The following is a 142,132-nucleotide window of genomic DNA, read 5'->3' on the forward strand; positions in this document are numbered from 1 at the left end:
AAGCGAACTGTTCATACTGCAGTGTCTCCCTCCTGACCTAAGATGCTTCCCTGTTGCTGAGGACACCTCTTCTGAACACTGTATTTTTATGTCAAACACCTATGCACATTTCAGACCCAAGCATACTAGACGGGAAACTGCAGAGCTCGGAGGCCTAGCCTCCTACCAGAGTCCGACAAGCAAAGAACATTCCAGCTGTTCCCACAATTCCTGGAGCCCCACTGCCACACTCTCTGCTTCCATATAAAGGGGCTGGGTGGGTTTGGGAAGCAGAGGCTGCGATGTGTTGGGTGTCAGTTAAGAGCAAGATGAGCCCTCAGAGGAATAAGCAGCTAGAAGGGTACCAAGGGTCAGTCTGGGGAGCAAACTCTAAATCAGAATGCAACACAGAGAAGACGGCAGGGCATATAAGTAAGGAGATCCAGGAGGCTTCGTTTTACCACTGAACACCAGGGTACTTCTCACATGCAAAGTGAGGATGACTGTAACAATACTTACCCTTACCAACCTCAGGAGATTGTTTGGTGGAAGGGATTCAATGACTTATTGTAGATGAAGACATTCTGTAGAGCACTTTATGAATGTTGTTCTTATTACTGTCATTACTCTTTTTTAAGGAACAGCAGACCCATGGAGAAGGTGAACCTAGAGCTTCCTAGGGCCTGGGGCAGTCAAACAACTAGTGGTCACACATTTCATACAAGTGAGTCACGCTTCCTACCTAGTCCACTCCCCAGTGGGAAAGATAAGGATGGAAGACCACTTGCAAGAGTGAGAGTGACTGTTTTGTCTGGAAAGAATAGCTGGAAAAACCTATAAGGCTGGGAGGTGTTTTTGAGAAATACGTTTCCAAAAATTTCCCCAAAATGTGTTCCACTAAATATTACCAAAAAAGGATTTGGTGGTGAAATCAGTGTTGGGAACAGGCTTCCTCCCCCAGGCCTTCTTTGAGACCTTAACAATGAATTTCCAGTGAGGATATGGGATGCAGGATGTGCCGAATTTATTTAACAACAGAACCCCTTTTCCACAGAGCATCTATCAAAGGGTTTCATGAAACATACTTTGGGAATTAAACCCTCCAGCTGGGCATAATGTTATATGGGGACATAAATCATAAAAAGGGAAACAAGAGTATTTTGTTAACATTTGATCAATGGTAGGCAGCTGTTGGACATTTTGGAAAAAGGAGAAATCCATTTTTTAACCATGGCACTGAAACAGTATCACATTTTCCCTGAACCACCCTAATTCTAGCCCCTCAAGATCTACCAGCTATGCAACCTCACATTCCACAGTCACATACATTAAATCTACTTTTATTTTGTTTTCTAAAATGTGCTTTTTCTCTCTTTAATATCAGTCCAGGACCTCCACCTCCCCTTAAAAAAAAAAAAAAAACACCACCACACGCACACATACACACACCCCACCCTCCAACCAGGTGAAACTCCCCGGCGATTAGTCTATAACAAATATTGACACGAGGGGGGAAAAAAGCATGTTGAAATGTATTAGAATCAGAACCTGTACAAAAAAAAAAAAAAAAAAATTAAAATATAACCTGAAACTGTTCAAGTTCAGAAAGGCTAGTCAAGTCCTTTTCTCTTGCCAGGAGAATGCCATCATCAGAGGGCTCTGGGTCACCAGCCAGGGAGGGTGGGAAGAAAGAAACAGAAGCAGCAACAGATCCTTCACCAGATAGAGGGGCCTCAACACCACCATCCCCACCACGGATGCAGCCGGGAAGAATTAAAGATCTCGGGAGAACAAGTGTTGGCAGACAGCCCCAGTGGGCAGCCGGGGCCTTGACACCAAAAACCAGTCTGAGTAGTCAGAGGCAGCAGGGAGCGAGGCCAGCGGAGAACACCAAGCCGGAAGAAACTTCTGCCACCCAGCAGACCCGCAGCGACCCCTACGGGTGCTCAAATTCCAGAGGTTAATCAGCCTGGTGCTCCCAACTAATGAGAGACTGGAGCTGGGCGTAAGAGGCTGAAAACCCGCAGGTTTAGTAAACATAGCCCAGCATCACATCCCTCCATGGCCTGATCTGAGCTGCCAACAAGGGATAAGGCAGGAGAGGGAAAACAAAGCATTCTGATACCTGGCTAGAGCGCCTGCACCATGGTGGGCACTGTGGCACATGGGGCTGGAGAAGGAGTGCCTCCCGTCACTCAGAGAGGGGCCTCCTTCGCAGTCATCCCTGTGGGCCAGTTAAAGCTGCTTCCAGCTTATGACCAGCCTGACAAAATGACACGAAGCAAAAGAAAAACTGGGAGGGATACAAGCCCTTAGACAGAGACAAGAACCTCCTGGAGGGAAGCTGGGCAGTGTCTGGCCCTGTTGGGATGGCATCCGTGGAGCCCCTGAGTCTGAAGGGAGCAACTGGGGAAGAGGGAGTGGGAGAGGGAAGGGAGTTAACGGTTCTTCTGGAACAGTACCAATGTGGGGGGAGGCGCTGGTGAGGGGATGGGCAGGTCTGGAACTCATGGAAGGTAGAGAGGGGAGGAAATAGGCCCTTGGTGTCCCCTCCCCACCTGACCCAGGCCTGGTGAGTGCCAGCTGCCCCAGCCGGCCCTAGTGGCGGCTGGAGACCAGACCTTTCACTTTGGACATCTTCTTAGTGGGCTGCCTCTGCTCAGCATGGGGGGGACACTCTCGTTCAGCCAACTGTTGCTCCATCTCCTGAGCTGAGGAGGACGCAGTAGCTTTGAGTGTCTTCTTGATGTTGGTAACCTGGAGGGAGACACAGAATTGGTGTGGTCAGCTTGTAAGCTCCAGAAACTCACTGCAACTTGTTCTCGCTATAAGGGGGGCCACTCAAGGGAAGAAGCCAGAATCCTCTGCAAGAAAATCTGAGATTATCTTCAGAAACTCAGATGAGGAGAAACAAGCAGGGGCTGCTCATGGAAGATACATGGAAATGAGTCAAGCAAAAAAGTGGAACTAATGCTTTCTTGGTTGAAAATGGGGAATAAGCCAAGTGGTAGTGGACCATTTGGCAAAAAGGTACAACACAGCAAGTGAAAGAAAGCACTGGTTAAAATGGCCATAGAAAAACAAAGGGTGACACAAGATGCTATACTCAGCTCATTACTGTTCACATATGAAACCACAGATATTTTCACCAGAACTTTGGGAATACAATTCCCGAATTCCCACGAGCCCTTCTTGAATAAGCAACTAGAGGATAAACTTCAGCCAACTAAGTGACAAATGACAAAAAATGTAGTAAAAGAAAAATGCGACCACAGTACTGTTTTCAGCATTCCTTTCTTCGATTAACAGAAAGGCTCCGAAATATTTAAGCAACTCCTAAGCATATCCTATGCAATATCTGTGTACTGCTCTAGGATGAATGTTCTACCATTTTTTAATTAGTTCCCAGTTTGTTTTTCACTTATGTATGGTGCTCCTGTGAACAGCCCCCCATGTTTACCTTTGCATACTTTTGTGAACACCTGTGGAGGACATATTCCTAGAATTGAGCTTTCCACATCAAAGGGTTTACACATTTTACTTTAGTAATGATTGCCATACTGCCTTCTGAAAAATGATTGTACCAACTTGTCCTTCTACCAATCGTGTACTCCTGTGCCCGTATTTACACACATTCCCCAACACCAATTCTAATGGATTGTTCATGCCTTTGCCCTTCAGCTAGCTGAGGTGTATTGGTGCATGCAGAGTGAGGTGTATGTTTGTCGGTAAGAAAGTAAAGGCGGGGACTTCCCTGGTGGTGCAGTGGTTAAGAATCTGCCTGCCAGAGCTTCCCTGGTGGTGCAGTGGTTAAGAATCTGCCTGCCAGGGCTTCCCTGGTGGCGCAGTGGTTGAGAGTCTGCTTGCCGATGTAGGGGACACGGGTTCGTGCCCCGGTCCAGGAAGATCCCACATGCCGCGGAGTGGCTGGGCCCGTGAGCCGTGGCCGCTGAGCCTGCACGTCCGGAGCCTGTGCTCCGCAAGGGAAGAGGCCACAACAGTGAGAGGCCCACGTACCGCAAAAAATTTAAAAATTAAAAAATTTTTTAAATTTAAAAAAAATTTAAAAAATCTGCCTGCCAAGGCAGGGGACACAGGTTTGAGCCCTGGTCCGGGAAGATCCCACATGACGCGGAGCAACTAAGCCCGTGCGCCACAACTACTGAGCCTCCACTCTAGAGCCCGTGAGCCACAACTACTGAAGCCCACACGCCTAGAGCCCATGCTCCGCATCAAGAAGCCACCGCAATGAGAAGCCCGCGCACCACAACAAAGAGTAGCCCCTGCTCACCTCAACTAGAGAAAGCCCGCATGCAGCAACGAAGACCCAACGCAGCCAAAAATAAACAAATAAAATTTTTAAATAAATAAATAAAAGATATTTGTTTTTGTTTCACTTCAGTGTATTCTGATGGCCTTGGGGGAAAGGTTAAGAAATGTGATTTCTCCGTTATCACTGCTTTATAAAATAACAAGGTTTGTCCAGTTTGATATGTTTTCTAAGCATTCATTCAAATGCCTATTTACCTCCTCAAGCAGCTTTTTCTTATAGAAACTATCTCCCAGTAAGCTATTATTTCAGGTGCTCAGTGACCCTGGTAAGCCAGAAAAAGAAATGAGACTTACCCCAAGGAAAAATCTGGTTTGTTCTGCACTTCTGACACGCCACTCAAGACCCTGTACCTTCCTTCCCTTCCACAACATGTGCCCTCCACTCGAGCCACGCTAGTCCCCGGCCTCACACCCGGAAGCAGTCATTTCTTCTGCCTTGTTGCCTTTCCTGCACCCTGTTATTCCAGCCTGGGCAAGCCTCCTCCTTCGCTAGCCACCTCTGACCCTACCTCTTCCACAAACCCGTCCTGACCACTAGCCTCCCCTCAACCTATATTGCCTGGCAGCGCCCTCTCACTCTCGGATGGCGGCATCCTGTGTGCTGTGTCTCCTCTGTGTTTCAGGAGTTCACATCTAGCTTCCAGTAAGACTACGTACTGACAAAGTTGAATCCTCCACAGTCAGGTAAACATGCCATAGGGAAAAAGAGGGCTTCTTGGGCAAGTGTCTCTTAGCCTAGGAAATGAGGCCCTTTATCTTAAACAAGGCCTCAGCCTGGATGGGGGGGATGACATGGCTCACAGGGGCCCTATTATGGATATGTCATGCTCAATCAGTTTGACTGTTAGCATTTTAAACACAGGGAACTCACAAAGTGGACTGCCAAGCCAATAACAGACTCTCATAGTTGAAGGGGAGTTAAGAGTCAACTAGCTTTTTGTAATAGCTGTGCAGGTCTACCTGCAGATAGCTCCTTCCGGGACCCAAGAGTGGCCACTCATGTAGGTCCACCAGTTAAGCCCATCTCAGCTTCAAGAAACAATCCTGAGAAGTCTAACTGCTCTTGCACAGAGCCGCCCTTTAAACGACGACTAGTATCCCGCAGACTTGTCTTCTTTGGCCTAAATGCCCCTGATCCTTCTAATTTTCTTCCTTGAGTAGTCTGGCTTGCAGGCCATCCCCATCCCATTACCCCAGATGACCTAGAGTTTGTCAAGCCCCTCAAATCATGGGCCTCAGGAGTTTTCAGGTGGGACTGCGCCTGCTAACAAAATCACAGCCTAGTTCTACCAGAGACGTTAAATATTCAGGCAAAAGGAGAAAGAAGAGAGTCTTAGGGTAGGAAAACCTCTTTGAGCTATGGGGCAGAGCAAAGGGAGACAACAGAAGTAGAGTGCACAGTGGGGAAAGGGTTACATAGAAAAGAAGAACGGGGAGATGGAGAGAAGCACACTCTTGGCGCACCACACAGCCAACAGGCTCAAGATCTGTCACTAACTTAACTCCTGGGGCATTTTCTACATAAAGAAAAACAGGGCTTACTTTGTCCAATTATGCTCTATTACCTACCTGACTGGAACACAGCCTATTTTGTGAATGCAGCAAGAACTACAGATTGACATTCCAGAGAACATCAGACTTATAAGCACACTGAAATATAAAGAAAAATACACTCCAAAATCAAATGTAAATGAGGAGGTGCTTTGTGGAGGTGATCATTACCTCCCCTCCAGGGTATTTGCTCAGAGGTAATGACACAGCTCATAATGTTATTGTTCTATCTCCTCCAGGTATGCTGGAATTGTAACTAATTATGCGCTATTTCTGTGAAAAACTAAAAGGAGAGAGTATTCTTAGGCAGTTTGTGACAGGGCTGACTTCGTTAAGAGGGAAGACTCTTCTTAAAGCTAATACTCAACAGAAGATAGCTGCTGTTATAAGATTTTGGGAGGAAAACGTCAAGATTTCCCCTCTGGGAACAAGCAATCTAACTTAAGGACAAGTAAAGAAAAGATCAACTCAGTTGAGAAAATGACTATAAAAGTTAAGTCAAGGGCTTCCCTGGTGGCGCAGTGGTTGAGAGTCCGCCTGCCGATGCAGGGGACAGGGGTTCATGCCCCGGTCTGGGAAGATCCCACATGCCGCGGAGCAGCTGGGCCCGTGAGCCATGGCCGCTGAGCCTGCGCGTCCGGAGCCTGTGCTCCGCAACGGGAGAGGCCACAACAGGGAGAGGCCCGGGTACCGCAAAAAAAAAAAAAAAAAAAGTTAAGTCAAGAGTAACGGAAGCATAAATACAAGCAGAATAGGACAGAATTACAGCTGTGTTTGTGGTAGATCTGTTTTATTTTCAAGTCAACAAATACTTAGTGAGCACCTTCCATGTGCCTTCAGCTGGGGGACGGTCAGCATCCCTCACATAGTAGCCAGATCATGCATCTGTGAATGGAAAAATTGTCAAGGCTCTGGGCTTTGACCACACTCCCACTCTTCTCATACCTGTCTGTTCTAGATTTCCTAGAAGATTATTAAATTAGTAAACTGTTTTAATTGGTAGTGGAGGTGACCTTGGAGGTTTCCTCAAATTTCTCTCTCTCAAACTTAATCAAATCTTTACTGCCACCTGGTGGCAGCATCAGGCTCTGCCAGCTGTGTTTTCCAGCAGTGGGCCGCCGCGAGCTAATCCATGTGTGCTGGCTCTCATTTAATAACCATAACCTAAGGAGCCCACACTGTTGTCTACGTATTGGTCGTGCCTCAACATTAGGCAGTGCCTTCTTTCATCAGATGCCATTTTTTCTGGAAATAAACTTGAGCCATTCAAAATTCTAAAACTAGTATCATTCAGTTTTGCAAATGACCACAGTCAAGCCCACCACCTGCCACACAATTAGCAACAGTCCGAGCACAATGGGGCAGCCAGTAGCGATCAGACTCCTCCTCCTGTGCCACCAACCAGGTTTAAGAGTGTTTCAGGCTATCCCAGGTCAGGTGGGCATTTCGCCTCCAAATCTACTGTTTCCAGGGTCTGATGTACAGGGAAGAATCAGTGAATACTGTCCTACTTTGCTCAGACATCAATCCCAGGTCAGAGAAGAGAGCAAAATATTCAAGAGGGGGATCACAGAGCTTATTAGAGAAGCTGCAGGCTTACTTTCCTAATTGCATCTGTCTTTGACTAATGCTAAATTAAATATAGTTCACACTTCTTTGGCTAGAAGTAGAGTTAAAAATTTACAGTGGATGGAACATTCACAGCGTAGATATGCATATATATACAGGGATGTGTGTATCTGAAATAAATGCACTCTAGTTCATGGAAGCAGAGTTCAGCAGTCCACTGACACCTATAGGGTGTGCCTGAAATATAAACACTCATTTGAGCACCTATTATGTGCTCATTAGGCATGGGACAAGGAGCTGGGCTTACAAAGACCAGGTTTTATTTTCAAGGAGTACATATAACAGAGCAGGGGAAATCTTCAAATTTTACAAATCCCCCTTAGAAAGGCACAACTACTTATTTCTTATGTTCCTTAGCTGTAACTCTGGGTCCCATTCTGCTACACTCTAGGATACCTGACTTCTAAAATTCATTAAATACCATTAATGCTTCAAGCTCCATCAAGCTAGAAAAGGACTTTCAGTGCTAAAATTCTGGTCTTCAGGGCTCCAAACAAATTGGGAGATGGCGCCACAGGTGTCCAGGCTATAGGCAGACAAACACCCACTAACTCAAGGGCTGGAGCCTGCGTCTCTCCCAGAGGCTAAAAATGTCCTGAACAACCAGGCATCTAACACCACAATCACACACTTTTATCTTCACCTGCATTTCATCCACCAAATCTTTTCCCTTTTTTCTTTTTTCAAGATGAAACATATCATGCATTTTAAATGGTTACAACATACACATACAGATTAGAGAAGAATACAATGAACACTGTGCACCCACCACACAACCTAAGAGGCAGAGCAGCACCGGGGCCTTGAAGCTCCATGTGCCCCAGCCCAGCCGCACCCCGCCCTCTGCCCCGCCTGGTAACCACCATCCCTCCATCCATCTTTAAGACCCATCCCCAAACTCGTTTCTTTTGCTCTACAGCTGCAAAGTGCGTGTAAACTGAGGAATTACAACATTCCGCTCCCCGAGCCCGCTCACGCTCTGGTGACCAGGAATCAGAAACGAGACGGACAGCACCAAGAGGAGGGCCTGGGTCACACTCGCCTCTACCCCAGCACCTCACCCAGTGCCCACGAGCGAGTGAGTGCTGTTTCATCTACGCCAAGATCACAAGACAAGGGACAAACAGGGATACCCTGGAGTGGGGACAGGCGTTCTCTTCCTCACCTCGGCCTCTACCTGCTGCTGAGTTCGGCTGTGGTTTTCCTTGTACTGGTTGGCTCTCAGAACTTGCTGCTCGATGCCCAGCAGGACTGCCTCGCAGCCATCGCACCTATATAAGAGATAACCAGCCCTGAGCCCCAGAAAAGCCTGGTAGTTGTCCTGCAGCCTCCCAAATCTCCCTCCCCGATTCCTTAGAGACTTCCTGTAACACTCCGTCTGCCAGCGCTCTTGCCCCTTCACTCCTTCCAAAAGACAGGTGTTTCTGAATACATAACATAGGGCATATGGAAACAAACATGGAGGATGTGGGGTGGTTTCTTAGAATACAGCTTTAATTTCCAACCTTTGTATCCCATGGGAAAGCTTCACGGACTGTGCAATTAAAGGAATTAGGAGGGACTTCACAGATGGCACTGATTAATCAGTTTTCTCAATAGAAAAATTTATTTTCTAAAAGCATCCTATTTTGAAGATTGCCCTTTTTCTCAGAAGTGTGTTACTTCCCAACTGCCACCCCCTCCTCATTATATCATTTTCCCCACTTTTTATTTTGAAATTTTAAATACATTAAAAAAAAAGTTGAAGGTATAGTACAATAAATAGCCACATACCCTCCACTTTAGAGTCAACAGTTGGGAACATTCTGTGTATTTGCGGTGCCGCTCTACATACCAATTTTGTTTCAAATCTAACTCCAATGCATAAAAACAAGTTGTAGGAATTCATACGAGTAAACATCCTGGAATGGGGGCTAGAATAGGCCCTCTGGATGCAAACACGTTGAAGTCAGACTATGGAGGTGAAAGACGGTGTCAGTCATCTCAAAAACGGAAAAAGACAGCCAACTTTAGTGGGACTGGAAACCTAGATTTTGTATGCCAGACCATTTTCATGTTAGGGGTGTTTTCTAAGTTTATTTCCCATTTAGTCTGACTTCACCGTTTTAAAATCTTTTGAAAGTTACTGCTTGTGTCAGATGTTGTAAAGGGAAGGGGTCTGGAGTCACACTTGGGACAGAACCTGGGGTAAAGGGTGGGCAAGTACATGCCTGGGGATCCAACAGTAGCTGAAGTGAGGGAAACTTAAGGGGCTGTGGACCCCCAGAGGGTCAAAGCTGGGCTGTACATCCCTGGATACACACCCCTAGAGGCTAAGCCAGAGAGTCAGTCTGTACATCCCTGGATACACACCCCTAGAGGCTAAGCCAGAGAGTCAGTCTGTTTAAAGACAAAATGAACCCCAGCCCTCTGCACAAAGTCTGCCTACTCTGCTTCATGGCCTCCGACGTGCCATGTGCCGCCTGGGAACACACTCTCCTCACCTCCAATTATACTCTCACCCTGGCCCTCCTTCACAACTCAGCCTTGAATCACACCATGACAAATCCATGTAGAACGTGCAACAGCTCTTGCGAACATCAAATTCCATTAAAATGGAGTACATGCAAATGTTCCACTTCCTTTTATATACCGGAATATGGTTATCAAATATTCAGTATATGAGTCTGTGTTCCAACTTAGAATAACCCATTCCTTGTCTTTAATATCCTTCACAATGTTTTACAAACACTAGCCCAATGTTACTGATGCCGAACTTGGTTCTCTTATCCAAAGAATCTTACCAACACTAATTCCCAAGCTTGGTCAAACACTGAGGGTGAGTCTGCAAAGCACAGGATCAGTGTCACACAGCGAGGCTTCAGAGGCTCCACCTGCCAACTCTGGGCATTTTACAGCCTGCTACTAAACAGCCCCCAACTGCACAGGACAAGAACTATTTTACAACCATGGCACTAGGAAGCCTGAAGTGATTCCTACTGCCACACAGCTGTAGTCACAAATGCAGCCCCACTCCCTAGCTTGCTGTCCCAAGGCCCCAGCTCCCAGGCAGCCCCAGCTGATACCTGGAGACCACATTTCCCCAAACAGAGGCGTAGAGGGCATGCTAGGTATCCCCTCCCTAAAGAGGGGGGCACCTCCTTCTTTGAGCCTCACCATTCATGCAAGGTCTTGACAATATTATTGATATCTTTCTTTCGGATGTCACGGCCAATGCAGAAATCCACTTCTAGCAGCTGGTTTCGCTGATCCAGCTTGCCCTGGATGATATCAGTGTAGACAGCCTCGATGATGAGGTCTTCCAGTTCCCGGAGATTCCGCATCTCCAGGTCCTTCAGCAGCACGGAGTAGGGGATACACTATAGATAAGGTACATGTGATGTTTACAAAAACCATTGGTAAACATTAAAGAAAATTCAGGTTATTACTCAGATAGCCAACATATGCCTCAGGGCTTTGGGAAATGCAGTCTAGTGGTAATTATTAACATCTATGGCAACAAGAGATGGATAAATGAGCTGTGAGACCCGTGGGATCCAAACAAGACCCACAGCATCTAGGAATGCGTTCTCCTCCATCCCCTGCCTCCTGGACTTTGCTCAGCTTCCAGCTTTCATGCTCTGAAGCACACTCTTAGAGATCCCAAAGACTCTTTCTAGAGGAAAAAGGGATATCCTCAGAATGTGGCACTCTGCTGCCTTTTGGAAGCTGGCAGAATTTGTATAAGACGCCAGATCATCAAAAAAAACTCCAAAGAATCTCAGACACTGGACCCACAAACTGGCTGCTTGCCCAGCAGAGCACAATTAAAAATCTTACAGTCTAATGCACCCACCTACAGGTGACCAGTGGATACTGCAAGCTCAGAGGTCATCCTGAAGTTTACATGTTTTCTTGGTCTCTGACAACCAATGTCAATTCCCCAACAGTAGTCCTGTAATGGACTGTACCGACATTCTGCATGACTCCAAGACAACTGGATATCTAAATACCAGTTTTCTGTAAATCCTATGACACATCACTATTAGTTTGAAAATTAACACAGCAATCAAATCTGCAGAAACAGGAGGAAGATGTATGAGGAGAAGAGGGCAAACATACCTGGGGGTTTTTCTATGACTAAAGGTCTGAAATCCAGGGTTGGTACAGGGGCTTAGAATGACAGGTTGGACAAAGGATTAATCTCCAAATTATACAAGCAGCTCATGCAGCTCAAGAGCAAAAAAACAAACAACCCAATCCAAAAATGGGCAGAAGACCTAAATAGACATTTCTCCAAAGAAGATATAGAGATTGCAAACAAACACATGAAAGGATGCTCAACATCACTAATCGTTAGAGAAATGCAAATCAAAACTACAATGAGGTATCACCTCACACCAGTCAGAATGGCCATCATCAAAGAATCTACAAACAATAAATGCTGGAGAGGGTTTGGAGAAAAGGGAACACTCTTGCACTGTTGGTGGGAATGTAAATTGATACAGCCACTGTGGAGAACAGTATGGAGGTTCCTTAAAAAACTAAAAATAGAACTACCACACAACCCAGCAATCCCACTACTGGGCATATACCCTGAGAAAACCATAATTCAAAAAGAGTCATGTACCACAATGTTCACTGCAGCTCTATTTACAACAGCTAGGACATGGAAGCAACCTAAGTGTCCAGCGACAGATGAGTGGATAAAGAAAACGTGGCACATATATACAATGGAATATTATTCAGCCATAAAAAGAAACGAAATTGAGTTATTTGTAGTGAGGTGGATGGACCTAGAGACTGTCATACAGAGTGAAGTAAGTAAGAAAGAGAAAAACAAATACCATATGCTAACACATATGTATGGAATCTAAAAAAAAAAAAAAAAAAGGTTCTGAAGAACCTAGGGGCAGGACAGGAATAAAGATGCAGAGGTAGAGAATGGACACTTGAGGACACAGGGAGGGGGAAGGGTAAGCTGGGACGAAGTGAGGAAGTGGCATGGAAATATACACACTACCAAATGTAAAACAGATAGCTAGTGGGAAGCAGCCGCATAGCAAGATCAGCTCGGTGCTTTGTGACCACCTAGAGGCATGGGATACGCAGGGTGGGAGGGAGACGCAAGAGGGAGGAGATATGGGGATATAAGTATATGTATAGCTGATTCACTTTGTTGTACAGCAGAAACTAACACACCATTGTAAAGCAATTATACTCCAATAAAGATGTTAAAAAAAAAAGAATGACAGGTTGCAGAAACGAGGGAAAAAGTCGCTCCTACTCTTTGCTACACTTGAGAAGTTCATGATCAGGACAAAAAAAAATTCAGGTCCTCATTTCCTAACAAAATAGGCCTCCCACCTGAAGTGCCCAGCTGAGAATCCGAAATTTGTGATTAGGCCAGATAAAATAATTTTAGCACGTGAAACAGCAATCCAAGAACAAATATACATCTCTCCAGCTCAATCACAGAGGGGAAATGCAAAAAGCAAACTTTTTCAAAGGCACAGCCCCCCAAAACTTTATAGACATTTAGGCTGGGATTGGGCAGAGAGCCAAAAATCAACTATAAATTAATCAAACCTGGATCTTCTTTGTTAATGGCTATAAGCAGCTGGTTGCACATCTTCTAAAAAGAAGAACTCAGAGATATAGTGGAGTGGTATCTTACAGAAGGTTAGGGTCAGAAGTTAGCACAGAAGGCAAAAATTCCAATTACTATAATTAACCTTGAAAATCCCCAGAGGAAGGCAGCATATTAAAAAATCTAAAAAAAAAAAAAAAAAAAAAAAATCTATCTCTCAGTAAGTTCAACATAGCAAGTTTTTCCTCCAGCACAGGAACAGTTCACTGTGCACTGAGCAACAGCTGAAGCAGTTAACTTGCCTTGAGATGCCTTGCTGTTTGAAAAATCTGTATCTTGAAACAGCAGTCTCCTTTAAGCATGGCAAAATGCTCACAGCACGTGGGGTACCACGGCATGCCAGAACTGAGACCTGCTGATTCACAATCACTCCTGGGCATACTTTTCCTAAATGGAATGGTGAGTAATTATCTACACTATTTTAACTGTTATCTTTTTCTCTTTTGTCCTTTGCCAGGCAAATTTTATGCATTTATGATGCAACTCAACTGTGTGTAGATGGGAGTTCCCACACTGATGCCAACGTGACACCTGCCTCGAGGTAAGGAGGAAGACAGGAAAGGGTTTGGATCGTACCTTCATCCTTGACGCCAAGCTCACGATGGTAAGGTGTTTCAGCTTGTTCTGCTGAGCTGTGCTCAGTTCTGGCAGGCTCTCCTTGTTGGCTGCTCAGTCCCACCCACCACAAAAATCAAGACACAAAATAAAATTAGGATTTCTTCATGGAATAAGCACACCAACTCCCCACATCAAACCTGCTATTGAATCACTGTCATGACTCTGCACTTATTCACTAGGCAAATGTTCCATAAGCACCTCCCATCTTCTCTGAAATACCATGTGCTACCAAAGAAGACAAAACTGAATCTCTACACACAAGAAGCTTAGTCTCCTAAGAAGCCGGGCATGAGTGCACAAAACGGCATGACAATTCTCTTACTGGAGTACTATTTTCAACATGTCTTCACTGAGCGTCTGTTATGTCCAATGCACTGTCTTAAGTGATGCAAGGGGAACAGACGGGGCTTGTCAGGGCTGCTACACTCCGCAACTCCAGGAGCACCAACTACCACCCAGAGTTGTGCAACTCAATCGCCCTGAACTTGTCCTCAGTCTTACCATCCAATGTTTCAACAGCTACAAATGCAAGAGAACTACCAGAAGAAAGGTACAAACTACCAGAAGAGAACAAGAGGGTGAGGAGGTGGGGGAGAGGCAGAAAGGGAAACAGAGAGAGGGGGAGAGAAAAAAGAGAAAGTGCAACTGAGTGCAGTCACACTGGGGAACTGGGGAGGTACAGGAGACAAAAAGAAAGAAAGGTGGACTATGAGATGATCCTTGAAGGACAGGCAAAACTTTAGCAATAACAATAATAGCAACAGCAATGGCACCAGCCAAGGCAACGTATATGGCAAGCTTTACTTAGTGTAAGTGCACACACAGATCCGTTCATACACACACACATCCAGTTAGTCCTCACAACAGCCCCACAAGACAGATTCCAAATGTCTTCAATTCCTTATCCATAATGCTGGATTCCAAAAAGGTAAATCCACACTGCTTTTGCTCCCTTGAGCACGGTGCTGAAATTCATTTGGTGGCAAATCATGACCTAAATTGAGTTAGGCTTTTTATCCCACTTGTTGTGAATATTCATTTGTTTTGCTGCAAAACTGTGAATGTGTTTGACTACCGGTGCTGCCCACACCTCTCAAGGGTGTTACATAAAAAAGTATATGCATCATATTACCTTTTTAAAGTCCCCAAAATTCTAAATTATGAAACATCTAGCCCAAGAAGTGCAGATAAGGGATTGTGGACCTTTTTATTACTCCCATTTTACAGATAAGGAGACTGAGGTACAGAAGACCATTTAATTTACCAAAGAACACACAACTATTGAAGTGGACACAGAATATAATGCAAGAATCCTGGTTCTAGAGTCTGTAAAATGCTGCTCTTTAGTGAGGATGGAAACAAAGGATACACACACTGGAACAAAGTGAAGGTCAGAAAAAGCTGGCAAGTGGCAAACTGTCCAGTCTGGCAGCAGCACCGAGTAAGTAGAAGTGACCATGGAGAAAGAAAATGAGAAAAAAGGGGAAGTCGAGGACATAGTAGAGAAGACCCTGAGTCACACCACTAAAAGAAACTGCCAGGCCTATATCATTATCACTAAAATAAACTAGGGAAGCCAGACAAAAATGGCTTGGGTGGAAGGTAAGTTAGTGTCTGGACATTCATGCACCTCATTCCTGATATTTAAGATTCTAATTTATCAATACAATGACTCAAATGATCTACAAAAGAGAATGGGGTAAGTAGATTATGGAGTATTCGATTATGGAATATTAAAAATGACTACAAGACTTAAAACGTGGATAAATGCCTATGAAATACGTGAATAAAGCAAGATATAAAATGGTACACATAATCTACTTACACCTACATATCAGAAAGCACAAGCACAAGGAAGAAAAGTCCAGCACCATAATGCTAACAGCAGTTTAATAGGAGTACAAGTGACTTTTTTCCCTGTTTTCCAAACTTTCTTCAATATGATGATAGTATTTAGATAATATTTACAACGCTTAAATACTTTACAAAGTATTCTGACATTTCACAACACTCCAAGTGTTCTACAAACACCAGTCCTCAAGAATCTCATCTGGAAAATAAACAAGGGCTATATTTATGGATGAGCATAAACATAGTCCCATTTACCCACTAGGAAATAAAAGGCGGGAACGAAAGTCCTCATGCGAGGTCACTTACAGAGCACAGTAAAATGAGAAACAGCCAGGTTAGGAAGATACCACCCCATGTTTTATATCCCAGACCTCAGTGACCCTCATGAAGGCAACATATCCAGACAGAGCAACAAAATTAAGAAAAGTCTTTGGAGGATCTTAACCAACTCACCTATGTAATCTGGGTATGTTCCATAGGCAAACAGATTCAGCAACTGCAAATAAGCAGCATTACCTCCTTCTGCAAGCTGAGGAGGAAAAAAAACAGCAGTTCACAGACCGAGCTACCAATCACTGCAGTGTTCAAGAAGAGGGCAGGTGATCACATGCCACAGTTCTGACCGTTTTATTGCTTGGTCCCTGAGGTCCCTCCCAACTCTTTGAGTCTTTGGGAAAAAATAAATAAGGCCCCAAGTTTAATTTTTCTCTCTGAGGAATACATGCTTTATACTGCACAGAGCATGCCCAGGAGCTACTTTTGTCACACAGACGCACACACACACAAAGCAGTAAGCACTGGGAGCAGTTCAGGTTTGCTCAGGATTCCCCTGCCATCAAAACAGACTGGAGGGACTTCCCTGGTGGCGCAGTGGTTAAGAATCCGCCTGCCAATGCAGGGGACACGGGTTCAACTCCTGGTCCGGGAAGATCCCACATGCGGTGGAGCACTAAGCCTGTGCGCCAAAACTACTGAGCCTGCGCTCTAGAACCCATGCACAACAACTACTGAGCCCACGCGCCTAGAGCCTGTGCTCCACAACAAGAGAAGCAACTGCAATGAGAAGCCCGCGCACTGCAACGAACAGTAGCCCTCGCTCTCCACAACTAGGGAAAGCCCGTGCACAGCAACAAAGACCCAACACAGCCAAAAATAAATCAAATAAATAAGTTAAAAAAAAAAAAGACTGGAGCAGTCTTGTCAATATACCAGCTTGGCGGGTACAGCACAAGCCACTATCAATCCAAACTGAAAAAAGTGTAGGGTTGGCTCCAAGCTTCAGGACTACATGTGGACTGTGAATGCTGGAGATTAGCACAGCATAAGGCGTGACAGAACAGCCCAGCTGCGACAGGAAACCAGGATACCAGCCCCAAATAAAAGTTTTCATTAGAATTACTTATTCCTCGCTAATGCTAATGGCAAAGAGCTATCTGTAGAAGAAAAACGAAAGAGATACTGTTCTGCCAGGAACTGCTCTACTCTGCTCTGCTGCCAGTTACCGTAACTGGGTGTTTCCCTTACTCACAAATATGTACCTGTTACTCTTCCAATTTACCAAACTCAATAAAGTCTAAACAGGAACCAAGTGGTATTCTGTGGACACCAACAATACCACTTGATTTTAACCATCTTTTAAAAAAAGCTTCCAAAAACTATGTCTGTAATTTCTGACCACTGAAAGGCAGCTAGTTTATTCCCAGCTCACATATGGAAAAAAACAAACTATGGGAAGATAAGGGTGATTTGCTAAGCACTCCAACGAGAACTCTAGCATCTGAATACCCCAGCCTACTGTCTCAGGTTACCGAGAATCTCCTGAGGCCCTGAATCATAAGTGGAAGAGACCATCAAATCTAGCCCCCACTTTTCAGACAGACGATTACAAAACTAGCCATAAAAGACTATTTTCTCTAAAGCAGACACTCCAAAATTTCTCCCACTGGCCTAAGTCAACAAGGTCTTTCTGGCTTTAATTTTCATCCATCTCCTCTTACCCAAACTTCCATATGAAACAACCACCTGGCATATTCATTCAGGCTTTTCACAAACTTGAAGAAACACACTACCCTTTGGTCATCTCTTCTTTTGAAAAATGATGAGCTACCAAGCCATGAAAGAGCAGGGAGGAAATTTAAATGCAATATTACTAAGTGAAAGAAGCCACTCTGAAAAGGCTCCATATGTATGATTCCAACTACACAACATTCTGGAAGAAGTAAAAAGATCAGTGGCCAGGGATTAGAGGGGAGGAAGGGATGAAGAGGCAGAACAGAGGACTTTCAGGGCAGTCAAATACTCTGTATGATACTGTAATGGGACATGTCATTATACATTTGTCTAAACCCATAGACTATAAAACACCAAATGTGATCCCTAATGTAAACTATGGTCTTTGGGTGACAATGACGTGCCAGTGTAGTTCCACACTGGTGGCAGGCTGTTCATGTATGAGAGCACAAGGTATATTAGAACTGTCTGTAACTTCCTCTCAACTTTGCTGTGAATCTAAAACTGCTCTAAAGAAATAAAGCCTATTAAAAAAAAAACTCAGTTTTCTTAAATTTCCCTCACAGGATTCCTTTTCTATCTCTGGTAATTAAATTTTTACTGAAAGTCTACTGTGTGTCAGGCTACATAATAAGCTCTAAGGAAAACAATGGTGAGCACAATAGATCTTACCGTCACGGAGCTTACAATCTAGCAAGACAGGCTGACATTAAACAAAAATTTACAATTAAAAAATAAAACTAGGTGCTCCCCTGGTGGCGCAGTGGTTGAGAGTCCACCTGCTGATGCAGGGGACGCGGCTTTGTGCCCCGGTCCGGGAGGAGCCGCGAAGCGGCTGGGCCCGTGAGCCATGGCCGCTGAGCCTGCGCGTCCGGAGCCTGTGCTCCGCAACGGGAGAGGCCACAACAGTGAGAGGCCCGCGTACCGCAAAAAAAAAAATAAATAAATAAAACTAGGTCTTCCTGTTTCCAGCTATTGCAGGGAGAGGAAATGATGCCACTCCACACACCTGCAATGGATGATCATGGGGAACTGCTCAAGTTTACTAACCAAGAGGAATAAGCAGAGGTACAGCAGCAAGTCCAGTAACGTGAAGACCCATACTCCTTCTGCTACAACGGGCTGATTCACAGCAGGGCTACAGGCATGCAGCCAGCAGCCAATGGCAAAGGTGTCCTAGTGTCATGAAGAGAAGATCTGGCCAGCAAAAGTCAGCCACCCCATATGTGTGGACCACCATCAAGAAGAATGCCTGGGCGACACTCAGTAGCATCGCGCACATGATCCACAAGAACAAGTACTGCCCAGATCTGCACATGGTGGCCGTCAGCAGAGCAGGCACCACCCTGGTCAGCCAGGAAGAAGCTGTGATGGTGAAGAGGAAGCCAACGCACCCTACCAAGAGCTCCTGAGCACATCCTCCAAAGTAAGAAGATGTCACCAGACTTTTCGATCAATCAATATAAAAGTATCAATCAATAAATATAAAAATATCCAAAATGGGAAGTAAAGGTTGAAAAAGTATAGGTTGCTTTACATGTCTGTTCCACCTGGTTACTCTTCACCAGATCTTCTCATTTTTAAGGCACAACAACCAAAAGTGATACCCAAGGTTTTAATAACAACATCAAACAAGCAAACAAAGCAAAAAGGACTACTTCCCAGCTTTTCATGTCATATCTTTTTTTTTTTTTTTTTGGCCAACGTTGGGGGAAGATGTGGAATCTTTTTTTATTTTTTTTATTTTTGGCTGTGTTGGGTCTTCATTTCTGTGCGAGGGCTTTCTCTAGTTGCGGCGAGCGGGGGCCACTCTTCATCGCGGTGCACGGGCCTCTCACTATCGCTGCCTCTCTTGTTGCAGAGCACAGGCTCCAGACGTGCAGGCTCAGTAGTTGCAGCTCACGGGCCTAGTTGCTCCGCGGCATGTGGGATCTTCCCAGACCAGAGCTCGAACCCATGTTCCCTGCATTGGCAGGCAGATTCTCAACCACTGCACCACCAGGGAAGCCCTGTCATATCTTTTTTACACACCTTCTTCAGCACAACACTGCCCTTTTCACAGGAACAATACATTCTTTTTTTAAAATAAATGTATTTATTTTTGGCTGCTTTGGGTCTTAGTTGCTGCGCACAGCCTTTCTCTAGTTGTGGCGAGCAGGGGCTACTCTTCATTGCAGTGCACAGGCTTCTCGTTGAGGTGGCTTCTCTTGTTGCAGAGCACGGACTCTAGGCTTGCCGGCTTCAGTAACTGTGGCACGCGGGCTCAGTAGTTGTAGCTCGTGGGCTCTAGAGCGCAGGCTCAGTAGTTGTGGCGCACAGGCTTAGTTGCTCTGTGACATGTGGGATCTTCCTGGACCAGGACTCGAACCCATGTCCCCTGCACTGGCAGACGGATTCTTAACCACTGCGCCTCCAGGGAAGCCCAACAATATATTCTTTATTCATGCCCATCTCATGTTCGATAACAAAAATTTTCTGCTATGTATGTATCTGACCAATTTTCAATGTCTATATTTGCACCGGAGGTTTTTTGTCCCTAAGAATGACTGAAACTACCCCTGTTAAACATCAGTCCATGCTTATACTCTACTTTTCTAATTCATCAGGTTCAGTTGGATTTTTTCCCCTATCTTTCGAATTACTAGCAACCCAATCAAAATTTGCCCCAAATTCAGATGAAAATATTGACCAGAAGGAGCCCAGGACATTATCCTTGCTCTCTTCCCCTGCCTCACCAATTCCTCAAAAGGATATCTCATGGGTCCACAATGCTTCAGCATGGAAATTCCTTGGAAACCTGGAGAATCACAGGAAGGTTGAGAACAAAGAAGACAGAAAAATTGTTTAGAAACTGCTCTTACCTCCTGCACATTGGCCAGCTCCAGCAGTTCTCCGAAGACATATACTCCAGGAGCCTCCAAAACTTGGCTTATGAGAGCAGTGAGGGCTGAGCCACTGGTACCTTTGGCTAGTAAGATAAACTGTTCCAGGAGGTTACTTGAGGGTTTCTGTTCGCCTGCCATTCTCTGGTCTTGAGATCTGTCCGAAGAAAAGTATTTCATTCTTCCTTCTCCTTTGCAAAGTCTATGCCTATTTAATGCTGGATTAGACATCAGAATACTTTAATTTTACAGTATTCAAAAAGGAAAAAACAGCTCCTCAGTCCAGATCTCATTTTGTGAGATGGGTAGCGTTTAACTGGGAGTTAAAGGGATTTTGTCCTTATTCTGAGGTTTAAAATACATTTAGTAAAAGCCATTTCATTCCATCTGGCCCTTTGCCAAAGGCAGCACCTTCTAAGCCCTTAAACCTAACCAGGACCTCAAGAAACACACAGGAGTATCTCAGTAGGTGTCTTATATCTACCTCATTTTTAGACTCTGGTTAAGAAGCAGAGAATCTTGCCAAAACACAGACGCAGCAAATGTAAGCAAAAGCAATCAGTTACAGCTTCGGTGTGTCATTAGAATCCCACCTATAGCCAGATGCAGATAAGGAAAGACAAAAAGCAGACAAGAAAGATGGCCCATTTATCAAATAAGTCATTGATCAGATAGAAGAAGGGGGAAATCATCTAGAAAGATAAGCAGCAACATATTCAAACTAAGAAAATACACACATACATGCTGTGTAAGTCCATGAGGAAAATCCCTTTATTTGGCCTCCTACTGATATGTGACATTTTACCAAACACGACTTCAGAATTTGTATAAAATCTCAAGAAAACAATAAAAAGATTTGAGAAAACAATGAAGATATACTATTGCCACCCTGAAGACATTAGGACAGGAGGGTCCCTCAACTGTATAATCTACTTACTACAAGCTGGGTGTGTGAACACACACACTGCGTATCTATTCTACAGGAGTTCTCCATGAGAAAAGATTACTCCTCCAAAAATGATAATATACTGGGCAGTGTGACAAAATGAAGAAGTATAGTACAGTGAAAAAGACAATAAATCAAAAAAGGTTAGCTTCGTGAGAAACTAAGTTTTCCTCTGGAGGCAGGCACCAAGAGTGGCAGCCCTTTCACAGTACTACAAAAGCAAGTACGTCGCTTCATCCAGGATTACCTAAGGAGGTCTTGTCGGAAGCGGCAAAAATGAAGTGCTAGGGAATAAAGGTTGCTGAGGGAAGGGGAAACTGAGGGGAGAGGGTAGGAAGGAGATGTCGGGGGAAGGTGATGGTTAGGAGAGGAAAAACAAAACCTCGCTTCCAAGTGGACACGTGCGAAGACATTGAATGACAGGGCGTGGAGATGGAGAAGGGGTAGAAAAACGGACATAACTTCGGTCCCTCAAAAAAACCTCGGCCTAAGGAGCAAAGTCCGCGGGGGCAAAGAGATGAGGAGGCGCCGATAATCGCTGTCTTCTGGAGTGGGAGAGCCCGAGGAGGCGGCTAGGAACTCAGGGGAGATGAATTCCCGTCCTAGGGGGAGGTGCTATTTTGATGGACGGCAGAGGGGCAAAGGAGCAGCCTTTACGGGTGGGGAAGCGAGAGCAATCGCGGTGCGGATGCTGAGAGTCGAGGACTGGGGTGTACTTCAGGGCGGGTGGCGTGTTCCAAGCAGAGCCGCGGGTGCAGGGTGATGAGCCGCGGATCGCGTTCCCCGGAGCGGGGGCGGGGCGGTGTGGCTGAGGGTTTTTCCCACGGCTGGCGCTAAGCCTGACGGCCCAGACGAATCTGGCACGCCGGGCCCCACCCTCTCGCCGGCCCCTACCTGTCCTCGCCGCCTCTCCGTCCTCTCGGTCGCTGGCTTGGCCTCCCGGCGCCTGCCCGCAGGTTGTCAAGCGTCCATGATCGGCCCGGCGTCCGACGCTTTTCTGCCTCCGCCGACCCGTTGCCCTTGCGGCTCCCCCGGAAGCCTCCCGCCGCTGCACTCGAGTTCCGCCCACACTAGGTTCCCCCGCCGCGTTTGCAGCCTCAGATCTCCAGGGCGGCCCCGGCCGGGGAAAGTGGGTCCCGAGCTGGGCTGTAGCCCAGGACAGGGTGGGGGCCCTGAGGAGAGGAATATAGCCTAGGCAGTACTTGGCCCCCCCAACCATCGCCATCACCATCCTGGGCCCTAAATCCATCCTCTTTGGCCGAGCTTTACCCTCAGAAGTTCCGTAGGGCGACTGTGGCTACCCTCGGGGTACAGAGACATACTAAGCCTAATAACTACCGTTTACTGAGCGTTTTTCCATGTGCCAGGTGCTGTACATTGTCTCACTGAATTCTCATAATAACTCTCGGCCTGTCATATTATTCCCATTTTTCAGGTGACATAACTAAGCCTAAAAATCCAAAAGCCAGGGACTTCCCTGGTGGCGCAGTGGTTAAGAATCTACCTGCCCATGCAGGGGACACAGGTTCAAACCCTGGTCCGGAAAGGTCCCACAGATCATGGAGTAACTAAGCCCGTGAGCCACAACTACTGAGACTGCATGCCACAACTACTGAAGGCTGTGCACCAACAGCCTGTGCTCCACAACAAGAAAAGGCACCACAATGAGAAGCCCGCGCACCGCAAAGAATAGCCCCTGCTCGCCGCAACTAGAGAAAGCCCTCGCGCAGCAACATAGACCCAACACAGCCATTAATTAATTAATTAATGATTTAAAAAATCCAAAAGCCGGTAAGTATGAAAGTCTGCTTTGAGGGCTTCCCTGGTGGCGCGGTGGTTAAGAATCCGCCTGCCAATTCAGGGCACATGGGTTCGAGCCCCGGTCCGGAAAGAGACCACATGCCGCAGAGCAACTAATCCCATGTGCCACAACTACTGAGCCTGCGCTCTAGAGCCTGCCAGCCACCACGGCTGAGCCCACGTGCCACAACTACTGAAGCCCGCACACCTAGAGCCGGTGCTCCACAACAAAAGAAGCCACCGCAATGAGAAGCCCGCGCACCACAACGAAGCCCCTGCTCGCTGCAGCTAGAGAAAATCCACGCGCAGCAACCAAGACCCAACTCAGCCAAAAATAATTTTTAAAAAAAAGTCTGCTTTGAAACCCAGGCTATCTGAAGCCAAAGACCATGCTCTTCATCTTTATTCAGAAAATATTTTAAAATAAGCAGAAGATGGGTTGAGCCAACAATGGTTCTGTGACCAAAATGTCATCCGTGGCGTTGCATTTGGTACTTACCAACTCCCCTGGAAGATGGATAAGAATGCCATGTAACTGAACACTTAGGCTGGTTCCTTTAAAGTATACACCACAGACTTTCAGGTCTTGAAGATGAGGAAAAAAACCCTATTTACCTTTCGTGCATTCGAGTGCAGAAATTAGACAGATACAAAGGAGCCGAGCACCAACGCATTCATTTATTTTAAAATTTTCTTTAGCACATATTATGTTCTAGAAGTTTATATGAAGATAAGACAAGGTTCTTGCCCTCAAAAAGCTTCAATGTGTTAAGTGCTATGAGAGAGAGATGACAATACTTCGGAAGCACAGAAGAGAATGTGTTGAGGAAGAGAAAGTGGGCATCTTATGGGCAAAAAGGGGAAGAAAAGAGGGCAGTGACCATAGTCACAGAGGCCTGCACTGTGCAGCATACACTAATGCAGAGAAGAAACCCACAGTGACTGGAACCCAGGGTTCAAGGGTAAGAAATGAGGGCTACAGAGCTGCAGTCAGGTCATCAAGGTTCTTGGAAACCACATGCACAGCCCTATACTCAGTAAAAATCTAAATACAGCAAAGTTCCTACCTGGGAGAGCTCAAGGTTCCTGGGAGAGACAGGTCCATCTGGCTAGGACAGATGATGCCACAAGGAGCCCCAGGGGTACAGATAAGGCTCTCCTGGCTGTGTCCTGGAGAGTGGTTTAAGGAAGCCTTCTGGAGGAAATGAGGCTTGAGTTGAGCCTGGAAGAAAGAGCAAACTCTTTTAGAGTTTGTTTGTTTGTTTTACCTTAAGGGCACTGGGGAGCTATTTAGGGTTTTTAAGCTGTGGAGGGGTCTGGATAATTGCCATTTTGGACACTAGCTGCTATAGGAATGTATTGGATGTGGACAGAACTGGAGGCTGGGAAATCCTTGAGGTGACTGATGTATTCCAGTTAAGAGATTGTGAGATCTTGAACAAAGGTAGCTGCAGCTGGGCATGAAATAGAAGGGACATTGTTGGAGACATTTAGACACCTCAGAACCTATCAGACCTGGTGACCAGTTGAATGCAGGGATAGAAAAGGAAGATACCCCCCAGGATTCTGGCTGGGGAGGCCAGAGCTGTCTGGAGGTGGTGTTAGAGGACAGGGCTGCAGAGGAGAAGGAGCAAAGTCAGTGGTGGAAGGAGAACAACTAAGTTCTGTTTAAGTTCATAAATATTCCAGCTGTGCCTCTCCAGCCTCCAGAATAATGTCCAGACTCCAAGGTTGCAGTTAAGGCCCTTCTCAGTATGCCTCCCTCCTACCTATCCAGCTTTGTCTCGCCCCACCTCATTAGAGCCCAAACTCCATGCCTTCCCGGCCTAACAGGACTCACATCTTTCCTCTCTGACACCAGGGCCTATGCTCAAACTTGCTCTCTCTTCCTCTTCGCAGTGCTCTTCCCTCATATTTCTCTGTTCAAATTCCACCAACCATGTAGGCAAAGATTTAAACAATGCAAAAAGCACTAATCATAAAAAGGAAGCACTGAACTACGGCACTTGACTAAAATGAAGAACTTTTCTTCTCAGAAGACACCAGTACAAGACTAAGAGGCAAGCCACAGACTTGGAGAAGATATCTACAAAGCATGTATCGGACAAGGAACTCCATATCCAGACTATATAAAGGACAACAAATCGATAAGAATTAGCCCAATTAAGAAAGTGGGCAAAAGACCTGAACAGGCACTTCACAAAAGAGGACATCAAGTAGCCAACAAGCATATGACAAGGGCTCAACACCAAAGACAATGTAAATGAAAATTATAACGAGATACCACATTTAGCCAAAATGGCTAATATTTTAAAAACTGACACCACCCTCTATTGCCAAGGGTAAGAGTCAACTAGAACTCTCTTATGTTGCTGGTGAAGGTGAAAATTGGTACAAACATTTTGGAAAACTGGCAATATCTACTATTGCTGATCGTATGCCGTCCACACAAGCCAGCAACTCCTCTCCTAGAAATAAATGCATGAATCCACAAAAAGAAACATTTAAGAATGTTCACTGCAGCTTCGTTAATAAAAGCCAGAAACTGGTAAATGAAAACCAAAATACCCATGAACACTAGAGAAGGTAAATGGTGCTACACACATACAATGGAATACTACTTAGCAATTAAAAAAAAAAAAAGCTACTGCTACATACAACATGGATGAATCTCACAAAAATATTGATGAAGGAAAAAGGCCAGACTCATATTGCACTTACTGTATGATTACATTTAAATGAAAGTCAAGAATAGCAAAATTGATCTATGGTAATAGAAGTCAGAAGAGTGGTTATCAGGATGGAAGGATGCAGCACTAACTGGACAGGGGCACCCTGGGAAGGGTGCTGGAAATGTTCAGTATCTGGATTTGGGGGTTGGTGACAGGTGTATACATATGCCAAAACTGTGCTCTTGCTGTATGTGTTACACTTCATTAACAAAAAAAATTTACAGATAAAACTTTTTAACACAGAAAAATATCCTACCCATGCCACCTCCTCCATCAAGTTTTGCCAGCTGAAATATATCTTTCCATGGGGGCCTCTGTAGCATTCTAATGTCCTTTCTTTTGTGCCATTCATCACAGTTCATCTTGAATTTCAGTGGAGTCTCTTTTTTTCCCTAACTAGATGGTTATCTTGCTTGTGGCAGTGACCATGCCTTTCACCTTCTACCAACAGAGAGTCTGGCAAATAACAAAAGCTGAAAAAGGTGTTTGTTGAATTACATGGAAGGAAAACTTGGGTGGGTGCCCAGATAGGCGAAAGGGGTACAGGAAGAGGAAGGAAGGCCTAGGAAAAGAGATAGCAGATCTCCAAGGAAACCTTAAGATACAATTTTACCTAGTTTCTGAAATCGTATTAAATGTCACCTTGAGTAAAAAAGAACAAATCAAAATACCAAGTCTTACCTAGACTGTGGATAAACAAACATTGCACTCCTTCACTTGCAGGAAAGCCACCAAATAAATGTTTACCTAATGTCGACTGAAGAAAAATGCACAACCTAAAAGTTGTGAGTTATGTTTTATTTGGGGACCTTACTGAGGACTATAGCCCAGGAGACAGCCTCTCAGATAGCTCTGAGGAACTGCTCCGAAGAGGTAACAGAGGAACCAGGATACAAAGGACTTTTTGCTGAAAAGAAAATATGTAATTCAACACCAAAAGATTAGTGCTAATCAACAAAAAACAGAGATCTCAAATAAATGATTTTAGTGCTTTTCTATGTATGGGAAGATGCAAGTGTCTGAGCTCATTGAAATTATTCCTTAGATATGCATCTTAATTATCTGGGGCAAGTATCCTGTTTTTCTCCATCCTGAATTCCCCTCTGGGCCCATCTTCAAGGGTGGCTTCAGTGGTTGATGGCTTGATGGTGGCCAAAAGTTGTTGTTGTTTACTGGAATGGCAGGCAACATTGTTTACTGAAAATGGCAGACAACACCTCTGGGTGTTTCAACGGTGATGGGAAGACTTCACCAAGGAGAGTAAGATCGCATAGCCATGCTGCTAAAAATATCATCACCCTAGTGTAGTGGAAAAAGCCCAGACTGCAGGAGACTTAGAGCCGAATTCTAACTCTGCCCCAACTTGCTGTGATCCCTCAACAATCTCTTTGCCTCTCTGGGCCTCAGTTTCTTCATATATAAAAATAACAGGGGTTGGATTAGCAAATTCTCTGAAGTCTAACTGTACTGATATTCTGAGTATACAATCGATATCTCTCTCAGTCCAACGCAGGAGCACACCAGAAACCCCTGCAAAACACCTAAACGGCGCCCCAGGCCAACGAACAAGTACGACTTGAAGGAGTCATTTGTTATATTATCTTTCATAATTTAATGAGTGTTTGTGTTTGTTGTTTCGTCCTTACCATGATTTGCAGGAGATTTCTGAGTTCCATGCAAATAGAAGTTACCTCTCTGTGGGCTGTCATCTTTTGAGGCTGAAGAGGATCTTCCCGCCTGGTTTCAAGTCTAGGGATTCAGAAACCACGAAACCTACAAGCAGGTTTATGAACTTGCGCGCATTGCGCGGCACACTGGAATCTAAGTTACAGAGGAATTGAGTGCAGGGGATGCTGGGATTTGTAGTCCCTGGGCTTTCTGTTGCGTGTTGGGATCTGTGGTCCCCCGGGCTCTCCCCTGGAATTCTGGGAAGTGTAGTCTCCGCCACATCGCACAGGGCAACCTGCCGTTATCTCAGAGCCCTACTGTGCCCAGCGGCAGGAGCGGGCTCGAAGCGAGCGTCTGCAGATCTGAAGCCAACCCTCCGCAGGGTCAAACTCTAGGCAACAACACCAAATGAAAATTTTGTCCTACGGGACTTCCCGGGGAGGGCCCTTCCCATTGACGCTCTCCGTCCCCCTGCGAAGCCGCTGAATGTTTCTATTGGTTGATCAAGATGCCAATCGCCGAGGCAGGCTTTCCATTGGCTTCAGAGCGGGCGCTCCGAGGCTAGAGGGAAGGAGAAGGGATCAGGAGCGGGAGCTGAGGGAAAAGAGGTCGGTCCGGGTCTGGACGCTGTCGCTGCTCGCCCGAGGTCTGCAGGCCGGGCTGCGGCTCAGTCCTCGGCTCCAGGGCACAGTCTACGGAGGCTCCGCCGGGCCAGCGTGGGAGAGCCGCAGGCGGCGGCCGCCGCATCATGTCAACCAAGGACGAGCGGGCCAGGGAGATCCTGAGGGGCTTCAAACTGTATCCTCCCAGGAGCGGGGCTGGGCCGGGAGGACTTGGGAGGCGGCCGCTCACTGAGGAGACCGGCCGGGGGCGGGCCGCGCCAGGTGGGCACCCGAGGAGAGGGCGGCGGGAAGGGAAAAAAGGAACGCCGTCCCAGGCCGCCGGCGGGACCGGGCGCGGGAGGCGGGGAAAGGGGCGTCCGGAGGGAGGGAGGGGAGGTTGATGGGGGCCCCGTGGGTAGAGGCGGAGGAGCCGCGGAATTGGGCTGAGAGAGGGGCCGGGCGTCGGAGACAGGTGTCGAGAGGCGCGCTTGGGTCCGAGAAGAGAGGCCGGGAAGGGGCTGCGGCCCGCAGGGGAGGGCCGAGGGGGCGCGGTGGGCTGGCCTCGAAGCCTAGCTGCCTCTTTGGCGGGAAGCCCACCAGGGCAGCAGGGAAAAGTGACTTGGAGCGAGTGACCTTGTGTGGGACAAATGCAGGCGCTGGTGTTGAACTCTCTCGGGTTCTCCCCTCCTACCCCCCCCCCCACCCCGGTCTTGTTTCCACAACTTCTCTTGCTCACTTGTGGCTTTTTCCAGGGTTGGAGCGGAGGAAGGTGGGGAGTGAGAAGTCCGAGGTGGACCTCATCTTAACTCTGTCTTGGCCCTTGGAGGCACTGGACGGTCGCTGCTTCTCCCTCAGATCCTCAGTTTTCTTTCCAGCGGAATGAGAACCCTAAATTTGCGCGTGCGAAGCCTTGAGGAGTTATGGTTTTGCACTGGGACTCCTGGCAAAGGTGTCTGCTCCCTCGATTTTGTGTGGTTAACGCGTAGACATGGTGGAGCTGTCCAGCAATTATTTGATGACGTTGGGGACACGGTAGCATTTAGCAGCATATCGAAATCATTGCCTCAGGCCTGTGGTGGTGCCGCGGGTGCAACCTTCTCCCCTTCCGTAGTGAAGCTTTGTGTTTTAATGGAATGTTAATCTGTGACCATATGATGCAGATGAAAAAACCCAATCTCGTTCATTCCAGTCTTACATTTTCCTGCTGACCTTAATCTCTTCTTACATCCTATGGCTACAATATGGAACACTCTTAAATTCGTCTCTCAGTGACGATGTAGGGTTCCTCTCCTGGAGGTTTCGTCAAGCACCGTTCTCTGAGCTGCCAGTGTGTTTCCACAGTGTCCATTTCACCCCTGCAAATTTTAATTGCTTTGTCATAATCAGAAACCAAGTTGGTAGTAAGTTTTAGAACACAACAGCAAAAAAGTTACAGGAAGTTTTGGATGTACAAATGAAACTTTTCAAATGGAAGCTGACCTGCTGTGCTTTTTTTTTTTTAAGGGAAGGCCCTTAAAAAAGGCCTTTACATACTGCCATTCATGATGAACTTTCAGTACTTTTATGCAGTGATGTTTAGTAACAGCCTCTTTTATAGCTCCATGTACCTTCCCGTGTTTCTCTTCATAATAGTGCCTATAAGTAGATAGGCATGGCTGAAGTATTAGAAAAGCTATGACATGGATTTTATTTTTCCCTTAAGTGATTTATATTATTACTTAACGTTTATGCTGTAAACAGTAAACTGGAGACTGGAGAATTGAGAGATTTCACAAGCCATGTTTTTGTCTGGAGTTAACATTGTTGCTGAAAGTAAGAGTCTTTTTAATGGCTTTTGAACACCCCAAAAAGGGAAAGTTTGAGCTTCTCACCTTCAGTCTTGTCTCTTGAACCTTGTTCAAGAGAAACTTTGGCTCTTGAGAAAGAGGCTAAGGGACAAATATGGAAAAGAATAGAAAGCAGAATCTGTGTTGTTTAGTGCATCAAGAAGCAGGTTTTCAGGGAAAATTTGACCTGGGCTGATTAAATCACAAGGGAAGCAGCCACCAAAAAACAGTTAGCATGGGAGCAAAGGAATGCTCATCCTCTGGTGGCCTTTATTGGCATCTGAGAATTAAGAGAGAAAAGGAAAGGAGTTCTAGGATTTGTTACTACCTTCAGGAGAAAATAAAATTAACATTTTAGTAAGAAACTACCTGACTATTGTCCACCTTTTATTGCATAAATTGTTTTTCTGAACTTTCACAGCATCTGTTTCTGAAGAGTTTTTACTACAAAAAGAAATCGCCATTTTATTCTTCTGCCAACAATGTTGATAATCCTCATTTGCCACATTGACTATGTTGGGCTTTTTTATTTTTGTCAGTTTGAACAACAGATGACATCTTGTTTTAATTTGTATTTCCCTGATGCCTAGATCCCTGGAGAGGTCATATAGGACAGTGGTTCGGTGCTATACTGGCCTGTAGAGCTACACTCTCAGCATTGGAATTCTAGCCCTGCACTCCTGGTTGTGTGTCCCTGAGCAGCTTCTTTAACTGCTGCCACAATTTCCTCCACTGTAAAAAGGGATAAAAATAATACCTTATCTCCTAGGGTTGTTGGGAGGATTAAATGAGTTGATATTGAAAGCACGTAGCCAAGCTCCTGATGCCTAGTAAGCATTATGTATTAGCTATTATGGTTGTCGTTGTTGTTAGTAGAGAAGTCACGGAATCTTCTGTTTGGCCATTTCTTTTTCTTCGTGAATTGCTTGTTGATATTGAATTGTTTATTTTTCTTACTGCTTTGTAGGTGTTCTTTCTTGTAGTATCAATCCTTTGCCTGTATTGTACGTTGCACATCTTTTCTCTCAATGTATTGCTTGTCTGTTTTTTGTTGAACAGAAATTTTAAATTATCACTTCAAATTCATCAATATTATTCATGTGGCTTCTGAATTTTGTGTCTCCTTTAAGAAGACCTTCCTTATCTTCAGGTTAATTAAATAGCCTATGTTTCTTTCTCTTTGTAATGTTTAGCTCTTTAATCCATCTGAAATGTATTTACACAGATGGTATGTGGTAGAAATCTAACTTCCTTTGCTATTTGGATAGCCAGTTGCCCACTACTGTTTCCTAAGTAGTTAGGCCATCCTTTCCCCTCTGTTTTGAAAGCTATCTTTGGTGTCAAATACTCAGTCTTCATAAGACATGGGTTTATTTTTGGAATATTTCTGTTTCATCGGTCTGTTTATCTCTTCCCATTCCTTTCCTGTACGCATTAGTTCAATTATTATAGTTTTATAGTATGATTTAGTACAGTTTACAATAGGATTGATATGTCATGAACAGAGTTATGTGTTTGAAGTCATATTATAAGTTCCTTGTAAATATTCATGCCCTTTTTATACAAATAGAAGCTTGCCCATATGCCCATAATAGATACTCAGTAAGTATGAATAACATACTTCATAAATCAGGGATAGTCTTTGTGTCTGAGAGAATTCAACATAAACTTTTGTATTTGTAATAAGTCTTTTCAAAAATAAAATATTTAAAAAAAATTTTTTTTTTCTTTTGGCCACACGGGCTTGTGGGATCTCAGTTCCCTGACCAGGGATCAAACCTGTGCCCCCTGCAGTGGAAGCTCGGAGCCCTAACCACTGGACCGCCAGGGAATTCCCAAGATTTCTTTTCCACATCATCTCCACCCCACTGCTTTTAGCTCATACACATTAAGAGTCTTACATTTATTTCTTGTTTGTTAAAAACATAACATTTTGTAGTTATAAACTAAAGTTGTGAATGAAATATTACTTGAGGAACAAATATGATTCTCCTGCAAAGTTTTGAATTTGAGTATTTTAAGTAGCTGATATGGAGATTTTGTTTGTAAATCCTGTGTTCCCCATTTCATTCATTCAACAGAGGTCTTTCGGGAGACTTCTGAACAGGCACTGTGCGCTTAAAGGACATAAAAATGAATGAGTCACAAACCCTTATTTCCAGAAGTCTAACCATCTTTGTGTCTGTTTAGAAGGGATATCTTCAAAAGCAATGCATTTTTTAAAATAGTATTGAATTTTTCTTTTACAAACTCCAGCTACCTAGAAATGACCTTTGTTAATATTTCAATATAGCCTTCTGATGTACCTAATGTTTAATGTGTTTCCTTTTATTAAAATGGAATCATAAGTATTATTTTGAAACTTTTAAACTTAATAAATTTACCACGTTCATAATTTTCGAATATAGTTGCTTTCAGTTGCTTTCAGTGACATAGATTTGTCACTGAAAGTCTTATACTAGTTTTCTAGTATAGGCTGAAATGCCCTGTTCAGCCTGTTCAAATTACTTTTTCCTCAACATAAATCCATAATTTTATTAAATTAATACCAAGAAACTGACACATTGCCATAAGAAAGGATTATGCTTTTATGATTTCATTATTTTTGATCCATCTGGAATTTGCTTGGGTATAAGGTATGAAGCAGATTTAATTTTTTTAAAGATTAGCTAATTGTCTCCATTTCTTTCTTTACTTATACTCCAGATATTAATATAATATCCAGAATATAATTGACTGCCTGCAAATCAATAAGATAAATATTTAACTCAAAATGGGCAAAGGATATGAACAAATAGTTCACAGAAGAAAGGTGCAAATGACCAATGAATAAATTCAGAGATGTTCAACCCTATTAAAACAACAGACTATCCCTTTTTTCCCAATTAACTGACAAAAATTTAAAAGACTGGTAATATTCAGTGTTGGCAACTATTGCGGAAAAGGGATGCTTCATTTGCTCTGTGTGTGTGTGTGTGTTTGTGTGTGTGAGTGTGTGTGTGTGTGTGTGTGTGTGTGTGTGTGAGAGAGAGAGAGAGAGAGAGAGAGAGAGACCTTTATGGAAAGTAATTGATATCTATCAAAAGTTTACGTGTAAGTGCAGTAAAGCAGAGAGCTGTCATCAGTAGACTCTAGGTTCAGACTTTATTACCCCACCACTGTGACCCGAGGCGGAGCACTCAAACTCTGAACCTCACTATCCATTTCATTTCTTTAGAGGGTTGATATGAGCATTAAATGAGACTGCATATAAAATGCTTAGTACAGTGCCTCGCATACAGTAATAAATGTTAACTGCTGTATTATTTTTTAATTAATACTTAATATTATTAACGATAATAATAGCGTTAATATTTCTGTAAAACCACTTATTTTTCTGAGGTATAACCAATGACTTCATGCTATTATTCGCTTTCTAACTGAGCAACTGTAATATCTGTTTTGCCTCTGAAGAAATTAATCAATTGAGAAGCATTGTTGTGTACCTAGGGTTTAGCTTGTTTTCTAGCAACTAATCACATTCCAATTTATGGCAGGTGAGCAAAAAAAGAACCAGTTTGGCTCAGAAGGTTTCTGAAAGCACCTTTCACTTGTGTTCTTGCATTTCCTCTCCATAGTTTGCTCCTGGATCTCCCACATTCTCTTTCTCACAGCACCTTGATCTTTAACTACCTCCAGTCAAAAATAGTTGGCTTTACATCTTCTATTCACTTAGATTTCCTTGTTAAGAGTAGTAGACTGTTGAACTTTTCTTGAATGTCAGTATTGCCTGAGAGGTGCCTTGGCCAAGTGTTAAAAATGAGTCTGGGGTTTATAATTCCTAAAATATAGTTTTTATCTTATCAACCCAAATTTTGGGAAAGCAACCAAAACATACCACCCATACAGCCAGTAAATACACAGATTGTGTTGATCACAGATTGTCTAGTAATAGACTTCATGTAGATTGTGATCAGTAGTTTGTTCTCCAGAATCCTCCTGCATGGGCTCCGAGAAGTTGTTATCGTTATCCTAAATGGATTAAATGACTATAACGTCCTATTGATTTTGTTATTTAGGATTTTTAAACAGGAATTGCTGCTTTTGCATTTGGGGGAGGAATTTGGAATATAATTAGATACTTATAGTCTTCTTCAGACCTTCTAAATTTCTTTCCAGGATTGTGTTTCTAGTGAAATATTAACCTCTGGAAAAATGAAACAGAATATGGTAAGACTGTCATGGAAAATTCTGGTTGTATCATCACTATATTTGATAAAGGACTGTCAATAGGGCTGAGGTTTGCCAGCTCTAGATTCTTATTAGGCTTGACCTCACTTTTGCCTCACAGGCTTCACTTGTCAGCACTCTGCATCCACAAATCCCCATGTTAGAGGAGGCCTTGACTTCTTAAAGTATGGACCTGTCCCTATTCCTGAGCTTTAGCATCATAGGAAGATATTGTAAAGGCAAGGCCATCTTTCTAGTAATCTGACTGTTCCAGACAGTCAGTTTGACAGTTTCTAATATAAAACTCAAATTATCAAGATTTTAGGAGCAACATTCTTCTTTTGCTTTTGATCTGCTGATAATTTTGAAGCTGAGAGGAAAAGCAAATATATTTTCTTATAGTCCAATATCCATAAAGATCTCAGTGGATTGGACTAAATAAGCACGCTGTTTATAGAGGAATTTGCTTAGGCTGCTGTGGGCGGGGAGGGGTACAGCAAAGTGGAACTGGTCCAGAGGAGAGGCACTTGAAACATGTCAGTACAATAACTGGAGAACTGAGGAGGATTAACCTGAAGATGAGTTGGGCAAAGGATATGAGTGTTCTAAAGTTTAAAAAACTGTACTAGGGGCTTCCCTGGTGGCACAGCGGTCAAGAATCCGCTTGCCAATGCAGGGGACACGGGTTAGAGCCCTGGTCCAGGAAGATCCCACATGTCACGGAGCAACTAAGCCTGTGCACTACAACTACTGAAGCTTGTGCTCTGCAACAAGAGAAGACACCGCAATGAGAAGCCTGCTCACCGCAACAAAGAGTAGCCCCCACTCGCCTCAACTAGAGAAAGCCCGCGCGCAGCAGTGAAGACCCAATGCAGCCAAAAAAAAAAAAAAAAATCTGTTCTAAAGAAGAAAAAGTAAATGTGTTCTGTGTGGCTCTCAGAGGATACAAGGTTAGAAGTTACAGGGGACAGAGTTTAGCCCAGTTTTAATAATTAGAGTTACCTGAAGAAAAAAGTTGTTTCAGAAAATATTTTAAGCACCAGATGGATGCCTGTCCATCAGGAGTATTGCAGAAGGAAATTATGTATGCATCAGATAAGGCATTAGAGTAGATAAACTCCAGAAGGACTCAAATCCTTTCAACACTGCAATTCTTTGATTTGGTGACAACCTTTCTTAGTTAACAAGGACTCTTTTCAGCAATATTTCTATTAAGGTATGTACTACACCTAAAATAGGCAAAACATTTTTTTGTGTGATTTGATATAATTAAAACATGATATTGTTTCCTTTTTGTTTTTCAGACAACTCTTTTTAGATTAATACTACTCAGTATTAATGATGTATTTTGTTTAGTGCATTGCGGATCCACTGATTTCAAAGTTAGGGAGAGCAATTTTTGCCTCTGAATTTGGATAAAGTCTAGAGAACTAAACATAAATAGCTCTAATATAAATAACACTTTAAATATAGCCACAAGAAGAAAGGGGATAGCCTAATAATATTTGACATTCTTGTAGTCTTTTTCAGTTTTTCAAAGCACTTTCACATATTATTACATTATTACAACTCTACACATTATTATCCATACTTTATAAATGGGGGTAATAAGGATTGACAAGGTTGTCACTCAGATAAAGTCAGAACCTTAATTTAAACCTTGGTTTGTCTTTCTACAAACTACTGTTTTCTATAGTATACCGTGATTCCTCTCTGGAGAATTTATTTTTGTTACCGTATTATCGATTTTGAGTTTAAAATTTTTCCTCAGTGTTTAAGTCACAGATTTATTTTTCACTTGAAAATTATTCTCTTCCATAGTGATCACATCCCCTGTATTCTTCTTTGTTTTTCCTCACCTCTCAGATACAGAGGGCAGGATTTAGCTTGGGATAAGGAAGAATTTTCTAACAATTAGCGTTAGCTGAAAAAAAGACATTTTCCAGAAACTATTGAAGCAGCATGTATTTTTCTGCTAGGGCTGCCACAACAAAATACCAAAATACAACAGACATTTATTTCTCAACAGTTCTGGAGGCTAGGAAGTCCAAAATCAAGGTACTGACTGATTTGATTCCTGGCTTACAGATGTCCACCTTCTCCCTGTGTCCTCACATGGTAGAGAGTGGATGGGCAAATTGTAGGAGTCATAACTATTATACCATGTGTGGCACCGCTACCTGTCTGACTGTTCTACTTGGAAAGGGTGGTTCATAGATCACTGCAGGGAGAAGAAAAAAAATTTTTAAGGGACTAAATGTGAGAATCAAGCCTGATCACTTACTTTCATGGAATAAGAAGTAAGAGATTTAAAAGCCTTTGCTTTTGAGCCACCTTCTGTGAGAAGGATAAAGGCAGAGGCCTTACTGCTGCCACTTATCTGGTGGTTCATTCAGACATGTGTTAACAGGGTCTATAAGTGCCAGGTAATTTGCTAAACCCAAGAGATACGAAATGATAAGCCAGTTTCTATATCCTAAGAACTTTTATGAGGGAGGGAGGGAGAGACAGAGACAGAGATGATAACAATCAAAATATAGTGTGATAAGTGCCTAGTAGTATGAAGTACTGTGGAACCTCAGAAGTAATGTGGGACCCGCTGCTGAAGGTGTTCTGGAAGACTTCAGAATTATCATTTGAATCGCATCTTGGATAATGAGTAGCTGTTGAGCAGTTTAATTTTAAAGATACTGGGGAGGACTTCCCTGGTGGCGCAGTGGTTAAGAATCCCCTGCCAACGCAGGGGACACGGGTTCGATCCCTGGTCCAGGAAGATCCCACATGCTGCGGAGCAACTAAGCCCGTGCACCACAACTACTGAGCCTGTGCTCTAGAGCCCGCGAGCCACAACTACTGAGCCCATGTGCCACAACTACTGAAGCCTGCATGCCTAGAGCCCACGCTCCGCAACAAGAGGAGCTACCGCAGTGAGAAGCCCGTGCACCTCAACGAAGAGTAGCCCCCGCTCACCACAACTAGAGAAAGCCGGCGCGCAGCAACGAAGACCCAACACAGCCAAACATAAATACATACATACATACATACATAAGTAAAAATAAAGATACTGGGGAGTAAGAGAGAAAGGAAGGTGATGGCATGAAAAATGAGGGAAGAGAGGATTTCAGAGGGGAGTTGGGGTCAAGAATGAGGAAGAATGAGGATCAAAAACAAGTCCTTGAAATTGCTGGAAATTTCATTCACTCATTGAATATTTGAGACTACTGAAAGTCCCATAATACCTTGTAGGTCACTGGTGATCTTTTTGAGAATAGCAGATTTTGAGAATAGTAGCTATTTGGGGAAACAACTATCATTTGCCAGGATTAAAAAATGGATACTAGATGAGGAAATAAATTCAGCAAGAATAGATTACTCTTCCAAGAAATCTGGTGACTTGAGAAAGCAGATATTAGGGGAGTAGGTAGAGAGATTTTACTAAAGGATGGAAGTCACTTATTTAAGCTTATCCAGCTTTGTGCAAGTTGCTTAACACCTGTAAAACAAAGATGCTTGCTCTGTCTGCCTTACAGAGGTGTTATGAAATTTGAGTGGAATAATATATGCCAACTAACTTTAAAAACTATAGCTCTATAGATGTATTATGCTTACTATAACATTGTTAAAATTATTTAGTTATCTTTGTTTTGAAATTCAGGGTTGCTTTCTATTTTGCAAATTTGTAGGTTTCAGGTTTCGGGGTGTTGATAAAGCCAGAGTCTTAGTGATCCTTTTTTTTACTCCAGATTAGACATCTGAAGCCTTTTTCACAATTCTGGGAAGTAATTATGGCTGTTGGAGTGATAGCAAAATAAGCCCCCTAGGGCTTCCCTGGTGGCACAGTGGTTGAGAATCCGCCTGTTGATGCGGGGGACACGGGTTTGTGCCCCGGTCCGGGAGGATCCCACATGCCGCAGAGCGGCTGGGCCCGTGAGCCATGGCCGCTGGGCCTGCATGTCCGGAGCCTGTGCTCCACAACGGGAGAGGCCACAACAGTGAGAGGCCCGCGTACCGCAAAAAAAAAAAAAAAAAAAGCCCCCTACATGACACGTATGTCCCATTTGAAAGCCAAAATCATCTTTGGCTTTGCTTTTTTTTTTTTAAAAGATGGTTGTAATTTGAGGAAGTTGATTTCTCAGTACTGTAGCATTTTTAAAGCTAGGTAAAATTCAGGATCTCCAAATGTGGATTTCGATAGGATTTAAGGTAATATCCCCATTCTTCTGAATAATGTATAAGAAACAGTTGCTGACCCTTTTGGGAATGCACCTCAGGAAAGTGCCTTCTGTTATCTCTCCTTCGATCAGGTAGTTCTGGGAAGCAAATAAAAATGCAAAGGGAGTCTCTATGAATCTCTTTGGTTATGTCTATTCTAGTTTGTTTCTGAGCAGTTTCAGGCACATAACTGCACATATATCAGTAGAATAATAGACCTACTAGAAAAAGAAAGGTTTGTTTCACTGTTTGACTTTGCTAGTGAGAGGACTGTGTTATGTTTCAAATAGCGATCTCTTTCTCATTACTAACTTTCTTGCCTCCACTGGTTCCCAGACCAGTTTGAATTTTGATTGTATGCTTTCCAAGCATAGTACCTCTGCCAGGGCCAGAGTATCATTTCACAGGCATATCACCACTGATTACAGTGCTGCATATTATGTTTCAAGGATACTGAAACCAGGTTTCTCAGGGATCCGTTTATATTTTCTCACCTTGTCCCCATAAATAGGAAAAGTACCACAGGGAAAAATCACTGGGAACTTATTGGTCAAAGAAAGATGTTTAACTGCCGATCAATTAGAACTGGTTCTTAAAATATACCAAAAAATAAGATGCTCTGTATAACCAATGCTAGTGCAGGAGGAGCCTAAGAGGAGGGCTTTGATATTTAAGAATTAATGAAAGTGGGAGTAGGAGAAGGAAGTGAGTTCAGAGAGTGAACAAAGAAGAGAGAGTTTGAGAGGGGAGAGATCATAAAGGCAGAGTGTTAAAGGACAGAGAACAAGAACAAAAAGAAAAAAACACAACCAAAAACTAGGTAAGCAGAGCCAAGGAAGGCATTCCTGTGATGAAAATGTTCGGGATACCACTAAACAGAAACTCCCTTTGTTTACTGCTGGTCATTGCAGCTGCTTCCACCCCAGAGGAATGAGAGGGGGAAGTTTTTCTTCATGCCTGTGACCTTGGTATTGGAGCTTTGCCTCCTATTACTCAGGTCTGCCATAGTAGACATTAGCATATGTCATTTGTGCTTAGTCAGCCATTCTGCCTGAAAATTCTAGCCACCTTGAAACTCCTCAGACTACAGGTAATGAGCCACATGCCCATGTATAATTTACAGGTACTCTGCCAAGTCGTGAATACAACTTCAGAATGGGCTTTTAAACTCGAATGTGTTTTTACCTGCAATTTAGCTTCCTGACTTAACTGTTCTCCTTAAGGAGAATGGGGTTTTTTTGGTTTGTTGGTTTTCGCTGAGCTCCATCTCTAGTCTGGCCTTTCCATAGCCTGCTGAACCCTGAATGAGCAGCTCTCCTTGTTTGGCTTCTAGACACTCTTCAGTGAGCCTTGATTTCTGGTTGCTCAGCCTGAATGAGAATTCTAATCAACCCCTCTGACTCGCTCTCTGATGCTCAGTGTGGTTCAACACATATTTGAGAGGCAATTACGTGCTGAGCACTGAGAAGAGAAGGATAAATAATATAGTGCCAATGGAATTTGACTTGCAGACTTATATGCATGGTACGTTCTGATAAGTACTGTGACGCGAGTATAAACAAGTGTACAGGTGCACTGAGGAGGAACCAAAACTTTGCCTCAGGGTGTACCAGGGAACGTAATCAGAGAGGTTGACAATAGCACTGGGTTCTTAAGGAGAGTACTGGAGGGTGGGATGCCCATTCTGGTGGGAGCGGAGCAGCGGTCTGCTAAATACTCAAGCAAAAGAAGATATTGTCTTTGGGAAGTAGAGCAGTTAGGGATGGCTGGAGGATAGGCTGTGCCTAGGAGCTAGGGTAGGAGGTGACTGGAGAATGCAAAGGATGGCAGAGACTAGACTTGGTGTCTTCCTCCCTCCAGTAAGGCTTGAGTTACCCTCTTAACTTCTTCACTCCAGACTTATAGCAGTTCATTATACCTGCTACCCTCCTGGTTGCCTGTTGATTTCCTGTTCTTTATTAAATTGTCCTTTCTACTTGACCTACCTTCCTATCTCACCCTTCTCCATTGTTCTTTTAACCTATTATTAACTTACAACCTTTTTTAAAAATCAGTATTCCCAAACCTATTTACAAAGCCTGAACTTATATGTTCCTCAGAAATGTGTGTGTCTGAGGATGGAAGGATTTTTTTTTTTTTTTTGGACAGTCACATAGGATTAACCGTGCCCATGTCAAGCAAGAGCAGAGGTCTTTCTGTCCTCTAGAACAGAAATTTAAAGCTTCTTAAACTATTACTGGTAGCAAACCAGGTTTTTACTTCTAATCCTTTACAGACTGATATTTTTATAAAATAACTAAAATGAATTATTAGAAAAATAACATAGTAAATAAAAGTCAAAAATTTTATTATTAGAATCAACATTCAAATTACTCTGCTAAATTGCTATTAAAATTTTTAAATACTTGTCACATATATGCACTACCAAATGTAAAATAGATAGCTAGTGGGAAGCAGCCTCATAGCACAGGGAGATCAGCTCAGTGCCTTGTGACCACCTAGAGGGGTGGGAGGGAAACGCAAGAAGGAGGGGTTATGGGGATATATGTATACGTAGAGCTGACTCACTTTGTTATACAGCAGAAACTAACACACCATTGTAAAGCAATTATACTCCAATAAAGATGTTAAAAAAATAAAATTTAATTTAAAATAAATAAATTAATACTTGTTGCAAACTGGTAACCAATGCCTTCACAAACCAGCACCAGTCTGTGGACCATATTTTGAGTAACACATCTGTAGAATCCCCAGTACAACGAGTGCCTGATACACAGTAGAATTCAGTGCATGTTTGGGGAATAAATATGTGGATGAGATGGTTAGCGTGATTATAGTATAGGAGGGGAAAAATGATAGTGGCAGCTCTCTTTGGAGAGTTGAAGGGAAATGATTTAGTGAGAAAGTAAAGAGTACTCTAGTAATGTTACCCTCCATGTAAAATAAACTTTTTGTCATCACTCTCAGAGCATTGTTCCTTTGGCTCTCTCGTGAGGCAAATATGTACTAGTAAATCACCTTTGTGAATTTATGAGAAATATTAGTTTTGATCTTGCCAAAAAATATAAAAGTTACTCTGAATGTTTGCAGAAAAAATGTCAACCTGCTTATCTGAACTAGGTTTTAGGAGCAATTCTACAGTTGGCAAGGATTGATTTCAAATACTAACCCCTGCTCTTTAAATGAAAGTATTTCTCTGTGTTTAATGTGGACCATACTGCCAGATGCTTTGCCTGCCTGAGATTTTCTCATTTCCTTTTGCATGTTCTCAGAAGATAAGCTGAATAGGATAAGAAGTCTTTATATCAAAAACTTTGTAATAAACAAGACTTCTATGTCCATTAAGGTAATTTCAGATTGCTTATAACACTGCAAATTTTCAGTACTTAAAAGCAAATTGTAAGGTCTTGAATCCCTTTCAAATAAGGAATTCATGGCATCATTCAGGGAATAGAAAAGCAAGAGGTGTACTTTTTAGTATTTGAACACATAGCTGCATTTCAAGGAGATCATTAATTTGAAATATTTAATTAATTGAATGCAACTTATAACAGGGAAGTTTTATTATCATAAACAGAGTTTTGTTTCCATTGTGGATCAGTAAAGTCAGCCCTCCATATTTGTGGGTTCCACATCCTGGGGTTCAACTGCATATCAAAAATATTCAGGAAAAAAAATTCCAGAAAGTTCCAAAAAGCAAAACTTGAATTTGCCATGCCAGTAACTATTTACATAGCGTTTACATTGTATTAGGTATTATAAATATTCTAGAGATGATTTAAAGTATGCGGGAGGACGTGCATAGGTTGTATGCAAATACTATGCCATTTTATATGCAAATACTATGCCATTTTATAAATAAGCGCCTTGAGCATCCACAGATTATAGTGTAGAGCTATGTTTACCAGCTGTGAGTTCCTGAGAAAGGTGTTTAACTTCTGAGAGCAGTAGTGTTTCATGTGAGTGTCATTATTAAGTGAGATAAGATTGAAAAATAGAAAAGAGAGGGGCTCTTAGGACAGTGCTTAGCATGTGCATTGAATGTGGGTACTCAGATATTAGTTCTTTTACCCTGCCTCCTCTTTCTTTGAAAGACCAGCTTTAAGCGATTAATGTAGCCAGATGCCAGATAAGGCTGGAAATATTATTCACCTTTTCCCTGGCCTTGTGTCTGCAGTTATCAAGTTGAACAAGACTGCTAGGAAGCTAGCTCTGAGAAAGGCAAGAGTTAGGACTTTCTTTATCTGTCTGCACTGGTAATGAATCATAGATTAAGAATTATTTGACCTTTACAGCATTGTTAGGCTACTATAATCAGTGGGGTTTCCCTTAGCCTTTGGAGATTTTATAGAAACTCAGAAGAGAGACAAGAACCTCAATCTGAAACTGATTTCCCCCAATCCTGACTGGACTGGATTGTCCAGCAATACCCCTTATCATTTGAATGTAGAAGAGACCAACCCCTCAACTAGTACTAGATCTGTTATCTGGACATTCTTGTGCCTTTATTGATTTTATATAGTTAGAGTGGTTCAGTAATTTCTGGAAAGCTTGCCTAAGCTAAAAAAAAATTGTATCTCTAGGCACAGAGCCTATCCTCTGTAATATGTCATCTATCCATCAAGGATATGTAAAGGATCAAGAATCAGGGACCCCCAAAAGTAAATGAGTTCTGACCTGTGGAATACACTAACAGCATTATCTGAGCTGGCGTTCCACACCAGAAGGCATCCTGTATTCTGCAGTGTTTGAAGTGCCTTTCTAGCCTCGTGTCCTGGAAGAACTGCTTGTCCTGTACCACAAGCTTAGGGATCATGACTTACTCTTCTTCTGTCCCCCAGTCTTGAGTGTAGTTTCTCCCTGGTACAGACTGGGCATGCAGGAGGCCTGTTTATGTCATATAAATGTTAAGAGAATGGTTGTTGAAATCAGGTACTCAAAAACCAACTTTATGACTTATTGGCTTTGTGACCTTTAAGCATGGTACTTGCCATCCCTAAACCACAGATACCTCATCCATACAAGGGCTATAATAATAATACCTATTTCATAGGGTTGTGAGGATTGATTTAGATGTGGATAAAGCACTTAGCCAGTATCTGGCACTCAAGACATGTTAACTATCACCATTATACAGTAAATAAGTGCTGAATACAAGGATCAGTGGGACTATTATGGTTGTGCGTGATTCTGCCAAAGATTCTTACATCCAAGAGATGTGTAACATGAATCATCTGGCATCAGAATTCTTGCATTTCTTGGTAAAGTCTTCCCCTTTAGTTTCTTCTGTTTATTTAAACAGAGGTTTTCTCAGATATGGCCCATTTGATAATGTCTGATAAAGTGTACCAGCTGATTCATATAATGCCCCAGATAATTTTATATGAAAGTTTTCCTATTTTATTGGTTTTAGAAATTATTTTGAAGGAATAACAGTCTGATGGTGACTTATGAATACTTTTATATTAAATACTTACTTTGTCATTCTAAAAAATATGCTAAACATTTCTAATTTCCATGGGAAAGCCCTCAGGAAAAAAAAAATCCCTCTGCCGCCTTTTTGTTACGTCTCTAGTGAAGTTTAGAAATTCGAAGAAGAGTATTGCCAAGAAGCTGCAAAGAGACCCCATGTTTGAGCTTCCCACGTTCTTTCTGCACACAAAGAGAAGCATTTGGGCAAATAGTCCACTGTTTGTTGTTGGTTCCTAAAGCACTGCCAGGGGAGACTTATGCTCCTGGGGTCTCTTATGTCCCAGGAGGGAGATGATGGAGGATGATTATTAATCTACACCAACTTCAGTTTATTAGCTGTACTGGTTCCCAAACATGGTTTTTTTTTTGGTGTTTTTTTTTGCGGTACGCGGGCCTCTCACTGTTGTGGCCCCTCCCGTTGCAGAGCACAGGCTCCGGACGCGCAGGTTCAGAGGCCATGGCTCACGGGCCCAGCTGCTCCGCGGCATGTGGGATCTTCCCGGACCGGGGCACGAACCCGTGTCCCCTGCATCGGCAGGTGGACTCTCAACCACTGCGCCACCAGGGAGGCCCCCAAACATGTTTTTGACAGTGAAATATTCTGCAGGTTCTCTTGTGGTGTTTCTCTATCCATTTCCAGCACGGCAGCCAAAGATTTTATTTTTTCCATAACAATGTTTTACACATTTGATTTTTTTTTCTCATACTGCCCACCTCTCTTGTCTTCTAAGCTTGCTTGCCCTTCTTTGTGCACACAAACTATATAAGCTCCAACGACTGTTTTCCCCTGAAAAATGTAGTTATTCCAAACTTTCTTTCAGTCCCCTAAAATCTTATTTCCTAGAAACATCTTTTTCTCCTCATATCAATTCTTTGTTCATCCGCTGTAGATTACCCCTTCCTGGCTGGCATAGAATATGGGCTTCAGTGGCTATAATTTTTTCTTTCCATTCTTTAAAAGAGTTTTCTTTCCCAGAACCCTACAGCTACTCAGAGTATGATCCCTGAGCCAGTGCAGAATCTCAGGTCCTATCCTGAACCAGAATCTATATTTTGACAAGATCCGCACATGATTTGTATGCACATGAAAGTTTAAGAAAGCACTGCTGTAAATCATGTTTTGCTCAGAAGGGGGAAAGCTGGCAAGTAGTGGTTCTCAACCCTGGCTGTTCAGTGGAATCACCTGGGGAACTTTGAAAAATACTGATGCCTAGGTACCATCTTCAAAGATGCTAGTTTAATTGGTCTGGGGGGTGGTCCAGAAATTGGGAATTTTAAACGTTCCCCAGGCAATTCTAATATGCAGCCAAGGTTAAGAACCACTCTAGTGCATGAATCTTAAAATTTGCCCTAGTTTCCTAGAATAGCATTATATGTAAATCAGTGCAAAACTAATGACTAAGTAAAAGACTATGTTTTTTACATTTACATTTATTGGGAGGACATATATATACACATAGAAAAAATTGGAAATATAAACACTAAAATATTAAATGGTAATCTCTGGTTTATAGGATTACAGCTATTGTTTTTTTGTCCTCTATTTTCCAGACTTTCTATAATAACCATGAATTCTTATGGTAAAAAATCCTCATATGTGTATATATACTTTTTAACAAATGTGATCACATTATATGTATTTTGTAAACCTCCTCATTTTAAAAAAAAGTTTATCCTTTTTCACACATCAGTATATTACAAATATTTTCTCATACCATTAAATATCATTTACATAGGCTTTTATATTGTTTAAAGTGAATCTTGACCCAGGATGACTGGATTTTTACTTAAAAGGTATGTTTATATACTGACTAGAGTCTTTTGAGAGACTGACTGTTTAACTCTTGGAAACCTTTAGTGCTTGGAAGCTTTCCTTGTCCACAGAAGGGAAGATGTTTAAATGGAGATGTCAGAACTGCGGTGAGGTCAGATCAGACCTTCCCAGAGGCTTTTGCAACTGTCATCAATTGAGTACCAGCATTTTTCTGAGCACTTAAACCTAACACATAGAACTTGACTTTACCATCCCAGAAGATGCTGTACCCTAGGGAATCCTTAATGATGTTTGTCTCGCAACCTATGTGTCCTATTGGAGGGCATTATATTTCTGAACTTCCTCTTCAAATCGTTTTTGGTTTAGTTGGAATTGTGCTTCAAGACAACTAATATCTATTACAGTTTGAGTTTCCTCTGCATTAATGTGTACATTTTGATATGAAGAGCTGGAATATCCTTTGAGCAACATCTTGAAAACATCAGTGGTATATAGTTGGCCAGGCTATGTTGTAATTAAAGAAAGTCAAGTACCTCTTTTTTCCTGAACTTGGGAATAAATACCAGTCCTCCAGCTTCAAAAAAAAATGATCTGCCTTTTCCTCTTGGCTGTTCTATTCCTGACCCAGTCCAGTTGCATTGTATGGGAAAGGAATAATTTTGCTAGTGGTCTCTTTACAATCAGAAGAAAGGAGATACATTCTACAGTTGGGGAACCTTTTAAAAGATGCACAGTAGCTGACTCTGCAGGGGAAGAGTTCTGCTTGTCATCTTTTTTACTTCATTTAACCTTTTCTCTACCAGAATCTATATATAAAAGTTTCAGAAATATACAGTTTTTAATTTCAGAGAAATAGGCTAAATGTTTTATTCACAGATTTGTAGTTCTGACTAACACAGCTTTTAAACTTAGCAGTTCTTCTGAGGAGAAAGATTCCACAACACTTCACAACCTAAAGACTTCAGGAGCTGTACCTACTGACTAAGGTCATGAGGGGATGTGTGTTCCTTTGAGTAGTGTTTGATCTGAGGTTGTGCCTAACCTGAGACAGTAGTGCTATCGACCTTGGCTATCTTGCCTGGTTATGCAAATCAGGAAGAGAGGCGACACCTGGGTATGGCACAGTATTGAAAGATGATACAAGTTAGTGAGTGGATATTCAGCTTTGGAGGCATGTTTTAGACACCGATACTTATCTTATCTCACAAGACCTGATCACAAGCAAGCCAAAGACGATACTTTGTACAAGCCTCCATTATAGATAGTACTTCTCACATTGCATTGTAATTATTCTTTTACCTGGTGGTTTTCCCTACCTGGAGGAGAACTCCAGAGAGCATGTACAGAGTCATGTCTTATTAATCATAGTATATCCTAGCCCTGAGCCTAACATTCATAAGTGTTCAGTAAATGTTAGGCAAATGAAATGTCCAGTCAGCCATGTTATAATCCAAAACCCTTTGGTCATTCAAATGTGGATTAACATTTTTTTTTTTTTTTTTTTTTACCAATTGTAAGTTGATCATTACTTCACACCAGTAACTGTTTAACAACTGTATAGTAGATGACTATTCTGGACATTCTGGAGGGAAAATAAAGAGGAAATAATTAGGAAAACTTCTATCTAAAATTACATCAAAATTTGGGGATTCAATTTTTAGACCACATTTATTTATGTTCAGAATGGCATTGTGTTTTGGAGGATGTGCATATACTGCACTACGTGTCATTATAGTACCTTAACTCTTAAATAAGATATGAAAACACAAATTAAGAAAAGAATATTTCCCTGGCCACTGATGTTAGTATATAAGGTAAATTAAATAGATGAGACACATGTTTGATGTTTGGATGCCTAGCAAAATTATTGCACAAAAGCATTATTTTGACTTCTTAGCTATTAGTCAGAAACACTGTAGTAGTCAGCTTAGAATTTGTTCATCCTGAGTAATTGTTTTTTTTGGTCATGCCATGAGGCTTATAGGATCTTGGTTCCCCAACCAGGGTTGAACCTGGGGCCAAGGCAGTGAAAGCACTGAGTCCTAACCACTGGACCGCCAGGGAACTTCCCGAGTAATTGTTTTTTTATTTTTTAAAAATGAAATATATGATTGAGATTAGTGTAGAATAAATATATGTTATAGTACATATTAAACTATGTTTCAATATGTACCAAATTGCTATTTTAAATTAGTTCCTAACACTATATGTAAGAGAAAATTCAACAAGAAAAAAAGTGTATTTACTAAAGGAATATTACTAAAGGAATATTCTATACAAAAGAGCAATTCCTTTTATTTTATTTTATTTTTTTTTGCGGTACACGAGCCTCTCACTGTTGTGGCCTCTCCCGTTGCAGAGCACAGGCTCCGGACGCACAGGCTCAGCGGCCATGGCTCACGGGCCCAGCCGCTCCACAGCATGTGGAATCTTCCCGGACCGGGGCTCGAACCCGTGTCCCCTGCATCGGCAGGTGGACTCTCAACCACTGCACCACCAGGGAATCCCAGAGCAATTTCTTTATAAACTTAGAAGGTGGCTTAGTAGAGCAAGACCCGGGTTCTAATCTGTCTATACTTCTCACTAGCTGTGAGGCTTTAAGTGCCTGTTAATGTCTCTGAGGCTGTTTCTTCATCTGTAAAATGGGTGTGATACCTGCTTCAAGAGGGTCAGCTGAGATAATAGGTATAAAAGTGATTTATGAACTTTAAGGTACTACACAAATGAATGATGGATTTCATTGATGGCCTTAGTAGATTTGATAGCCTAATTCTGTATTTTTTTTATTATTAAAGTAATGGTTCAGAAAACATTAGGGTGGAAGGCGGATTTGGCATGAGAAATTACTACTAGGCTTTTCCTATATCTAAAGAGTTCATATGCAAACCATCCCTTTTTTGTCATTTATAAAATAAAACCAAAAAAAAGGTAGAACAGGTTGTGTTAGACTCTCCCGCTCGTGTTTTTTAAATTTTTTTCTAAATTTATTGAGATAGAATTGATATATAATATGTTTTGGTTTTTTTATTGAAGTATAGTTGATTTACAAAGTTGTATTAGTTTCAGGTGTACAGCAAAGTTATATATATATATTCTTTTTCAGATTCTTTTCTATTATAGGTTATTACAAGATGTTGAATATAGTTCCCTGTGCTATACAATAGGTCCTTGTTGTTTATCTCTTTTATATATAGTAGTGTGTATATGTTAATCCCAAACTCCCAATTTATCCCTCCCGCCATGTGTTTTTTTGTTTTTCAGAATAGATCCAGACCAAGAATATTTTAACTTTCTGCTGGATCCTTTCTAGTCCTACAGATTCCTTTTCCACATACTTACCAAGTGTCTCTCTGATTCTTTTCTGGATTTTTGCTTTTTGAAACATTTTATGATCCTTTCATTAATTTTGAAGGCTTTTTCTGATATCTCTATAGTTCTTTTTAAAGTACGTATTTAATAGCTTTATTAAGATACAATTCACGCATTTAAAATGTACAATTCAGTGGTTTTTAGTGTATTCACAGTGTTGTGCAGCCATCAACACAAGCACTTTTGGAACATTTCATCACTCTGAAAGAAACCCTTGTACCCATTAGCAGGCATCCCCTGTTTCCTCTACCCTCCCACTCCAGCTCTAGGAAACCATTAGTCTACCTTCTGTCTCTATAGATTTGACTATTCTGGATATTTCATGTAAATGGGACCAAAGAATATTTAGTCTTTTGTGACTAGCTTCTTTCACTTAAGATATTGTTTTCAAGGTTCATCCATGTTGTAGCATGTATCAGTACTTAATTCCATTTTAATTCCAAATAGTAGTCCATTGTGTGGATATACCACATTTTGTTTATCCATTCATCAGTTGATGAACATTTGGGTTGTCTTCACTTTTTTTGGTTATTATGAGTAATGCTGCTATGAACATTCATGTACAAGTTGTTGTGTGAACATATGTTTTCATATCTCTTAGGCATATACCTAGGAGTGGAATAGCTGGGCCGTATGGTAACTCTGTTTAACCTTCTGAGAAACTGCCAGACTCTTCCAAAGTGGCTGCACCATTTTACATTTCCAACAGCAGTATATGAGGGTTCCAATTTCTCTACATCATCATCCACGCTATGTCTTCCTGAGAATACTTATCCTAGAGGGTATAAAGTAGTATCTCGTTGTGGTTTTAATGTGCATTTCCCTGATGACTAATGATGTTGAACATCTTTTCATGTGTTTTTGGCTATTTGTATATTTTCTTTTTTTTTTTTAATTTCTTTTTTTAATAAATTTTTTTTTTGTTACTCATTTATTTTTGGCTGCATTGGATCTTCGTTGCTGCGCGCGGGCTTTCTCTGGTTGCGGCGCACGGGGGCTACTCTTCATTGCGGTGTGCGGGCTTCTCATTGCGGTGGCTTCTCTTGTTGTGGAGCACAGGCTCTAGGCATGCAGGCTTCAGTAGTTGTGGCTCGCAGGCTCTAGAGCACAGGCTCAGTAGTTGTGGCACACGGGCTTAGTTGCTCCATGGCATGTGGAATCTTCCCGGACCAGGGATTGAACCCGTGTCCCCTGCATTGTCAGGCGGATTCTCAACCACTGCACCACCAGGGAAGCCCCTTTTTTTTTGAATTTTATTTTATTTATTTTTTTATACAGCAGGTTCATGTTAGTTATCTATTTTATACATATTAGTGTATATATGTCAATCGCAACCTCCCAATTCATCCCACCACCCCCACCCCGCCACTTTCCCCCCGTGGTGTCCATACGTTTGTTCTCTACATCTGCGTCTCTATTTCTGCCCTGCAAACCAGTTCATCTGCACCATTTTTCTAGGTTCCACATATATGTGTTAATATACGATATTTGTTTTTCTCCTTCTGACTTACTTTACTCTGTACAACAGTCTCTAGATCCATCCACGTCTCTACAAATGACCCAATTTCGTTCCCTTTTATGGCTGAGTAATATTCCATTGTACATATGTACCACATCTTCTTTATCCATTTGTCTGTCGATAGGCATTTAGGTTGCTTCTATGACCTGGCTATTGTAAATAGTGCTGCAGTGAACATTTGGGGTGCATGTGTCTTTTTGAATTATGGTTTTCTCTGGGTATATGCCCAGTAGTGGGATTGCTGGGTCATATGGTAGTTCTATTTTTAGTTTTTTTAAGGAACCTCCATACTGTTCTCCATAGTGGCTGTATCAATTTACATTCCCACCAACAGTGCAAGAGGGTTCCCTTTTCTCCATATTTGTATATTTTCTTTGGAGAAATGTCTGTTCTGATTCTTGTCCATTTTTTAATTGGGTTATTTGTCTTATTATTGAGTTGTAAGAGTTCTTTATAAATTCTGGATACAATTCCCTTATCAGATTTATGATTTGCAAATATTTTCTCCCATTCTTTGGGTTGTTTTTCCGTTTTCTTTTTTTTTTTTTAATACTTATTAATTATTTATTTGTTTTTATTTTTGGCTGCGATGGATCTTAGTTGCGGCACACGGGATCTTTGTTGAGGCATGCAGGATCTTTCCTTGCGGCATGTGGGCTCTTCTTTGGGGCCCGTGGGCTCCTCTCTTATTGTGGCGCATGGGTTCCAGAGCGCATGGGCTCTGTAGTTTGCAGCATGCAGGCTCTCTAGTTGAGACGCACGAGCTCAGTAGTTGTGGCACACGGGCTTAGTTGCCCTGCAGCACGTGGGATCTTAGTTCCCTGACAAGGGATCAAACCCACGTCCCCTGCATTGGAAGGTGGATTCTTTACCACTGGACCACCAGGGAAGTCCCTTGTTTTTGCATTTTCTTAATGGTTTCCTTTGAAGCATAAGAGTTTTTAACTTTGATGAAGTTCAGTTTATTTTTTCTTTTGTCACTTGTGTTTTTCTAGTCTGTCATATCTAAGAAGGCTTTAACTAGCCCAAGGTCACAAAGAGTTACTCCTATATTTTTTCTAAGAGTTTTATAATTTTAACTCTTACATTTGGACCTATGATCCACTTTGAGTTAATTTTTATGTATGGTGTGAGAGTTGGGGGTCCAACTTTATTTTTTTTTTTGCATGTAGATAGCCCATTATCCCAGCACCATCTGTTGAAAAGACTATTCTTTCTCCCATTGAATTGTCTTGGCACCCTTGTTGAAAATCATTTGACCATAAATGTGAGGTTTATTTATGGACTCTCAGTTCTAGTCCATTGATATATATGTCTATCCTTATGCCAGTACCACACCATCTTGATTACTGTAGCTTTGTAGCAAGTTTTGAAATCAGGAGGTGTGATTTGTCCAACTTTGTTTTCTTTCTCAAGATTGTTTGGCTACTCTGAGTCCCTTGATGTCCATATGAATTTTAGAATCAGTCTTTCGATTTCTGCAAAAAAAGCCAGCTGGGGTTTTGATAGTGATCAAGTTGAATTTGGGAAATATTGCCATCTTAACGATATTTGAACAGTCCTCGTAATTCTTTTGACCTACAGGAGAGAATAACAAAAAGCACTGTAGAGAAAAAAATTCTTTGCCCTCCTTCCACAAGCAAAGAGCCTCTGAGCAGAATTTGACAAGTGGATGAATGAAGGGCAAAACCTCAGAACCCCTGTTGGTCGTCCATCAATCCCAGTCTCCCAACTCAGGGAGTTAACATACACTGAGCCTTAGCTCAGTGTATGTTAACTCTCCGAGACATGAGAAGTCTGCTTTTTGTTGTTGTTGTTTTGTTGTATGGCTGTTTGTTTCTTTTCTGGTTGTTTTAGAGGAGTTCTTTAACCTTTATCAGCCAAAACAGTTTTATCTTTAGTTAGGGAGATAAAATTTGCAGGTTTCACTCAGAGGAAATGCTTTTTCACAGTCTGGAAACTATAGGCTCCTAAAGAGGCCTAATGTGTAATGATTCCACTGGAAATCAGTTTGTAAACATAATTATAGTATCAGTTAATATAATGGTTCATTTTTGTCTTTCTTCAATTCTTACCAAAAAAGAAAAAAGAAATTCTAATTGCATGTACTGGCACTGTCATCGGAGTGAAGAATAAATTAATAGTGAGGTCTGTCCTTCCCTTGCCCTTTAGGGTTTTGTCTTTCTGACTCTTATGACTCACACTCTTTTAAACGTTACCTTTGGGAAAAGTTGGCCTCTTCTGTACTCAGAAGGCTTGGCTCTTTCTATTAAGAGCCTCCCTTTTTTTCTCCTCAGAAAGGGTGCTTTTTGCTGATGGAAACCTGGTTTTTGTTCTTGATGCCTTATGGCATAATTTCTGACTCTGGAAATGATCTTCCTCTCTTCTTGTAACAAAACATGGGGCTGCTAGTATGCTTTCTTTCTGAAAGTCAAAGGGTCATGGTGGTCCCTGGAGGAAAGCCCAGGCTCTGGCTGTTTGGAGAGTGATGCTGAAGCCGGATCTAGTGACAGTGCTCAGTTCTCCCTGGGAGAAATCTCCAGGTGAGGGAAGACCAGACCTGACTCATTAGGACTGCCCAACCATCATTCATGAAAATCCTAGGCAATTTTCCATCTTAAAAATAGACCAATCAAAGAATCACCTGCATCTTCCTTCTACTCTTTACTAGCTGTTTAATATTAGGTAAGGGTTTTTTGTTTTTTGTGTTTTTTTTGCGGTACGCGGGCCTCTCACTGTTGCGGCCTCTCCCGTTGCAGAGCACAGGCTCCGGACGCGCAGGCTCAGCGGCCATGGCTCACAGGCCTAGCCGCTCCGCGGCATGTGGGATCTTCCCGGACCGGGGCACAAACCCATGTCCCCTGCATTGGCAGGCAGATTCTTAACCACTGCGCCACCAGGGAAGCCCTAGGTAAGGTTTTTAATATCTCCAAACTTAGTTTTCCCATCCAGAAAGTGAAGTGATAGAGCGGTACCTAACTCATGTGGTTTTGTGTTTGTAAAGCCCCTAACACAGGGCTTGGCACATTGAGTGTTAAGAAGTATAAAAAGTTTAAATATAAGAGAGAAAACAGCAGTGCTCACAAGCTATTACCAGCTAGTAAGAAAAACTTTACACTCAGAGAAAAGAGGGTGTTTGGACAATAATAATGAATACTAATCTAGTGAGTTTCCAGGCACTACTACTAATCTACTCTGTTCCAGGCACTGTATTAGTTTTACGTACATCAGTTCTTACTGAATCTTCACAAAAGTCGTAAAAGTATTTATTACATTTTGGAGTTGAGGCAAACTAAGCCTTAAGAAACTAAGCCCAAGGTCACAAAACCATTAAATGACAGAGCCATGATTATAACCAGGGCTGTGAGTTTCCACGCCTGTGCTTTAACCACATTGTATACTGATGAGGGAATGAAACTGAACGTGAAAGGTTGCTAGACTATGGAGAAGTAAAAAGGAAAGGGTGTTTGAGTGTGAAATCAGCTTAGGAAAAGCACAAAAAAGGTTTTGGGGGTGGTGTCACATATAGGGACAGGTCTGTGATTGAACCACTTTGGCTGGAGCAGATGTTTTTGAAGTGAACCGGAGACACCTCAGGGTGGCGGATGAGTGTGTGTGTCTATACTTGATCCAGTGACAGTAGAAAGCACTAAAAGGTTTTTGAGCAGCGAGGAGACATGATCCAAGTGATACTTTAGAAACAACAGTCTGGCAGTAGCATGCAGATTGGATAGGGGGGAAAAATATGAAACTGCATTTTAATGGAAGAAAATAGCAGGACTTGGTGACTGACTGGAAAGGAAGGTCAAAAAGGTCAATGCCCGAAGAAACAAAGCCCTTGGGCAATTTTGGCACCAAAATAATTTTGTAAAGTCAGAAACCTTGAGAATAGGCTATAAATGACTCAGTGACTCCATAAACTTCCTGTACCCTCCCAAAATGCAGGCTCCTCCAGGCACCAGTCCTTTCTGGTAGTCTCATCCCCTTGCCTTACACTCCACCCAGTCCTCCCCAACACCACCCTGTCAGAAAACCCTTTTCCATCCTAAAAACAGTCTCTTCCGTCCAGGAGCTCTTCCTGGAGCCCCCACCACGTCCTGCCTGCTTGCCTCTCTGAAACCTGATCCTCCCCCAGGGAGGCACCTCCCTTGGAAACCCTGGGGAGACAGCTCTTTCTCCCTCACCTTCTGTGAGGGCCAGGCTCAGGGGGCCCGTTTGACAGGTGAAAACTTGCATTTCCCCCATGTTTTGCCTAGTGTTCTTTTGAGCCATTTTGTCTTTTTCTTACATACGTGCTCCTTGTATAGTAAAGACCTTGTCCCTTTGCTTGTCATATTATAATTTTCTAGTTTTTCATTTGACTTAACTTTGTTTATGATGATTTTGAGGTAGCAGGTGTTCTATGGTTTTACTTTCTGAGATACTTTTTAAATTAACTTAACTCAAGTAATAAACAAATATATTCATCTTGTAAAAACTTAAAACAGTTTGAATAAACTAGTCTGCTTTAATCTCTGTCCGCAACCCTAGTACTCTCCCTCTCTGGCTGAAACCACTCGGGTCTTGAACTATTGTTTTTCAAATTGTATACTCTTTACTCCTTTTATGATTTTTTTTCTTTTGCATGTCTGTTTAGAGGGCTTTTTCATCCTTAGGTCACATAAATATTCACATATATTTTCTTTATATCTAATTCTTGAGGCCAGTTGTAGTGTGTTATAGTAAAGAATGTGAGATAATTAGTCATTTTTCTTCAGTGATTTGGAATATAGCGTATAGTATAGAAGTTTTAATATACGCTAGGGTCACGACTATGTTTTCTAGTATATCGTTGTGCCTATTTTTATGCTAGTTCCATAACTAATTATTGTAGCTTGAAGTATTCGTTAGTGTACTTCCCACCTACATGTTCTACATGCTTTTTCATCCTTGAGGTTTTTGAGGGGCCTCCGTCTTGCATCCTCCTTTGCCATACCGTTACCAACTCTTTTCCCCTCCTCTCGAAAATAGAATTCTTTTTTTCTCTTAAATTTTTTTATAAGGTACCATTACTTTTCTAGTTACCTGGGTCCAAAACCACCACCAGCTGTTTAACTCAGCAGCTGGTTAACTGGTTAACTCTTCTGCATCTTTCCCCCACCCCGAAACCTATAATTCTCAGCATGAGAGATAAACCACAAAGGAGGACAAGAAATCTCCTCCTTGTGACCCTTTCTACAGTTTCTCTTTAACTTCATTTGGAAATAAGGCCTCTGTTTGCCTTATTTCCCTATTGAAATCTTTGTTATATTACTGAATATCATTTACTTCGTTATCACTAAGGAAAAAAACTAAGTGATAAAGTTTAAACATAAGTAAAGTAAAACAACAATGGAATATTGAAGGCCATAAAGAAAAGCACAGCCTTAGAGTCTTAAATGCTGTCTTAGAAACTAGTAGTGTGGCTGTACATATGGGTGTCTGTTTTTTTATCTTTAAACTTCGTTTTGAAATAATTTTAGCTCACAAGAAGTTGTGAAAATAGATCAGTGAGTTTCCTTGTACCCTTCACCCAGTGACCCTCAATGATAACAGCTTACATAGCCACAGTATATTACCAAAACCAGGAAATGGACATTGGTACAGTACCATCAACTGTTGTTTCCCCGGGTAACATACGTTCTAGGATTACCCAGAGAGTCCATTTGGTGAATAACCATGCAAGACAGTTGTGGAACCAGCTGCTTTTCAGCTATCGTATTTACAGTCAGACTCAGCAATGTGTATTAGAAGAAGTGAGAAGTGGAGCAAAGAAACATAGAGGGTAACAAGGAAGCTAGTGGACCTTCTTGTCAAAGCCAGCTCTACAGAATTTCCTTATTTTCCTTCCTCTGACAGACATCTCCATGTTCCCCAAGTGGCCAACCAAAAGTTTCATGGAATAGCAGATTGCTCGTCCTGTTTGGTATGTTCTGTCCCCAGTTTTACCGTTTCCAGGAGAGGAGCCAGTAGTCAAGTCAGGCAGGGGAAGGAATCCATAATCTCTGCTGTTGTTTCAAGTGAAAAGCAAACCCTGTAGCCTCCCCTGTGGCTTCTGTCTGAGACAAAAGAAAATAATGTGACAGGAGCAAATTGACAGCAGCCTCCTCTGCCAGCAAATGCTAATATAGCAGAGAATTTCAGGTTCTCTTGGTTGTATAAAGTTAGTGCTGCCCTGGAAGTTGTTTCCCATATAGATAATTTGGTCTTGGCCCTTGCTTGAGGCCATATTGAAAGTGTATGCTAATTATGAGGTGTCATTGATGTGACAGTGATGCACTCCAGGTTCTTTGGCTTAAAAACACACAAAAAATGTAACTTTATGAAGACATCAAAGGAATTCTTTTTTTAAGAGAGAGGTCTTGTGCGGTAGGGAAAGATATAGTACAGTGGTGTGACAAATTAAGTTCTAGCTTTTAGGTGGTTCAGATCTGAAATATGACTGTATCTAAGTGGGGTATAATCTTCAGAAGTTATCCAATATGACTGACATTCTTTCCTATCACAGTGAAGACTTACCATAGATGTGCCCTGCCTGAAGAAATCACAGTAAACAGAAATTCACTTATAACTCTCAAATTAGGGCTTTAAACATTAATATTACAGAAAATTTACTCCATTTATAAGGTAACTTATTTGGTACCTTTAAAACAGTAAATTCCTGCAGAGCGTTTTAAACCACTTAATTTTTTTTCATTAAAAAAAATACCCTTCATTTTCACACAACTGTTTTAAATTGCTAACATTAAATTCAGATGTATGAAAAAGCAGGCTCACTCTCTCTGTTTTTCTTTCTTTTTCTCTCCCCCTCTCCCCCTCCCCCTTCTCTCTCTCTCTCTCTCCACCCCATTCTCTCTCTCTTCTCTCTTTCTCTCTCTCTCTTCTCTCTCTCTTCTCTCTCTCTCTCTCCCTCTCTCTCCCTCTCTCTCCCTCTCCCTCCCTCTCCCTCTCTCTCCCTCTCTCTCCCTCTCTCTCCCTCTCTCCCTCTCTCCCCATTCCTCTCCACCTCTCCTCTCTCTCTCTCCCTCTCTTCTCTCTCTCCTCTCTCCCTCTTCTCTCTCGTCTCTACCTTTCAATCTCTCTCTCCTCTTATATTAAGGAATCTCACAGGATCTTAGATGTGGTACCTTTTTCTAGTTAAATGTGTGCATTCAAATGACCAGCAAACATATTTATGTTTACAAACTATCCAATCTCTAAAAATAGTATGAAAATATAAAGGAGACTGTGCTATTTATTTATAATAATAATTGCCCATTTAAAAATGATTCCTGGGCTTCCCTGGTGGCGCAGTGGTTGAGAGTCCGCCTGCTGATGCAGGGGACACGGGTTTGTGCCCCTGTCCGGGAGGATCCCACATGCCGCGGAGCGGCTGGGCCCGTGAGCCATGGCCGCTGAGCCTGCGCGTCCGGAGCCTGTGCGCCACAACGGGAGAGGCCACAGCAGTGAGAGGCCCGTCTACCTCAAAAAAAAAAAAGAGAAAAATGATTCCTTATTGTAAAGCAATTATACTCCAATAAAGATGTAAAAAAAAAATTATTCCTTTGTACTTGGTCACATTTCAAGCTAATAGAGCTAATGGTCTTTGTTGTTTTCTCTGGCATAGTTTAGGAATGTGCCCTTGTTTTGACTTTGGTAGCATCTTTAAGAGATTACATTTTCCAAAGTTTATAATTCTAAATTGTTACTACAATGGCAGGAAAAGATTATTTCTAGAATTTGATTATTTTTTAAGGAAGACTGAAAACGATAACCAAGTTCTAAGTAAATAAGAACAGTACAGTAGGGACCCTCCTGGCCGTCCAGTGGTTAAAACTCCACACTTCCACTGCAGGAAGTGGTAACTAAGATCCCGCATGCCACAAGGCACGGCAAAAACAAACAAATTAAAAAAACCCAACTATACAGTAACTCTAAGATACCTGTTAATAAGTGCCATGAAAAAGAGATAAATTGTACTTTACAAAGTAGAATAAAAATAAGATGCTAATTAAGAAATTAGTCCCTTTTTTGCCTTAATTCAAGCATAATCCTAAAATAAAAATTCTTCCTAAGAAAATGTACCCTATAAAAAACTAATATTGACTACCATTATGTAGAGTACCCTAGACCTAATAATTTGTAAGCGATTTCTTCATTGTTCATCCTTCTTAGCCCTATTACCCCCCCTCCAAAATAAAATTTTTGCTAATTACTTTTGGCACACTGGAAAGGTACTGATTGATGTGACACAAAAGCCAGGAACTCACAGCCAAAGATTTCCCTGTTTTTGCTATAAACTCAATGAGTGGGAACACTTCTGCCCTCAAGAAACCCATAATCAAATTAGGGAAACAGTAACTAGTACACAAAACACCTGCTAAAAGCCTATGAGAGTTCAGAATAAAGGGAAGTGTAATGGGGAGCAAGTACTAGAAAATCAGACAGAGGAAGACAAAAATAGGCATTGAGGAGGGCCGTTTGGCAAGTAGAAGCTCATTTTTAACTCTTGATTCGTTCGGAGATGTCTGGTTATAGTGTCTGTTTTAGCCAGGAGGTACAAACATGTGGCCTGGTAATTCTGCCCCTCTGTTTAAAGAAGCCGCACACACTGCCTTTAGTGAAGTGAAACTAGTGACACCAGAGTTGACATGGCAGAAGCTGCTGCAAAGATTAATCTGATCAAATTCAATAGATCCTACTGGAATTCTCTCCTTCTGCAGAAGTTATTATATATTAGAGTAGTGAGGAACCCAGGTCCAAATCATCACTAAAGAGAAAAGCTTCCAAAGAAAGAAAGAAATTCAAATGACCTAGAGCATGAAAAATTAGGCCTGTCCTTTGGTTAATAATTAGGAAGTGATTATTACCAAAGTTATTTGTGCTTTTATTTTTAAGTAATATACAGATTAAAATTTTTTCAAACAGTATAAAAGGTTATATAGTGAAAACTAAAACTTTCTTGCAGTTTAAAAGCTGGACTGTTTTTTTTTTAAATCAAGTGGAGGAATAAATTATATATGAAATAGGGAGCCTCTACAGGCTTTAAGTGGGAGGAATATAGCAATGACAGAGGAAGTGAAGATTTCTGGCAGTTTGCAGGTTTGGTCAGAGAAGGAAGAGAATTCCTATAAAGCCTTCTGGATTTTTCATCACATTAGACCTTTCCCACTCCTAGATTATAAAAAAGATTCCCACATTTCCCTCTGTATTTTTCCCCTTCCTTCCTCCCTTTATTCCTTCCTTCCTTCCTTTTTTAACTTTGATCTATCTGAAATACATTTTAATGGAAGGAGTGAGTTAGAGATTTAATTTTTCTGTATGGCCACCTTTTGTCCTAACACTATTTATTCACTAGTCCATCTTTTTTGCCGCTGATTTTAAATGTCTCTATTAATATATACTAAATTCCGTATGATTTTTTCTATTCTCTTCCATTGGTCAATTTTCTGTTCTCTTCCATTGACCTGCCTAGTCACGTTCAGCTCTACACACTATTTTAATTACTATAACTTTATAAGTTTTAATATCTGGAAGGATGTATTTCTTGTTACCTTTTGCTTGTTACTCTTCAGGATTTCCCTGATGATTCTCATATTGTCCATATGAATTTTAAAATCAGTTTACCTGGTTTTTTAAAAATCCTATAGTTAAACTTATTTGGATTGCATTAAATTTACAGATTAATCTTCATGACATTAATTTTTCCATCCAAAATTAGGGTCTTTCCATTTATTTAATATTTCTTTTGTGCCCCTCAGTTGCATTTAGAGGGTTTTTTTTCTTGCAGAGCTTACAACTTTCTTGATATGTTTCTTCCTAAGTATTTAACTTTTTTGTTCCTTTTGCTTGTGAGATTTTTCATTCCATTATATTTTCTGCTATTTGTTAATATAGTATTAATTTGGGGCCAAGCATCCTTATTTGTTTATTATTTACAGTAGGTTTTCTTTTGATTCTTTTGGGTTTTCCAGATATATAATCATATCACTTGCAAATAATGATAATTTTATTTTCTCTTGTCCAATTTTTATATTTCATATTATTTTCTCTTATAATTGTATTGTCTAGTACCTCCAGAATAAAGTAAATAATAGTGGTGCTAGAAGGTATCTCTGTCCTACTTCTGACTTCAAAGGGAATGCTTCTGGTGTTTCCCCATGGCTTACTTTATACTAGCATCTTTATTTCTCCTTACTCAACACTTCTTGACCCATTCTCTTCCTTGAAAACAAAATATTTCTTTTCATCCATTGTTAAAAATGTATATTCCTCTTCCATAGCCTAATAGTCACCCTCAACTCTGCATCATCCAAAGACTGCAAACTCAGGGTATAGGAGAATGAGCAAACTAAGGGAGACCTGAACTACTAATGGTTGAAAGAATTAAAAGCTGTATTTTACCTGTGAATCACTTCATGAGCAGTCAGCTTCACCTAGAATAGGAACCAGTGACTGAAACCAGAATTGCCATTGGCTTGAGCAGTTTGGTGTTTCTAGAAGTGCTGAAGACTTAAGAGTTTTTCTGAGTCTTTTTACAAATAAGTTGTTTTTCATTTCATTAAGAAAAAAACATGGTAATTTTTAAAGTTGTAATAGAAACAAGGGTGAATTTTAATCTTTGGAGGAAAGGGTAAGAAGGAGCACGAAGACTAAGACAGTTGTTTTATCGTTGCTTTATTCCCTTTCATGGGGAGGCAGCGGGAACAGTGGAAGAAGCTTAAGCTTCAGAGTCTGACCATCTTTCCAAATCCTGGGCTGCTGCCTCTCAACTGTGTAATGTTGGTTAGGGTACTGAACAGCTCTGCTTTGTTGCCTTTCTCTTAGTCCCATCACATGATGAGAAGCTGCCATTTTTGGGAACAAGTTTTGCTCTACAACATTTACGGCATTATATGAAAAGGACAAAGGGTGTTTCCTTCTCTCGATGGAAGTAAAGACTGGTCACACTTGATGTATTTTAGAGAGATTTTCTTGAGGTGATATGGGTGCCTTTGCTCTGCAATTGGTACATCTGGGGCAATTATAGCCAGCTTCTGCCAATGATAATTATTGTGTCTTTTTTACTCCCATTTTCCTCCATCATGGTTACCTCCACAGGGGTCCTCTAAGCTAAAGAAAGGTTTCTTCCCACCTCCTTTTATCAGCTTGTCTGGTGTGGCCTTGTGGTGATCATAACACTTGATTAGGTCCCCAAAAGGCCACTCAACTCTCTTGATCTTTCTGGTTCCTCTCCTGAGAGACTTCAAACAAGTGCCCAAGCTGACCAGAGAGCGTAGAGTTGCATGGGGCATAGTATATTCACTGTGCCTAGATGAGAATGGGGTACAGGAAGGGATAGGAAGGGCTGTGAAGCAGAAAGGGAGACTAGAGAGATGTTTGTGCCACAATGTAAAGAATTTTAAATGCCAAGCTAAGAAGTTAGGAAGTTTTCTCTGAAGTGAAAGTCTTTTGAAGGTTTATGAAGAGGAAGTAATGATATGATCCAGCTCGTACTTTAGGAATGTAACTCTAGTCACAGTGTATTAGATTGTAAAGGCTAGACAAGTGGAACTTCAATTTTATTGCACATAGAATTGCTTTTTTATTTATTTATTTATTTTTGGCTGCATTGGGTCTTCCTTGCTGCGTGCAGGCTTTCTCTAGTTGCGGTGAACAGGGGCTACTCTTAGTTGCGGTGCACAGGCTTCTCATTGAAGTGGCTTGTCTTTGTTGGGGAGCACAGTCTCTAGGCACCCAGGCTTCAGTAGTTGTAGCACGTGGGCTCAGTAGTTGTGGCTCGCGGGCTCTAGAGCGCAGGCTCAGCAGTTGTGGTGAACAGGCTTAGTTGCTCTGCGGCATGTGGGATCTTCCTGGACCAGGGCTCGAACCTGTGTCCCCTGTATTGGCAGGCGGATTCTTAACCAGTGTGCCACCAGGGAAGTCCAGAATTGCTTTTTAAAATGAGCATCCCCTGGGACTTCCCTGAAGAACAAAAAAAACCCCAAAGTTAGCAGAAGGAAAGAAATCATAAAAATCAGATCAGAAATAAAAGAAAAAGAAATGAAGGAAACAATAGCAAAGATCAATAAAACTAAAAGCTGGTTCTTTGAGAAGATAAACAAAATTGATAAACCATTAGGCAGACTCATCAAGAAAAAAAGGGAGAAGACTCAGATCAATAGAATTAGAAAAGAAAAAGGAGAAGTAACAACTGACACTGCAGAAATACAAAAGATCATGAGAGATTACTACAAGCAACTCTATGCCAATAAAATGGACAACCTGGAAGAAATGGACAAATTCTTAGAAATGCACAACCTGCCAAGACTGAATCAGGAAGAAATAGAAAATATGAACAGACCCATCACAAGCACTGAAATTGAAACTGTGATTAAAAATCTTCCAACAAACAAAACCCCAGGACCAGAAGGCTTCACAGGTGAATTCTATCACACACTATCCTCCTCAAACTCTTCCAAAATATAGCAGAGGGAGGAACACTCCCAAACTCGTTCTACGAGGCCACCATCACCCTGATACCAAAACCAGACAAGGATGTCACAAAGAAAGAAAACTACAGGCCAATATCACTGATGAATATAGATGCAAAAATCTCAACAAAATACTAGCAAACAGAATCCAACAGCACATTAAACGGATCATACACCATGATCAAGTGGGGTTTATTCCAGGAATGCAAGGATTCTTCAATATATGCAAATCAATCAACGTGATACACCATATTAACAAATTGAAGGAGAAAAACCATATGATCATCTCAATAGATGCAGAGAAAGCTTTCGACAAAATTCAACACCCATTTATGATAAAAACCCTGCAGAAAGTAGGCATAGAGGGAACTTTCCTCAACATAATAAAGGCCATATATGACAAACCCACAGCCAACATCGTCCTCAATAGTGAAAAACTGAAAGCATTTCCACTAAGATCAGGAACAAGACAAGGTTGCCCACTCTCACCACTCTTATTCAACATAGTTTTGGAAGTTTTAGCCACAGCAGTCAGAGAAGAAAGGAAATAAAAGGAATCCAAATCGGAAAAGAAGAAGTAAAGCTGTCACTGTTTGCAGATGACATGATACTATACATAGAGAATCCTAAAGATGCTATCAGAAAACTACTAGAGCTAATCAATGAATTTGGTAGAGTAGCAGGATACAAAATTAATGCACAGAAATCTCTGGCATTCCTATACACTAATGATGAAAAATCTGAAAGTGAAATCAAGAAAATACTCCCATTTACGATTGCAATAAAAAGAATAAAATATCTAGGAATAAACCTATCTAAGGAGACAAAAGACCTGTATGCAGAAAATTATAAGACACTGATGAAAGAAATTAAAGATGATACAGGTAGGTGGAGAGATATACCATGTTCTTGGATTGGAAGAATCAACATTGTGAAAATGACTCTACTACCCAAAACAATCTACAGATTCAATGCAATCCCTATCAAACTACCACTGGCATTTTTCACAGAACTAGAACAAAAAATTTCACAATTTGTATGGTAACACAAAAGACCCCAAATAGCCAAAGCAATCTTGAGAATGAAAAATGGAGCTCTAGGAATCAGGCTCCCTGACTTCAGACTATACTACAAAGTTACAGTAATCAAGACAGTATGGTACTGGCACAAAAACAGAAAGATAGATCAATGGAACAGGATAGAAAGCCCAGAGATAAACCCACGCACATATGGTCACCTTATCTTTGATAAAGGAGGCAGGAATGTACAGTGGAGAAAGGACAGCCTCTTCAATAAGTGGTGCTGGGAAAACTGGACAGGTACATATAAAAGTATGAGATTAGATCACTCCCTAACACCATACACAAAAATAAGCTCAAAATGGATTAAAGACCTAAATGTAAGGCCAGAAACTATCAAACTCTTAGAGGAAAACATAGGCAGAACACTCTATGACATAAATCACAGCAAGATCCTTTTTGACCCACCTCCTAGAGAAATGGAAATAAAGACAAAAATAAACAAATGGGACCTAATGAAACGTCAAAGCTTTTGCACAGCAAAGGAAACCATAAACAAGACCAAACGACAACCCTCAGAATGGGAGAAAATATTTGCAAATGAAGCAACTGACAAAGGATTAATCTCCAAAAATTTACAAGCAGCTCATGCAGCTCAATAACAAAAAAGCAAACAACCCAATCCAAAAATGGGCAGAAGACCTAAATAGACATTTCTCCAAAGAAGATATGCAGACTGCCAACAAACACATGAAAGAATGCCCACCATCACTAATCATTAGAGAAATGCAAATCAAAACTACAATGAGATATCATCTCACACCAGTCAGAATGGCCATCATCAAAAAATCTAGAAACAGTAAATGCTGGAGAGGGTGTGGAGAAAAGGGAACCCTCTTGCACTGTTGGTGGGAATGTAAATTGATACAGCCACTGTGGAGAACAGTATGGAGGTTCCTTAAAAAACTACAAATAGAACTACCATATGACTCAGCAATCCCACTACTGGGCATATACCCTGAGGAACCATAATTCAAAAAGAGTCATGTACCAGAATGTTCATTGCAGCTCTATTTACAATAGCTAGGAGATGGAAACAACCTAGGTGTCCATCATCGGATGAATGGATAAAGAAGATGTGGCACATATATACAATGGAATATTACTCAGCCATAAAAAGAAACGAAATTGAGCTCTTTGTAATGAGGTGGATAGACCTAGAGTCTGTCATACAGAGTGAAGTAAGTCATAAAGAGAAAGACAAATACCGTATGCTAACACATATATACGGAATTTAAGAAAAAAATAATGTCATGAAGAACCTAGGGGTAAGACAGGAATAAAGACACAGACCTACTAGAGAATGGACTTGAGGGTATGGGGAGGGTGGAGGGTAAGCTGTGACAAAGTGAGAGAGAGGCATGGACATATATACACTACCAAACGTAAGGTAGATAGCTAGTGGGAAGCAGCCGCATAGCACAGGGAGATCAGCTCGGTGCTTTGTGACCACCTAGAGGGGTGGGATAGGGAGGGTGGGAGGGAGACGCAAGAGGGAAGAGATATGGGAACATATGTATATGTATAACTAATTCACTTTGATATAAAACAGAAACTAACACACCATTGTAAAGCAATTATACTCCAATAAAGATGTAAAAAAAAAAAAAACTACCTAACTCTTAGTTAATACATATCAGTGTAAAATGTGAGTGAAGTAGAAAACCAGAAGGAATTAAAGTTAGGTTTTATTTGAAATGCTAAATCTAAGGGAGCCATCCCTGCCTTTATTTTTTCCAGGTTAAGCTACTCAAACCCCTAAATACAATTTCTGCTCTCTGTATATCTAATATTTAGTATAAACATATTTAGAAGTATAGAGTAGAATTAGGTCTTACCTGTTCTCTTAAACAGATGAAGATGGGAAAAGAAATGTTGATTAATATATGAGCAACAAAAAGCACTGCAACAGATATTCTGGGAATTGTAAGGTTTTGAGTGAGTAAAACCAAAATCAAACATTAGCTAGGGCTTCCCTGGTGGCGCAGTGGTTGAGAGTCCACCTGCCGATGTAGGGGATGCGGGTTCGTGCCCCGGTCCGGGAAGATCCCACATGCCGCGGAGCGGCTAGGCCTGTGAGCCATTGGCCGCTGATCCTGCGCGTCCGGAGCCTGTGCTCTGCAACGGGTGAGGCCACAACAGTGAGAGGCCCGCGTACCGCAAAAAAAAAAAAACAAACCATTAACTAATACCACTAACTTTTAATTTTTCCCTATTGAATATTATACAGCGTTTAAGATAATGTGCTTTTATTAGAGAATTTGAAATAGCTCAGAAGAACTTCCTTTTTTTTTTTGCTTTTTCCAATCCTGAATAATTATGATATAATAATGTCCTACATTTGTATCATGTTTAACAATTTATAAACCATTTTTGTAGGCATTTCATATAATCCTGCAATAACCTTAAGGCTTTGGTATTATCGGTAGTTGACAAACAAAAACTCAGGCAGGATAAATGACTTATCTAAAATCACACAGCTATTATGTGGTAGAATTGAACCCTAATCCAGGTGTTCTGCTCCAAACTAATTTTGTTTTCTTCTCTGTCAACTTTTCCTTGTGACTATATACTAATATACATTGTGGTCTCTATCTTCCCCCCCACAGTCCAAATGAATCCCTGAGACTTATAGGTGAACGCCTTAAATAAATATTTTTAAATAGATCACTTAGTGTTGAAACATTTTCATGTTGCAGATAAAAATTTAGGTATCAGAGCACAGTCATTTGATAATAAAACGAACTGGACTGATATAAATAAATAATTGGATTTAAAAATAAATGGGAGAAAAGACCAATCTCCACTGCATAATTCCAAATAATTTATATAGTTAGTCTTACCATGGGGAGGTGGAGTATAACTCCCACACCATAATTTAGGCTGTGTACAGCAGCTACCTTCTAAGAGTAAAATATGGAAAGAAGGGAAAAAGACTGTTTACAATGGAGAAGACTGACAAGCACTGCCTCAGCCAAGCGATTGAGGTCAACATCATGTTGGTAGTATGTGCCCTTGACACGATGTGATGAAAATGGCACTTTACATCAGTGATCTTCCTCCCCAAAACCCACAATCATGAGAAAAAACATCAGACAAGCCCCAACTGAGAGACTCTCAGGAAATACCTGACAAGTGCTCCTCAACAAGGTCATCAAAAACAAGGGAAATCTGAGAAATTCTCACAGCCAAGAAGAGCTTCAGGAGACATGACAACTAAATGTAATGTGGGATCCTAGGACAGAAAGAGGACATTACATTAGAACCAAGGAAATCTGAACAAACTGTAGACTTTAATTAATGATAATGTATCAGTGTCGGTTCATCAGTTGTGACAAACGTAAATGTTTATAATAAGGGAAACTGGTGTGGGCTACATGAGAACTCTACTATTTTACAGCTTTTCTGCAAATCTAAAACTATTCTAAAATTAAAAGTTTATTTAGGGACTTCCCTGGTGGCGCAGTGGTTAAGAATCTGCCTGCCAATGCAGGGGACACGGGTTCAATCCCTGGTCCGGGAACATCCCACATGACACGGAGCAACTAAGCCCGTGCGCCACAACTACTGAGCCTGTGCTCTAGAGCCTGCGAGCCACAACTACTGAGCCCGCGTGCCTAGAGCCCGTGCTCTGCAACAAGAGAAGCCACCACAGTGAGAAGCCCGCGCACCGCAACGAAGGGTAGCCCCTGCTCTCCACAACTAGAGAAAGCCCACGTGCAACAACAGACCCAATGCAGCCATAAATAAATAAATAAAGTTTATTTTTTAAAAAAAGACTAGAATAGAATAATACTTGGTAAACCAATTCCCTTCTTGGTGAATTGCTATGAATCAAAATGTTATATATCTTCCATCCTTAGATTGGTGTCAGAATGGGAGTTAATATCACTAGAGAATTATCTCAATATCATTGCAAATTATCCAGCTTGAGTATGAATTATCTTGAAGGAAATGAGTAAAGTTCTTTGGTTTTAAGTAAAGAAAACCCACAACATTATCAGAATAATGCCCAAATATAAGGTGACCCTGAGTATAAGGCAATTTCTTATCTTTCCAATGAAAACATATTTTTACATACATATTTAAGATCATAATTTTAATAAAATAATATATGAATTTAGAAATATTATTTCCCTCCACTTGTCCCTTTTTATGAAACAGTGTTGCCTAAATTTTTTTACATGCAACTTTGATGTCAATATTTGGCACCTAGTAGGTTGTCAGTAAGCATTTATTGAATGAATGATAGTTTGAGATCATTGAGATATATGGAGAGCCCTGGATCACTCTGAGGAGCCATTGAAGGTTTTTGACCAGGAAGCTAATACACAAAGGCGGAGTGGTATTTAGCCTTTTCTCAGGGGAAGTGGAGATATCACAAATCTGCTTAAGGGAGACCAAGGTGTGGCCAGGTGTTGGCCTAGGGGCACAGACGGAGCCCTGACTTAGGAGTCAGGCAGATTTGGATTTAGAAACTGCTGGAACCTGAGTGGTCCCAAGAGTCTCTCTGAGGAGGTGCCACTGAAGCCAGGACCTGAGGGTGTAAAGAGTAAGGGCAGAAGCTCTTGGACGGGCATCACCCAGGCAGAAGAGACTACTGTCTCGGAGACAGAAGAAGGAGCCCACTGTGACCAGAGGATAGTGACTGGGGACCTTGGAAACCATGGAAAGGACTCCATTTTTTTTTAAGTGGAAAGGAAAAAATGGGATTGACATCTAATTTGCAGTCCTAAAAAACCACTTCCTTCTGTGAGGAGAATGGGTTGGAGGAGGAGTCAAGAATGGAAGCAAGGAGGCCAGATTGGAGATTATAATTAATAATAATAATAATAGTTAACACACTGCTTACTAAATGCCCAGGGACTGTTCTAAGCACTTTACATGAACCAACTCATTTAAGTGTGCTTCCCCGTTAGCACCCTCTTTCATTCTCGAAAGTACCACACATTTTTTTGAAGTCTAGTTGCTGTACAATATTATATAAGTTACAGGCATACAATAAATATAGTGATTCACAATTTTTAAAGGTTATACTCCATTTATAGTTATTATAAAATATTGGCTATATTCACCATGTTGTTCAATATATCCTTGTAGCTTATTTTATACCTAATAGCTTGTACCTCTTACCCCCCCTACCCCTATATTCCCCCTCCCTATTCCCTCTCCCCACTGGTAACCACAGTTTGTATGATAAATTCCAGGAAACTATGAATCAGCCAATTAACATTTTCAGAGGGGCTGATAGTTGGAGTGTTCAGTCTCCTCTACCCATCATTTTCAAATCATCCTATGAAAGCCACTAACGAAGACAACTCTACAGTACAATATGAAGGTAGGAAAAGTTGTGGAATCTCATCTCTAAACTTCCTGAGGCCCTTCCTTTTTGTTCCCTTTTGTCTTAACCCTGTCTCTTGGTTCTGAGTTTATGTGGGCATTTCTATTTGTCTCTTTTTCTCAGTGTCTTTTTTTTTTTTCCTTTAACTCTCTCCCTTGAGTCTCTTTCCCTGTTTGTGTGTGTTCTGTGTTTCTTTCCTCTTTACCCTCTTTGCCTTCCCCATTCCCTCTCTCTATTCTCTTCCCTTCCCCTAATCTCATTCATTCTTTCTTCCTCCCTCAACTGGCCGGTGAGGTACTGGCATGTACAGTGAATGTGTTCTGCTTGATATGTAAAAATTGATATTGACAATTTCCGTTTAAAACTAATTAAGGCTCCCAAGAACCAGTGTACTCCTTCCAAAATGCTTCTATAGATGATTGTTACAAAGTATTTTAAATCTTTTTATCCCAGTTCCTGCCTTCACATCTCTGGAGGAAATTTACCTAGTACGCCACTCATCTAACTGGTTTCTTCCAATCCCCACACCTTCCCTTCTTACTCCACCACTGCTTAGGACTGCTTCCTTTGCCTGCCTAGTTCCGAATAGCGGCTACCAGGGACAGCTCTCTTCCAAGGAGAGGCTCCCTTGGTAACGAGCATTCCTTTGTGCTCATCCTGCATATAAATCACCAGGGAGCTTTTAAATGAGAAAAGACCTGGCTGACCCAGAAGGTGGTATTTATAAATAGTCCTCCAGCCCCCCCTCTTTAAAGCTTGTCCACCTAATCCTCTCCTCTCTCAAGATTGGAAGTGACTTGACCTTTGAGTCTTAAAACTCAGGCTCTTTTTCTTTTAAAAATCTGGTTGGCAAAAAGCTGTTAAAACAAAAATGTTCTCGGCAGGATGATGATCAGTCATGAGAGCTTGCCTTTCATTTCTGACATTTTCAGCCAAATATGCTTCCTCTTCTGTGGACCAATTTTTCACATTGTTATTATTTTAAGACACTTACCTCAATAATTTTTATTTCTTTTTACTGATAGGCTATCATGGATTTGTATTTTTATGATTTAGAAAGCTGTCCCCAAATGACTGCAGCTCTATCATGAACTAAGAGCCTTCCTTTTCACTCCTGAAATCACAGAACTTGGAGGGGCTCTAAGTAGCCTCAATCCCAGCATCACTGGATAGAGCTCTGTTATATTTCCCTAATGTTGTATTATTTACTGAAGCTAAAATCTCATAGGTTTTTGTTAGGATTATGAAATGAAGCACATGATGTAGACACTAATAGATAGTGTCTATTTACCTAGTACCCCACTCATCTAACTGGTTTTTTCCAATCCCCATGCTTTCCCTTCTCACTCCACCACCACCTGCCAACTGCCTTCTCTACCTGAGGTCTGTCCCCAGCTCCTGCACTGGACTGCACCTAAATCATATCAGACCACATATCTGATTAGGGTACATGCAGGAACTGCCTAATTGTTGAATTGGCCAAAGATTTTTTTTTTACTATATTTCCCAAAAAGATAATTAAGTCCTTAATCTGATTATTTATAAAGAGAAGAGATGCTTATATTAGACAAACCATGTGTTTTTAGCAGCCTCTCTCCCTTGTTATAAAATGGAGGAAACTTAAATTCACTATCCACTATCAGAGAGAATACTCTAATTTAAGGCTGTTTTCTTTTCATCCCCTAACAGATGGAAGAGTAAGTCCTGGTCCCAGGCTTTTCTTCGCTGACTTGGGCCAGGGGTAGTAATTCTTTTTCTAGAAGCTACTAGGTCTGATCCATCTGTTGCTTTGTGGGGAGAACCCCTTCCCCAAGGCTTTTCTTGCAGTCGTTTTGCTGGAATGTCCTACTTGCATGTGAGCCTGGAACTTTAGAAGTAATTTTAGTTCTGTTATTTAATTTAAGAAAGTTTGGTGTCCAGTGTGGCTGTATTTGTACATAAGAGACTATCTGTAGAAAAAGAATAAAAAACGTGTACACAGCAGGTTGAATAAATACTGTGTCTTCTGAAAACCTTGGGCTTAAGTGTCTAAGGCAGTTCTGTTTAGATCAGCGCTCAGCGTGGACTTGCTAGAGCGTAGTATCTGTTGTTTTATTTCTCCAGTTGGGGAAGCTGTCTCTTAATATATGGAGACTCTAGAATGGGTAAGAATATGTGTAAAAAAAAAAAAAAGAATATGTGTAGTAATTAGAATTGTAAGACATGGCCTAAGCAAGTATGGATACTTTTGACTTGCGTTTGGATTTAGTTGTTAAAAAAAAGTGGAGTGTAGAAATATGAAACAGAGGAGAGAAAACCACGTAGGTACAGCAGAGCAGCAGTATTCAGCAATACAGTGAGCATACAAGGAGGGTTTATTAGGATTATACACACGGAGAGGAGAGTAGCACAACGAACCCAACTTCAAAGCAATGGTGGGTTCATGTCGGGGGACAGTGCACAAGCAGACCAAGGGCATAGGAAGTTTAGGGTACCCATCACATTCAAGGCGCACTACTAGATAACCTTGGTTCTCTTTTGTGACTTCTTTTTATATAGCAGCAAAACTTAGAAAGAATCTCTCCAGAGGGTTAAATGTAGTACCATTAAGTACATAATGATGCTAATCAACTGTGTTGTTCAGGGTTCTTCACTGCAAGCTACCAAACAGTAGGAAAGGCCCTCAAAGGCTCTCTGGTGCTTTCAGAACTGACTGAAGTTGGAGGAACAGGGGAAACACTGCAGAAAAGGTGGGGTTGGCACTACCTGCTGCCCCACCCTGAAGAAATGCTGACTTTTCCTCAAATCCTTGTGTGACTACAGCTTCAGGGTCCCAGGTGTCCAAGCCTAGGTCACGTGCTTGCCCCCAGCTGCACCATGACCAGGAGAGAAGGATCTGGATCTTCTAGTTGCTGTAGTGCAAAGCAGTCACTGCCTCCCATGGGGGAAAGGAGGCTGCAGGGTGCTGGTTTGGAAGAAGGTTTGGTTGCTAGACAGCAAAAAAAAAAAATAAGGCATGTAAACTGTATCTATCTGAAGCTCAGTGTCTTCACAGATATTAACCATCTTTCTCAGGCTCAGCCAGCATGCATGGAGAATATTAATTTCATTTTCCTTTAATGATTTGTTCATTGTTTTTAAAAACAAAGACAAAATAACTTGGGACTATCTTTTTAAATTCAGTCTTTATCAAAGTTGTATGTGTACATCATTTAGAGTCATAGTTCTACCCAGTTTCTAATGAAGAACAGCATTCCATGTGCTCCCATTCCTATTTTCTACTCCCCAGAGAAAACTATTTTCAATTCTTTCTAGCTGATTTATTTGGTATTAATCTTGATATTTCTAAATAGCACACTGTGGTGATGTCTTAATGTTTCCGTTTGGGGCATTATTTATCAACTTCCCACGATGGAAATGAGTTTTGTTCTTTCTCAACACTTTATGCTTAATCACACATACACTCTTCTCCTTCCCCCATCCTCCCAGGATAATTGTATTGGATCCATAGCCTGTGTTTTTATTATCATTACATCGACACTGTTTGCAATGAAGCCATGTAGTATAATGTGACTACTACTTTCTCCACCTTTGATTTTTCCCTGATGTTAATAATTGTCTTGGTTTTTTAATTCATTTGCTTCAATTTTCTATACTTCTCACTGACGTGACCCCCAAATCTCCCCTAACTGAATAAATCCTCTTTCCATATAAACACATTAGATATTCTATGAATTTCATCTTTTTTTTTTAATTTCATCTTTTAATTTTTGGGGTTTTTTTGGCTGCACTGGGTCTTCATTGCTGCGCGCGGGCTTTCTCTAGTTGCGGCGAGTGGGGGCTACTCTTTGTTGCAGTGCGCGACTTCTCATTGCAGTGGCTTCTCTTGTTGCGGAGCACGGGCTCTAGGCGTGCAGGCTTCAGTAGTTGCAGCAATGCGGGCTCAGTAGTTGTGGCTTGCGGGCTCTAGAGTGCAGGCTCAGTAGTTGTGGCGCACAGGCTTAGTTGCTTCGTGGCATGTGTATCTTCCCGGACCAGGGATCGAACCCATGTCCCCTGCACTGGCAGGCGGATTCTTAACCACTGTGCCACCCGGGAAGTCCAAATTTCATCTTCTTAAAAAGAAATCTCTTCATAAGTGTTCTGACTTGCTCCTATCTGGACCCTGGACCAGTCACCCTCCAAGCCTGCTAAGGAGCTATTATTGTCTTGGGGTCTCCTTCAACATCACTCTAAGGACCCCTTTACCTGTCTCTTGTTTTAGATCCCTTGCTTCCTCGATTCAGTGTCATCCTCTTCCTTGGTCTTCCCTGTCATTTTGAAGGAGCATGTTACCATTCGTTTCTTTTTTTTTTTTTTTTTTAATTATTTATTTATTTTTGGCTGCGTTGGGTCTTCGTTGCTGCTTGTGGTCTTTCTCTAGTTGCAGAGAGCAGGGGCTACTCTTCGTTGTGGTATGCAGCCTTGTCATTGCGGTGGCTTCTCTTGTTGCGGAGCATGGGCTCTAGTTGCGTGGGCTCTAGTAGTTGTGGCCCATGGGCTTAGTTACTCCACAGCATGTGGGATCTTCCTGGACCAGGAATCAAACCTGTGTCCCCTGCATTGGCAGGCAGATTCTTAATCACTGTACCATCAGGGAAGCCCACCATTCGTTTCTTGCGAAAGTAAAGGTTTTTTTAGTTTTAGGAATCATTTCCTTGAGAATTTTAAAGGCACTGCTCCATTTTTTTCTGTCCTCCAGAGTCCCTGTTGAAAAGTCTCATTCATTCTGATTTTGACCCTTTGCGTAACAACTTATTTTCCCTCTGGAAGCTTCTCTTTAACCTTGATGTTCTGCAAGTTCACAATGATGTGAGTTGGGCCCTCGCTGGACCTTTTCTTGAATTCATTTGTTTGATGACTTCCTCTCCTTGGTGTTTTCTGTTCTTTCTCAAATTCCTGCTAGTTAGATGTTGAACCTCTTGTACTGATGTCCAGTTTTTGCATCTTTACTCTCCTGTTTTTTATCCTTGTAGTCTTTTTCTTTTTCTTTCTGAAATAATCTCTCAACTTTGTCTTCCAAACCTTGTGTGGAGTTGTTTGGTTCTGCTATCAAAATGTATATTTTCCTAGAGTTTTTTTTGTCCTCTGAACATACTTTTTTTATTTAATTGGTATTGTTGATGCATTTATTGTATGATGAGCAATACAGAAACAAGAAAATATAAATATGTAAGTTAGAAGGCATTTTCTGACTGAAAGAGATAATCAGTTGACCAGTCTCAAAAGTTGTAACCTTGAGCCAAAGAAAAATCACCTAAAATACACAAAATTCAAGGGTATACAATTTTTAGTACAGTATTTATAAGGATTATGTTTTTTTTAAGATTTTTTTTTTTTTTTTTTTTTTTTTTTTGGCTGCTTCGAGTCTTAGTTGCAGCACACGGGATCTTCGTTGAGGCATGTGGGATATTTTGTTGCGGTGCACGGGCTTCTCTCTAGTTGTGGTGCATGGGCTCCAGGGCGCGTGGGCTCTGTAGTTGTGGCGCGTGGGTTCCAGGGCACGTGGGCTCTGTAGTTTGTGGCACTCGGGCTGTGTAGTTTGTGACACTCGGGCTCTCTAGTTGAGGTGCATGTGCTCAGTAGTTGTGGTGCACTGGCTTAGTTTCCCCGCAGCATGTGGGATGTTAGTTCCCTGACCAGGGATCGAACCGATGTCCCCTGTATTGTAAGGTGGATTCTTTACCACTGGACCAGCAGGGAAGTCCCTGTAAGGATTATGTTTTGCTGGTTGTTTTTGTGTTTGTTTTTAATGCTCATTTTTAAAAGTTTATATCTTCCTCTGTAGTCTTTTTTTCCCTCTAAGTTGCTTTTCTTCCTCTTTGTTTTGGTCTGTCTTTCATAGTAAATGCTTTCTTGAGTTTCTAGTGATCCTTGGTTATCTTCTCATATTTAAGAGCAGGCCACTAAAAAGTTACTTGAGAGGTCTGAACTTGTGAGTAAAGCTTATGGACTGTGATCTTCACTGTAGGGCAATCTGCCTGAGTCATTTACTGGAATTTCTCTCATATCTGTTTCTTTAGGTCTTTTATCTTGGCTGGTCATATTCTGTTGGAAAATTTTAAATTTTGCACTGTTCATTTTCTACCTCTTTCTTGCAATTTCTAGATGTGTACAGTCTGAGTTCTCATGTTGTAGACAAAAATATCTCCCCTGGGTCTCTGCTTTTTCCTTTAAATGCCTTTTGTACTCTCCTAAACATTCTTTTTTTTTTTTTTTTTTTTAAATAAATATTTATTTGGCTGTGCCAGGTCTTAGCTGCGGCAAGCAGGATCTTCATTGCCGCATGCGGCATCTTTAGTTGCGGCATGTGGGATCTAGTTCCCTGACCAGGGATCAAACCCGGGCCCCCTGCATTGGGAACATGAAGTCTTAACCATTGAACCACCAGGGAAGTCCCTCTCCTACACATTCTTATTGGCTTTCTTGGCACTTAGCAGTTAGGCCCACTTGCTAAAAAATAAACAAGAGTTGATAGGAGCAAATCTGAAACACCTAGAGTACAAAGTAGGAGTCACTTCAGTGCCTTGTTTTTCCTTAATATATTGATCAGAAATTGGATGAACCTTCGGGATGCTGAGACAGGGAAGATACTCTGGCAAGGAACAGAAGACCTGTCAGTCCCTGGAGTGGAGCATGAAGGTACTTTCCACCCTTTGTCTGCACAGGGCTGATGACGCAGAGCAGGCCTAGGCATCAGGGAACTGAGTTAATGGAGACCCACCAGGGGACGGGCCTCTGCAGGCATAGCACGTCAGTCCACGTGGTGCTGAGATGTCTAGTTTCTTTCTTATGTTTCTTTCTCCTACTTCCCAAAACCCACCTCGTGCTGAAATTTTAGCATTAGAACATACCCAAAGATACAAAGATCTCAACTTTTTTCTGAAAGAAACTTTGTGTTTTTATGTCCCTGAAATAAAAGAAAAACCAAGGGAACAGAATAGAAAGAAGGTTCCCATTCAGCCCCTTTCCTGATAAGAGGAGCTGGGTACGGCCTTTAGATGCACTAAATCTATTGTTCCTTGAAGATCTTTCAGTCAAATGCACTGGACCAGTTTGGGACCTCTGCCTTTAATTAAAGTGTAATTCTGTTACCAAGGCATTTTATGAAATTTAACATAGATAATATACGCTCTAAATCATCTCTAAGAAGCTCCCAGAAATGCTTTCAATATTTCTTTTTCTTTACCAGCCCGTGTTCCCAAGAAAATCCTCAAGTGCAAGGCAGTGTCTCGAGAATTGAACTTCTCTTCAGCAGAGCAAATGGAAAAATTCCGCCTGGAACAAAAAGTTTACTTCAAAGGGCAATGCCTAGAAGGTATTCTGCTGCCAACATGCCTGAAATCTGGGCTTAGGGACAAAATCTGGACAGGGACAGAAGTCAAGACCCAGTGAACTAAAGCACTGCTTTGATAACATTTATTTTGCAACTCAGTTTGTGATAGGGTTCCTACACCCTGGCAGACTGGGGAGCCCTGGCGAAAAGAAGCAAAAACAAAGCTGGCAACTACAAGGGGCTCTGAGCCCAACAAAGGGGTTACTGACCCTGGAGGGCCTGAGGGTGGTGCCTGCTTTGTCACTGGCGTGGTATTATAACATGGTCACAAGGAAGCTGCTGGTTAGGGCCTGGTACAGTGCTCTCCATACCGTCTTGTACAGATTTGACTGGCAAGGCCACTCTGCATTGAGTTTTTACCGTGAAGTCTAAGAGTGTACATATGTGTCTTAGAGCTGAAATTCCAAGTGAAAAGGCCTGTTCTGTACTTCCATACTTCCTGGATGTATATAATTTACATCCAGCCTACTGCTAAGAAAATATTGCTGGCCCTAGTGCTTTAGATCCCAGAGCATAGGGAGCAGGCCTCTAGTGTGGTTCAGGGGACACAGCCTGAAGGGGGCTTCCATGTCCTTTCTTATGCCTCTGGCCTGGGAAGTTTCTGATGGCTTCAGTGGTGCTTCCTGGGGTAGGAAGAGGCTTGCCCTAAAGGATGGGGACATGGAGCCCTGAGACTCTGCCCAGGGTGCCAGCTCACCTGCTTTTCCTTCTTCCTTCAGAATGGTTCTTCGAGTTTGGCTTTGTGATCCCTAACTCCACAAACACCTGGCAGTCCCTGATAGAGGCAGCGCCCGAGTCCCAGATGATGCCAGCCAGCGTGCTAACGTGAGTGAGCGGGCCGCAGGAACTGTGGAGGTGTCTAGAAGCAGGAATTCCAGGCACGTGGGACTCGTGGTCCCGTTCAACAGGCAGGCAATCTAGGTTGAGAACAAGGGTAAAAGAGTATCCAGTGGTATCCGAAGTTACAGCTTACTGACTTTTGTCATGTGAAAAAGACAGTGTGATAGAATGGAAAGAATTAGAAACGTCAGATTAAACCTTTAGACTAAATTCCTGATTAACCATGACTAGCTGTGTAATCTTGGACAATGTACTTTACCTCTCTGGGCCTTATTCTCCTCCTCTCTAAATGTAGAATTAATAGTTATCTCTTACAGAGGTATAGTGAGGATAAAATGAGATGATATGGAAGGAAACTGGCATATAATATATATTAAGTCTATGCTAATTGGCTCCCTTTCCTTACTATCAAACTTCTGCTGCTCTGTACTTTGTTTGAATGGCCTTCAGTGGAATCTGGCAAAGTCCTAATTCTGTTTTAGAGGATAATATTTGGTTATAGTTTTTCAGAGACTAGCTTACAATTTTAATAGATATGCTTCCAGCTCAAAGAATAATTAGTTTGTCCTTTGTCCCCAAAAGTCAGTCAATAACTGCCTACCTACCATTTTTCTCTTGGGAAAAGATTTTAGTCTTTTAAAAGTTTTAGCAATATTGCCTAGTAACAAATTATTCACACAGATAATTGTGCAATATTGGATCATCTCTTTAAACAGGTCCTTTATGAAAGCCACATTGAATTTGTAAATAGAGGTTATTTATTTTATAAGTCTTGAATAGATTTTTAATTTGTATAATAGTACGTATTTTTATATTCCATCAACCAGTCAGATCTTGAGTTCCTTATTTACCTATTTTATAATTAATTACTAGCAAGAAGATATCTGCTGGATATTAATTACCCTGGGAAAGTACAGTGTCATATGTAGAAGGGCATTTTTTAGATTTTATTAACCATTATTTGACTTATTCTTGTCCAGGCCTGATTTCTTTCAGGTATTAACACCACTAAGTCTGTGATAACATATTTAGTTTATTTAAGTTATGTCTTACTTTTTAGAACCCCAGAGTAGTACCACTGTTACCTTTAACTTAGTACAAGAGTAGTTTGATTTGGAAACACTGAGATAACCACCAAGAAAAATGAAATTGCACACTGTATACAATACAGGTGTATTGTTTGAGGTTCTTAAGCCATAAGCCATAGAAACTGACTCTGGCTTACAGGACAGCGTTGAAAGGGTAGGGCCGAGACCTGAGAAACTCGAAAGATGCAGGTGGCAGGAACTGTGGATGGTTTCCTCAAGGAGCAGCTGTGGGAAGGATCTTGCTCAGGGGAGAGAGTCTGATTGGCCCAAATTACATCCTGTGCCCACCCCTTTGCCAGGTGAGGGGGGAGCCACTTGGTTGACCCATGGACTGGAGATAGGGTGGTTCCCCAAGAGAAGAACAGAGTGCTGTTACTCAAAGTGAGGAGAATAGATGCAGGACAGGCCAACCCACAGCTGTCCACCAGAGTAAGTTTTATAGGAAAAGATACGTCCGCAGGTTTCCATGTGAATCAGAAAGTCAGTCATATTTATGGGCACTGCTGTGTGCAAAGCACTCTAAGGGCCTTAGGTATACTGTGGATTAACACATGCTCCCTCTTATGATTTCTGAACTTGAAGAAGACCTACCTAGTCACATAAGTTAAATGTCATGTTAGACATCTAACCCCACATGGACACAGATTTTAACATCCCCAAGCCAAGGTTATAGGTGAGTGCATGTCCACAGGCCCAGCAGACCCAGATTGAAACCACTTTGTGGAAATGAGATCTGTTGTCTAACACGCTCACTCTTTCGCCCTCTCTTCTTACTTATAGTGGAAATGTTATCATAGAGACAAAGTTTTTTGACGACGATCTTCTTGTAAGCACATCCAGAGTGAGACTTTTCTACGTTTGAGAGAAGAATATGTGTGCATTTCAAGAATTCATTTTTTTAAGGGGAAGGAGGAAACTGTTTACTTTTTTCCTCTATACATTTGATTTTTGACACTTCCACCCCTAATTCCCTCTACGGCAAAACCCACCTGCGGCCACCAGGGGACCAGCTCTGTGTAGGTAACCAGATGGCTTTTTTCTCTCAAGCCACCATCTTCAACTGACCAGATTAAACTCCCAATCCCGGACCAGGGCAGAGGGCATGCCTCAACTCCTTCTTGGAGTAGACACGGGGACAAACACATACCACAAGCTGTTCCCGTCACCCTGCCTCCTTCTTGGGCCCTGCAGGCAACACATCTTCCTTTGGCCCCTGGTTTTGGAAAAGTTCAAGTTCCTGACCCACGTTTAGTTTTTTCCTACCATTTCTATTTCATACATTCTCATACATTTAACTTGTAAAATAGACTGTGATATTATTGTTACATAGTGAATTAAAACATATGAATTAAAATATTCCTATGTCTTTAGCATGGCATTGCTTTCATCTCTCCTTTTTTTGGAATGTGAACCTGGCTCCATGATGGGAAGAAAGACATTTAACAGACCAGACAGTAGGATCACAGCTATATTTTACTCCAGAGATCAACTGATAGATCTTGTGGTTCCTGAGTGCTTCAGTTGCTGCTTTCCAAGAAGGTACAACATACCTGAACAAGACGCATGACCTTGACATTTGTCTTTTAGATGTGATATTTCGTGGTTCTCTTCCACAACATACATGCACCCTCTGCTTGTTTGTACTGTTTTTAACTTTTTCCCTTCTTTTATAATGTGCATTTGTTCAAGAAGTTTCCAGAAAGGTTAGAAGTTCTAAGTTGGTAGAGTAAGGACTCTTATTCCTAAATGAGAAACTAGAATTTTCAAAATGAAGAAAAGATCTCCCTAAACTCAACTGGAGAACAATGGGAAGGCATCCAGGATGGGGTGGGATGCTGAGAGGCCTTAAAACCAGTGGTCAGAGGAAGCCCATGTGACAGAGAAGTAGTTATATCTGCAGTGCTTCCAAGTCTGACAATAGAGAGAAAACTAAAAAGGGCTCTCTTTCAGGAACTTAGCTCTGAGCTACCAGTAGCCTTCACTGTCCTTTATAAAATACCAACAATTAAAAGTTTTCTGGTTCCTCCTGTAGTAAGGTCTGAGGCCAGAGGAGGGAAAATACACCGAGAGATGGGCTCTCCTTGGTGTAGCCCCTGCTCCTAGATTCCTGCTCTCCTTCCATCTGTTACCGCAAAGGGCCTGTTTGCATATGTGGGTGGGGAGGAGAAGCAGTACATTTTTAGTACACTATCGCCATCTTTCAGTGATGACTCCATTCTTCACATTAGATCTGTTATCTTCAAAAGCTAATTTTTAAATACCAAAGGTTGGATAAAAAAACAACAACAAGGTAAAAGTGAATCAAGCTTTTCTTTTGCTTTCCAAAACTGCCATGTCTTTTCTCAGAGTGGACCTGTCTCCTTCCCTTTTCCTGGACTATATCTTCTCCCCAGAGTCCCATCAGGGAAGGCTGTCAGGGGCCTGGACACATGCTGATGGAGAAAGGACTTCCCAGGGAAGGCTTCTCCACCCGCTTAGACCTCCTTCACTGCCCTTCTCCACTCACTCACCCAGCCAACAGTCAGGGACACACTTCTTTGCTAGCCGCTCTGAGAAAAACAAAAAGAATCGTAGTCCAGTCGTTCTTAGAAGCTTGCCATCGATTCTCCAGGTACATGTGCTCAGGCAAAATTGCTCATTTTATCATGAAACAAGCAAGACAAAAGAAGCGTGTGCCTCAGGCACAATACTGATCAAGGGGTTGCAAGCGTGGGTGGGATTTGAACTGATGGGAAGGATCGCTGAATGCTAGGGTGGGAGGAGAAGGGAAGTGATACAGGCCAGGGAAGAAGTCAGGCAGAAGGAGAGGGAGGACACGGGAGCTGCAGGGACCAGGGCCCTAGGTAGGTTAAGGTCAGCCCTTGTAGGGTGGGTGCTGGTCCAAATGCCTGAAAATATGGAGGGTTTGTGGATATATTAAAGGCCACAAAATGTTATTGGAAGGAGAAGCATACAGATCAGGCCTGGCACAGTGACAGCCACTGGTTCTCAGACATCTATGGCACCTGCCCACACCCAGAGATTCTGACTCAGTATGTGTGGGTCCCAGAAATCTGCCTATGGAAGCACCCCAAGTGATTCTGCTACAGGTGTTCTGTGGACCGTATTTTGAAATACTGGTAGAGGCATTTAGTGAATATTAGAGACATACCTGTGTACACTGGTGGCCATAAGATAAACTGAGATCTCCAAGCATGCTTAAGGAACAAAGGGTGGTCCCAGTTCTGCCCTGTGCCAGGGAGGGGAAGCTTTCAGTTGCTCAGGGCAATCAAGAGGAACTTTAGCGTCTTCAGAGGAGAGGACAGAAGAATCCCAGGCAGCATGGCCTTGGAGAAAGACTTGAGAGAACTTAGAGGATCTGTCAAACATAGATTTCCATTTAGAGAGTTTTGGTTAAGGTTTCCTGTGTGATGTGAGTAAACAGTCTCGTCCATCTTCCCATCTGTTCTACTGGCCAGTGTGCTGAGTGACTTCTGTGATGGAGCACATGGGGAAGCACTGAGTCTGGCCCTGGTTGGGCATGAGGGGGTGGAGGAATCACAGTCTACCGAAGAGGATCTAGCCACATTCAGGCCACACTTACAGGCCTGTTATGTATATCAGTAAGATGTCGTGTGAGGCACAGGCCGGCCTTTCCTGAGCTTTGTCCCTAGTTGAGCAATTATAAGTGCCTGCCATAAGAGAAGGACAAGGTGGGCATTTAAAGGAAGAAGAGATTACATGCAGTTCAGAAAAATCAGGAAAGCCCTCTCTTCTCTGGATCCTTCAACTCTCAGCCTACAAAATATGTTCAAGTTGCCCTAAAAAAAATAAGCTTTTATAAAGAAGGCTTTCCTTCAGTCCCACATGGCCTTCAGCTCCCGCTCCCTCCTTTTCTTTCTCTACAGATTCAAACCTCTCGGAATTGTCTCCACTCACTCTCTGCACCCCCTACCTCTCATTGACTCCTCAACCCACGGCTTTCTGGCTCTGGCCTGTGGCTTCCTCTCCTTCGAGGCATCAGTGAACTCCACTGAGCCACTGCCCCCATCCGGTCCTTCTTGCTTTATCTGCTGGGACTCTGGGAGCCTCTTTGCTGAGTGTCTGTTCCTTGCCCCTTTGCAGGCTCTTCATTTTCCTCCAGCTGCCTTGTCCCTAAAATGTTTGTTGGTGGATTTGGGATTTTTTTTTTTAGCTATTATATATTGAGAAAATGCTTGTGCAAATTCTTCTTTTTTTTTTTGGCCGCACCTCGCAGCATGCAGGATCTTAGTTCCCCAACCAGGGATCAAAGCCATGCCCCCTACAGTGGTAGCTCGGAGTCCCAACCACTGGACCACCAGGGAATTCCCACTTGTGCAAATTCCTTAAGCATTATACATTCACTGCATGCATATTTATTGAACACTTTTTATGTACCAGACACTTGTTGGACAAGATGAGTGAAGTCCCTACCATTAGATTCTAATGAGAGGAGACAGAAAGCAGATAATTTCAGATAGTAGTCAGTGCTCTGAAGAAAACAGGACAGTGCAAGGGCAGCATGTCTGAAATGAGGAGGTGAAGAAACAGAAAGAAGTCAGCATTCAGCTTTTGACCCCAAAACAGGATTGACGAGTCCCCAGCAAGTCAACAGTCTGGAAAGCCAGGATTTACTCAAAGGAAAAGATTTTTTAAATCCCTTAACCTATCATCAGCAAAGTAAGAACCAGATGTGCCACACTTGATACTACAAAGGACTCAGGGTATGACAGGGAAGGCCCTGCCTTGTGGGAGGAGTGACAGCCTCCCCTTCCACCCTGCGAAGGATGGAGAGGAGGAAGCAGGGCAAAGAGGCCCAGTGCTGATGTCCTCGCTTTCCTCCACCCATCAGGCCTGGGTGGAAAGGCTGGATAGAAACATCTGCCCAGGTGTGGGGGAAAGATGAGAACTTCCTAGAGGTTAGTGGGGAGGGTTGGCTGCCCAGCAATCCAGTAGACGGAGGCCTATTCACTTAGCTTCATAACCATCTCCCCTATAGTGTCCTCCATGCCTACCACCCCGGCCGCAGTTCCTATATCCATCTGGGGCGAGTCTAGCTGATGGCATGGCCTCCCCTTGTGATTTATCCTTCACATCACAACCAGAGAGCCCCAGGATGTGCATCTGCTCACCAATTCCTGGGTATTGTCGAGTTTATTTTTAGAATTTCTTGCTAGTGACCTGGTAATTGTTTTGCAGCATTCAAAATGCACTGTTAAAATGGTCCTCAAAGTGAAAACATTAAATGGCTTAGCAGTTCTTTTTGGTGCTTTTGTTTGGTCTGAAACTGAGCAGCTTCAACTATAGCTTTGAATAAACTGAGGGATGCAATTCAGTGGACTGAGAAGCAGAAATCTGGTAAATATACTTGGTTCCCAAACCATATACACCGAGGCACCCCGGGCACTGCAGCAAGTTCACAGGGCTGCCGTAGGATCGTTTAGTTTTTTAAGGACATGCAGTGATACGGGACATCTGTCATACACTGCTCAAAATCAACGTGAACAGGAAATGAGGGGAGTGGTGTCCAATCTGATTCCAGGTTTGAGAAGCTGTGCAGTGCCCAACAGGCACACACACTCCATTAGTAAGTCACTGTGATGATAAATGAAATAAAAATATTTTTTTCTCTCAATCTATGTGGCTTTTCTTTTTCCAAAATAATACAACAGCTACTAAGTTAGGACATAAATACTTAATAAGTTGTTTGGACCTAACTACTTAAGTAGAATTGTTAGTTATTTGTTTTGACCTAGTTGCACCGTGAAAAAAATTGCTGAGACACAAAGATTACTGTAAACAGAGAGCGTTCGGGGATCTCTGATAAAGCCCTTAGTTTAAAATTATGCCTTTCAGAGGATTAGAAACACACATGCAGGGACTTCCCTGGTTTCCCAGTGGTTTTCTGTGCTCCCAACCTCGGGGGCCTGGGTTCAACCCCTGGTCAGGGAACTAGATCCCGCATGCGGCAATGAAGATCACACATGCTGCAACTAAGACCCAGCACATCCAAATGAATTAAATAAATAAAAAAATTTTTTTAAAAAGAAAAGAAACCACACGCACACAAACATCACTGGCAGCAGTAGCATCAAATGCATATTGACCACCCAGCTCTGAACTCTGAGACAGCCTTTGGTTCCATGGAATGCTTTTTTTTTTTTAATTTATTTATTTTGGCTACTCGATGCGGCACGCGGGATCTTAGTTCCCTGACCAGGGATTGAACCCAGGCCCTCTGCATGGGGAGCACAGAGTCTTAACCACTGGACCACCAGGGAAGTCCCCCATGGAATGTTTTTATTTTTTTTTAATTAATTTATTTTATTTTATTTATTTTTGGCTGTGTCAGGTCTTCATTGCTGCACACAGGCTTTCTCTAGTTGCGGCGAGCAGAGGCTACTCTTCATTGTGATGCGCGTGCTTCTCATTGTGGTGGTTTCTCTTGTTGTGGAGCTCGGGCTCTAGGCACACAGGCTTCAGTTGTTGTGGTGCATGGGCTTAGTTGCTCCGCAGTATGTGGGATCTTCCTGGACCGGAGATCAAACCCGTGTCCCCTTCATTGGCAGGCAGATTCTTAACCACTGCGCCACCAGGGAAGTCCCCCACCATGGAAGTTCCCCACCATGGAATGCTTTTAAATTGTTGCACTTATTGAAGGAAAGGAAATGTATTCAAAGTTAAAAAAAAAAAAAAAAGGCATTTACTCAAATTTCTTAGAATGACTTTATAAGTGACTTGGTTTATTCAAATCATCCCCCAAATAACTCCTCTCAATTACAAGAGGATAAGCAAGATTATTGTCACTTGAATGTTTCATATATATTATAATGATTACTTTTGTGTTGGGCTAAAGTGTGTATTTTGAGCTATACAGTACGCTCTCTGAATGGTGCACAGGACACCCCTGTATAATCAAGCCGTACATGATTGGTCTACCTATTTACAGAACTGGAATTTCATTTCACTGTTTTGTGTTATTACAGAAGCTGATAATAGTCATTGGTTTTCTTTCATGGTACATTGTTGGTCATACGTATTGGTTACTTGGGGCCCAACCCTTGGCCAGAGTTGTAATCCACGTTATCTCTTCTGGCAGATTGTCTACTGATTATTACTCTTTTAATTGGCTTGTATTCAGCAACGATCTATAATGCATCTGGTAGAATTAGGCTAAGGTTTTTCTTGGAGGGTTCACATTTACTTAAAAGTAGACGTTTTATGATATTGAAATGATTTTATGACCATAGTGATCCTCAAGCATTTCCAGGCTCAAATGATATCATTATGGCACAGAATTCTGGGAGCTCAGTTGTGGATCTGGTGGCATTTTGAAGGAGGCGCACAGTCATTTGCAGAGGAAAACCTTGCCTCTGTCCACAAACACCTCCTCTGCCTCCCAGGCAGTCAAGTAGCCACTGGGAGTGCCCACTGAAAAATGTCATTGCATAACAAGAGACTACCATTCAGAAGTCAAGGGACTTCCCTGGTGGCTCAGTGGTTAAGAATCCTCCTGCCAACGCAGGGGACATGGATTCGATCCCTGGTCCAGGAAGATCCCACATGCCGCAGAGCAACTAAGCCCGTGCGCCACAACTACTGAGTCTGCGCTCTAGAGCCTACGAGCCACAACTGCTAAAGCCCACGTGCCATAACTACTGAAGCCCGCTCACTCTAAGGCCCGTGCTCTGCAACAAGAGAAGCCACTGCATGGGCTTCCCTGGTGGCGCAGTGGTTGAGAGTCCGCCTGCCGATGCAGGGCACACGGGTTCGTGCCCTGATCCGGGAAGATCCCACATGCCGCGGAGCGGCTGGGCCCGTGAGCCATGGCCACTGAACCTGCGCGTCCGGAGCCTGTGCTCCACAACGGGTGAGGCCACAACAGTGAGAGACCCGTGTACCGCAAAGAAAAAAAAAAAAAAATGGATTCAGACCACACTGTCTCCAAGGAAAGGAATGAGCTCCTGGGGAGACATGCTCACCACGAGGCTGACTAGTAGAGCAGCTCACCAGGGACAATGTTGACAGAGGGGTCAGAATTGTAGAAACCACTGTCACTTCCTCCTGCGACTGGAACCCACCCTTCCTCAGCCCCTTCAAGGCTAGGTGACTGCCCAGCATCGCTATCCAGCAGGTCATGGCCCCGGGCTCCAGTGGAAACCACAAGAGTCAGACTTGGGACATTGGAGGGAAACTGGCAAAAAGGACCCAGAGAATAACTATGTGAGAAGGGGTAGAAGTTTTCCTAGGATACAGAATGGCATTGAAGCTGAATTTCTATGTCAGAAAAGTACGTACATATTTTGTGAATCTTGATATATAGGGTCAAATGCTTTCTAGAAAGGTTTGTATCAGTGTCCACCCTTTGCTGTCCCTCACCCTACTGATACCAGTCACCTCCTGGGCTGTGTTGACAAAGGGCACTGCCATGAGCACAGGGCCTCCAACCACCTGACCACCTGCAGCCGAGGGAGCCTGCATGAGGCTCATGCAGGCCTCTAGGAGCCAGGCTGTGGAACCGCTTCCCAAGAATCCTTTCCCAAAGTCTGCTTAGTTCAGCAAATATTCCCTGAGCCCTGGTGATGGTCCTTGTGCAAGATCAGCTTTTTCTAGACATGACTGTCCTTCAATATGTTAATAGGCTTTCTGTGAAAAAATTCCAGGTCAAAAAAACTTGGGATGAGCTGCATGCTAAACCTTATTCTTGGCAACTCCTTGGTATATTAAAAACCCAGTGAGTTCCATGGAAAGAAGACACTTTTTAACACTGTTTAGCCCAGCACTTTTCCAAACAGGGGATCTCACCTCTCAGGCACAACTTGGGGCAGAGAGACAGTTGGGAGGCACCAGGCTGCATAAAGATGACGGGTCTCACCTCTTATCCAGGAGCCTCCCAGAGCAATTGAGTTAGTTAAATGAGACTGTTTGGCTATGAGGCACAGCTGGGAACACTGGAAGTTCAATGAGTCCCTGGGAGATCAGAGGACCAGAGAGTACTGGGGTTAGAGATGAGGGAAGGGGGCGCTCCAGGCTGGTGATGCAAGAGGGGCAGCTCAGATGACCCTGGGCCCTCCCTTCCCCGCTGGCTGGGAATGAGTGGAGCAGTACTCTGCAGTCCTGCTGAGAGATGGACAGCTAGCATCATAGCCTCTTCTGAGGCTGATTCACCTCCCTCTGTTCCCTCTCAACCTGGAAACCACACCAGAGAAGCGATCCCCCACACATATGTGCTCCTCCCTCTTCAAGCTGTCTTTGTTCATGGAGGCCTGTTTGGCCTTGGAGACTGGAACCTGGAGCCCTGTATTCTCCTGTTTCCTAGTATGACTCAGAGACCACAGAAAACCCACCCTGAACCAGCCCAAGCTGGGAAGAAATTTACTGACTTGTATAATTAAAAAGTCCAGAGATTGTTCTAGCTTCAGGCATTGCTGGACTCGGGCTCAAGCGATGTCATCAGGACTTAGGGTTCCTCTTCCTCTTGGCTCAATTCTGCTCCTATGTGTGTGGGCTGCAGCCTCAGCTTCTCACTCAGCTGCCTCAGTTCAAGGCTCAGGCCCAAGTTTTTTCCCTTCCCAGCAACTCAATCAAAGATCTCAGGGCTCACTCTGATTGGATCAGCTTGGGTCGTGTGCCAGCTCTGAGCCAATCAGTAGGCATTGGGGGGTGGGAAGGCTTCAGGTACTGTTTGGCCAGGACTGAGTCACATCCTGCCTGTGGGGCATGATTATGATTGGGGGAGGGGAAATTCTCCAGGAGGCAAACTGGACAGTTTCAGGAAATTATTGCCAAGAGAAGGGTGAAGGCTGCTGGTGGCAAAAACAACAGATGTCCCGAGTACCTTCTGGAATTCTCACCAGCATCTGCTTCCTGCAAGGGATCTGCTCCCTGCCGAGAGCCTCACAGCTGGGCCCCAGCATGGGTGCCTGTGAAATGAGCTTGTCTCAAATGACCACCTGGCACTTCTTGTTGCCATGGGCAGCAGGCTTGATGGAGAGCTCATGAGGGCATACACCCTTCCAAGCTGGGTTCTTGGCTATGCCCAGGACTTCATGGAATCCACACCAGCCACTGGCTGCTAGGCCCTCTCCATAAATAATGCACACATCATTCACCCAGTATATAAGGTCAATGTCCCAGGCAGCCTTAGAATGTTTCAGCCGCATTTCGTAATTTGAGCTTTCATCATCTCTCTGAGCTCAGATCAGACCCAGGCTGAGGTCTCTGGAGAGGAGGTACCTGAGGACAGCCCTGCCCTTGCTTTCAAAGGCTTGAGGTTGGGAGGGACAAGCAGCCACACTGCAGAACTGGACTGCCCCAAGTAAAGCTGTTACCGGGCTTTTCATCCTCCTGAAGCAGCTCCCACCAGGAGGGAACCACAGGGTGGCCAGGGGCCTGAGGCAGGGCAGGGCTGGCCTGCATCCGGGACACAGGAAGCCACAGCGGAGGCTGGACATCAGGGCCCTGGTAGGACTGGATCTAGGAGGGCTTTGGGCCCCTGGGCCAGCAGTGGAGCTGTGGAGAGGTGACCCCAGATGCTGACACTCAGGTCTGGGGCAGACTGGCAGGCAGCTCAGAGTTCCAGGGAGTGCAGCTGGGAAGCCCGGACCCCCACCCCCAATTCCAAGCAGCTGAAGGCCCTAAGGCTGCACTCAGGGCAGCAGCCACTGTGAGCCGTCCTACCATAGGGCCCAGAGACAGCCAAGAGCCGGGCCTGCCCAAGGCGGGTGTTCTGCACACGAAGCCTTTGAACAGAACTAAACAAGAGGGAGCCCAGGGGTCCAGAACCCAGGGAAGGTCCATGGCTCCACAGGAGCCAACCCTGGCCTCAGCTCTGGCTCTGTCTGGGGAGGCCTGGGGTCTCCCCTCCAGGAAAAAAAGGACCAGACCCCTGATACGGGCCATCAGCGGCCCAGAGGGAAGGCTTCGGAAATGAGCACCGACTTTCATGTCTGACTGAGGTGCCAGCAACAGAGAGGGAGGAAGAGCATGTTGCTGGGGGCTGGGAGTTGCTGTGGCTGCGTTTCCTAGGTCCAGGGGCCACTGAAGGTCTCTTTCCTGGACTGAGCAGAACGCAGGGGAGCCGCATGCAGTTCCCTATGCCCACCAGAGGGCGCCTGTTCCTCACAAATCTTCCAACTTGGGCTCCTTGGGCGCCCTGTCTGCCCTTGGAGGGGACGTTAGGAGTAGGATCAAGGTGACCCTGGGCCCTGAGGGTCCCAGGTAGTGATAAATTGTGTACTAAGCTCCGGACTAGAGAAAAGTGGGTTCTGCTGAAGGCAACAAGGGCCGTTCCAGACCAAACCTTTGGAGGTATGAGGCAGTGCAGATGGGAAAGGGGAGCTTTCCCGGGAGCTCAGCGCAGACGTGAGACCCTCAGAAAGGCAGCTCTGGGCCATGGCACATGCCTCATGCTATTCCCTTCCTGAAGAGGAGGAGATGATAGAGGCCCAACAGAGTTCAGTTACTTGCTCCATACGAACATGGCTGCATGTCTGTGTCTGGACAGGGCTAACTAAGCTTCTGTCCTCCTTTCTGGGGGGTTTGGGGGTTATAGTTCCAAACTGGGTTACACCTGATCCCAGCTCCATATGTCATCTGTTATGTGGTCTTCCTAGACCCCTTCCCCTGCCTTGGAGACCGCCTCTAGGCCCCCTCTAGGGCCTGGGGAACATCCTCAGGACGAGCCGCCCTGGGCAGCAGGACAAGGAACATCTGGTCTTGCCTCGAGGGGCCAGCAGCCCAGCCTGGCAGGGCACGTGGGATGGGCACACAGGGTCAGAGGGTCCCTGGTCCCAAAGCCTTGGTCAGGCCTTGACTCAGCAGTTAGGGGATAGCTCAAGGGAACACGTGCAGCCTGGGGCCTCCACACTGCATCCTCACTCCACACTCCACAGGCTCCAGCTCCTGTGAAGGGCGAGGCCCTCCCAGAACACGGGTGCCTGGCAGAAACCACAAGTGTGGGAGAGATGAGGTGTGGAATGCCATCCCACCACCAGGAGGTGTCCTGCTCTGGCTTTCCTGCTCCTCTCCGGATCTCTGGAGCCTAGAACAGCGCCTGGCACAGACAGAGCATTTGGTAAATAAGTGAGTGGGGGGATGGATGAACAAATGAATGGAATGGACAGAATACTTACCATGTGCAGGAAAACTTGGTGAGTAAGAAGTGGCCCCTGACCTCAGTGGCGGACAGCCAAAAAGCACACAAACAGGTAAATATACAAGCTCACATTGCTTGTATGAGAATTGCTGTGCGGCCAAGGGAGAACTGGGGACTAGGGAAGGCCTCTCTGGGGAAATAACGTTAGTACTGAGGCCTAACACGGAGCAAGTAGTGAGAAGTCTGGGAGCAGGCATTCCAGGGGCGGAAAGAGCAAGTGCAAAGGCCCTGAGGGAGGACCAAGCTTGCCACGGGCACAAGGAGGCTGATGTGGCTGGTGAGTAAGGGAGGCCGGGCAGAGGGAGAGGTGGCCCTGGTGTCGGAGCTGTCACTTACTGGGAGGGACTGTGCCCAGTTTGGTGGGCTCCCTGGTGTGACTAGGCTTGTCTCTCCTGGCTATGCCCTCGCCCTGGCCCACTGTGTTCACACCTCAGCCTTGGTTACTCTGGCCTGCCCAGGCCTCTCTCCCGCCCTCCAGACCTGTGCACACAACAGCCTCAAACACAGTGAGGCCACCACGTGGCACCAGACCTTCAGTTCCCGCCCCTTTCAGGTGTGCCAGAGGGCTCAGGCCTGAGCCTGGGATCCTTGGTGGGAACTGCATCCAACATCCAATTATGTCATCCGAGTCTAGACGCTTTACCCCACATGATGACCCAGTTCTCTCCCTCCCAGCACCTTCCCTTAATCCAGTCCCCTCCCCAACACTACCTCCGCAGATGTCACTTTAGTGCTTCCCAGGGAGTTTTCCTATTTAAAATCTCCACGCTTCCCCAAATCCTACCTCCGTACCTGGCTCAGATTGCCTGTCCCTGCCTCTACCTTTTGCCCATGTGCCCTCTGTGGCCTCCTGAATCAGGGCTGCCCACGCACTGCTCCTCCCCCACAAAAAACAACCCCCACACGCATCTTTTTTTCATCCTCCTGACCCTTCCAGTCTCAGCGTCAATGCCACCTCCCCCGGGAAGCCCTCCCTGCTTTGTCAGTTCCTCTTGTCCTTGTGCCGAGAGCACCCGTATCAATAGCCCATCTTAAGGAGTTGTAAATTGATACCTGGTTATTAACATTTGCTCCCCCCCATTCACACACCCTCACCAACTTGTCTTGAAGACAGATGACTCCTTAATGCAAGTGGTGGGGGCCTGAGAGGGAGGGAGGGAGGGAGGGAGAAGGGTGTAGATGAAATACCCCAGTCTTCTTCCATCAGGAGGCGCTGGGGTCCCAAGGCTATGCAAGGAATGCCACGTGGCCAGTGTCAGAGGGCAGGGGTGAGGAGGGAGAGTGTGCAGCCTCTCGGTCCCTACCCCATCCTCTGCCCAGTCAGCCCCCCTGCAGGACAGACTCGGGTACTCCAGGCTGAGGAAAGTGCATTCAGGAGGGACAAGAGGCAGCCAGTGTCATCCAGCCGGCAGAGGTGGGTCCTGCAGCCTCTCCACCTTAAAATCAAATTCCAGGCTCCAACCCTGCGGTTTCAACCCTCCCTGACCCCTGGAGAAGGCATACCACACACCATGGGTGCTTGCAGGGAGCTTCAGCCCATGAAGCTCATCTGTGGGCCCCAGAAGTTTCTTAGAGTGCTCTGAACAGTCACCTCTCTCCCTGAGGGCCTGAGTTTGAGGTCACACTTCGTTTGCTCTGACTCACTGCTTACCTGTCTATCAAAACAGCTCACCTACCACCCCTGTGTTTAAGAGGTAGGGTGCTGCCCCCTGCTGCCCCACCCCACCAGACACCAAGGTATTTGTTTCTCCTGGAGGCCAGAGTTTGGAAAACGAGGGCAAGGCTGCATTATTGCCCTGGAACTATATCCTAAGGGACCAGAAGGTACCACATGTCACCACCAGGGGGAGCCATTCTGTGGCCAGGAAAATCCAATAAGGCCTTTGAGGTGAAGGACCAGCTAGCTACCAGCTGCCCACACTGGGAGGTGGCATCTCTGGGATCTTTGGCCCTGGGCTCACACACACCCCACCCCAGTGTCTTCAAATCCACTGTCCCCAGGAAGGACAGCTGGGCCAGAGCTCAAGATCCTCCCCTCTTCTCCTTGCCCCCGAAACCAAAAGAAGAAAAACAGAAACCAGAAGAAACCAAAACAGAAAAACCAGGCTTGAGACAGCTTTGTTAGAACAACTCAGCAAAATAAAATTCCGGTTTATTGTTGGACAACATTGTTTCACACATACATCAAACAGGCCAAAAAAAATAAACAGCAACTTCATAGACAAAAAAAGGAAAAAAAAGAAACCTTTTATCTTTGGCCTTTTTAACCATCTCATACAAACCAACTACTTATAGTACAGCTAAGTACATACACAAAAAAAGTTACTGGAATGCTCGGAATAAGATTGTTTTTTTGTTGTTGTTTTTGCTTTTTTTACAAGGTTTTTTTTCTCCTTTGAGATTATAATGAACATGGTCACACCACAAGTAAAGTCAGAAGTAGGACAGAGAACGCTCCGAAGGCTGGTTTGGTCATCCGAGATCATTAAAAATGGCTGACCCCCTAACAATATGTACAAAAATATAAAATGTAAATAAAAAATACAAACAAATTTTCCTTTTTAAAGTACTTTAAGAAAAAAAGCAGGGCCTTGGAAGTTTTGGTTCTTTTTCCCTCCCCTGTTGCAAATTCGCGTTGTGGTTTTGGTTGGGTGGTGGAGAGCGCGTGTCATCTGCGGTGGCACTGCCCGCAGTGGGCGGGCGGGCAGGCGGGACTCTCTACTCGAAGGTGACCACGTTTAGATTCTGAGACGGGAAGTGGAGGGTGAATAGGTCACGGTGGCCTTTTAAGTTTAACTTTTCCTTTTTTGCTGTCTAGTCATCCTCATCGGTCTTCTGCTTCTTGGTGTCAACATCGTCATCCTGGGAAGGGAAAGATGGTCAAGGTCCCTTTTCAACCCACCGGGCCCACCCACCAACTGCCTCAGCTCCTGCTGGCAGAGCCAAGACAGGCACAAGCAGCCCCAGAGGCCTCCGGGAGGCTGGGCCCATGTTCCTTCCTGTTCCTGCTCAAGATGAGAAGGGAACCACTCGGGACCACCCACCACACCAACTACAACTACTCAAGTCCCATCAGCCCCTCCAGTTTTAGTGCCTCAGATCCCAACCCTCTCACCGCGTCAAGCCAGACCAGACCCACCTCGTCATCTTCAGCTGCCCGTTTGCCTGTAGCGGCCTCAGCCTCCTCATCTTCATCTCCATCCTCTTCCTCACCTGGAGAGAATAAAGCCCAGGTAAAGCACTCTGCCTTCCTTCGCCAACCAGGGAGGGTCTTGGTGTTCTCCCACGCAGTGGCAGCCAGAAACAGGGAGGGGACAGCAAAACTACAGCTCCTTGGGCAAGCTCCCAGTAACAGTCTTGGCAGGATGGAGTGCCCCTGATCCGTCTCTGCTGCCTGACAAACTGGGCCGTCAGGGTACCCACACTGCCCATTTCAGATATCTTGTCTCCAGAGAAATGAAGGCGCAAGCAAAAGCCAGAGAAGCCGACCAACCGATCAGTGTGTGGACGGCACTCTCCAGTGGGAGTGTGACCATGGTGTTTGGGGCACAGCTCCACACCACTAACCTAAAGCAAGGAAAAAGAGGCCAGCTCTGCGGGTGCAAGCCCCGTCGTAGGTGGTCCATTCGATCTGCCCCCCTGCGGGGAGCCCCCAATCCCTCCCCACTTGCTAGAGGACAGAAAAAGGTACCCCCCCAAAAAGAGACAAAGCTACTCACCATCACCTTCCTCCTCCTCCTCCTCTTCCTCCCCACCTTCCTCCTCTTCTTCATCTACCTCATTGTCGGCCTCCTGCTCCCCATTTTCCTCGTTCTCCTCGACAGAAAACAGACCAGCTTACAGATGAGGACAGAACATCACTCTGCCCCATCCCTTCTTCCAGACCCTGCCCAATGCTTCTACAGACCAGACCACCTAAGACACGCCCCCTGAAGCTCCACCGAGAGATCCTGACACGTAGCTGTCCAAGGCCTCAGCCCCCCCCGCCCCCGGATTAAGCCCAAAGTCTAAGTAAGGAATCTTAGCCAGGAGCTGCTACGGGGTCATGTCCAAGGTAGACACTCACAGCATTTCCGTTAGCAGGTGCCTCTCTCCCATTCTCCGCCTCCTCCACAACTTCCTTCTTCTCTTTTAAGTCCTTCAAAACGGAAAAGGAAGCCAGTCAGTCTTTTGGGCAACCCAGGGCTGCCATAGGAGCCCAGGTCTTCAAGTACGAAGGATGCGGTACTGATCTGGATGGCCAAAGCTAAAAACTGAATGTTACAGGTGGACGGAGCACAGGATACCGAGTGTCTATGGTCAGGATTTCGTCCTACTTCTCAACCCTTAAAAACAAACACACTTTAAAAAAAGGGGCCACCACGGCTGTTCCCCCTGCGGCTTTACTCATGCTCCTTAGGAAAGGAGCCATGTGGCACCACAGCCCGAAACCTGTCTGGCCGGGCGAACGAGCCTGGAAACACTTCACTCACACTCATCACGTACTTGTTTCCAACCAGAGGGAACTCCGCCTCTCACAAATCCTTCTTGGAAGACACCAGGTATGTGCCGTAAATAAATAAGGCAATGGGGGGGAGGGCCCTGACACTGCGGGAGGACTCCCGTGGGTGGACTAGCCTGGGAAGGGGATGGGAGGGAGCTAACCGGCAAAACCGGGGCAGCAGCCTCGCCAGCCAGAAGCCCCGCAGCCGAGCTCGAGCTCCAAGCCCTCGGCAGCGCAGGACCTGGCAAGCGCACGGGTTTTTTTTTTTATCTGAAGGAACCGGAATCCCACCAATCCCTCCATACCCAACAGCTGTCCCAGGAGGTGGCAGACCGATGCCTGGAAATGGGCGCGGTCTCAGGGGACGCTCTCCTCCTGGGCCCGAGAGAGGCCTTTGGGCACTCAGAGGCGCGCCGCCCGCAGCACCCTATTTCCGTCCCTGCCTCTCTCGCCCGTCCGCGGGTCAGCTCTGTGTCCGTCGGACCGCGCCTCGCAAGGCGGCCACGGCCCGGGTTCCAAAGGGCAGCGCCGCCGCGGACACTCCGAAACCCCTTAACTTTTTCAGTGCGGCAGACTCCGCCGCCATCACAGACGTCGAGCGGCGCGCGAGCGGAAGGCGCTCAGCCGCCGTCCTGCGAACAGCCCCCGGGCACCTGCCGGCCCCGTCCTCCAGCTTCTCCCCGTGCAGTCCACAGCGGACCCCGGCGCCGCCCGCTCCCGCCCCCTGGTGGCCGGAGCCCCGGGGAGCTGTGGGGGCGGGGAGGTCGCGGCGCGCAGGCGCGCACCCCCGCCCGGCGGGCTTTGCGCGCGGGCCTCTGCACGCACCGCGCGCGCGGAGCACGTGGCCCGGAGCCGCCGAGTGCGCCCCTGACCCCGGAGACCCGGCGCCCGCGGGCGGCACTGGCACCGCCGAGCGCGCACCAGTTGGTCTGCTGTCTTTCCCGGCCTCTGGACGCCCCCGCCGCCTCCCCGCGCAGACCTAGATGCGCGGTATCTAAGTCTCTGCATTTGGCGGGCAAAGTCCCGCGGGAGGCTGCCCCGAAGTCCGCGGGGCCTTTTCAGTCCCACAGCCCGAGGCCGTCGGAGACGCACTCCACAGGGCTATATTGCTCTTAAGGGGAAATCACCTTAGAGGAAAACGAAAGCCCGCGTTGGGTAGGGCTGACCCTCCCCTCCGAACTAGTTCCCCGGCTGGGCCCAGTGAGGGCCGGAGGGAGCCCCTGCGGAGATCCGGGTCCCAATCTCCGCTCCTTCGGGGGAGTCGCTCCTGGTTAAGAACCAGAGGTGACGCCAGGGGTACAGGGGTTAAGGAGACGCCAAGGTGACTCGCGCCCGTCCCTGCAGGGGGGCACGACAGTGGCGCGGACAAGGGCCGAAGGATAAAAAAGCGATCCCTCCTGAAAGTACCGTGGTCCCGCCGAGGGCGGAGACACTCCCCGGGGCAGGCAGCGGGACCGATGCGGCGCGCAGGAGCGGAGCTGCGCCAAACGCGCAGGGCCTCAAAACCGAGGGCAGTGAACCCGCAGCACCGGGCCCCAACGGCCTCTGGTGCCCGGTTCGACTCCGCAACAAGCCAGTCGCGGCCGCAGCTTTTGTTCGCCCGCGTAGCCTCCGGAGCAGCCGCAAATACGGTGCCCCCGGGCAGCCGCGGGGGGCGCCCATCATCGCCCCGGCGCGCCGCTCCTTCACTTTCCGTTTCCTCCCCTCCGGCGCGTGGGCTCGCCTCCTCCTCAGTCAAGCCCGGTATTGCTGGAGAATTATTGAAGCTGGGCGGCTGCTCCCGGCACACTGCCCCCAACCCCGGACGCCCACCCCCACCTCCCCGAGGGCACCCAGGGCGGAGAAGACCTTCACACCTCCGCGGAGACAACCGACGTCGCGGCCCGCCGGCCCGCCGGCCCACTCCGCCTTATCAGAGCTTAGTCCAGATAAGCCTCCTCGGACCCACTACAAGGCGCGAAACGCGGCGGTCCGGCGCCGAACAAAGAGCAGCGCCACCGGCGGGCGCTCGCCGCGGAGCCGCCACTTCCCGCAGCCGGTCTGCGCCCGCACACGCGCCCCCCCCAGCACTTCCGATTCCAAACGCGCCGGAGTTTCAAAGTTATTTCCGTGCGCCCCGCGGGCCGACGACCCCCAGCCCGGCCCCTATCCTCCCGCCGCCACTCAGACGAGTCCCAAACAAGTTTCGAGAGCCGTGGAGCAGCCTCCCCTCGAGCCTCTCAGCCTCCGCGCCAGCCCCTCCGGGTCCCTGAGGGGCCCCGGCCCACTCCCCGACGGGCATCACGTTTGCCCGCGGTGCTTCCCGCCCCCTCCCCCGCAAGCACAAAGAGTGGGCTGCCTGGGGGCCTAGGCTGGGGGCGGGCGGGCTCCCCGCAGAAGGGAGCAACAGCGGGCTCGGGGTACCCAGGTGCCGCGCGCCAAACACCGCTCCGGTGGTGGCGGCGCGCGAACCCCAAAGGGGCGGGCGGCGTCTAACCTCACCTTGGTGGTGATTTCGGAGCTGGTGTCCACGGCCGCGTCTGACATGATGGGGCACGCCGGTGATCCGATGCACGGATTGAAAAGAAAGCGGGAATTCGACGACTCTGGCGATAAAGCTGCCGGAGTCCGCGGCGGCGGAGGAGGCGCGCGGCGGAGGTGGCTGCGGCGAGCGCGGAGCCGGACACAGGAACAATGCAAAGATGGCTTTTCAGAGCAGCCAGTGGAGAACTCACGCGGCGCCAGAACCTTTAATATAGATTAGTGGGCGGCGCTCGGCCTCCCTTGCCCGAATGCTATTGGCTTGCAGCAGGGAGCGGGCGCTCACTCATTGGCTCGATTCCGAACAATGGGCAAGCGTGCTTAAAGCGGCAGTGCCCTCGTGCGTCCCGCGCTGCGCAGTCGCCGACCGTACTGTCATTCAAGGCCCGAGTTTGCTGGGTCTCGTCGGCACCAACGCCGTGGGGGAGGGGCGCGCGCTCGCGCTCGGGGCACGCGCTCCCGCCGCTGTTTTGCTTGGGGCTGCTGACGCAGAAAGCCAAAGCGCGGCAAAGCTGCGCGCCCAGCCCCCGGTCCTCACCCCTCCCCGCGCTTGCTCGGAAGAAGTGGGGGAGGAAAGAGGAGGAGGCTGCCGGCCCACACGACGGCTGCCAGCGAGGGGGAGGGGAAGGCCGGGTGCTGGGCTGTGCTCGCCCCGGGCGGTGCCCTGCACATTGCCCGTATGCCCACCCCCCGCGCCTTGGCACATCCCACCACGAGCTGTCCCAGCGCAAGTCGGCGGAAGCCCCACGACGAGCAATGAGGGCGTGAGGCTAAGACCCGCGTACTTGGGGCGCCCCGTCTTCTACCAAGTCCACCTCCTCTGCCCAGCTCCCGGCGCCCGGAGTCTGGGGAGGTGACCCCGTCGTCCACTCCCAGCCCCGGCGTCTGCCGCCTAAGCCAGCCTACGAGTGGGTTCCGTGCCAAGCACGCACACTCGGGGATTCGTGCATCGAGGGGACTCGAGAGCCTGTGTAGGCGCTGCCCTCGAACAGGACAGCCCGCGGGCGTCGCACCACACAACGGTCCCCGCACTTTAGGTTTCTGGTTTGCGCCTGCCCCGAGCGGTCACTGCCGTCGCGACAGCTACTGGGATCCTTCCAGGGCCCGGCCTTCGAGTCTATCGCTCTCCCACACCGCTTAAGACTCTGCCAAGGGCACATGAACTTATTCTTTGCGGGGTTATTCGAGGGAAAATAATCGTCCCTTAGACCAGTTGATCTAGTCCTTGGGGGCTCCATGAAGTTTGGGGCGCCATTTAGGGAACACGCGGAGCCCGAAGAAGGGAACCATTAAGACGCCACACTCAAGATGGCGTTGGACTCGGCAAGCCTGGCGTGACGTGGCGACCCAACCCACTCGGACTCTCTGAAAACCGTCGGCGACACTCTCCTTATCACCGTCGCATTTGGCTGTCGAACTAAGAAACCAGCTGTGTGGGAGGAAAGATTAGAATAAGTGGAAAGACGGTCCAGGAAAATACCTGTGCCACACACAAGATGGCGACAGATAGGGTTCATCCCCGTGTTGCCAGAAGGGGGCGCCCGACACGGAAGGCGGGACTCGGGAGAAGCGAGTGCACACTGGCTGAGAGTGGCGGGCGAACACAAAGTTGACGCTTTGCGTCTTGCCATTGGCAGGTTCTGCTGTCTGTCTCTTGGGGCCGCCGATTTGGGAATGGAGAAAACCCGGAGTCTGGGATTATGGAAGAGGGACGGATGCCAAGTCCTGCAGTGGTTGAAGTCGGGGGCGAGAGGAGAGGCTGAGTGGGTCGCCCTTCTTGGCTTTCTTAGCTCAGGGGCCAAGTGGCCCCATTCCCACCGCGAGACCCCGTTAACTGAGCTCACCCCGCACTCTCCCGGCTGCCTCCCCAGGCCCCGGACTCGGCTGCCCAGCTGCGAGCAGGCGCGTAGGGCCACCCGGATCTGGGTCCCCTCCCACTCCCCCTGTCCCTCGCGCCTCAGGCCGGCATCCCCTTTACATCTGCCAGTCTGGCCGCTGGCCTGTGGGGGCTTTCCCAAGCGAATTGTCCTTTAGGGAGGGAGAAGCCCGGGCTCCCTGTCCTTTGGCGGGGAGAAACGTGGGGCAGGTGCTGGTCAGGGCAGGGGCACGGCGCCACCTCCCGCTGCCTGGCGGTCGCCATCCCGTCCCTTTTACGCAGCGGCGGAGGGGGCGCCCTCCGGGTCCCCGCCCTGCCCCAGGGCGCCCCAATGGCTGGAGGTGGGATTTTCCCCAGGGCAGGCGCGCGCCAATCCAAGGGACTCGCAATGGTGAGGACCACGAGTCCAAACCTTTTGTTCGGTCCACTCCCGCCCGCCATCAGTTGCCTTCATTGCGACGCGGACCTGAGGCCGCCCTTCGCCCCAGAGGAGGAAGGTTCTCCTTGGCTGCTGCAGCCGCGACCCTTCCTTTGTGTCACATTATCCGAGACGTGGAGGGATTGTGCGGTATCATAAATGGGGTAGAAGAGCGCCTTTTACCTGCGGCGCAACCATTAAACTCTGGTTACCCTGGAGGGGATTGTTTGGTCCACAAAACCCAGATGCATTGAGAGCTTGTTCTGTGCCGCATTTAAGCGATTGAGCCTTCTTCCCTGTCTGGATAGTGGCATCGGGCAGTCTTCTCTGTGTCCACGGCTGAAGACTGGACGTGACTCTTCTGGGTTCTGGCCGTTATGGGGGGCCAGGGGTGGGGGTGGATCCAACTGGATGAATGTGAATTTCCCTCGAAAAACTGCTTTGCCTGGCCCTGTGCCTATGCAGCTAACTTTGCTAGAAGTGGGTAAGGAAGGCTCATGTCCACCTGGTTCTGGAACCAGCATTTACCTTCACTGAGCACTGACTGCCTGGTGTGTACATGGCAGTAAGCCTTTGGCTCATGCTTCAAGCATTTTCATTTATTCTCCACACCTTCCAAAGTAGGTAGGACAATTATAGGGTTGAATTATATGAAATTGATGTTTTTTATAGGTCAAAACCAGTTGAAAATCGGCAAATTTATAGGTTCAGCCTCTAATATTATATCACTCTCCTTTTAACAAGTCAAGAAAGCCGACCAAGAGGGTACTTCCCTGGCAGTCTAGTGGTTAAGACTCTGCACGTCCACTGCAGGGGGCACGGGTTCGATCCCTGGTCAGAGAACTAAGATGCCTCATGCCAGGCGACTGGCCAAAAAAAAAAAAAAAAGAAAAAAAGAAAAAAGGAAAGCAGACCAAGGGACCTGGAGTAACCAAGTGAATCAGTGACTAAGTTGAGGCTAAAAGCCTAGAATGGAGGAATCTGCGTTGTTAGATGAGCGATGGATCAGAAGTGGCCTTGGAGGACTTCCCTGGTGGCGCAGTGGTTAAGAATCCACCTGCCAATGCAGGGGACACAGGTTCGATCCCTGGTCCTGGAAGATCCCACATGCCGCGGAGCAACTAAGCTCATGCGCCACAACTACTGAGCCTGCGCTCTAGAGCCCACAAACTGTAACTACTGAGTCCGTGTGCCACAACTACTGAAGCCCGCGCGCCTCGAGCGTACTCCGCAACAAGAGAAGCCACTGCTATGAGAATCCTGCGCACCGCAACGAAGAGTAGCACCCCCCCCCCCCCCGCTCGCAACTAGAGAAAGCCCACGCACAGCAATGAAGACCCAACGCAGCCAAAAAAAAAAAAGTGTACTTGGACCTCCATCTTGCCATAGAAGTGTGGTATTTGACAGCTCATAAGTGAAGGAGTTATTTAGGCTAATCAAGAGCCTCATTCCTCCAGTGACACGCAACCCCGCCCCTCCTTTGCTGTTTCTGAACGGGGTGTTCTTCCTATCCCCTATCACTTTCACTTACTGGATGCATCTCTGCCCTTTGCTGCTTCTGTAGCCTTTCAAACTCCCCCCCACCCAAAGACAAACTGGTATGCCCTGGTAGCCCACATTTCCTGTCCCTGGTCTGTTTACAGCCTGAAGTGCACTGGGCTTAGGTTAGAGCTGCTCTAAGCCAGGGGACCCAAATGGCCTCCAGGCAAGTTTTGTTTTTAGGGAATTTGCGTTAGGGACACTCTCAGTTGGACAACAGGCCTCTCTCTGCCGGCCTGAGGCACACATTTTTTTCGCTTGCCTGACCCTGTAGGCACGTATGTTTGCAATTCTCGCTCCTAAGCCATTTCCAACATATTCCTAATTGTTCATCTCACAATTTTGATTCCCAAGAGACCAGAAAGAATATAAATGCTGTTAAAGCTGCCTGGGTTCAAATCCCAGCCCTGCCACATGCTAGCTGTGTGAATTTGGGAGAGTTACCTCCTCACCTCTAAAAAATGAAGGTGACAAAAATAGTACCTACCTTCCACAGTCATGGTGGGAACTGAACAAGTTAATATTCAGAAAGTGCTTAAAATAGGGTCTGGCACATCCAGGAAAACTGTCAGTGTTCTCAGGATTCCATCTTCCAGCTGCCATCTGTACCTAAGTGGGCTGGTTTCACAGTTTCGGCAGGACTCTGGACAAAGGAACAATGTCTTCAGAAAATTCTTCCCATACTCAGTGGGAAATGAGGGCACCAGCCTAGCTGAGTTTCTGGAAGCCTATGATTCGGTGCCCAACATGTTGGCAGCCCCTCTGGCCTCAGAGGAATGACAGAGTCTGAGAGGCACCCTGAATGGAACAGGCCTCAAAAAAATCCCGCCTTTAGAAACCCAGGACTTTCAGGCTGTGGTTTCTTTGCCCAGGCATCAGGGCCTGGGGAGCTTCCAGGGGCCTTTCAACTCTCCCGCCCTGCTGAGCCCAGCTGGGATTGTGTAAGAGCACCCCCCACATGCCTGCTCTCTTGTGCAGCACGCCTGGGCCTGCCCGTTCTCCTGCGGAGCTCGGCCAGAAGGCCCTGGTACCCACACAGGTCTGGCCACCCAAAGGCTCCTTCCTGGCAGGGAGAGGGTGGAACATCTCTTGAAGTTCAGGGCCTGCTCCCAAACTGATGGCAAACTGGAGTCCTGGTTGGAGGCGTGCTAAGGACGCAGGGGGAGGTGTGCGTGCTCTGTACAGTGCCACTGCCGCCCCCTGAGCACACTCATGCCATGGTGTCTCCAGGAATCTTCTGCTGGCCTGTGCCATTTCCCAGTCCCTCTTCCCTGCATCTATCGAGCGTGTATGGGCCTATCTGCATAGCTCGAGTGGGTGTTTTGCTTAAGCTCTGGGTACCGTTTGTGAGTGCGTGGGCCCAGCATCACGGTGGCAGGTGAAGGTGCCAGCTGGGGGAGCACGTGTGTGGGCGCACGCCCTGTAGCCCTGCCTGGGATTGCCTGCGACAGCAGTGCGCCTGAAGAGAGGTTAAACACGTACAAGGAGGCAACCCTGTGCGGCAACACTCAGTGTGACCACGAGGAGACATTTTACGAGGCGTCTCCACACCTGTCCCTTCCTGCCACCCAGCCCTGCATGGAAACCCAGCAAGACAGGAGCCAAGAGCGGGCCCCAGCTGAGGGTCTAGGTGCTCTAGGCCAGGCCAGAAATCCCAGTGCAGTTAAGCTTGAAGTTGGGAGAGGCAGGCTCTTTGACATCTTGAACCTTCCTCTTTCCTCTTCTCTGTTAAACTCAAATGGGGGGCTTCCCTGGTGGCGCAGTGGTTAAGAATCCACCTGCCTGTGCAGGCGACACGGGTTCGAGCCCTGGTCCGGGAAGATCCCACATGCCGCAGAGCAACTAAGGCCGTGCGCCACAACTACTGAGCCTGCGCTCTAGAGCCCATGAGTCACAACTACCGAGCCCATGTGCCACAACTACTGAAGCCTGCGTGCCTCGAGCCCATGCAACGCAACGAGAAACCACCGCAATGAGAAGCCCGCGCACGACAACGAAAAGTAGCCCCCGCTCGCCACAACTAGAGAAAGCCTGCGTGCAGCAGCGAAGACCCAACGCAGCCAAAAAAAAAAAAATTAAAATTAAAAAAAAAAAACTCAAATGGGTCTTTTCCACCTTTCCTTCACCCCTGGCGGAGGAGCCCCCCCAGTCTTGTTTGGGAGGAGAAGGTATGAGGGATGGAGGACCCATCGCCAGCCAGGAGTTGCTCACTGTCTTACACCAAAGGGGGGTACAGACAGGGTAACCAGCTCTCCGGGAGGCAGAACTCTCAGTGCTACAACTAGGAAACTCCTGGATGCACCACCGGACACACTGATTACCCTGGTCGGGTCCTTATTCACACACTGGTAAGTATGGCATTTCTCAAGAAACCTATGACGCACCGTCAGGAAGAAGGGTCCTGTAGCCCTCAATCCCAAAACAGCTTCCCGCTTGGATTCTGCTTCTCTACCGTGGAGAAGCCAGGGTGGCGCTGGGAGCGTTTGGTTTGCACATGGTAGAGCAGAAGGACTGAGGGGCTTAGGGAAGACCACAGAGCAAGCTGGTGACGCTGGGACCAGGACTTCCCGCACCCTCCCAGGAGGGCTTGCAGCTGCCACGTGCAGTGATGGTCGCGAGCATAGGAATCTGTTGGTTTCCAGGTCCAGGTGGGAGCAAGGGTCTCTAGAACTGTGGGAGGAGATTTCAGTCTCCTTTAAAAAAATGTTCTCTCCTCCAAGAGGTTTTCTGAGAATTTCACAGGGGACAAAAAGTGAGGCTCGGGCTTCCCTGGTGGCGCAGTGGTTGAGAGTCCGCCTGCCAATACAGGGGACGCGGGTTCGTGCCCCGGTCCGGGAAGATCCCACATGCCGCGGAGCGGCTGGGCCCGTGAGCCATGGCCGCTGAGCCTGTGCGTCCGAAGCCTGTGCTCCGCAGCGGGAGAGGCCACAGCAGTGAGAGGCCCGCGTACCACAAAAAAAAAAAAAAAAGTGAGGCTCTCACTTGGACAATTCTATAGGAAAATCTCAAAACAGGACGAACCATTACCCCAGAACTCAAACCTCCCCAGGGAAGGGAAAGAAAGTTGGCAGCACCTTTTCTAGGGAAGTGCAAGCCCCACGTGCATTTAAAGCCTGGGAGGAAAGCCAGAGCTCACGCACCTGAACTGAGAGCTCCCCAGGCCTCCTCAGCTGCAGTGTGTTCTCAACACGCTGCATCGTGGCCAGGCCTGGAACTGTACCGTTTACTGGCTCTTAGCAGCTTTCTCCAGGGCAGGCCACTCTCTCTCGCCACTTAGGTGCTTGAAGAGTGTTGCCTCAGAAGCATAGGCCAGACATCTCTGCATCCACCTGGCTGCTGGCAAGGCCTCCGTTTTCCCACTCGCTAAGCGGAGGGTAGAATATGACGCAGGTCCCAGGGAGACAACAGCATGGCTGTTGGTCCCCACCCCGTCCTGGCTTGTTCACAGGGCCACAGTGCTCTGAGGTGCAAAGTCCTTGGCCAACACATGGTTTTGAGACCCCCTGAAGTATTTATCACCTTGGTAGTAATCAGTCTCCTCTTGGGCCATATGTGATAGGTTGGAGGCTTCCTCAATTAAGATTTTTGGGACGATAAAATGTATTCCAGAATGTTCTTCAGAAGCCACCAGTACTATTAAACAAGGAGCATTCCATGATGGAAGTAAAATGTGCTCTGAATACCTGTAGAAACAGATAAAAGGGAAATTAGAAATTAATGATTAATGTTAACAAGTGAGCCTGCATGAAATGAGACAGCTCTAGAGCAGAGCAGGACAAGCCTTAAGAAAAGCTTAGCTGAGAGCCCCAGCTTCTGCTTACGTAAAGCTTTCAGCCTTGTGGAAGGCCGTCACCTGGCAGTGGTGGGGACTCTCCATGATTCCTCTCCTCAGTCCTACCTCTCTTCCTCACGGGGCTACCAGTAGGAGTGGGGTGCACCAGGGGCTGCAGGATCCATTCCTAGGCTTGATGGACACTCGTTCTAAGCAAGCCCCTTTACCCTCCCCACCTTGTTCGCATCATCTGGGCTGAAACGAGAGGGGATTTCTGGGCGTATTGTGTAAGCCTTCCCCTCCCTGCAGGCTGGGGGTGACAGGGGCAGGTCTGGTTGTGTCCTCGCTCGGCATGGCCCTGTGCATTATACATCTGTCTATACTTCAAGAAATGACCCTTCAGTTGCTCTGAATCAAATGGAACTGTGCCCGACGACCCACTGAGCCAGCCCCGATCCTGGGCGTTAACGCCTGCCCTGTGCCAGAGGAGAAGAGAAGAATTGAATCCGCTTCAAACAGTTACGGCAAACGCCCCTGCAGATGGAGAGGATGGGAAAGAGCCTCGTTTTATAGATGGAGACCCTGGGACCCAGAACAGGAGCCCGATTTGCCACCAGCGTGGCCCCTGGCCAGGACTAGAGCCCCCTCGGCCCTGGCTGTCAGGGCTCCATGCCACCCACCCTCCTTCTCGATGAATGACGGGCCCTGGCTGACACCAGCTCTAAAAACCCAAAGGCCGGGGCAGACCAGAGGGGTCAGGGGTGCTTCCGCGAGCAAGTAGGGCTTGGCAAGAGCCTGAAGTCGGGCTAAAAGGTGAGGGAGAGAGCAGGGCCGAGACAGTCTGGGCAGCTCCAACATGGAAACAAGCCACACAGGCACCCAAACAAGAACGAGGGGCAGGAGGGTCAGAGGGAAGAGGGTACTTCTGAAATCTGCCTTGCTTCAACCAAGCAGAGACATTCCAGATGTGCCCTTCCACCTTAAGGCATGGCTACTGGGCTAGAACCCTGAAGACCTGCCGCACCGGGACGGAGCAAGTGACACAGCTGCAACCCCGGCACACTGAGGTGTAAGCGGTAGAGAGGCCACGTGAGAAAGGCAGCTCCTGTTTACTGAACAAAGTCTGGGTCAGACATTGTTCTGAATTCTAGACCCACAGTAGCTCATTCAATCCTATCTGGCTCGTTATCCCCACCTCACAAAAGAGGAAGCTGAGGCACAAAGTGGGTGGGTGTTGCCCAAAGTACATGGCAGAGCTGGGCTTTAAAACCAGCTGCGTATATGGGAAAAGAATTTTTAAAAGAGTGGATACATGTATATGTATAACTGATTCACCTTGCCGTACAGCACAACATCGTAAATCAACTAGACTCCAATAAAAATTTTAAAAATAAAGAATACAAGTGCCCTCTCTCTCTCTCTCTGTCTCTGTCTCTCTCTGTCTCTGTCTCTGTCTCTCTCTGTCTGTCTCTCTCTCTCTCTCTGTCTCTGTCTCTGTCTGTCTCTGTCTCTCTGTCTCTCTCTCTTTGTCTCTCTCTCTCTGTCTCTCTCTGTCTCTGTCTCTCTCTCTCTGTCTCTGTCTCTTTGTCTCTCTCTCTCTCTCTGTCTCTGTCTCTGTCTCTCTCTGTCTCTCTCTGTCTCTGTCTCTCTGTCTCTCTCTCTCTGTCTCTGTCTTTGTCTGTCTGTCTGTCTGTCTGTCTCTCTCTCTCTATTACATATATATATATGTAAACAGGTGCAGCCCCAGCTTTCAAAGGGAAAAGTCACTGGTCATAGGCGATCCTATCCTTATCAGCCTGTGCCCACCCCGCCATCCTCGAACCATGGACAGGATCCTGGGCTTTCCTCTGTCGATGGGTAAGGCGTTTATTTTCACCAGCTGAGGCGCTCACTTATCCCCCAGCAGATGCCCCTCAGGTTGCAGAAGGAGCAGAGAAGCCTCCCCAGATGAGTGCTTTCTGGTTGAGGCAAGATTCTTTCTGGTGGGATATGATATCCTGGCGGGGGGGGGGGGGGGGGGGGGGACCGCGTTTTGCAACTGTTTGCTGCTGAGAGCTCACCGGAAAGTTAGCCTGCTGAAAACTAAGTACTCCCAGGCTGCTTCATTGAGCTTTTTCGTGACATCAGTAGACAATTGGCAACAATGCCTTAAACATTTCTCCAGGCTACCATTGACCACGGCCTTGCTCTGGGCTGTGGAAGCACAACATTGCACAATGTTCCTTCTACAGCAACCCACGGGACAAATTCCTCTCAGGCCTCAGCAGGGCAGTGTAGCCCGATGGTTAGAAGCACAAACGCCAGGTCCCGCCCGCTGTCCTCTTGTGGGGGGCAGGAGCCCATCAGACCAGGGTTCCTCCTCTCCTGCCTCTGTGTCTTAGCTTGAGTTCTTGGACACGATTTAACCTCCATGAGCTTCAGTTTTCTCACCAGTAAAATGGGGATCAATTACACCCTCCTAAGACTTCTCCTGGGGAATTCCCTGGTGGTCCAATGGTTAGGACTCCTCGCATTCATCGCCGAGGGCACGGCCAGAAAAAAAAGACTTCTCCCGAATAACTTGCTTCAGTTTTTCTTTATAGATCCTCTGTGTCTTACAACTAAGCAATGTCCTTCTCTGTCTGGGCTGCCAGAAGCCCAGCACCCACCCTGAGGGCCCTTCTGGGTCCCACCCCGAGGCTGATGGGACTAACTAGCCCTACCCGCTCTTACTCTTACCCTATTTTCCCTTAGCCCAACTTCTTCAGTGATTTTTTTTTTTTCCTGTTGGCCTTTAGGTATTTTTACGAACTTTAGAACCAAGGCCTAAATTAATTTACATGATAATTAAACAAGCTGGAGCCCTTTATAGCAAAGCACTTTCTCTCAGGTTACGCCCTTTAAGCCTCACACCAATCCTCACACCAATCCAGGTAGGTGCCCCATTATACAGAAAAGGAAATGGAGGCCCCCGGAGGGAGCTGGTGGGGTAGAGACAGGTCATTCCACGTCACCCCGGCCGCCCAGCGCCGGCCTCCCTTGGCCCCTGCCCTGGCCCCTGAAGAGGCTGCCCCCGACTCTTCCAGCCCTTCCCAGCATCCCCTACCTGCCCCGACGTGGCTGGGTGATTCTGCCCCTCCCTCACACTTCCCTTCCATCCCACTCCATTTCCCTGTTATCATTCTTTTGTCTTTTGGGGGACTTTCCAAGAAATGGCAAAATTCATTGCATTATTTAAGGATGAGGGAAAAATCATCCTCCCCTCTCCATGGCCCCCTCTATGGCACCTACACCACCTAATTCAGAGTTGGCTCTCTCGTGACGGGAATGTTCCTAATGCTGGCATGCTATTCAGCCCAAGGAAGTGTGGTCCAACCCTGCCAGGAACAAGCCGCAGGAGCCCAGAACAGGAGCCGCCCACGGCCTCCTGCCCCTTTCCTGGGACTTTCAACGTGGATGCTCCCTGGCTGAGCCTGGGCTTGTCCCTCAGAGAACCCAAAGGCAGGCTGGGAAGACCCACCGCCCCACCTGGCTCCCCCTCACTCCCTGAACTGGCTTCCTAGGGAAGGCCCAGGACCCCAAGGGGCTCACAAATTCTCAGTGAAATGCAGAGGGGACACTCTTCAAATTCAATTCCCAGCTGCCGTCTGAGGCTCAGAACCTTGAGTCCAGCTGAACATGTGAAGCCCTGGATGTGCCCACGTGGGCCTGGAGCTGAGTTGGGGTCAGATGGAGAGAGTGGAATTGCTTGCAGGATGTGGGGAGGGGGATTTGAGCTCTTCCAGGACACTGGGCAGTGGTCATTTTGTTCACATCTCAGTAAGAAAGCAACCCATGCACTTCCCTGGTGGCGCAGTGGTTAAGAATCCACCTGTCAATGCAGGGGACACGGGTTCGAGCCCTGATTCAGGAAGATCCCACATGCCACAGAGCAATGAAGCCCGTGCGCCACAACTGCTGAGCCTGTGCTCTAGAGCCCACGAGCCACAACTACTGAGCCCGTGTGCCACAACTACTGAAGCCCACGTGCCTAGAGCCTGTGCTCCACAACAAGAGAAGCCACCACAATGAGAAGCCCTTGCACCACAAAGAAGAGTAGCCCCCGCTCGCCGCAACTAGAGAAAGCCCGCGCACAGCACCGAAGACCTAATACAGCCAAAAATAAATTAATTTTTAAAAAAAAAGAAAGAAAGCAACCCACAACTTAGAGCTTGTTGGTAACTTTTATTATTATTACTTGGTGGTAATTTTTGTTCTCAGCTTACAAAGCTCCTGATGGTTGCCTTTCAAGAAACTGTGGCCGTGAGGTTGATGGTGTTAGCCCCAAGGTCACCCAGCTCTGCCCTGAAGGCTCTGATCCCTGCCCTGGGGTCCCGCTCCAGGGGACCGCAGTTCTTATCTGTCCACAGTGGCTGCAACCGTGTGTAAGTCACCAGGAACCAGGGCTGCCTGCTGCCTCCAGGCTGCTGGAGGGGATAGGAGGCAAAGGGGCCGACAGGAGAGGCCAGGAAGTGTCACAGCCTGAAACCCCAGAAATAGGGTCAGGGAGCCCCAACCCTGGTGCCTTACTCATGGGCTCCCGGTGATGGGGGAGCCCGCCTCGCCTAACAAGACAGAGGCACGGGGTGAGAATGGCAGCCGGGGGCAGGCCTGGTGCTGGCCTGGAAACCCTCGGCAGACAGGCACGCCCCTGGCCTTGGCCCAGCTTCTCTCTTCTCTGGTCCAGGCCCCGTTCCAGTCCTTCTACCTCCCGATTACGAGTGTGCACGTGCCTTTAAGTGCAACCGTGAACACGTAGCCATGGCTGGTGACATGTTTCGTGAGTGTGAGCCAGACGTGTGTGTTCACGCATGTGCAGACATAAGTGTGTGCTTACAATGTTTGTAGTCATGCAAGCATCCCTCCCATCTAGGGGCTGGAGCACAAAGCCAGTCTCTGCAGGTACACAGGTGTTTGCTTTATTTTCCTTTGTACTTTTCTGTATTTTTAAACCTTCCCGATTGTTAGCATTCACACACACACACACTCCCTGCCCTGGTCACCACCCAGTGAGGGAGGCAGGCACAGAAGGGAAGGTACACACTGTGTGTGATGAAGGCCACAGCAGCGAGAACCTAGGGGAGAGAGCAGACAAGCTCTGCCTGAGCAGTTAGGGAGGGCTTCCCAGAGGAGGCATCTTCTGAGCTGGGACGCAGAGATGAGGAGGCTGCTCCGGGTGGGTTGGGGGCCTTCCCCGCTGATCGCTCCTCCCTGCCCCACCCCCTTTCCTCCAGCAGAACCCTCCCTCCTGTGGCCCCTTGCTTTGCTGTCTCCATCTCCCATTCTCATTCACTGTGCCTCTGGGACAAGTCCACGTACCTCCCTTGTGCCTTGGTTTTCTGACCAAAACAACAACAGCAAACAAGCAAATCAAACAAACAGCTAATAATGCAGCGTATCTGGCTGAGAATGGATCCTCAGCTCCAGGGGAAGCGTTTCATTTGGCCCGGTCTTTTTCTAGAAGGTGCCGACTCACCTAAACCTAAGAACAGAAAGGGACTGTGGAACTAACCTAGTTCCACATCTCACCCTGGGAAGCATGATCCCTAAATAAGCCCCCTTTGGGGGTCACCTGGTCTCAGCCTAAATGCCTACCTGCACACACAGGTGAGCACACAATTCTGCACGGATGCCCTCGCGCCTAGTGAAATGCCCACCTCCCCACCGGCCATCAGCTCCCAGGTAGCCTCCTTGCCTCCTGCCAAGCTCCCTCCCGGTGCCTCCCTCCCCTGCCTGGAACTGAGGACACAGTGGCCTGGGGCCCAGTAGGCCCTATAGCCTGGGGAGGGGTGAGCTAGGCCGCCTCCTCACTGTGTGGTCTTAGAGAAGTCAATTAACTTCTCTGAGCCTCAGTCTCTTTTTGTAAAGGTGGGAAGGGGATGAGGGAAGAGTTACAGTTGCCAACTGTAAACTGCTCTGCAGATGCTATTTATTATGATTAAACCATTTGAGAGCAATTACAGAGCGACCATCAACGATTATAGAACAATAGAGGGGAAATTGCACACATATGTGCTAGAGAGGCCCCCCAGGAAGAGCACTTTGAGCGAGTCCTCTGTGGCTGCCTTTGGGTGGTATCTCTTGGCCTGCATTCCCTGCACAAGATAAAACGCCTCTAATCCTCACAGCCAACCTGGAGACGGACCAGCCCCACATGATGACGGGGACCTGTTGGCTCAGAGGAGTGATCAGCTAGCGCATGGACAGCAGGCCGGCCCCGGAATTCAGGTTTCTGGCCTCGAAATGTGGGTGCTTTCCACCCTGTAGCTGCAGTAGGACAGTTTTCAAGCCAGAGAGATTTGACAAGATATGAGTCACATGCGTCGATGAAGAGAAGCCGCATTTGCGGTGGGGGAGGGCAGTCATTCATTCAGCAACACCTGCTTCTGAGCATCTATCTCCTGTTGGGTAAATGACAGCGAGGAGGGGGGCCATCAGAGGATGCGTGTGGGCTCCTAAGGGCTTCTGTGGCAGAGACCAAGCTTGTGCCTTCCCGCCCGCCTGAGTTCTAAGCAGGGCCCCGGCCCGAGGCTGGCAGGGACTGGCCCCAGGCAGTTACCAGGAGCCTCCTATACATGGGCAGAGCCTCTGGTTTTCATCAAGACCAGTTAAGTGGATCCCAGGGCTTCGGTTGAGGGGGGCAGGAAGGCACAGAGGGAGGAGGAAAAAGGATGAGGGGGCCTCCCTTGGGTCACTCAAGGTGCCCGGGGGACAAAGGGAGTGGGATACAGAGCCTGGTGGGGTGGGCCAGGTTGGCGGAAGCAGGGCCGGGCGCAGGTCCAGGGCCACCAGGCCTGCGTGCGGGAGGGGCCCGCGGATGGATGCAAGCACCACCCAAGGGAGTGGGGAGCAGCCTGATTAATAGGATGGTGGGGCAGATGGACGGGCAGCCTGGGCTGCTCTGGGCACCAGCCTCCTGCCCCCCAGTCTCCAGTCTGGCCAGTGGGCTGGGGGGCAGGGACTCTGCTGGCCTCTGGCAGGGGTGAGGCTGTGGTGAATGAATCACTGGCCAGTGCCAGGAGTCTGCAGGCCTCAGCGCACACTCCCCGAGGACCAGCTAATTCACTTGGAGCGAGGCCGGCCGCTAATGCTCAGAGCAGCCTGCCTGGGCCCTGCCGAGCCCCACGCACGGCTGACCGCTGAGCAAGGGGCCAGGCAGCAGGGGACAGGAGGGCCCACCCCTGCCGCAGGCTTGGCCAGGGCTCCCCACCTGCCTGCAGAAGGGACAGCACTGCGCTTGAGGGAGAGGAGACCCCTTCTCCGGGCGAGCCTGAGTCTGGGAGTGGAGGGGAGGCACGGACATCCTCTCCTGAGCTGCAAAGAGCCTAATTATGGTGGACAACTAGGAAGGGAGTGGGGAGGAGCGGATGGGGAGGCCCAGCGTCGCCCTCCCCTCCTGGAGAAGAAGGAGGAAGAACCAGGTTGAGAGCTCAGCCCCACCAGGAATAGACGCTCACATCCCCGAGAAACCAACCGCTTGCAGAACGTGGCCTGGCGTCTTGCCAGCCTCTTCCTGACATGTGCTGTCTGCTGATGGCACAGGTGCAGCATCCTCAGGCTGCCCCCATCCTGTCCATGTCCCAGGGTTTAGTGAGCACATACTGTGTGGCCCTCTGCTGGGCGTCCTAACGCTGCCCCAAAGGCTCAGCCAGAAGATGGGTCAGCACACAGGAATCACAGCAGGGAGCCAACTTCTACACACTGTGTGCTGGGCCCCAAACCAGGGCTCTGCTGCCTTGTTTGTCCTCACATCCACCTGCAAGGAGGTACGAACTGTTAAGGATGCCCATTTTACAGATGAGAAAACCGAGGCTCAGAAGGGTAGAGTACTCACCCAAGGCCCTTAACTTGTAAGCAGCAGAGGCAGGTCTTGAACGACTCCCGTGTGTAATCTACTTAGCACAACCCCAGGATTCTGGGTTTCTGGGTGGGAGGTGAGGGAGACCTCAGGCGTCTGTCCTTAGGAGATCAAAGGCCTTACCGGTGGCTCGATGGGGCCGGAAGAGCTGAGCACTGGCAAAGGGGGAGGGTGTACGGCTTGCCTTTGGGATTCTTGCTCCCATTTCAGTGTTCCTGGGCAGTCCCCCTCCAGGGGAGAACACTTAAATACGCAGGGAGACAGTGGGGCAGGAGGAAGGGCTGCAGGCCTGTGAGGGGTGTGGGCTTGCCAGGCCCTGGGGGCTGCATGGTCCTGCCTGCACAGGCAGTGGGCGATGGGCCGGCTCTCCCTCCTTGTGGTCACTGCTGTTCCCGTGCCCGGCACTGGCCTTGAGCCTCGGTCCTCCCACTGTCCGGTGGCCCCCCAGGCTCATCTTCGGGGCCGAGATGAGTGCGAACGATCAGGGCCCGGAGGACTCTATGGCTGGGTGCTCCCCAGGCACATTGGCCTCCTTCCGGGTGGGGGAACAAAGGGGACCTAACTTAGGAGGGTGGGTGGCAACCGCGCACTCTCCCTCCTGCCAGGGCTGGGTCTGGAGGGAAGAGCCCTCGGGCGCCCTCTGCCGGCCTGGGGGCTCTGGGAGGAAGGAGGTGGCAGCTGCGGCCCTAGATCAGCAGTCCCTCCTCCTGCCCTAAGGCCTGGCTGTGTGTGCACTGGTGAGTCCCAGTGTGTGCACGTGTGTTCTGTGTGTGCAAGTGTATGTACATGTCTGTGAGGGTCTTGTGCACGTGTCTGCAGATGTGTCTGTGTAGGTGTGTGTATATCTGTGTCTGCACAAGAATGTGTCAGTGTGTGCACACCTGTGCTTGTATTTGTTTGTGTGTGCAGGTGTGTTTGAGTGCCTGAGTCCATGCCTGAGCGGGCCTGTGTCTCTATTCTGGTGGGTGCCTGTCTGTGTGAGGGTGTGTGTCAGAGCACACATCTGTCCCCCTGGGCTCGGGTATGGGTGAAAGGAGCCTGGCTTGCCTTGAAGCAGTTGCCTGTTCTGAAAGCACTCTGGCTAGGTGGTCCCTGGAGTGGACAGCTCATGTGGGCATCAGTGGAAGGCTGGGAGGGGCAGAGTTGACCGCTGGCCACTCTAATGTTTATTCGGTGCTTACAAGGAGAAAGGGAGGAAGATACTTGAGCCCTCTGCCCCTAAGGAGCTTTGCATGTGAGCAATTATAATCTAGCATAATAATTAAGATGATAAGGACACTGGAGGTGCCTGAAAATGCAGGGAGAGCCCAGAAGGGCCTAAACTGGCCTGGAGCAATCCCAGAAGCCTCCGTGGGGAGGGCAAGCCTGAGCTGAGGCTTGAGGGGGAGGGAAAGCCTGAGAATTGAACAGGCGGGCAAGGTGGATGAGCCTGTGAGGGCCCAATGGGCTCCGGACACAGAGAGCAGAGAGTCAGAGAGGGAGGCGGGGGGCGTGCCAGGGAGGCGGAAGCTCTTCTGGGAGTCCAGTGGGAAAAGCAAGACCTGAGAGGTGGGCCGGGCGCAGGTGCCCTGATTCTGCCTGGTGGCGGAGGGTCACTGAAGGAGTCTAGGCAAGGTTGAGACTGTCCATTATGAGTGTAGATGGGGGCCCTCTGCCTCCTGGCAACACCTGGAGGGAAGGCCCAAGGTTTCTCCTTCCGGGGTGTGTGGGCCCTGAGTCAGGCACCCCTGCCTGCCACACGGAAGCATCTCAGGATGAGTCTGCTTGGGGCACACACACTGACCACAAATGCTCAGACTTGGGCCCCGAAGTCTGATGGAGGTTGAGTGCTGCGGGGATCATCGTTCTCCCCCTCCAAGGCCCAGCGGTGCCCACGTTGCACCAGCTGCAGAGGCCTCCGGGCGCCTCTTTTGCCATCAATGCCTCCTCTGTGGCCTGGGCCTGGGAGGGTGGGCCGGGTAAGGGCTTGGGCCGCAGCCAGCCTGGTCCCCTCTCGGGGTGGCACTGGGCCGGCCTTCTCAGCACTGGCCTTGGGGTCTTGTGGGCATTCTCCATCCTTAGGGCTCGGTGCCCCTGAAGCCTCCTGCCAAGGCCGGTCCTGTGCTCACTTGTGAAATCCCTGAACACACACTCACTCAGGCTCAACAAAACGGGCACCTGTGCACACACTTGGGATGGGAGAAGAACAGCTTTATTTCTCTGCCCTCCAACAGCCTTTGACGTCAAGCGCCGCTCACCATCTAGAACATGGTGGGGTGCTGCCTTCGTGATCCCACCCCACCTTTTCCCTGTGGCACCCAGGCCTTGCCCGGGGCCCTGGAGCAGCTGGAAGCGGTTTGCTCTGCAGGCCGCCACCCCAACACCCCTTGTTCTTCCTCAGCCCCGCCCCTGCTCAGGCTGAGCTTGGGCTCAGGGACACATCCTGAACTTCTGGACCGCCCCCGCCTGCCCGCAGCCCATCAGCATTCCCACTGTGTGCGCCACCTCTCCCCACCCCCAGGAAGGGCAGGAAGCAATGGCGTGCTCCTCTGACCACGCGGAGGCCGCCGTGTGACTCAGGAGCCCGAGCCCCCATCCCAGCCACCCTTCCCTCCCACTAGTGACAAGAGTTCGCTTTCGGGAGAGCTCCCGCGTGCGTTACATCATCCAACCCTCCCAACTAACCTGCCAGGGAGGCCTCTTCGTGCCCCCAAATTACAGCTGGGGGAGCTGAGGCCCAGAGAGGCTCAAGGTGTGGATTGGAACACAGGCCTGTGTGACACCCAGGACCCCTGCTGTTACCCCTACACCAGGCCCACCGCTCCCGCACATCCAGAGCCACCTTCCCTCCTCTCACTGGGCTGTGGTCACGGTCTCCCCACTGCCCTGTCCATCTCATTGCTCCTTGCTCAGCATCCTCTGTGGTTCTCACGGACTCCAGGATAAACAAACGCCTCATTCACCTTGGCATTCAAGGCCCCTCTGTCGCCTGGGCCCAAGCCTCCTGCTGGCTGCGCTCCTGGGCCCCTTCCAGTCCCATTGCCAAGCCTTTGCACTGCTCTCCCGCCTCCCTGGACCTCCCTCTCTTCCCTTCCACCGCCTCCATTCCCATTCCAGTCTTGAGAGGAGAGTGAACCGCTGAGAAGGAAACTGAGGGGAACAGTCCTCTCCCCAGCTGTGTTCTGGCCACAGGGTGGACGTTTCATCGAGGCTGCTGCCCGCGAAGCTTGGCCCCCCGCTCCTTAGGGACCGGCCGCAGAAGCCCAAGGCCCCAAGGCGTGCAGTTTGCCAGGTCCTGCCTCTGTCTTTGGAGCCTGGCGCCAGGCTGACCCTCTTTTGGAGCAGGTGTCGACAGGGAGCTCAAGCATCAGGGGACAGAGGAGTGGTGAGTGGAGGCGAGTGCACAGGAGCTGCCATCCCCTCCTGGCGCTGCCTTTCCCAGCCCCTGGGAGCTGTTGCTACGCTGGCACACACTCCTGCACAGGCACAGCACGTCAGCTGCACCCACAGCCCGCATAGCACGAGCTGGCTGTGGGGAGGGGGCAGCTCTTCCCCCTGGGGAGAGGCCAACAGGCCAGCCAGACCCTGGGTGCCGATGGAGCAGGGACCTTCCGTGACCCTTCAGGCGTGCGTCACCGGTAGGCGTTCCCACTCCTGACACCCAGGGTCCCAGCTGGTCTTCCTCGGGCCTTGCTTATCTGCACCCTGTCTGATGGGCCACCCAGGGGCCCTCCTGGCATTACTGGGGGCCAAGGAGCTGCCAGGAGCCTCCCAGCCTTCCCCCCAGCCCTGGTCTACCATTTGCCCCTGTGGGGAGGCCCCAGGGCCAGAGAACTCTTCCAGGTCTCACGGCTGGGAGCCTCCTCTCCTCTCCAAGCTCCAGGCTCTCAGAGCTCCTCTAAGGGCCTTCATTCTGACCAGGAGCTCAGAGACTGGGGGTCTGGGCCCGCTCTGAGTCCTTGGGCACCCTTGGGCTCCCCTGAGCTCCAGCCCTTCCTGTGGGCTTCCCCAGGGTTGCTCTCAGGATGTGTGTGGCCTAACGGGGAGGATTTGAGCCTTGGGCTGAGGCGCCCAGATCACCCACATTGGGCCCTTCCTCCCTCCCCTGCTGCAGTCCTAGGAGCAGATGTACAGCTGGGTGCGAGGAGCGAGGGCCCAGAGTGGGGGGCGGTGGAGGGAGGGGCACGATGGTGCTGGGCAGACTCCTCAGCTGGCAGAGGCTCCTGCCAAGACATTGCCCCGCCCCTCCCCCCGCCCCTCCACTCATTATCAACTTGGGGTTTGTGTGCAAACAGCAGCTGGTCTCTTTTGTCAGCCTCCCCTCCCCCCCTCTCTCCCCTGCCCCTTTGCTCCTCCCCCAGGCCTCCCGACTGGCTCTGCCCTCCCAGGCCCTGCCCAGCCCCCAGGTGATTTAGAAGCTTAGGCTCTGAGGAGTACCTGGGAGGCGAGGCAGCCTCTGCCCATCCTTGGCCCTGGGCCCTAAGTTCTCCTCTAGCCCTTCAAAGACACGATATTAAACCCATCTGGGACATGAGAGCCAGAGAAGGTAACAAAGCCAAAGTCACAGAGTGGGCAAGTGCAGAGCCAGAACCCAGACCCAGGTGTGCCTGTTTGCAGAGCCTGTTTGCAGAGCCTGTTTGCTGAGCCAGTCTACTCCCCAGCCTTAGCTGTTCCTCTGGTCGCCCCAGTGCCTGGCATCACTCCTTTTAGGGGCCCTGGCAAGGTGGACCCACTCCCAACCTCCTGGCTGTGTCAAGGGCTTCAACTGAAGTACTGTGTGCCTGGGGCTGTCCCAGGAAGGCAGGGCGCCGTCAGTTACACCCAGGATTTGAGACTGGATGCTGAGGGCAATGGGAGGAGGAATCTTGCAAGCAGTGGGCCCTGCAGACTGTGGAGGCAGAGAGCAAGAGGCCAGTTAGGAGAAATGGCGAAAGGAGAAGAGCGTGGGCCAAGGCACTGGCCCTGAGAGAGTGGGGCAGCCAGACCTGGGGCCACAGACGTGGTCACAGTGGATAGTGAGCAAGGGGGTGGGGAGGGGATGGCACCTGGGTCTCTGGGCTGGAAAATGGCAAGGATGTGAGTCCTTTACAGATATAGGGGCAGGTGTGGCAGGATGAGGACCTTGGGTTTGCGACAAACTGGGTTTGAGCTGCTTGAGTGATGTCCAGGTGGAGGTCTCCAGGGGACCCAGGAGACAGGTGCGGGCAGGGCAGGTGGAGTTCTGGGAGTGGATGAGCTCACGGAAGGTGGAGGAAATGAGGGGCGAAGGGGGCTGAGGGTGGAGTTCACGGGAGGGGACTGAAAGGAGGGGGAGGAAGAGCAAGAGGAATGTCCACTGTTTGGGAATTTGGAAGTGGCAGGGACTCTGGGAGGACAAGTCCATGGCATGGCTGGGGCTGCAGCCTGTGTGGCGACCAGGCACTCACTCTGTTCTGCACAGATTTTAGCTCTTTTAATCCTTACAGCAGACCTGGGGTAACAAGCCTCAGCCTCAGGTGGAACCAAGATTAGGCCTGAAGGTGCTGTGTGACCCCCGAGTATCTGGAATGAGGGCTTGCTGCTGCCGAGTCTCAGTCCCTCAGTGGTTGATGCAGATGCCGCAGACCCAGACTAGAGGGGACACGTGACGGGTGAGTGAGGGGGACACGGGAGGGAGGCATGTGCCACCCCACAGGCGTCACAGAGGATGCAACCGCCAAGGTAGGTCTGGAAGGAAGGCTCTGAGTTCATTAGGTGCAGGGATCTGAAAGGCAGCAGTCAAGGAAGCAGCCTGAGCAAAGGCAAGGAAGCGGGAGAGAGCGAGGAAAACCGCGGCCCAGGAAGGAAAGGTGGGGCCTGAGCTGGACCACTGCCCAGTCCTGGTGCTCACTCGTAGCCCCCAGCCCGTGATCAAACTCCAGCCTCTCCAAGGAGCTTTTCTGGGGCTTTGGCCAGGCCAACTAGGGGCAGCTGTGGGCACACGAGTGTGCAAGGCCTGCGCTTGGCGGCCGGGCCCCGAGCGCTCCTGGGGCAGGCAGGGCGGACCCGGCACACACGCGCGTGCACACACCGCATACACGGACACTTGCATGCAGCGTGGTCCGAGCTGGGCGGAAGTTGCAGGGCCGGAGGCCGGGAGCCCGGCCGCAAGGGCCGCGCCGGGGGCGCCGGGGCTAGCGGGAACAAAGGACGCCGTGGGGTGGGGGTGGGGGGGGGCGGCCGGGCCGGGCCATGATTGGCTGCTGGGGTCGTGGGGGGGCCGGGTCGGGCGGTGATTGGCCGCGGCCTCAGCGGGCCCCTCGTGGCCAAAACCCCGAGCACCGACCTGTGGCCCGGGACAGCTTGTACCCCTCCATCTGTGCCGGGAGTGGGGCGCAGGCGGGGGTCGGGTTCCTGCCCAACCCCCCCCTCGGCTGGCCCTTCTCAGAGCCTCGCAACCTGTGCACGCAACCCCACCCTCACCCCACCTCGCGCCCAGCTGCGCGCGGAGTCTCTCGGGACCCAGGCCGGGAGGCCCTGGGCCACCGCCCCGCGGGGACGCCCGAAGGGCAGGGTCCCCAGCACCGGAGGGCCGGGGTGCCCAAGTGGAAAGGGGCTAGGGCCCAGGAAGCTGCCCCTTACGAGAGGCTGGACTGGGAGAGGGGTCAGAGAAGAGAGAACACTGAGGACAAGCTGGGGTTAAAACGAGTAGAGGCGGCCATGAGCTGAAGGAGGCTCAGAGGAGGGTGTTTGGATGACCTGAGGCCCGGGCACCAAAGCCTGGCAGCTTGGGGAGTCGCTGGGGCTGATAGCGCCGCCCCAACGCCAGGTAGAGTCCCGGCAGGGCTGGGAGCAGGGGAGGGAGTTAACTGAGCTCACTGCCAGCCAGTCCACCGCTTGGTGCTTAAGGATTTAGGATGAGGGGACTTCTCTACTCCAGCCCTCTTTCCCAGCTGCATGGGAGGTGAGAGAGAAGGGGTGGAGCGAGGGAACCAGGCCACCAATCACAGCCTCGGCTCCTCTTTGAATCTGGCCTGGCGGGCTCGGGCTGCCGGGCGCCAGGTGTGCTGCCGCCCTCTGTGTCCCCGCTTGCCTGCCCAGGCATGTCCCACTCCACCACCCACCCTTTGGGAGGCCCTGTGCCCCACCCATCTGGTTCCCCTATCTGGGACTGAAGCTGGACCCTGCTTCTGTCCAAGGACCTGAGTGACTCCAAACCATGCCCCTCTCCCAGCCCCATTCTCAGCTCTGCACAGTCTTAAGCTACAGGGCACAGCTGCCTCCATCTCCCCAAGATGGCCACCAAGGGTCCAATGGTGCTGGGAGTGGAGAGAGTCAAACCCCATGATTTGCAGCAAGAGTTCTGGCAGAGGGCTGGTTCAGGCACAAGCTGTGGGACCCAGGGCAGGCCCCTTACCTCCAAGGTGGCTCCTTCAGCCACCAAGATGATAAGGGCCTGATTCCAGGTTGTTGTGAGGATTAAATGAGAGCCTGGGAAGGAGGGGGCTTTGTGTGCCGGAAGCCTCAACGTTTAGGAGGGGAAAGGGATGTTAGCACTCTGTCCCGGTGCTGGGGAACAAGTAGCCAGACAGGGTGGGTGGGACTCCTGGGTCCTGCCCTGTGGGCAAGGGCCAGGGTGCCAGGTAGCATGGGAGAGACCAGTGCAGTGCCACCCCCGTGGAGCCCAGAGCCCCATGGGCCCTAACCAGAAAGGGAGCCGGAGTTGAGGGTTCCTGGCCCTCACACCATTCCCAGGCTCTCTGGGAAAGATGGGGCAGAAGGATCTGGGGTCTGCTTTTCCTTTATCTTCAGCCCCAAGGGTATGGCGCCCTCTCCTAGGTCAAGGCCAGCAGGCAGGTGGGGGACCCACACGCCCCTATCCTCTCCCCACTCTGCTTCCCCATCCACTGCTTTCTGCCTCCTCCTTCCCCCAACTCGGGCATGAAATTGGGCACCAAGACCCTCCAGGCTGCTTCCTTAACGTCTCTCAAAATCTGTCTTCTCCTTTCTCCCCTCCACTGCCATCCTAGTCATATCTGGGACCTTGCTAACAACCTCCACCTGACCAGTCCCCCTCCCACCAGGCTGCCCACCCTATGGCCAGCATGAAATGCAAATTAGGTCTTGTCCCTTCCCTGCTAAAATTCTCTCTCCCCAGGAACCCCTGATTGGACCTACCAGGGAGTTCTGGTAACTGGGTAAGTCCACACTCTGGAACCAGCCTGCTTACGATTGCCTCCTTGTTAACTGGGCCTTATTTTCCCCATCTGTAAAATGGATATGATGATATGAAGAACTGGGCAGCGTTCCAAGTGCTTTGCACATAATCATATCGGTCCATTTACTCCTTATAGCAACTTTATGAAGTAAGTAACTATCATTATGCCTGCTTTACAGCACCCACAATAAAAGTAGAATAACGTAGTACCTATTTCATACAGTTATGGATTAAATGAGTTAATGCATATCAGAATTTCCAAGACCTCGGAACACAGCTGGTGCTCAGTACAATCTAGCTGTTATTCTTGACCCAGCCTCTTCTGCCAACACCTTCCCCATCTAACCTCCAGTCCTACTGAAGCATAGGTACATGCCTGGTCCCTTGCCCTAACCACTCCCCCCCACCCCGCCCTTTCTTCTCTGGGTCCTTTCACCTGGCACAGAATACGTACTTAATACATATTTAGGAATGAATGAAAGAGGTTTTGGAAAGAGGCTGTGCTGAAAAGGATTAGTCAATGCTCGTGCGCCCCCTGGTGGCCATCCTGGGCATTCCGGGCCTTGGCCCATTCTTTTTTTTTTTTTTTTTTTTTTTTTTTTTTTTTTGCGGTACGCGGGCCTCTCACTGTTGTGACCTCTCCGGTTGCGGAGCACAGGCTCCGGACGCGCAGGCTCAGCGGCCATGGCTCACGGGCCTAACCGCTCCGCGGCGTGTGGGATCTTCCCGGACCGGGGCACGAACCCGTGTCCCCTGCATCGGCAGGCGGACTCTCAACCACTGCGCCACCAGGGAAGCCCTGGCCCATTCTTTAAAATAAATGGGAAGGCAGAAAACAGTCTCAAACCCGGGAAGGTGGGAGGCCATGCCTGAGAACAGACTGCAACCTGGGGGGTTGATCCCAGAGCTTAGGCACAAATGTCTGTGGCTGCAAAGATTCCCAGCCCCTAGCCAGCTTGACCTTTCTTCCCCTTCTCTGAGAGCTGTGTGTGTGTGTGCTTGTCAGTGTGAGCTGGACTGTGTGCCCAAGAGGCCAAGAGTTCAGCTGTGTCTGCACAGAACAGATGGCGGCAGCAGGTTCTGTCTTCAGAAGATATATGTGTTGGTGGGGCATGTGTGACCGAGCCTGTGTTCATGTGTGTGTCCCCTGCTTGTGTGTGTCTATCACCAAAACCTGTCTGGGTTGAGAATGCTGGGCCTCAGCCACCACTGAGCCGAGGGAAGGCTGCAGCCCATCCCTGGAACTTTCTGGATCTTAGTGTACGGCATGGTGTCCAGGTGACACAGTACCCAATATTGGGTCACCCTGGGCCTGTCTGTGCACCTAGGAGGGAAGATGATTTAACGCCCCCTTTCTCTCATATATGTGTATTCACTGTGCTTGTATGACTGGCCTGTTGTAGTTCCACTTGCTTCTGCCGAGCACCTGCTGTGTGTGCTCTTGGGGTGGGAAGGAGTTGTCTACCCTCATTCATGAGCATCTCATGAGTATACTCATGTCTCTCCTAGTTATTTTGCCAGATTATCTTCCTGTGAATAGGCAGGCTTGCGTAAGAGCAAGGAATTTGGAGTCAGACATGTTTGAGTTCAAATTCAGACTTCACCTAGCTGTGTGATTTTAAACAAGGGATTTAAACAACTTCACCGAGCCTCAGTGTCCTCGTCTGCTAAATGGGGATATTAATAATGCCACTTCCTAGGTCGTTGTGAGAAGTAAAGAGTTGAAGGATGGAAAGCCTGGGGCATGGTGACAGGCACACCAAAGGCTCGTGATAAATGGTAGTGATTACTGGTGCTGGTGTGCTTTTGGCTTCTTAGCTGGGCCTCTATTCTCTGCTTCCTGTCCCCATGTCTGCGTCCTGTCACCCATGACACAAAGAAGAGTGTTAGGACAGGTCTTGCAGACAATCCTCTACTGGTGTTCAGAATGGCTGCCAGCAGTTGCCTATAGCCCGGCTAAAAGTACTTTACACCTGGACTGCACTCATTGCTTTTTTCTTACAGCCGTGAATACACATCCAGGTGACCTGATTTTCTGAACCCCAAACTGGAACACCTGGTCTGACCATGCGGATGTATTTATATGGCTGAAGGGGCAAGATGTCTGAAGCGAGTCCTTGCACACTCCCCAGATTCAGGCCCTGGCACATTTGGCCACCTGGGGGAGCCCTGTGCCCCCTTCGGTCAGAGGGAGTGGAGGGGGGATGTGTGAAGAGGGGAGGGGTGCCAGCTGCTTTGGGGACCAAGGAAAGGCCAGGAGTGGAGGGGCGGAGCTGTGTGCCCTAAGAAGCATCCCTTCCAGGACCCCAGCCAGGAGTTAACCCATCTGCTGCCAGCCTCCACCCCTTATGCTCCAGGGGCCTCCGGCTTCATGGTGGGGTGGGCTGGGGGGGGGGTTGACCTCCTTGGGAGCAGTGGCAGCAGAGGGGAGAACCTGGTATACTGTGCCAACGACTGAGCCCCGCAGTTGCACCCACTCCCGTGCTGGCTCAGGGAGAGTAAAGCATGGGGGGGGGTGTGTGTGTGTGTGTGTGCGTGCGTGCGTGCGTGCGTGTGTGTGTGTGTGTGTGATTCCCAGGTCAGCCAAACTGTCTGCCGCCCTGGGACAGCCTCAGTGAAACTTCGTCGGGGTCCTGCAGCCAGAGCTCAGAGCTGGTACTCCCTCCAGCTCCTCGGAGAGGCAGCTGTCCGGGGCCCGCCCAAAATGAGGGAGGGCAAGTGCTTCTAGACCCTCATGGGACCTGGCAGGTCACCTCCATGTTGTCCTCCCACTTTACAGCTGAGGAGACCGAGGCGCAGAGGGTGAAGGAACTTGCCCACGGCCACCCAGCTGGTAGGCAGCGAGGCCTCGTGGAACCCAGGGTGTCTGACGCCAGTGCCCTCGTCCGCCCCCCAACACACACACCTTCTGCCACTCTAGCACCGAGACCCAGGCAGACAGAGGGAGCCGCAAGGAGGACAGGAAGGGCCGGGGAAGCAGGGGAGAGGAGGGAAGGGGAGCATGGCGAGCGGGACATGGCCCTGCAGAGACAAACCTCTGAGTGGTCCCAGGGCGGCCTCGGGCTGAGGAATGAGGAGGCCGGAAGGAAGTAGAGGCAGGCATGGACAGCTCTTTCAGGAGGGTGGCTGAGAGGAAGGGGAGCCAAGGGGCAGGCTCGGGGCACTCCCGTTAACATGCAGGGACTTGGTGGCTTCAGTGTCGACGGGAAGGAGCCGCCATTGAGATCGAATGTGGAGTCGGTGCCGGAAAGGGGTGGGGGAGGGGAGCCAGCGCAGTAGCAGGGCCAGCTCAGCTTCCTCCTTGGGGACAGGGATCTGAGCTGTGTGCAGGTGACAGAGGCAGGAAGTGGGATGCCCTGTGGGGAGGGGTTCTCTTCTCTGGGTCCTGGATGGTGGGGACAGGGGACGGGGCGGGGTGGGGCTTTCTAGCTGGGGCAGGGCTGTGGGGCGGTCAGAGGTGAGAGCCCTGAGGGGCCGTGCCCAGAGACAGCCTCCCACCCCCTGTGCCTCCTTCCTCTGAGGCTCTCCAGAGACCCTCAAGAACTAAGGCTCATTGATTTGGGTGGAAAATAAGAGTTTCAGTAAAATGGGGACCCCTGTCCTTGTCCAGGGCCTGAAGGGGCTTTGAAAATGCCAGGTGGTCTAGGTCCAAGGTGTTTTTGGTGCCCTCTATTAGGCAGGGGGAGGGAAGGAGCTGGGGTGGACCCCCCCATCTTCCCATGGGGACTGACCCTCCTTTCCTGGCCTCGTTCCCTCCCTCCCCCAAATTCCCAGGGGCTTGCTCTGTGCAGGTCTTGGAACATATCTCTCAGCCCCTCAATCCACTGAGCCCCCAACCATGACCCCCTGGAGCCCATTCCCAGAGGAATGAGGCCTGAGGGGCAGCCCTGCATGCTGGTGCTTGGAAGGCCCTCCCTGTAGCCCATTCTGCTCCCTGAAGCCTGCAGCCTGGGGAACAGATGGCCCCTGCTCCCCCTCCCCGACTCTTAGTAAACCCTGGGAGGTTCTTTGGTTCCTCCTTGTGGCCTACCCAGTCTCCTCCTCCCACTTCGGGAAGCAACGAGCTGAAAACAGACAACATCTGGGTCTCCCCGCGGCCCCAGGGGCCCAGCTGTCTGACCGGCCAGCAGCCTCAGCATTACCACCCCCTCTCCCAGTGCCGGTGTCACCCTGCCTAGTCTCATGTGACTGTCTGGCATCCTTTGAGGCAGGGTCTCAAGCTTGACCCCAGGGAGACCGCTGCCCAAAGCCACAGCTGTCCCTGCTTTAGTGGGTGACCAGCCAGCTCCTCAAAGTTCGTTGCCATATGAGCCCCCAGACCCACAGGGCCAACTCAGCCCCAGACTGAAAGACATTCCACTCTGAGCCTGGGGTGAGGATAGATGCCACCCACAGTCTGTGGGATGACACAGGACACAAGTGACTGCAGAAGGGGCAGAATGCTTGGGCTGGGGACCAAGGGCCGTGGGCTCAGGCAGCGGAGGGATGGTCAATGCCACCATGACCCCAGGTGCCCAGCCCACTTCTCTCTGCGAGGACACCCAGGTGCGAGGTCACAGGCACTCTTTGAGGCATCTGGGTCTCCCTGGGTCTTGTCAGAAGAGAAGGAACAAACACTGACTGATTTACATATTGGGCTCCCATTTGCTTTTCACCCAGGCTCTGATCTTGACCTTCTCCACCCTGCTCCTTCCCAACTGGGCAAGGCTCATACGGCCCACCCTCTGAGAATCAGAGCAATTACACATTGGCCAGCAGAGCTGGGATCCAGGGACTGAGGGCCAATGAGCAGAGTGACCTGCCCGAGGTCATCCAGCCAGTTAGGGTCAGAGCTGGACCTCAACCCTGGCCCTGAAAGCCCATCCAGGGTTCTTCCCCACCGCTGCCCCACAGCCTGCCTTAGATGGACCACCAAAGGTCCCAGGGTGCTCTCTCAGGCTCTCTAAGGCCTGGGGCAGGACCAGAGGTCTGGGCCTGAGCCTGTCTGCAAATCCATACCGCTGTCAGCAGGCAGGGAGGGAGGCACCTACGTGCACTCAGAGTCAGCCCAGTGGAGAAAGGTTAACAGAGTGTCATCGAGAGGGAGCTGGGTGGCGGGCAGGGGATGAGAGGAGGCTTCTGGGTGAGCTCCTGCCCGCCCTGGCACATCTGGCCCCCCACCAAGCCCTGGGGGGGGGGATGGGCTGAGCCGTTGTCTTCCTGGAGCTAAGCTGGGCCCGTGGCCCCAGTGCCCTCCCTGCCCTCTGCCAGGACAGAGCTGGATTCTGCTGACCTGTGAGGGGCCTCCCCCAAGCCTTCCTTTCTCAGACTCCGGTGAATTTTATCTTCCTTTCCGTTGCCCTGCACTGACCTTGTTGGTTTCCGGGGTTTCCTCTCTGTCACAATGGTCCTGCAGTGGGTGTCCGCAGGAGAAGTGATCTGCCCCCTGCCCTTGTGCCCTCTCCCGCTGGCCAGATCACCATCAGGCTCCTGGTGATCTGGAATGCCCCCCCCCCCACCCGGCTGACAGTCATTCTAGAGGGTGGGCACTCTGGGTGCCATAAAGCCGCTTCAGGGGAGGAAAACCTCTCTGCGCAGAGCCTGCCCACACCCACGCCCCCCCCCCGAGTCTTTCCTGCGGGGGCTTTGTAGACCTTCACCTGCCTTCCGTCGCAAGTTCAGGCCAGGCCTGGTCCCAGGAGGACTCCCAGTCCACCCGAGGCAGCCTCAGGGCCAGAGCCTCCCCTCTCCACCCTTCATCAGATCCACAAACTGAGGCAGGAGGTGTGCTTTTGGCCTGGCCCCAAACTGCAGGGGTGACGGGGGGTGGGAAGGAGCAGGTGTCCAAGGTGTGGACACTGACCCAGGACTGCTCCCCACTTCCTAGCTATCCAGAAGTCAGTCAACAAACACATATTAACCCCTAGCTGTGTGTTGACAGCTCCCCTGCACCTGTTCGGCTTTGTGGGAGGGCAAAGCTGAGCCACGGCGTCCAGAAGCCCTGGGGCCCTGGGGAACTCCACCAATCATGCTCAGGGATCTGCTCATCACCTGATTATGGGTCTTAGCTTGGGGTCTTGGGGAGAGCCCCAAAGCTTGCTGAGCCAAAGTCACGTTCTGGCATCTTCTCTGCCCACGACCAGAGTGTCAGCCTCACGAACAGGTCCCGCACAGGGGCACGGGGGCTGCTGGTCCCCAGCCCTGCCCCCTGAGATGCCAGCTGGGACAACGGGCCCTTCCCGGGGCGCGGCACCATTGCCACGTGCAGCAAGCAGCCCTCCTCTTCGTTAAAACTGTGAAAGTTAAAGTCACAGCCGCGCCGCACAAAGGGCAAGTCTCGGGCTCAGAGAGAAGCGACCACGGCAGGGTGCTGAAAATAAGGCCTTCCAGGGGCAGGCTGTGTGGATGACAGCACGGAGCGCACAGGGAGAGAGACACGCCCCACTCCACTGCTGCGCTGCTCGCTTCGGGGGGCGCACAGCCGAGAAGAAACACTGCCACCTGGGTGCAGCAGCTTGGTGGGAAGGATGAAGAATGTTCTGGAACCCGCATTGACATATGGGATGGGGGAAAAGCTGGTGTGGTTTAGCCCAGAGTGGAGGGTTTCAAGGTGGCACTTGGGCAAACATTCAATATTGCTTCCTCATTCATTCTGACAACACGTTCACTGAACACCACTGTGCTCCAGCACTGTGGGTGGCAGCAAGGCTCACAGGGACCCTGCCTTCACAGAACACACAGTTCTGAAGATGGATGTTAAAGAAGGCATATTTCAACTCTGTATAAGATAGAACACGCTAGGGACCTCCCTGGTGGCGCAGTGGTTAAGAATCCGCCTGCCAATGCAGGGGACATGGGTTCAAACCCTGGTCCGGGAGGATCCCACATGCCATGGAGCAACTAAGCCTGTGCGCCACAACTACCGAGCCTGTGCTCTAGAGCCCGCGAGCCACAACTACTGAGCCTGCACGCTTAGAGCCCGTGCTCCGCAAGAAGAGAAGCCACCGCAATGAGAAGCCCACGCACCACAACAAAAAGTAGCCCCCGCTCGCTGCAACTAGAGAAAGCCCGCATGCAGCAACGAAGACCCAGCACAGCCAAAATTAATTAATTAATTAATTTTTAAAAAACCAAAACACACTGAAGTAGTGAGTTTCCTGCCACTGGAAGCAATCCAGGAATTCAGTAGAAGAGATTTCTGCTTCAGGTATTTGGGGTGAATGAGGAGACTACTAAAATCCCTTCTAATCTAAGACTTGGCCTTTTCATCCGCATACGGATTACAGAGTGTCTCGTGCTTTTGAGTATCCATTTCCCCATCTCCCTTCTTCAGATTCCATAGGGATCTCTCCCCGGTGTGAAAGGAGAGTCTTAAAACTGGACAGTCTATCCACTGATGTACTGTTTCAGTGCCTTGGGAAAGGACAGCCATTGCCTACTGACAGGATTCTTTAGCTCCTGGAACCTAATGTCCCACAGAAGAATGTTCCTCTAACTGGGGTGCTTGGATCCTGCCCGGTCCCACTGAGCCAGCACAGGGCTGGAGATGATTTTCCCAGTGTTGGGTAGTTAGGACAATAGCTGGGGAAGGCAGCTTGGGCATGAGTGCCCCGAGACTCCTGAACAGAGCCCAGGGAGCCAGGGATCAAGGGGCTGTCGGAGGAGGGATGGGAGTCACAGGAAGCTGGTGCCCGCGCAGCCTGGTGGGAAGGGCGCAGAGCAGGCAAATGCCTCCCTGGCTGGATGAGGATTCTCTCTCAAATGCAGCCTCAAATTACACTCCCTGAAAAAAAAAAAAAATTACACTCCCTGAAATTAGGCCTATTAGAGATTCACTGAAGTGAACGTCCCACTAAAAGCCCCATTTGAAAAATATCCCATAGGGAACTTGCCTTGTCAGATATCAAAGGCTGCAGTACCGGAGAAGTGAGATACTGGCCCCAGAATCCAGGATCATTCAGGGAGTCAGAGCAGACGTCCCAGAATCTGGCCTGGGAGGTGTCAGAGACAAGGGTGCACTCATCAGGCTCTGGGAAGCTGGGGTGCTTGCACAGGTCACTGTCCCTGTGCACCCAGTGCGGGGACCCTGGAGTCCTGCCCTTGCAGTGGGAAGGCAGCTCCTTCTCCATGTTTTGGTGCCAAGCCCTCCTGGAGGGCGAGAGCCTGAAGCCCACCTGGAACAGAAACGAGGAACAGAAACCAACGGCGTTTCCAGGGACGCAGCTCATCTACTTCCCACCCCCGGGCCGTCCCTCCCATGAGTCACCCTGTTATCCCCCCATGGCCAAATACAGCTCCCAAGGCAACGGAGGGTGCTGCATCGTGGGCATTGTGCGGACGGACCTGGGAGGCGGCAAGGTGGTCCCTGCTCCAGGGGGGCAGGCAGTCCACACCACCAGCGCCCAGGCCCGAGGTCTCTGCCTGAACCTCAGCCCTCAGGGACACTTTCCCACAAACGCAGGGGAAGCTGGGGAGAGAGAGGGTCCGGCCGAGTAGCAGTGACCACTTCCTCCTAGGGGAACGTGGGACGTGCTCCAGCGGAAAAAAGAACAGGGCAGGGGGCCTTTCCTCTCTGTCTAGTCCACCGGACGAGGCCGAGATCCCGAGAGCTGCGATCACCCGGGGCGTGTCCGGCCGTCCTCGGCAGCCCCCCGGGCGCCGCCCTGGCCCTCGGAGCCACCACATAAGGCAATGTTTGTGCCTGGGCGGCGCGGCCTCTGGGCAGTGGCTCGGCTCGCCCTCTCCTTCCGCCCCGCCCCGGCCGGCCGCCCGCCTGCCTCCCGGACGGGCCGGGCTGGGGCGGTCTAACTCCCGGAAGAACCGCCCTGAGGGGGGCGGGGGGACCCGCCCAGGGGGACCCGCCCAGCCCCCGACTGGCCTCGGCGGAGGGCGGGGAAGTGGGCGGGCAGGGGCCGTGATCGGCGGTCTCCGTGCCTGGCTGCCCGAAGGGGACACCACGCCCGGCTGGGAAGAGAGCCGCCGGAAGCCTTAGCCTCCGCCCCCTACCCCCAGCCAACTGCCTAGAGCCCGAGGCTGCCTTGGTTGGGGGCGGGGAGAGGGCCGGACACCACTGGGACCACCAGGACCTGGCTTTGCAATCTGAGAGGCGCCACACCCTGGAGTCTCCACCCAGACCCGCCGCGGGCAGCGAGGACCGATGGTCTCCCTGAAGAAATCCACACAACCCCCCCGCAAGCTGTCCCTCCCCAAGAGCCCAGAGTTCTGTTTTATTTCTGTGGGTTGTGACTGAGGCATCCTGACTCCCAGCCACAGCTTAGAGAGGAAACATTTTATAACCTGTCTGCTGGCTGGCAAGGTCAGGCTCATATGGGCTGCGTCCCCTTCTGGAGTTTTCCATTAAGTTATTTACACAGAACAAGCCCACAAGCCTCTGCAGGAAGTTGGCAGACACAAGGTGGCATTCATTCTGCAAACAGTCTCATTTTTCCGAGGGATCCCTCCTCTCTCAGATGTGACCCTTTGGAGGAAAGAAGCTGCCCAAGGGTGGAACCTTCTAGGTCCTTGTGGTTTATTCTTGGAAAACTAGAGAAATTCCTCACCAGGTGTTTCTTGGGCACAGACTCAATGCCCATCACAGAATTCTGAGGGGGCAGCTCTGGCCCCTGGTCAGGGGCAGGGGGGCTGGGAGACCACTTCTGGAGCCCATGCTCCAGGAAAGGGCCATTGAGGGAGGGTGACATCACCCAGATCCTTGGGCCTTTGGGAAGAGTGAAATGTAGAGCAGTGATCCAGTACAGCTTGCCCGTTCAGCAGAAGAGGTGGGGCTACCTTACCTACTTCCAGGTTACACAGAGTTTACTGAGATCAGATCTCGGGCTTGGAAGCTCCAGCCTGTGGCCCTGCTGGTAGATTAAAATGGTGGCAGAACTTGCCCCAAGCCTGAGTGACACAGGAACAACAAATGGCTGCTGATCCGCAGGCCCCAGCTCCCAGGCAAGCGGGGCTGCCCAGAAGTGGCTGCTGAGAGCGCTCGGCAGAGGCAGCCCATCCCACCCGTCAGGACAGCCGGGGGTGTTCTCCGTGCCCACAGTCCCCGTCTGAGGAGGGCCCCTGCCGGTTTTTTCTGCATAAAGTGTTTGGTGCTTCCGAGCATGCGTCAGCTCCCCTGACCCCCAGTAGCATGGACTATGGACCATGCCCTGAACAGGGTGGGGGAGAGGGAGGCTGTGCTTGACAAGGTCACTCCCCTTGTGTGTGTGTATGTGTGTGTGTGGGGGGGGTGGGGGTGGGGGGGGTGCGTGTGCCCATCCAATCCCCACCCGCACAGCCCCCTACAGTTTTAATTCAAGGTGCATTGGGCAGCCCAGTGTGCGGTAGTACACACTGCATGGACTTCCAGCATGAACATATCAAGTATGATGCAGGGGACATGGGTTCGAGCCCTGGTCTGGGAAGATCCCACATGCCACGGAGCAACTAAGCCCGTGTGCCACAACTACTGAGTCTGCACTCTAGAGCCCGTGGGCCACAACTACTGAGCCCGTGAGCCACAACTACTGAGCCTGCATGCCACAACTGCTGAGGCCCACATGCTTGGAGCCCGTGCTTCACAACAAGAGAAGCCACTGCAATGAGAAGCCCGTGCTGTGCAGCGAAGGGTAGCCCCTGCTCTCTGCAACTAGAAAAAGCCCGCACACAGCAACCAAGACCCAATGCAGCCAAAAATAAATAAATTTATATTAAAAAAAAAAAAGGAGCTATCTGTCTGCTCTCGGAGCCCGGTATCCTGCAATTTGGGTCTATAAGCGCCTGGAGGGAGGAACTGTTTGGTTGCTATATTCCTAGCCCTAACACACAGCATGTGCTCAGAAAGTACCTTTTGGGTGATGGGGAATAAAAGCCATTTCAGATTGCAAAGATCTGGGTCTCACTAAAAAGACTATCCTGTGAAGTGGCCCTTTCTCCGTCATGAGACATTCAATGGGGGAGTGGGGGGTGGGTTTGTGTGTGGGCGCTCCATGTTTTAGCGGGATTCTCAATGGGAATGTTAGAAGAGATGGACTTTTATACCCTTAAAATGTACCTAGGGGGCTTCCCTGGTGGCGCAGTGGTTGGGAATCCGCCTGCCAGTGCAGGGGACACCCGTTCGATCCCTGGCCCGGGAAGATCCCACGTGCCGCGGAGCAACTACTGAGCCCCTGCACCACAACCACTGAGCCCGTGCTCTAGAGCCCGTGCTCTGCAACAAGAGAAGCCACGACAACGAGAAGCCCACGCACTGCTTGCTGCAACTAGAGAAAGCCCGCGCACAGCAACGAAGACCCAACACTGCCAAAAATAAAAACAAATAAATAAATAAATATATTAAAAACGTACCTAGGAATACTGAGCACAACAGGAGAATATCCCTAACCATAGGAAAGATACACAAATGAGGTGGTTCTCTGATGGAAGGGAAAGGAGAACCAGACAAGGGGACTTGCAAAGTCGGTCCAGTTCAAGTGCTAGCATCCCATGTTCACTGAACACTTCCTCTGTGCCTGCACTGTCCTCTTGCAAGCAGTATCTCCCTCCATCCCCACTGACAAAGATGCTTGAGCAGGGGCCCAGCTGGTAAAGGGCAGTGCTGGGGCTTGAGTCTGTGCCCCTCCCCTGGGGAGAAGAGTGTGTGCAACACAGAAGCAGCAGGAGGTGTAAACCAGAGACCACAGTTCCCCATCCTGCTTTCCCTTCCCATCTCCTCCCTGGGGAGGCCACTTCCCTGCTGAGCTGGGTCCCCAGGTCTTTCGCCTCCTGGGCTCCACAAAGAGGCCTCCTTTTCCCACACACTCTCCTCTCCATCACCTACCCACTTTACTTCAACCCCCTGTGCTCTCTCAAGTGCGAATTTGATGGTATCTCCGGTCGAAATGCCTCCTAGAATAAAGTTTTCAGTCCTGAGCCCGAACTTGGGGCTTGACCCCTGATACCCTCTTCAGCTAAGGCCTGACCAGCTAGGCTGGCCTTGGTTCATGGCTTCCTCCAAGAAGCTTTTCTTGACCTTTTTGGACCAGGCGCCTCCTTCAAAGCTGCAGCATGATGCCCTTAACTGCCCATTTCTGTTTCCCTCACTAGCCCTGCATCATTGTCACCACATGCCCCCAGTGCAAAGTCAGGTCCACAGCAGGAGCCCGATAAACGGGGCGGAAACAACAGAGAAAAGGTTAAGAACAGCATAGGGTAGCGCACAGGTGGTTATGTGTTGCGTATAAACTCAGCAAAAGAGAAAAGAATCTAAAACAGGCCATAAACGGGATAGTTTTCCCGGGTGCCCCAGATCGCGGGAGTCTGGGATTGCACTCCTGGGTCTGAAAACATCCTGGGCCATGCAAACAGGTTGGTGAATACACAGATTCAAGAGTCCACGCATCTATACACATACCGGGTTGGTGCAAACACGAGTCCGTGCACACCCGGACCTGTGTAAGCAGGCAGGCAGTTCAAATGCAAGAGTGCGCATACTCAGGTGCGAGCGCCTACTCAGGTGCGAGCACATTCTCGAGGTCGTACACACAATAATGCGTGGAAACCCACGGGTTCGTGCATGCCAGAGGGTGCAAACACGAGTTCGGGCATACTACGGCTGTGCAAGCTCCAGAGGTTGAGCAAACACGGAAAGGTGCACACTACCGATGGTGCACACACGAGGCCGTGCGTGGCCCTGACGCCAACCGAAAGAGGTAGAAGCATCCATTTCCCTCCCTGCTCGGGCACAGCTGCAGTCTCCGAGCGCCATCTTCGCCCGGCGGGCAGCGGAAGGACCTGCAGCCCGCGTAGCCCTGGCGCTCGGGCCTTTGTTGTCCTGGTTTCCGGGCATCCATCACGCGGTGTCCGCCCGCGCCGTAGCACGAAATGGCGGCTAGGGGGCGGGGAGAGGGCGGGGCGTCCGGGAGCGGTACCCATTCCCGACTCTCGGCAGGGCGCGCCATCCGCCCTCCGGCGCAGGCGCACAGCGCGGCGCGCGTTCCCGCGTTTCCTCCGACGCGCGCCAGGAGACAAAGGGCGGGAGGGAAAGCACGGAGCGCGATAGCGCCTACGGAGCGGCTGGCGGGCCGGAGCGGCCTGGAGCGGACCGCAGCGGCCTGGAGCGGACCGCAAGGCCGGGCCGGACTCGCCGGAACCGCGCGCTCGGGCGCGGGGTGGGGCGTGGTGCGGCGCTCCTGCCCCTCCCCTCGCCCGCCCTCAACAGCCGTAAGGGCCTCGCGGGCCGGGGTGGGCGCGCAGGGCGCAGGCGCCGTGCTCGTGGCTGCCGCCGCCGCGGGGCGGGCCGGGAGCCTCCATTTTCCCTCGCGCGTCCTAATGGCGGGAGCTAGCCACCTTTCCCCAAGAGCGGAACAAGGGCTCGCCTCCGGGAACGCCCGAGGCCTTCTCCAAAAATTGTTTCTTCTGTCCGCGCTAAAGCGGGGCGATGTAGCTCTTCGGAAAGTTTTTGAGATGTGACTCTCATAGTTTTTCGTAAAAGAAAAGCACCTTCCGCAAATTACTATAGTTTTTAACTTGTTACTTCAGATTGGGACTGTGGATTTGGGGGAAGGGTGAGGACACTGATAAACAAAAAGTAAATTTTTTTCCATTAAAGAGAGGTTTGTTAAGAGCAATAAAACATTTTAAAAACCATTTTTCGTCATACAAGGAATACATGTTCTTCGTAGAATATTTCGAAAGAAATAATAGCCGGCATTCACCGACTACTTATATGCCAGGTCCTGTTTTTAAGTGCTTTGATTTTCGTAACCAGGTACAGATGGAAAAAGTGCAGCACAGAGAGGTTAAGTACACAAAAGTACTTAAAGTACAGGAAAGCAGGAAAAGTAGTGAACCCACCTTACAAGACAACCACTCTTTAATAAGCTGGCATGGCTCCCGCCAGTGTTTTTTTTTTTGCCTTAAGAAGTTTGGTTCATGTTATACATGCCCAATTTTTGATTAACTGGGAGAGCTGTAGGTGGGCAAATGGAAAAGGCTCCGAGGCCCGGAGGGGCCGCGGAAGTTCTTGTTGCCCCTGTTGCTCGGTGTCTGGGGCTTCTTGGTCCTGTGAAATTCGGAGACAGCAGTAGGTGGGTTTTTTTTTTTGGCCACAACTTGTGGCATCTTAGTTCCCCGGCCAGGGATCCGGGCCATGCCCCCTGCGTCGGGAGCGCAGAGTCTTAACTCCAGCCACGGGACCGCCAGCGAAGTGTCTGCACTAAGTGATGTCTGAGGAGACCCCCAGCTCTAGAATGTTGGCATCCGGTGATCCCAGAGAATTCTCGTGACTCGTGATCATTTCTGGGGCTTGGGAGGAAAAACCTCCTTATTCCTCTGTCCTTTCTTTCTCTGCTATAGCACGTTCTCAGGTCATAACTGCCTTACTTGAGTTTCCCAAGCTCGTTTGCTCCTGTGAGGAATGTTTTGCAGATCAGAATAGAGTCCTTTCAGGGTAGAGAGGGCAGGGCAGGAATGATTCCTCACTTACAGATGAAGCAGCTGAGATTGAGGCTTATGAGTCTCGCCCAAGTTCATCAGCTGATGGACAGTGGAGCAGAGATGCTTCGTCCAACTTGAGGCATCTGCTTTGCAGCCTCAGCCTCCAGGTCCGCCACGTCCATAGGATCTATAATTAAGTCCATGCTTATTTGTCTAAACTTTCACAAGGCGGGGATCCCAACACCCAGCATTACTGATCAATGGTAGGTGCTTCTCTTGCTTAGTGAAAGATTGTCTATTCTTTTTTTTTAAGAAGATGTTGGCGGTAGGAGTTTATTAATTAATTTATTCATTTTTGCTGTGTTGGGTCTTCGTTTCTGTGTGAGGGCTTTCTCTAGTTGTGGCAAGCGGGGGCCGCGCTTCATCGCGGTGCGCGGGCCTCTCACTGTCGCGGCCTCTCTTGTTGCAGAGCACAGGCTCCAGACGCGCAGGCTCAGTAGTTGTGGCTCACGGGCCTAGTTGCTCCGCGGCATGTGGGATCCTCCCAGACCAGGGCTACGAACCTGTGTCCCCTGCATTAGCAGGCAGATTCTCAACCACTGCACCACCAGGGAAGCCCAAGATTGTCTATTCTTAACAGTTGAGGGGAAGGCAGATGGCTCTTCTCTCTTAAGAAAGTAGCAGGACTTCCCTGGTGGTCCAGTGGTTAAGACTCTGTGCCCCCAATGCAGGGGACCCGGGTTTGATCGCTGGTCAGGGAACTAGATCCCATGGGCACAACTAAGATCCCGCACAGTCAAATAAATAAATAAATAAATAAAAAGACCTGGAGCGGCCAAATAAATAAATATTAAAAAAAAAAAAAAAAGCAGGATCAACTAGCTGGTTGCCGTTGAGAAAACATTACCATAGCTCCCTGCAGATCACGGCTGTGTACCCAGCTCTACCCCAAACAACATCAAGACAAGGAAAGAGAAGTTTTAAAATTCACTTGAGAAACAAGTCAGTTGCTTGCTTGATGAATCAGGCATGTGTGTTATCTGGAGTATATAACAAAAGGGCTATGTGAAATGGAGCCATGTAAGGATGGGGCTCAAGGTGAATTGCAGCCCTGAGAGGGAAGGCCCCCTGCCCTCTCAAAGCAGCAGGGCTCTCTGAAAGCCACAGAGCTCTCTCTGTGACGGGGCCCTGTGGTCTCTGTTCAGCAGATTTGTAAGTGCCTCCTCTGGTTGGGTGCTGGTGGCAGGGGGTAGAATCGTGAACAAGACAGCCCATCCCTGCCCTCATGGAGCCTAGAGTTGAACAAGGAAGCCAGACCCTGAGCAAATGACCAGGGTGGTAAGTGTAGGATGATGAGGCTGTCCACAAGGTGGCGGCGGCCCTGACTTAGGCAGTAGGCCAGGGAGGCTCCCTGGAAGCAGTGATTCCCTTAGACTCTGAAGAGGGAAAGGGCAGATCAAAGTTGAGGAACTGAAGGAGTGCAGAAAGGCTGGGCATGGGAGGTGGCATGGGGGCGGATTGTGGTGGGGCGGCGGGGGGGCAGTGACAGGAATTGAGACAGACAGATAGGAGCCAGACAGTATAGGTTTCTGCAGGAGTAGGAGAAGAAAAAATGTCTTTTTCTTCTCCCCATCCTAGGTTCTCTGACGGGAGCCCTGTACACTAAACTAACAAAAGACAGATTACCAAGGGAAAAATAAACAGAAGTCTATTAAAATGTGCATGACACACACACATGGGAGCACCCAGTGAGGAGTAACTCGAACGGGGGCGCTTAGAACTTGGGCTTATTATATAGCACCTAACACAAGACCAATAAAATTTTAGAGAAGTGGCAAGAAAAAGGAAAAGGACTTTTGAGTTTCTAGGGGATCAAATTGTAGGAAGGTAAAGATACGGGGGAACTAATAGTAGATAAGGGCTGGTTTTAACAAGGTTTGTTATGTAGCTTCCTCTGTTGCCATCTCCAGACTGGTAAGTGTCCAGAGCTGTCTCCATCAATTAACTTCTGTCCTTCCATCTCTGCAAATTTATGTCCAAACAGGAGGAGGGCAGAGAGCTTTTCTTGTATCTGCTTCTTCTCAGTTGCCTTTAGCTCAAAATAATCCTTATGCCCAAGTGGCATATTTGGGGGTGGCATATTTCGCCACCCTTCACCAGCTTTGGTTTGCTGAATTGTTAAATATTCTCCTCATTGGATCCGATTCTTGAGAATCCCCAAAAGACTTTTTTTTTTTTTTGAGATATAACTTACATACCATTAAATTTACCCCTTTAAAAGTATATGTAACTCAGTTGTTTCTAATATATTCACAAAGTTGAGCAGCCATCACCCCAAAAAGAAACCCAGTGCTGCTTAGCGGTCATCCATCATCTGCCCTCCCCTCAACCCCACCAAGAATCTGCTTCCTGCCTCCGTGGAGTTGCCTATTCTAGATATTTCATATAAATGGAATCCACAATGTGTGCTCTTTGTGTCTGGCTTCTTTCTCTTAGCGTAATGTTTTTAAGTTCATCAGGGCTGTAGCAGGTATCAGTACTCCATTCCCTTTTATGGCTGAATAATACTCCGGCGTGTGGATATGCCTTAGAAGACTTTAGAGGGTTAGGCTTTCATATCCGCGTTGGGACAAGTGCCCTGGGGTCCAGTATGAAAAACACTGTTCTTAAAACAGCAGTGGACTGCCCAGGCTCTCCTCCAACTGGCTCTGTGACCTCGGCAAGTCACTTTCTTTGAGCTTCATTTCCCTCTCGTAAATGTGAATAATAGTAGTAACTCTTGTAGGGTTGATGAATAAATGAGTTAATGCATTTAAAGGGCTTCGAAAAGTACCTGCTGTGAAAGTCCAATGGTTCCTATGCGGAAAAAAAGGCTGGCAGGTGCAGAGCTCCCTAATGACTACTTAGCACGTTGCCGTTTATTCCAGAATCTTCCAAATGGCTACAGGGCTACTTTATAAAACTGGAAATTACAGCTAGGTCTGATATAAGAGGGAATGAATTGAAGATAGCAGTTTCTATGCCTTCCTTAGGCATCTAGGATTTTGTAGTTCTTCAGACTTTCAAATTTGTTATGAGTGATGATGAACCGAGAGACTTTTTCTTTATATGTGCTTTTAAGGTCATCTGTCTTGAGAACAAACTGCTTTAAATTGTAAAATATTTATATAAATTTTCAACAAATGAAAAAGTAGAAGAGTATGATTCCCCATGTACCTTCAACAACATTTATTCCCATTTTTCAATACTTGACTAATGACTTTTGTTCCACAACTGAATGGGGGAGACACACCCAATAGGTAGGAGCCATCTTGCAAGGACCTGGGGAAACTGGTTCGAAGGGCAGGTTGAGAAATGTGTGCTTGCCTAGGCGCTGAGGCACTTCATGGACGGTAGGGATGGAGAGGAGGGCTGCAGTCTCCATACAGCCCAGACCACTCCGTGGAACCAGGCGTGGGATGAGGAGGCTCCCTCTGGGGAGCTGGCACTAGTAGCAGGAAGAAGTTGTCTCCAAACTCTGCCAGTCCATCAGGAGTAAGGGACGTGGTGGTCCAGCTCATACTGACTGCGCCAGGGACTGTCTAGCAGCCACATTTTAATAGATATTGACAGGCTGTGGAAATGCAAAGGAGCAAGATCCGGAGGGTAGGGGGCCCTCTAGGTCAAGTACTCCAGACCCTCCCTACTCAAGTGAGGCCGTGGGCCTGAGAGCTGGTTAGGAATGCAGAGTCTCGGGCCCCACCCCAGACCTACAGAATCGGCATTTTAACAGATTTTAACAAAATCAGCTAAACTCATTAACTGATTTTCAAAAAGTGGGTGAGTCCTTTGGATCTAACAGCTTTAAGGGAGGGATGCCCAGAAGGCAGCATTTTGTAAAAAGAACTAATTCTGTCCTAAAATCTGTGTGTGTGTAACTCACTAATCCTCACAGCCACCCCATGAAGTACAATTATTATCCCCATTTTACAGAGGAGGAAACTGAGGTCCAGAAAGGTTAAGACACTTGCCCAAAGTCACCCAGCTAGTGATCAGCTAAGCTGAGGTTTGAAGCCAAGCAGCCAGTTCCCAGGTGTGTACTCAGGATACCCAGCTGTATTCATGGAGATTCATAAGTCCTGGACCGTGCTTCACCAGTGTGTCCTTTCCAGAGAGGACTTTTCAACCTCTGGGTTCCCAGGTCCTGGGGTGGGACCCCTTCCACGTGCAGCCTACCTGCCCCGCCCCTTCCAGGCCTGCCTGTGCTGGAAGATCTGCTCCATAACTCTCTAGCTGGATGAATTTAGTTAATGATTACTAAACTGTATAGAATGGAATAATAGTACTTACCTCCTTGGGACGATTAAATGATCAAATGCACATAAAGTGTCAGTAAATGGTAGCTATTGATTTTATTATGCATATGTGTTTTAAGGGTGGGAGAAGAGTGCAGGGGGAGGGGGCACATGAATTGACATAAAGACATCTGGGAGATTAGAGTTAATATGTTAAATTCCAGCCCAGCGATGGATACGGAAAAATGCGTGATGAAGCAGAATGCTTCTGCCCAGGAGATCTTTTCTTGGACCTTGGAATTCTCAAGGACCCTAGACCCCTTTATGGAAAGCCGAGGCGATGGTGAGGGCGTGGACAGTCGGCTCTTGTTCTGGTGGGCATCAGTGTTCTGTCAGTGAGGTGCTGGGATGCTGCCCAGCAGAAAGTGCTGCAGGCCATAGCACAGGTGCCAGGGCCCTGGTGTCCCCCCAGCCCCGTAACAGGGACTGGGGGAATCGGGCTGTGGAACCCCAGCACTTGAGGGCCTCCAGGACTGGTACTGGTGGGGAAGAACCTGGGACCAAAGAGCTCTATCCTATCAGGATGGCCCCCAAAGCTGTCCATCTGCCCAAGGGCCACATCCAGTCTCAGGCCCCTGCTGCCCTGGGCCTAGGGCCCTTGCTCAGTAACAGCGCCGGTTTTATGGGTATTTTCTGTAGGCTCGCATACAGATGCAAACGTTTGTGGGGCAGAGAATAAACACGGAACTGTGAAAGCAGAACTCCTTAAACCCCTGAATCCCAGGACCCACCTCCCAGTCAAGCTGTATTGGCCACTTTAGACTTTAGATGAGTTCTAGGTAAGATGGTTGTAAAATTTATTGTCCATAGTAGTGCTTCTCATTGGTTTGCTAATATGTTTTTTGGTAAGTTTTTCTGAAAATAATTCCAAACCTAAAGAAAGTTGCAAGAATACAAATAGTGCAAGAACACTCCTACGTCTCTTACTCACATTCACCTATTTTAACATTTTCCCTATTTTCAATCTTTCTCTTTCTCTCTCCATATATATACACATATACAATATGTGTATACTCACATATACTTACATATGTTTACATGTACATATGTGTACACACACTTTTTTCCTGAAACATTTGAAAGTTGGTTGCATACATCATGGCCCCTTACTCCTATTTATTTCCTAAGAGTAAGGAAACTGTCTTACATAACCACAATTTAAAAAATCAACTTGAGTAAACATAACTTTGACAAAATATTTCTATCTGCTCTACTGTTTATATCCCAGTTTTATCAATGGTCCCAAAGATGTCCTTAATAGCATTTTTTTCCCCTCCAGTGTAGAATCCAGTCTAGGATCAGATATTCCATGTAGTTGTCCAAGCTAGGACTTTTGGGAGTGATAATTATTATGCTGGAAAGGGACAAATAAAGCCAGTATTGCAAAAGAACGATAGTTGTACAATATGGGAGTCCATTTTAGCTACTTATATGTATGTTTAAAATTTTTGAAACACAAAGTGGAAAAGAAAAATAAACAAACTAAAAAAATATATATGTATATAGGCATATATATATATATATATATATGCCAAGCCCACAGATCCACAGATGTAAATGTCTGGCCTCCCTGTTTATAGATTCAGACTCTCAGCACCTGCTCAGGTGGAGGCACAGCAGAGGGGAAGGACTTCCCCCACTTCCTTGTTGTTGGCCCATTATTGAGGGGAAGTGAACCACCTTCTGAGGGGAGGAAGAGAGGCTCTGGGCTCTTTTTTTGTCTCCCCTGCAGTGAAGTGAACTGGGGTGGCCTTGGAGGGGAGAGAGAGGAATGAGAGGGATGGGAGCCCTGATTTCCTTTTGTCACCGAGGGCCTGGAGGCTGGGGCAAACTCC

At 47.6% G+C, this 142,132-nt stretch overlaps 3 protein-coding genes, 1 long non-coding RNA gene and 1 pseudogene across 12 annotated transcripts; 2 read left to right on the forward strand and 3 right to left on the reverse strand.

The window, feature by feature from the left end:
- Positions 1-1,491: 1,491 nt before the first annotated feature.
- On the reverse strand, positions 1,492-27,815 carry COPS7B (COP9 signalosome subunit 7B). 7 transcript variants are annotated; one of them, XM_067740227.1, is made up of 8 exons: positions 27,606-27,814; positions 24,295-24,449; positions 20,461-20,638; positions 16,043-16,118; positions 13,697-13,785; positions 10,648-10,850; positions 8,657-8,762; positions 1,492-2,736 (listed from the first exon to the last, which is right to left on the reverse strand). In XM_067740227.1, the coding sequence occupies exons 1-8, from the start codon at positions 27,666-27,668 to the stop codon at positions 2,578-2,580; spliced, it is 1,029 nt and encodes a 342-aa protein (XP_067596328.1). In that variant the 5' UTR covers positions 27,669-27,814; the 3' UTR covers positions 1,492-2,577. The 7 variants fall into 7 exon arrangements, with proteins under 7 accessions (XP_067596328.1, XP_067596330.1, XP_067596334.1 ...); XM_067740230.1 differs by lacking the exon at positions 1,492-2,736 and adding an exon at positions 6,633-6,747; XM_067740229.1 differs by lacking the exon at positions 8,657-8,762.
- Positions 18,606-19,011, forward strand: LOC137225941 (large ribosomal subunit protein eL28 pseudogene; annotated as a pseudogene).
- A 354-nt stretch (positions 27,816-28,169) lies between the features above and the next one.
- On the forward strand, positions 28,170-80,157 carry PDE6D (phosphodiesterase 6D). The gene is made up of 5 exons (XM_067740235.1): positions 28,170-28,425; positions 76,072-76,160; positions 76,711-76,836; positions 77,574-77,679; positions 79,563-80,157. Exons 1-5 carry the CDS (start codon positions 28,376-28,378, stop codon positions 79,642-79,644), a joined length of 453 nt encoding a protein of 150 aa, XP_067596336.1. The 5' UTR covers positions 28,170-28,375; the 3' UTR covers positions 79,645-80,157.
- A 12,899-nt stretch (positions 80,158-93,056) lies between these two features.
- PTMA (prothymosin alpha) lies at positions 93,057-98,139 on the reverse strand. Of its 2 annotated transcripts, none has more exons than XM_067740236.1 (5): positions 97,904-98,139; positions 95,006-95,077; positions 94,659-94,755; positions 94,079-94,152; positions 93,057-93,801 (listed from the first exon to the last, which is right to left on the reverse strand). In XM_067740236.1, the coding sequence occupies exons 1-5, from the start codon at positions 97,946-97,948 to the stop codon at positions 93,754-93,756; spliced, it is 336 nt and encodes a 111-aa protein (XP_067596337.1). In that variant the 5' UTR covers positions 97,949-98,139; the 3' UTR covers positions 93,057-93,753. The 2 variants fall into 2 exon arrangements, with proteins under 2 accessions (XP_067596337.1, XP_067596338.1); XM_067740237.1 differs by having other exon boundaries at positions 94,659-94,752; positions 97,904-98,138.
- Positions 98,140-128,660: 30,521 nt separating this feature from the next.
- On the reverse strand, positions 128,661-131,717 carry LOC137226104 (uncharacterized). Of its 2 annotated transcripts, none has more exons than XR_010944181.1 (3): positions 131,352-131,717; positions 129,450-129,731; positions 128,661-129,340 (listed from the first exon to the last, which is right to left on the reverse strand). It is a non-coding gene; the product is annotated as an uncharacterized lncRNA (long non-coding RNA). The 2 variants fall into 2 exon arrangements; XR_010944180.1 differs by having other exon boundaries at positions 129,901-131,715.
- Positions 131,718-142,132: the final 10,415 nt, after the last annotated feature.

The sequence above is a fragment of the Pseudorca crassidens genome, chromosome 6 (assembly GCF_039906515.1).
Source record: "Pseudorca crassidens isolate mPseCra1 chromosome 6, mPseCra1.hap1, whole genome shotgun sequence".
NCBI classification, from domain to species: Eukaryota; Metazoa; Chordata; class Mammalia; order Artiodactyla; family Delphinidae; genus Pseudorca; species Pseudorca crassidens.

Excerpts from the sequence above, each read along its gene's own strand:
- PDE6D (XM_067740235.1), top strand. The coding sequence starts at position 28,376 with ATGTCAACCAAGGACGAGCGGGCCAGGGAGATCCTGAGGGGCTTCAAA. Across the intron at positions 28,426-76,071 it reads ATCCTGAGGGGCTTCAAACT|AAATTGGATGAACCTTCGGG; the intron begins GTATCCTCCCAG and ends TATATTGATCAG. Across the intron at positions 76,161-76,710 it reads CCCTGGAGTGGAGCATGAAG|CCCGTGTTCCCAAGAAAATC; the intron begins GTACTTTCCACC and ends TTTCTTTACCAG.
- COPS7B (XM_067740227.1), bottom strand. The coding sequence starts at position 27,668 with ATGACAGCCCACAGAGAGGTAACTTCTATTTGCATGGAACTCAGAAAT. Across the intron at positions 10,851-13,696 it reads GCTTGGCGTCAAGGATGAAG|TGTATCCCCTACTCCGTGCT; the intron begins GTACGATCCAAA and ends CCTTATCTATAG. Across the intron at positions 2,737-8,656 it reads AGCAGCAGGTAGAGGCCGAG|GTTACCAACATCAAGAAGAC; the intron begins GTGAGGAAGAGA and ends GTCTCCCTCCAG.
- PTMA (XM_067740236.1), bottom strand. The coding sequence starts at position 97,948 with ATGTCAGACGCGGCCGTGGACACCAGCTCCGAAATCACCACCAAG. Across the intron at positions 94,756-95,005 it reads CACCTGCTAACGGAAATGCT|GAGAACGAGGAAAATGGGGA; the intron begins GTGAGTGTCTAC and ends TTTTCTGTCGAG. Across the intron at positions 94,153-94,658 it reads GGAGGAGGAGGAAGGTGATG|GTGAGGAAGAGGATGGAGAT; the intron begins GTGAGTAGCTTT and ends TATTCTCTCCAG.